This window comes from Piliocolobus tephrosceles, chromosome 1, assembly GCF_002776525.5.
Source record: "Piliocolobus tephrosceles isolate RC106 chromosome 1, ASM277652v3, whole genome shotgun sequence".
NCBI classification, from domain to species: domain Eukaryota; kingdom Metazoa; phylum Chordata; class Mammalia; order Primates; family Cercopithecidae; genus Piliocolobus; species Piliocolobus tephrosceles.
In genome coordinates, this window is record NC_045434.1 from 124,804,092 (window position 1) to 124,948,270 (window position 144,179).

Here is a 144,179-nt window from a genome sequence, read left to right on the forward strand (position 1 = left end):
TGTACTTAACTAAATCAGAAAAGGTATAGATGGAATTACAAAAGAATTACTGAGGAGGGATCCTATACTATGTATGGGTTATGGTTGATATAAAGCCTTGATTTTCTTTTTTTCCCCTTCTCTTTGGCATCTGGTTTTATTATCCAATTCATAACACTCCTGTGTAAAAAAGTTAGCTCATGAAAATGGGCTGAATCAAACTGTTTTTCCTGTAAAGAAGGATAATTTTTAAATTTCAGGGAAATGGGCCCTTTATAGAGGAACTATTACAGCAGTGGAGAGGAATCACTGATCTTAGCCAGCAAATTTTGCAAAGTACCAGCAGAGGAGGCTGTAAATCAACACTGCCTTTCTTTGCAATTTCCTTTTCTTGTTTTAATGATTTCAGAAAAGGGTAACGCATCTCCCCACTAGATTTCAGCATCAAGCTATCTGGTGTTAGAGCAGTTACTTAAAATTACATCTACTGGATAGAAATGCTCTTAACTCTACAGCTGAAATAAGGCCAAAAAGATGCAAGCAATACACTTTTTCTGGAAATACAATGTACATTGACTTGAATTTATACTATAGTGTTAATGACTGGTGTTGTTTTGATGAGGGCAGATTTTGATAGGAGGGGAAAAAGGAAAGCAAAGATATTGGTTATTGAAAGCAGAGAAAGTCTATTGACAAAGTTTTTTTGTTTCTTTGTGATAATCTGAGAAATAATTAACTGAAACATGAAAGACTGACCTTTTTCACCAATCTGCCTGAAACAGGCTTAATTATTAGAAACACAAAGGTCTTCACAAACTGAATTTTCCCCAACATAGTAAGTAGTTTGTGTTGAAGTGTAAGCCATTGACTGTGTCACTATTATCTAGCGCAGTTCTTGGTACTGGAGTCACAACCCACTAGCACTGAACAATCAATTATAAGATGTTGTAAGTAACTTATAACCTTTAATAATAATACTAAGATACAGGAACAAACAGATCTTTCATAAACATGGAGCAGAATCAAGATTGTCCCTGTGCTGGGCGCAGTGGCTCACACCTATAATCCCAGCACTTTAGGAGGCTGAGGTGGGTGGATCACCTGAGGTCAGGAGTTTGAGACCAGCCTGACAAACATGGAGAAACCCTGTCTCTACTAAAATACAAAATTAGCTGGGCGTGGTGGCGCATGCCTGTAATCCTAGCTACTCGGGAGGCTGAAGCAGAAGAATCACTGGAACCTGGAAGGCGGAGGTTGCAGTGAGCCGAGATTGAGCCATTGCACTCCAGCCTGGGCAACAAGAGCGAAACTCTGCCTCAAAAAAAAAAAAAAAAAGATTGTCCCTGTAATAACATGAATTTCACTTATGTTCTCTTGAGTGATAAAGGAAAAGGTGGATTTAAAACTAAACTGTCAGGAACTGCAGGTAAACTGCCACAATCTAATCCTTGCCACACCCTATAATCTGGCTATAACCATGAAAGTGTGGTGCAGATATAAAGGCCATGAGTGATATGAGTCGCAGCCCAAAAAACTGGAAAGCCATTGATCTAGTGTCAGCAAAATAAAAAGCAATCTATACTCTGAGTTCATTTTGTTTTTCTCAAGGCAGCCTGACCTAAATCAAGGTCAAATAGAGACCCTCGGGGGCTCATGTCCACTACTTGACCTATTTAATAAATATGGAGGCAAAGCAAAAGGTTACATTATACTTGAAACTTGAAAGACTGCTGGGTTTTCCTTTGGCTTTGATGAATTGCATAGATATTTTCCTTAATCAAGTCCCAGGGCCTGAGAAAAGCAACTCAAAGCAAACAGAGTCTGAAGACAGGCTAACAGATTAATGGAAAGGTTGAAGAGTTGAGAGAGAATAGCATGAGATAAAGTGAATAAATAACTAAAATGTAACCGCTGGGTGCTCTCTAATGGTCTCCTGGGCTGTACGATGGCTTTCAACTGATTGGTCATGAGGACACTGCAAATACAGGGGAATTTAATTACACCTAAAGTAAGAGCTAAAATGCTATGTTCTGAGAATTTTTAATGTTCTTGCAATATCTCTAGAATTGTGACTCTAAACCCACATGTGGTGTCCCCAAATAAATTGGATACACAATGTTGACTGAGTTTTCATGATGTGCCAGGATGGTGGCCGAATTGAAAGGCAAATAGGGTGAGTTTGGCACAATTCATTCTCAACAAGGGTGATTTATGTTCATTATGTTTCCTTTTCTAAGTATTTGTGTTTTTTAAAACGCAAATTTAGTCTAGAATGCTGTCCTGCAGTGTCATAAAACTCATATGCTTGTGGTTTGAAAAGCATATGCTTCTCTTTTTTTATTTGAAAAGCTGCACTGTTGCCTTCAGTTTGGGGGTACCTCTCCAGGACTTCTCATTTCCTCAAAAATCACTAACTAGCATTTGAAAGTTGCACCTGTAAATTCTGAGAGTAACCTGGCATAAAGAAGTTCATCCACACCAGGACACTTGAACGTCGCCTTCTCTCCAGTCTTAATTCCCTCTTGCTAATGTCAAATCTAGTATTTCTGCTAACAATAATTTTCTTTGATAGGAAAGTAAAATATGAGTTTAATGCTTCTTCCCTGTATGTCTCTCACAGTAGACTCAATGCATTGGTTCCTCTCATTGCTTTCTTAACCTTCTGAGAGAGAAAACTATCAATAGAACAAGTCAAGAATTTGTGTTGTAATGTTTTCTTTAAATGTGTATTTCTTCTTCTAGGCCATAAGCAATCTGAAGGTTGAGACCATAGCTTATAATTTTTCTTTCTGTCTCTGACTCATGGTACTTAGTAGTACTTGGTACAGAAAACTCAATAAGCCTTGAATGTATCTATTTTATAGAATTGAGTGTGAGCAGCAAATGTCAAGGGAGATTGTCCTTGTGTTATTCAGATTCTGATTCCAGTTCTCCCAAACATTGTCCAGGAGGATTTTAGAAAACAAAGATGTCTTACGCTAATTAGGATTTCCAACTCAGAGCACTGATGAGGAGAGGGTCTCTATCCCAGTGAAGTTGTCTAGTCTTGACATGGTTCAGTAAGTATATGTCTTCTCTATTCTTATTCGTAAGTGAATAAAGTAGGCTTGTTCAGAGAAAGGTCTCATCATTCCTAGCATTCTGTGTTAGAGGCAGCAGAAATGTTTCTTTGGCCTTTTTCATCCTTCCTATAGCAGCCAACTGTGGCACTTTTTTCCAATGGTGCCCAACGCATGTTGCTAAGGTTAGACAATCTTCAAAATAAGGCAAGTTGTTGTTGTCTAAGGGTGTTTCCAGTTCTAACCATCTATTCATTCATAAAGAATGTTGAAAAGTTTTGGGCTCCTCAGGATATCCTAAGACTCCTTGCTAATTGGAAATGGCCCTGCTAGGGCCTGGCAGTGTGTCTGTTGCTTCGAGTCTGCAGATGGGTCTGTGAAACACACAGGCAAGTAGAATGTCATCTTCACTTGGGTGACCTATAAGCACATCAAAGGCAACATGTCCAAAAGCACTCACATTTCTTCCCTGACGAACACAATCTGCTTCCTGCATTCCCATCTCAATGACTGGCACCTCCAAAAACGAAGACACTCAAAAGAGAAGTCAGAGAGCTCTTCCTAATTTTTCCATTTCTCTCAGTAGCAACCCTGCTTCTTCTCAAGGCCATGACTCACCAGATCTTGTATATTCCCTCTACTTAGTTGCCAAAATCTGTCCACTTGGATTACTTGATGACTGTCACAACCTCCTAGGTACAGTCTTATCTCCACTTACCCTTGATCCTCCATAACTAGAACTTTAGAATTACTTCCTCCATGCTGGCATCCTTAACCCAACAGTCTAATTTTGGTGCCCCTTATATAAGCTCCATATGAATAGGTTCATCAGAGTACTTCTCTCACTGTTTTGAACACTAATTACCTTATGTCCCCTGTTATTTCATGAGTTCCTTTAGGGGAAAACCCTTAAGAATATTTTCAGACTGAATGAATGAGGTGTTTCTTGTTTTTAAATTCTTCTTACTATAAATTCTTGTTTGTAACTGACATCTATTCTGTTAGAAAAACTCCCCTTCCTTTAACGACAGGTGTCTATGGCTTCAGGGGATACTACAAAGCCAGGCTGAAGTCAGCTCAGAGCATGCACACTGGGGGTCGCCAGTCTACCAAACACAGCCCTCAATTCTCAGTGGCAGTGTTAAGTCCACAAAGAAAGAACTCCAGTGAAAAAAGAAAATTAAGAGAGAGAGAGATAGAGACAGAGAGAGATCGGAGTTGGGGAAAAGTGTGGCCAATAAAGAGGGCCCTCATCCAGCCAGGTTCGCAAGAGTTGCCTGAAAGAGAAAAGAAAGATTTCCCATGGCTGCTTTGCCAAGGAGTGCAGGAAAGAGCAGGACAGTAAAGAAGCCAATATGAATGTACTGGAATGCAAAGAAAGGGGCCAGGAAACCAAGTGTACCCAGGCTGCCTCTGTGCTTAGTGGAGGTGATGAAGACAGTGCCCAGCTTTGGAGAAAGAACTTGCTGGATGAGAGGTAAAAGGTAAAGCTGACCCACCCCCACCCCGACACACAACCTCATGCTCACCCGGCATCTTGTGTCTGCAGGCCCTTGGGCAGGGTGAGGAACACAACACTGCTTGTAGCAATAGGGACCTCATCTATTGAAGCAGGAAGCAGACATAGCCCTTTGTTCAAGAAATAGTAGAAGCAAGTAACGGTCGGGACTGAGCAGCCCTTGTTCACATCCAACACCCAGAGAGTTACTGGTTTTGACTACAAATCCTTTCTGAGAATCATGCTGCCATTTCTGGCCGTCCTCAGATAAGCAACAACTTCCTACCAGCCGAGTGATGAGTTATCTACTGACAAAGTTGATCCCCCATGAGACAAATCCCTTTGATCAGAAATTTTGTTTTGTTTCAGCTCATGGAGACAGATCACAGTAAGGCATTTGAGAGTCAATAAGAAAATGTTAATAGATTTACTCTTGCTGGGGAAGCCAGTACCAGTGTTTTAATCATCTTGTGGCTGCTTAATTAACATTTGTCGGCATTATTTCTGCTACTGTTAGCAAAATGTAAATATTTAAATGGCATGTATTTTTCATGAAGCAGAACTGTGAGCGCAGAACTTGAGGCAAAGATCTGGCCTCATCTTAATCGCAGCTCTCATAAAACACACTCTGTAGCTTTTGGCAAGTGTCTTAACTTCCTGACTCTTCTACCTCAGTTTCTTCCCCCATAAAAGAGAGATAATGAAAACAGTTCTAAAGAGGGTTATAAAGATTAATCACCGACTCTCTGGAAAAAATCTTTGAGGATGAAAATGGGCAAATATAGTATTTTACCTGTGAACAAAAGGACTCAGCAGAGAGAGAACATGAAGAGACGTGGAACTATATGCTGACATTATTCTACATACTTTGCATTCGCCCTGCTTTAGCTGCTCAGGGTGCTGCATATTAAGTATATGCAGACCACAGGGAGAAACAGAATATTCAAGAGAATAAACCAGAATGCTCTAAAAATAAAGTTGTTTGTGGAGAAGCTGTGTATTTCAAACTGCCACTAATGCCCAGATGGATCCTATTAAATAGATCCATCTTGGCTTTTTTTGCTGTAACTTTTAGCAGCAAACTGTTTACAAGTCAGGAGAAGAGAAACTGCAGAAAATAAGAATCTTCAGTGTCAGAGAGCAAACAGTCCTCAAGGGAAAACATTATTGTTCATGTTCCGTCTATGAGAATAGAGTTTTTAAATATTTTGACAAGATTGCATGGAGATTGGTCTTTCTTTAAGGAACTTCTGACCCTTACATTGAGCTCATATAATGCAGTAGTTTATATTACCACAGGCTATGGGAAGATGAAAGGAGGTAGATTGTGAAGTCTGGAACTTCTTACACTGTCTTGAACAGTGAAAAACTATCTTCATGCTAAATCCATTTTTATCCCCTCCTTCAGGTTAAACAAAGCTGCTTCTTATGGCTTCCATTTTGAGTTTAGCTAAAAACAGCTAGGTTTTAAAAGGGAGATTTTATGAGGTGGAAAGATGACAAAACTATGGGTTATACTTCTGGTTTCATCCTTGAACAGTGATATCGAAACCTGTTTCCATACCTAAAAAATAGGGATATTCTAGGGGTATACAGTAGAGTAGTGAGTATGCAGACTCCAGATCAGACCATTGGGATTAATTCCTGACTCAGTCACCTACAGCTAAATAACTGGGATGAGTTATTTAACTCAGTATTTTAACCAATAAGCAGGAATGGTAATCATAGGGGACTTTGTGAGAACAAAATGATAATATATGTAAACCACCTAGCTCTGACAGCGGGCCACAGTTAGTGATTGATTAAAGTTTAGCTGCTATCATCATTGAAGGCGTTGTCATCGTCATTATCCTCCTCTGCATTGGCTGGGCTACCTCTGAAAGTTTTGTATCAAGCCTAAATGAATATAGGAATGTATTGCAAACTGCTACAGGATATAATTACATTAAAAATTTAGACCTAAGAGTCTGAGATTAAAGCCTTACATTCCACACATGGCTTAAGACAGTCTTCTTGGCTCAACAGGTAAGAACTAGGTGTCAGGAAAGCTCAGCTGAGTCTTACAGCCCTAATGTTGTCTGCTAGGGACACCCTCACCCATCTGTGCCTCAGTATCAAGTGCCATGGCTTCTCAGCATCCCCTGGTGGTCTGCCCAGGCCAGGAGGCTATTCGTGCCTAGGGGGAGAGGAGGAAAGGAGCGTTTCCTGAGCAGCAGAGTGTGCGGGAAGTTCAGCAAGTGGAAGAGGGGAGTGAAGCATGATGAAATGTGGAAGAGAAACTTGGAGATCTGAAAGGCCAAAGCTGCTTTTGCCTGCCGCAGACCGGGGGGAGGTGAGATACACTCAGAAAAACAGATCAACAGTTGAGACAGGATGGCTAAAGCAGGAAGGCCAGAAAAAGAGGAAAAATGTGGACTGGCCGTTTTATTGGAAGAGCAGATACAAATTTCAGTCTCAGGTGAGAAAGAAATGTAACTGTATTTTTCTCTGATTGAACTAATTGTGGAGCCTTTGCTTCTAAAGTGGTGAAGATACCCTCAGGCAATTCCTAGCCCAGGCTTTGTGGCTCTCTCACACACCCTTCAGGATGCTGTTCAAATGTTCCTCTATCAGTGAAGCCTCTCTTAATCACATGATACAGAATAGCACTCCCTAACTCTATTCCAATCTCTTTCCACTTATTGTTTGTGTGTGTTTTCCTGTCCATTGCATTTGCCACTATTTGAGATGATCTAGCAGATAGAGGATAGACAGATTTAGATAGACGGATGTAGGTATAATTTGTTCACTGTCTGACATCCCTTACTAAATGGAAGCTCCATGAGGACTTTGATGAACATCGAGGGCATCTGTGGTAATGTGATGTGGATGACAGCAGACCTACTATGTCAGTCAGCATGAACTGTTTGTTACAGAAAATGTTTGTGAGGAAAAGGCAAGGCTGTTAGCCAATAAATAATTGTATTGTTTTCTTTAGGAAATTCCCTGAGAACAATTTATCAGAGACAATGAACTGTTCACTCATCAACCACAGCTTAGTTATCAAAGCTCACTTCAAAATTCTCAGTTTCCCGTGTTCACTAATCCTGAACAAGTTTATAATAATTTCAAAGTGGGCAATTTCAGGTGCCCACTTTGAAAGGCCTGCCTGAAACTACTTGAGCTCAAACTCAAAGTCATACAATGCTTAACTTTTGACTTCTCCTTTCTGAGCCATTCTTAATACTCTGTCAAGGTGATATTCTCCTTTATTGCGGTAAATTCTAATGAATTTATCTTTGTTTCGTTAACGGGTTGTCTGGTGATATTTTGGGGAAGTTCAACATTGTTTAGACTTCTTACACTGTCTTTCATAGTGAAAACGATTAAGCAAAAGTTTTTTCTTTTTCTTTTTCTTTTTTTTTTTTAATGTTGTGCTTCCTGTTCTTAGATCCATTCTAGGAAGATAATATGGGTTTTATGAGTATTTGGCAAATGGCCAAATGAATGGATGAATGAGTGAATGAATGAAGCACTGGATATAAGGTCTCCGCTCTCCCATCTCTGCAGTTCTTTAAAGGGGCTTTGTGCATTGGCATGGCAAGTTGAGAATACCTGGTCTGTGCTGTAGGTTCTTAGTCCAGACTAGCATCTGTTATAACATTAGTCATCCCTTTGGGTCCCTGGCCACTGGATCATGCGGCATACTGAGGGGCCATCCTTTGTTCATTTCTGTGCTGACTCCCCCAAGCCCTGGTGGTATTCTTAGTTATTTCTGTATAGTCATTGTTCTGCTGCATCCGCGCCATACATAAGTTGTGAAAAACTCACCTGTCTGTCTTAGGCTTTCCTTCACTCTTTTGCCACTCTGAATGCATGGAAAATTATTTGCCTAGTATGTGCTTAGTGGTTGTATCCAGTCCCTTAACCTAAGTACAGCAGCCATTTCTTCTACTCTCACACAAGACCAGCCAGGCTTAACTCCCTAGGCCAGGGGCTGACAGGTGTTTCTGTAAAGGACTAGATAATAAATATTTTGGGCCGTGCAAACCATAAGGTCTCTGTTGCAACATTCAGCTCTGCCATTGTGACATAAAAGAAGCCATAGACGGTACAGAAATAAATGTGTATTTATAAAAAAAGGAAGGCTGATCTGTGGACCAGCCAGTGTTTGATGACTCCTGTCCTAGGCAATACTAGGATAAGAATATACACGTAATAGGATGTTAGAGGATTACATGCATTGATACATGTAAACCACTTGCACAGTACATTTGGCAATTAGAAGATCATTAATAACTTAGTGAGAGCAGTTTCTGTGGAATGTTGGTGGCAGAAGTCAGACTGCAGTTGACTAAAAAAGTAATAAGGCATTGAAATATTGAGTAGAGATTATACCTATAAGCAGTTTGAATGAGAAGGGAAGGTGCAATTAAATTGTATTTAGAAGGAGAAACAAGAAGGTGTGCATGTGTGTGTGATTGTTCTGCGTAATTTGAACATGTTTATAGGCTGAGACAGAATACAAAGGAACAATTTAGAGACGGATGAAAGAGGGTGATTCACAGAAACATTCTTAAAAGGGTAGGAAGAGGGCTTGGAGAGGAATTATCCTTGTATGGAATGGGCTCATTCTCTGAGCCTGCAGAGAAGTGCATATGTGACAGTGATGTTGGTAGACAGAAGTTGGGAGTCTCACTCGATGTTTCCTATTTAGATTACAAATTTGGGGTGGGGAGAGAGGAAGGGTGTCACAGGATCCTTTACCGAGTGGAACCACATGTGTACATATGTATTACGTGTGTGTGTGAATGTTTATTAGACAGTAGGCTTGAGTAAATGTGATGAGGAGAAGGAGAGGAGTAGGCGTTTATCAAGGTCAACTAAAATGACTGATATGGGGCATTAAGGACCAAGTAAGTGATGGCCTCAATCTAATAGTTGTGAGCCTATCTTCATCTTTGGATCCATAGCCCAGATATGTAAATGAAGAAGTCTGATTATGAGATTACATAGACTGTATAGATAAAACATGCTACCAAACAACTGTTATTTGCAGTAACTTTTGGAGAAACTTGACATTTGGATCCTGCCTGATGTACTCTTTAATGGACTCCATCTCTTTGAAACAACTGTGGTAATGTTCCAAGGAGTTCTCCTTTATCATTTTATATTAAACACATTCTCAGTCTGTGATGATTTTAACTAAAGACGTTAGATTTTTTAAGTCCTGTAGAGATCTTCCAGGCAACCACGATTTTCAGGATAGAGGCACTGCTATTCAGAGTCCTTAAACTAGTTAAGATTAGATCCTGCTTAGGAGCCTAGCTCTTTTCAACTACATCACAGTATGATTTTTTTCAAGTATCCTGTGATTTTTTTCTTCCACTAGAGATAAAATCTTCACTTATTTTATAATTAAAAACATTATTTGTTGTCAGCATCCTTTAAAAAATGTGTAGCATTTCCTGCAGAAATGGAAAGATAGATGAAAAGATTCTTTTTCTATGTGGAAAGATATTTTAGTTTCTCTGAAACTATCAATTCAATATAGTAAATCTATTCATGAGAAAATGTATCCATTAAATAGTTAAATGATTTATTCAAGGTCAGATTTAAATCACTCTCAATACTGGCTCATTCTCCTAAACTTTTAAATGTGTTCCTTTATGTATTAAGCTTTGGCTTTAAAACAAAACATTTTTCATGATAAAATGGGCATTTTCTAGATGAAAAAATACAATTGTACTAAATAGGTATAATGGATCAGAGGTGACACAGTCTTTAGGTTGTACAAATAGGCTTCCCTATCAACAAAAAGATAAATTCTTATTTTTATTTAAGAAGTGCTTATTTACTTTTAAGTTCCAGTGTAGCATTTTTGAACTATATCTTATGTAATCAACTGAAAGAAAAACAGTTTGGAAAAAAACAAACTACCCCATCAAAAAGTGGGGAAAGGATATGAACAGACATTTCTCAAAAGAAGACATTCATACAGCCAACAGACACACGAAAAAATGCTCATTATCACTCGCCATCAGAGAAATGCAAATCAAAACCACAATGAGATACCATCTCACACCAGTTAGAATGGCAATCATTAAAAAATCAGGAAACAACAGGTGTTGGAGAGGATATGGAGAAATAGGAACACTTTTACACTGTTGGTGGGATTGTAAACTAGTTCAACCATTATGGAAAACAGTCTGGCAATTCCTCAAGGATCTAGAACTAGAGGTACCATATGACCCAGCCATCCCACTACTGGGTATATACCCAAAGGATTATAAATTATTCTACTACAAAGACACATGCACACGTATGTTTATTGCAGCACTATTCACAATAGCAAAGACTTGGAATCAACCCAAATGTCCATCAGTGACAGACTGGATTAAGAAAATGTGGCACATATACACCATGGAATACTATGCAGCCATAAAAAAGGATGAGTTTGCGTCCTTTGTAGGGACATGGATGCAGCTGGAAACCATCATTCTTAGCAAACTATCACAAGAACAGAAAACACCGCATGTTCTCACTCATAGGTGGGAACTGAACAATGAGATCACTTGGACTCGGGAAGGGGAACATCACACACTGGGGCCTATCATGGGGAGGGGGGAGGGGGGAGGGATTGCATTGGGGAGGTATACGTGATATAAATGATGAATTGATGGGTGCTGACGAGTTGATGGGTGCAGCACACCAACATGGCACAAGTATACATATGTAACAAACCTGCACGTTATGCACATGTACCCTAGAACTTAAAGTATAATAAAAATAAATAAATAAATAAAATAAAATTTTAGAAATAAATAATTAAATAAAATAAGAAAATAAAGGCTAACTCTTTAATGAAAAGAAAAACAGTTTGATACAGCTATCTGGGGGGAAAAGATGCTTAATTTTTCACTCTAGCTAGGATCCTTTCAGTTTGTCATTTCTTCCCTATTGACTTCAGAAATGACATGTTCATTTTATACTCTAGTACTCTATTATTTCAAATAAGTAGTCTATTTAGGCCTCACAAATTCTTGCTAAATAAAACATAAATAGAATGAAACTAGCCTGCACTTCAGAAGAAAAGGTACAGCATTGAACAAATAAACTTCTACATGCTTCTAGGTATAAAAACAATTTTTAGATGAATACACAAAGAGAAATCATATTTTATCTGCAACACTGTGGTGTATATTATCTCCTGGTTTTTGAAATATTATCTCCTGATTTTTGAAATAAGAATGTATCAATTTAAGAATAAGTTACTTTTAAAGTAATAGATACTAGCACAAAAATTGTTTACATAACTATGCTTTTTTAAAGAAAAGTAGTTACATTTTGAGAAATTGATAAAAATTAATGCCTTTTGTTTTCATGAAAGGATATTTTTGGGACAATCAATGCATAAGATTTGGAGCTACAGGTGAACATTTTAAAAGAGATATGCATTTGTTTTCATTTTAATAAATGATCTGTCCTAACATTTTCAGGAACATAGCAAGTATTAAACTTGGCATCACTAAATCATGGTTCCTATGATAATCATAACTGCCAAAATAACATCAGTCATGTTAATTCCAAAGTGCAAAACATTCTTGTAGAGCACATAGTATATCTCTTAACCATTAAATAGATGACTACCGAGTAGCCATAAGCACAGATTTTTGAGTTAACATGTATTGTCCTTAAATCCTACTATCACTATACGGCCAAAGTCTGTGACATGTAGAATACGGCAAACTTCATGATGTATCTATAGTTAAATGAAAGAAGACACACACATGATAAAAGTAGCAACACACAGGGTACTTACCCTCAGAGAATGCTAAATTTAAATGTATATTAAAAGTAAATATAATAGGCAATACAATTTCTGTGATTGACTGAAAGGCTTTTCTCAGGAGGTACATGAATAGTTTGAACTATAGAATCAAAGCAGTATTTTAGCACTGACTGATTTCCTATGATAAAATAGGTTTCCTGAGATTTAACTTGAGAATAAATGAAATTTTCAGTAGCTTAATTACAGGAATAAGGCAACTTTAAGACAGTGCTTCTTGAAATTATAATCATGTTTGTGAATTTCAGGCAAAGCTCAAGTTCAATATGCTTCAAGGTCATGATTATATCTTTTAAAGTCATATTGAAGAATGATTGCAAGCCTGAAAGTCTGTGACCTGAATGTTGGTTTGTTGCTATACTATATATTTTAAAATAGAATACCACAAGGAAAACAGTGCTGAGTAGGACCAATGCAAAGCTTTCAATTAATAATATCAACCAAGCACTAAGTGTGAGCAGTCAATCAATGTAAAAACTGTACAGTTATTGGCCCTCTATGACTGGCTGGAAAAGTATGGGGTAACTAATGACGTAAAATGCTTATTACAAATTTGATAGTTATACAGCTATATATTAAGATCTGGGAATAAAATTATAAACTGAACCACAGAAAAGAGATTTTGAAGCAATTACTAATCAGGATAAGATTCTAATAAATCAATCAGCGTTAAGGTTGCTCTTCATCAGCTAGATTCATGGTATTGCAAATTATTTACATTTTTAAAGGCTCACCTGGCTTAGCAATGATATTCAAATAATTTCCATAATGTCGCCTGACAAGGACACCTTAGAAAATTGCTTATTTAACTCTGAGATTTTAATGGAACAAAAAGAGTGTGGGGAAAAAAAGAAAAGAAGGAAAAAAAAAACCCACTTCACCTAAGCCAGTTAGAGGAAAATATGAAGGAAAAAATGCCAAATATAAAGGAATAAAATTGTAACAAGTATCTACAAGTATAGAGTCAGCCTATGGACATAGAATATAGATGTATAGATGTAGAATTGTGCAATTTTTCTATGACAGCATATCTACAAGTAATTTATAACATTATAGAATAAGCAGTGATAGTCTAAGCCCCTTTTCATACATTTGGTGAAAAACACACAGTACCCTATTTATATACTGTATCCATTCCAGTTAGCATATATTTTAGCTTCAAAGCAGAATAATAGAAGTTACATCATCATCACTTTACAAAAAAAATGACTTTTTTTATGTTCTTGAAAAATCTCTAAGGTGAAAAGAAACTCTGCCCAGAGTAGGTTCCACAGAGCATTCAAATGTTTCCCTGTGGTGGAATTTCATTATATTCCGTACCTTGCCAGAAATTACTTTGTAAATTACTCTCTGTGCTGAATTGAACAGAGTACATAAGCAAAGAAAGAAAAGTGCTTTAAAAATAAAGGAGCAAAGAGGGAAAAAAACTTCATAAGCAAATATCATTCATGTTGAAAGTATCATTTTCTGCTGCTCCACTTTTAGAGGCATACAAAATTTGACTCAATCTCAGCCCTCAAGGTGCACACAGTCTACTTGGACAGAGATAACTGATAGAACATGAAATAGATAAAAATATAAATATCTACCCACTCTCTTGAGATAGTCTTGTCTTATCCACTCCCACTGCTTAAACTATTATCTACATGGTATGCCAAAGACTCTCTAAATATTATCTTCACTCTCACCTATTCTCTGTGATTCATATTATGCTTTTATAATTCAATAATGTTTCAACAGTTCTTTAAACTAATGTGCAATTCACTAGCTTTCACACTCTTAGACAAGAACTACTTTTTCTAATTTTTTCCTTAAAAAATAATAGTTTAACCTTCTGGTCACCAGCTCTTCTTTCTCCTTCACATTTGCTCATTTAGTCAATCCTTCAACCCATCTATGAAGTATTTCTCAAATTCTCTCCATTCCCACTGCCCGAGCTGATAGCATTATCTTTGGCCTGCACTACTCCAACAGTTTCTCTGACTGATCTCAATTACTGCAGGTTCTCTTCACTGTAATTCATCCTCATCATTCCTACCAGTTCCCTTTCTAATATAAATCTGATGAGATAAAGCCCTTGCTTAAATATTGACTATTTCTATCTATAGAAACAAGACCTATCAGCTTTCCCACTTTTATCTCTTGCCACTTCCCACCTGCCATCAATATTGAACTATTCATATGAACTAAACATATGTTTTTCTACTACACTGCACATATTTTTTATTGTATCTAACCAAGATGTGCACGTTATCCTTTTCTCCTCTGGCAAATGCTTACCTAACCTTCAGTACCCTAATCGAATGTCACTTCCTCTGTAGCGTTATCCTTCCCATGTGTTCTCCTAGCACAATTTATATAGATATATATCTCTATACATTTATATACATACATATCATATATTTATAACCATAAATCATACTACCATGGTTACATATATTGGTATGGTTTATGTTTTCTTTGCTAGACTATATGTCATTTTTATAATTTTTACTTGAATGAATTTGGATAGTACAGTGATACAAATGAACAGAGTTTGTTAGTAGAGTACAAATTACCAAGGCTAGGATGTGAAATCAGGAAGGACTTACGTAAAATAATTCAGTCTTAGGCGTACATATAAATCACTAAGCTAGGAAAGGGGGAGGACATTACAGCAGAAGAAAAAACATGTACAAAATGTCATGTTCAGTAATCCATAAGTACTTGCTAGTGGTAAAGCTGGGAATATGTATATATAAGCTAAGGGGAATAGGAAAAGAGAATTGAACCTGATCCTTTAAATTTTAAATGATGTTGCTCAAGACTCAGATGAGTTGAGCTAATCTGCAAGGATATAAGATTTTGTTCAACTGTACCTAGCAATTCAAAGAATATAGAGTTTGATACTGATCTGGGTTGGGATTTGTGGGGCAGGTGTGGCATAAGCAGGTAAGTATAAAGATAATGAAGATTTTAGTGAATTGTTCAGATAACCTGTCATTGGGTCCAGACTATGTAGAAAAACTGGGAGGAATCAAGGAACACAGACTGTTTTCAAAAATCAGATATGCTGGAATTGAAAAATTGAAAGTTCTAATTCATGAATCCAATAGGTTATTTACTAAGCACTCCCTATGTCCCAAGTAGTGTTTTAGGCACTGGGGACACGACAATGAAAAGAAAGACAAAAATCCCCAAGATGTTTGTTAACCTTCAAGTTTTCAGATGTAAACCAGTTCTGGAAAACATCATGACCACACACACTACTCAAGTGTGGTGGAGGTCTGGGTCGCTGGAGTTTAGGAGAACAAGGAACTCTAAGGAGAACATATTCCATAAAAATGTGTTTAAGGGATAAACAGGAAATCAGAATAATCAGGACATCAGGACTTGGATGATATGGGACAAAAGGCTAGGTGCAAAAGTCTTCAATGAATGTGAAGTGAACAGGAAGTTGGTGGATTGTAAAGATGAAAATGGGTAGAAGAGAGCATAGTCAGATGTAAATGTTTCATTGAAGAATTTTTACTTGAAAGTAGAGTATGAAGAGAAACAGCCATTGAGAGAAAAGAACATGCACTTCTTTCTGATACTGTGGGATGCACACAAAATGAGAAGAACTAGGTTAGTATTGGTTAAGACAAGACCAAGGAGACACATTTTATGAACATTGAGGATACATTTTGTTTACCATGGCGTGAGGAACGAGGGTTCCACAGGCCCACTAAAAAGTCAAGGAGATAGTGGCAGTGGTGAAGTTGGTTCAGAAAAAAAGGCACAGAAAAGTATATGGGTGAGTGTGAGGTAGATGAGAAATGATTTGAGGAACGCACATTGTGGGCAGTGATCTAAGAGTGCACTTAGCTGACTCAAGTGTTACAGAGCATAGTGCAGCAGATGAGTGCAGGTTCTAGAGACAGAATTCCTGTTAGAATTACAGCTTTACCGCGTATAGACTCTGTGATTTTGGAAACCGTATAAAGTACTTTATGTAGATCTTGCCCAAAGCAAAATTTTTTTTTTTTTTTTTTTTTTTTTTTTGAGACGGAGTCTCGCTCTGTTGCCCCCTCACTGCACTGAGTGCAGTGGCATAATCTCGGCTCACTGCAAGCTCCGCCTCCCGGGTTCACGCCATTCTCTTGCCTCAGCCTCCCCAGTTGCTGGGACTACAGGCGCCCGGCTAATTTCTTTTCTTTTCTTTCTTTTTTTTTTTAGTAGAGACGGGATTTTACCGTGTTAGCCAGGATGGTCTCGATCTCCTGACCTCGTTATCCGCCCACCTCGGCCTCCAAAAGTGCTGAGATTACAGGTGTGAGCCACCGCGCCCAGCCGCAATTCTTAAATGGTAGCTATTATTAATGTGCGAAAGCCAAAGGAAGTGTTGAAAGTTGAAAGGAACTAGTCACTGAAGGCCTGTTTTATAAGCTAGTGTAGGCTGACGCCTTGAGAAATCAGAGGTCTGTAGATGTTGAAGTTAGTACAAATAGGTTCCGAGTGGAAATGGAGGTGAACGTATTGCAAAACTCAAGACTGGACTGAGGCTTCACTACACTGAGGTAAGTAACAGACATGCTACTTACATGAGGTAAGTAACATGCTACTATGCCACTTACATGAGGTAAGTAACAGACATGCTCTGATGACCATCAGAGCCTCACAGCCAGCACAGGTACTAAGTGTGGGAAAATCAGTGGCCTTGTTATATAAGCCAGTGATTCTCAACCTTTGGTGTCCATCAGAGTCATCTGCAAGGCTTGTTAAAAAAACAAATTGCTGAGCCCCTCCTAATTTGTATTTCAGTAGATCTAGGGTGAGTCTTGAGAATATGCATTTCTACTAAGTTCTCAAGTAATGCTGATACTGGTCCAAGGGCCACAAATAAGAGAATCATATATTCAGGCCCTAATTACAAATGCATTCCTGGTTATCAGAGGTTATTAATAAAAAGTCCATTTTGAATGAATAGTGATCAGCTTTAGTACAGAGAGCCATGCAGTCTCTAGACATCAGGGAGTGCTCTACAAAGGAGGGGAAATTTAATGACTCTGGAAAGATATGTGGAGATCGGAGAGCTAGAAGAAAGCAAGCTGAGGGGAGAGAGAAATGCAGAAACCTAACTCCAAAAAAAAAAAAAAAAAATGTGTATATATTGTTAGAAAGCAGCCAGCGTGGCTGAAGCAGACTATATTTTATACACACACACACACACACATATATACGTATGAACACACATACATTTTTAGGCAGAGTCGAGATTCTGGTGTATCTACCCAACTTGAAGAGTAAATAGCAAAGAATACTATCACCTGGTCTCTGCAACTGGTTCACCTCCACTGGAAAGTGAGCCCAGCTTTGTATTTATTTGCCCCTACCTGAGAGCCTGAAGTAGGCAGGGCAATGAGACAGGATAAATAAATGTGTCAAAAGAAAATTCTGCATATTTATGGAGGCATATGATAAAGTGTTATCACTAAAAGCTTGTGGCCTGGGATGACAGTGGGAGAATCAGTGTTTAAAATACAGGTTCAGGCTTTACCATCTGCTATATGACCTTGGTAGTTAACACCAACTGAACCTGTTTCTCTAATATAGAAGTAATATTTGCCACAGGAATTAGATCAGCAAATGCATATAGAGTTCGGCATAGTGAATGCTGCTAGAAAATATTCTCTAAGCTCTAGCTATTACTTATTACAAGACCACACCTTTAAATCCAGACCTACTGGACATCAGATTTGTTTTCCTGCTGCCACTGCTCCAACAGGAGTGTCATTTCCTGAAGCTTTACTAAGCCCTCGTTATCTGAAAAAGGAAAAGAGATGTTCCGATGCTGGTACTTCAGGACAAAGATGGGGGACAGCTGAAAGTTCTGGCTCTTTAGTGCAAAAATGCATTTAGATCTTATGATAAAAATGTGTAAGACTTATATCTAAAAGACAGAAGAAATGTTAATATAAAATTGTGTCAGAAATAAGACAGCTAGATAAGGGGCCAGAACCAAGAAGGATACAATTCAAAACACATTCTTTTCTCCATCCTCTTTTTCACTGAAGGACTACCAGATGGACGGTTTACTTTTAGTGTTGGTTGTATATACAAGTTAAAGGCGTATGTCCTCTTCTTGCACTGCAAATCTAACAAAGCTAGATTAACTCCACGGGCAGGAATACCATTTTGATTTTGTCATGTCTTCATCACAGCAAACAGTATAAATTCAGTCTTTTAAACTGAACCTCGAATTTTCAGCAAATTGTCAAATAGCTGTTATTGGCTCCTTAGAAAATATATATATATTTTTTTAAGAAAGCGGAAAAGAGAAAAATTCACCATGATTCCAGATCCCAATGCATGAAGTTGATTGTTGAGAGTAGTGCAGATGGAAAAGGACATACGTAACCAGGTTTGCATTCTTTCAATCATCATCTTACATGTTAAATACTGTTGCTATGTTCTTGTGTGTGTTGTTTTATAATCTCAATTGCTTCCTATAGTTTGCCTCAACAATTCTACAAGGAACCACATACTTCAGCTTTCCAGCCCCAGTAGAAAACAAAATCCTAGCTATTCTTAAAAAAAAAGGAAAACCTTGTTAATGGCAGATTAGTACTTGTGTATATTGTGTTTAGATATAAAATTTAGTGAAAATAGATGACAAGTGAAAACAAAATTTGGACTAATTTTGCCACTTATTTTTCATTTATTAGGGCCATGTGCTAGACGAAGAGGGTCTGAGATTTATGCAGTAAATATATTAAATATAGATTGAATAAAATGAGAGTTCTTTTTATCTGTTTGGATAGGTCAAACGCTGTTAGACTAATTACAACTAAATTATATCTACTCAATAACAGTTCATTTAAAGAATGTGTCAAAATTTGACAGGCTTTTGGAAGTTTCTAAATTGGGATTAGACCTGAGATATCAACTCCATAAGTCATTCCAGTTATGATTTTAGTAAAAAGAAAGACACAGGAAAAGAAAAAACCTGAAAGAGACTATGTTATTGGTAGCCTAGATTTCTAGGTTAAGTATAGTGATTCAGTGAAATGCTAACACAATTATTTTTGGGAAAACTTAGGTATCTATCATAAAGCTCAATATTCCCAAAGACATTTTGTTTACTTGATTTAAAATAATTCTCATGACTGGGTGTGGTGGCTCACACATGTCATCCCAGCACTTTGGGAAGCTGAGGCAGGTGGATGGCTTGGGTGCAAGTTTGAGACCAGCCTGGGCAACATGGCAAAACCTTGTCTCTACAAAAAAACACAAAAACTACTCAGGCATGGTGATGCATGCCTGTGGGGGACTGAGGTGGGAGGATCTATTGAACCTGGGAGGTTGAGGCTGCAGTGAGCTGTGATCATGCCATTTGCACACCAACCTGGGTGACAGAGTGAGACCCTGTCTCAAGAAAAAAATAATAAACTCAATTACAAATGACTTTTATATATTAAAAAAATTGAAGTAGATAGCAGGTGGAGAGACACAGGTAGTAATGTATGGTGAATTTTCAATCATTAATCTGTTTCTTTGTTGGTCACAAACTCAAGAATATATTGCATGTATAATGCTACTCAAATTATCTAAAAAAATATATCATGGTTAACGAACACTTTTCCAAGTAGTATTTAATAGTACTGTGAGGATTCAACATTTTTTAAAGGGTAAGCATTTTTTATAAAGGGGTTTTTCCTTATCTACATTAATTCTTTCTACTCAACAAAATAATTTACATGTCAAAACTCAAAATTGTATCTTAGATTCTCAAAATTCTCAAGCCAGAACAGCAGCAACAATAGCATAAAGTGAACCAGTATTCCTGGGGAGACCTGAAAGCACTGCTTTAAGTAGTCTAAAAGCATAGTGGTTAAAATGGACTTGAAATTTCATCTTGGCTGGGTGCCGTGGCTCACGCCTGTAATCCCAACACTTGACGAGGCTGAGGCAGGTAGATCACTTGAGGTCAGGAGTTCGAGACCAGGCCAACATGGTGGAACCGTCTCTACTAAAAATACAAAAAAATTAGCCAGACATGGTGGCACACGCCTGTAGTCCCAGCTACTCAGGAGGCTGAGGCAGGAGAATCGCTTGAATCCAGAAGGCAGAGATCACACTGTTGCACTCCAGCCTGGGCGACAAAGATAAATCTCATTTCAAGTCTTACAACTTACAAGCTTTATGTTTTGCAGTTTTCTAATGATATATATCCATGTTTCATGAAAAAATGTTTTAAATTACCATGGAAAGGCAATTCAAAAACATGCATGTTTCTTCATGGTTTTGACTAATCCTTATCACACAGAGAGGCATGGCCATGGGTTCAAACTGCCAAAGTATAATGCAGCTTTACTGAGTAAGGGTCTTCCTTTTACTCTTATTCAACAAGATTCTTTTGGAAGTCTTAATTTTGTAATTTTAAAAGAATTTAATATCAAGTTTTGTGTGCAGCTTTTAGATGGATAAGTTTAAGCAAACTTATTTGTACGATTTTTTGGAATTATAAAAAAGAAACATACAAAAACTAAATCAATTCAAAAGGGATATTTTAATGAACATAAATTCACTAGATTTGTCATGTCAACCCTGTCCTCTCCTAAGTCTATTTTACCAATAACTGCATTTAGAAACCCTAGTGGAGCCCAAGCAACTTAGCACAGCCCATAATCTGACTTTTCTATCCAAACATATTTCTCTATTTGTTTCTTGTCTCCTAATTTATGACCTAGCCATGCTGAACTTTCTCCAGGGTGCCGTAATCTTGATTCTGGTTCTTTCCCACTCCCCCCCACCCACCCTTTTAAGCAAACTGTCCTGTTTCCAACGCTTGTGTCCCGAACACTTAACCTCCAATCCAGGTAATACAACTACCTTCAAGAATCCTTTCCTAACTGGTAAAGATTGAGCACACTGTAATAACAACCAATAGTTCCTCCAGAAAATTTATCAACCCATATAATTCTTTACTTATCTCACACTGAACTGAAAGCCCCATGTTAGGAAGTTTTAGTAATTTAGGTTGGTGTAAAAGTAATTGTGGTTTTTGTAATTTTAATGGCAAAAATCACAATTACTTTTGCACCAACCTATATTTCATCCACAGCATCTAAGCTGGCACATAGTTAGCAGATAATGAACACTTGTTGAACAAAAGAATTAAAGATGAGTCTCAAAAGGTTAAATGTTAGCAAATAGGCTGGGCGCGCTGTCTCACGCCTGTAATCCCAGCAGTTTGGGAGGCTGAGGCAAGTGGATCACTTGAGGTCAGGAGTTCAAAACCAGCCTGGTCAACATGGTAAAACCCCGTCTCTACTAAAAATAGAAAAATTAGCTGGGTGTGGTGGTAGGTGTCTGTAATCCCACCTACTCGGAAGGCTGAGGCAGGAGAATTGCTTGAACCCGGGAGGCGGAGGTTGCAGTGAGCCAAGATCACTCCACCACACTCCAGGCTGGGCGACAGAGCAAGACTCTGTCTAAAAAGATAATAATAACAAAAGCAAATGTTAGCAACTTATGTGGCTAGTAATCCGTATTTCTAGGAGCTATTTTCCTTGAAGGTTGGTAGTAATCCATGTTTTTAGGAGCTATTTTACTTGAAAGCATAATAATGGATGTTTTACACTGACATACAATCTTTAAAACTGAAACCAACCTCTTAACTGTATAAACTTAAATGCAGGTACACTCCTGCAGTTAACTTTATAGATACCAAAAATTAAACTACTTTACAAAACAAAAATGGAAAGTCGAGGTAATAAATTAATCTCATATGTACACTGTGTTATTCACAATGGTGTAGAGAGAAAAGAACAAAGACTTTGAGGCTGAAAAAATCTCTCATAATTATCTCACCTTAAAATTGGGCCAAAAGGTGATTTTTGTACAACTAGATATTCCCAACCCTATATTTATACAGCATATTTCATGCTGTATAAATTGAAACTACAAATAACACAAGACAGAAAAGACATGTACTATCACCACTTCCATTTTACAGATGAGAAAAAGGACTTAGATAAATGAAGGGCCTTGCTGAAGCTACCACTGGTAAACGGTGATATGCTCAGCCTCCTGTTCCCTGACATCCTTATTTTGCTATACTGTATAATGTCATAGTGTGAATCAGACTAGAAGCTATTTGAAAGCAGTAAGTCAGTTACACTATAACACAACGTAAGCATTTCCAAGAATTACCACACTATGCAAAATCATACAAAAAAAACCACAGGACTTACGAGGAAAATGGTAAGGTTAGGGTACAACACTCAAAATCTTCATTCGTGACACTAAAAAGGACAGAAGTAATTTCTTAAAAGGCAGCACAGTTTTACATGTTAAATGGTTAAGAAATATATAAATACTACTATAAATGACTTTATCTTGAAAAAGACCTGAAGTTTGCTTGAAAAAATGAGGGTGTCAGATGTGTTAAAAACAGCTATCTGAAATTGGATGGGAAGTTATTAGTACCAGATATGGATGAGCATGGTTAACTTGTGGAAAACTGAGAATGCTAATAGATGTCTGAGGAACGTACATGTGTGCACACCTGATAAATACATATTTTCTTACACAGCTGGTTCAGCTGGTTGTAATTTCCTGCTTTCATTTGTTTCTCAGGATGAAATTTTAAGTAAACATGAAATTCACATTATGCTTAAATTGTTCCCTAATATATTAAATATGCTAGAACAAATTTGCATTTTCAGTGTCTGTTTATCTTCGTATTCTCTACAATGTACATAGCAAATGTCCAATGTACATAGCAAATGTCTTTTAGAGAGGTCAAAATGATTTTAGGGAAAAAAAAAACCTTCCATAAATAAAATGCCAAAAACTGCCCCCACCCCCAATTAGAGGAAAAGGAAAACTACTAATGGAACAGTATTTCATATAATCCTTGTAAGTGAACATATGAAGTGATTCTCTCCATTTTACAGATGAGAAAATAATGGTTTTTAAATGTCTCATGTCAATGTCTTATGTTTTTTCCAGAGTAAAAGTGTATTTATAATTAGAGCTATTATATGTATTTTACACTATAGAACTCCAAACTTAGGGCAAAGACAACTAGAGCAATGTTACTCTCTCTCCCTGTAGCTAATTTCTAAGAGTCATGACTATATGAATTGGAATCACATTTTAGAATTCTACAAATCTCCTTTTTATAGGAGCTCTTTAACCCTAATTCTTTGACCAATTTCCCTCCATTATAGTTGAATATACCAGTAATAAATATATGAATGCATCAAGTAAATCACTACTAGTGATTTCAACCATCTGGAACCACTGCAATCCCAGAAGTTAAAAAGCAAAACAAAACAAAACCAGAAAAAAATAGTAAAATTTTTTAAAAAACCCACAAAAAAAGGGAGTGGGGGGCAGGGAGATTTTAAGCTAAACCAGACAAAAATAGCAAAACACTTGAATATTACGTAAAATGCACTATCGTTTGTCAACTCATTAACCACAAATAAAAAGAATCTGGTTATGGTTGATTATAGTTATAAAAAGTCTAAGACATGTAGTTGCAAAGAGAATGATGGAAGAAAAACAGAAATAAACAGTTTTAAGTGATGGACAGCTAATGCAGCAGCAAGGTTTAGAGACAAATGGGGGTGGTAAGCAGGAAATAGTAAGACATGACAATAGATAAAATTGCTAGCCATAAGAATATTTTAAAATTTTGCTAAGATTATGGGGCATAGCCCCTGAAGGCATACTTTGCACAGGTAAATGTATATTTATAGCACAGCTCTAACTCTCAGAGAGAATATCAGAGTCATTATTCAGTAAGGCTTAGGCATTTCAACTGTTAGACTGTGCTATGCAATAGTAGAAAAAGTGACTGAGGAAGCATTAAATGAGTAGAAAAGCTATTTACAAAAATGACCCGAGTATCAGTTTATAAAACCACAAAATGTAATAAACAAATCAGGAATTAAGAGTACTAATTTGCAGTCTATTAAAAAAATCAATTCACATGGACATTCCTTCTCTGTTAAATTTGACTTTTAATACTGATCATACTGATTTCTATTATAAGCTATCAACTTGTACATAATAGTTTAAATTTATGAATAATAGCAGGCCTGTATTTCTTTTGATCAGTGTAATACACTGAAAACTGGATTGGAAAGCCAGGGACTTGGATTCTAACTACAGGTATGTTACAATAAATGTTGGTAAACTATTTATTTGATCTCTAGAACTGTTTATCTTTAAAACAGGAGGCTAAAACTGGATATCCGGGCTCCTTTTCAATTATTTCTTGGTATTATTAACTACGTATCTGCAAAACTTAAAATTACTAAGAAATAATTTCTACACTCAGGAAAAAACTTGGAAGCTGATTTTTACAGAACTGAAAAAAAAATGCATTCTATTAAGAGTGCTTCTTCAACTTATGTCCAAATGCATCACCTGCCAAATCTTGTCAAAATGTAGATTCAGTAGGATCATAGATTGAGTTTCTAATAAACTCCTAGCTGATATTAATTTGCCACTGGTTTGGTGACTGCATTTTTAATAGTGAGGTTCTAAGATTTGAAGTAGTATTGACAAGCTAGGCTAATCCAGATATTAGAGAAAGCAACTATGACCAGGAATAAAACATCACAAATATATGCCACAAAATTTCTTGATAAAATATGTCTAGGATTTACATTAATAAAGGAGAACTGGGTGGAGGAAACGAGGAAGATGTAAGTTGCTAACTGAAGCTGACAAGGGTTTGTTACATTCTTCTATTTTTTCTATGTTTGAAATATCTAAAATGTTAAAAATTCCTTTGATTCAAAAATCTATACAACATACCAAGACAATAAACCAAGTGAATGAAGACAGAGATGCCACATAGTCTTTCTGTCCATTGAAATGGGAGCAAAGGAGGGAGGAAGAAAAGGGGGAGAAGTGCAAAAAGGGTGGCTCTGTGAAGCTACAAAGAGTATGTTTGTATTTAAGGATCTCACACATAATTCAGCTTCTAAAATACCAATGATATAGCTCCTTGTTTATATATTTAAGAGAAACCTGGGGCCCAAATGACTTATTTCTTAAACACGATTTAAAATCCTTATTAAAAATTGGTTACATACCATGAGATTTGATAAGGGGATTATCAATGTCCAATCTGTTAAAAATTATAAAGTGTTTTGAATAATAAAATATTGTACTATTTAAACACCCAATATTATATTATTTGCCATTTTTATAACTAGGCAGAACAAGAAATTTAGCCTACAGAATATAGGACAAATTCCTCTTGAAAAGCAACCACTGAATAATAAAATACTAAATTGAAGGGAACAATTACCTCTTGGGAAAGAACAAGGTTTGAACTAAGATCAGAAAGAGGTTCATATGGGATTTCAGTTCATTCTGTAACATTTTCTTTCAACTAATATATAATTACATTTAAAACATGGAAAAAGGTAGTGATATAGTTGAGTGAAGTGCATAGGTGTTCATTATGGTTTTATTTTTCCGCGTATTTGAACAGTTTTTTTTTTTTTTTTTTTTTGAGACGGAGTCTCGCTCTATCGCCCAGGCTGGAGTGTAGGTGCAGTGGCCAGATCTCAGCTCACTGCAAGCTCCGTCTCCTGGGTTTACGCCATTCTCCTGCCTCAGCCTCCCGAGTAGCTGGGACTATAGGCGCCCGCCACCTCGCCAGGCTAGTTTTTTTTTTTGTTTTTTTTCAGTAGAGATGGGGCTTCACCGTGTTAGCCAGGCTGGTCTCGATCTCCTGACCTCATGATCCGCCCATCTCGGCCTCCCAAAGTGCTGGGATTACAGGCTTGAGCCACCGTGCCCGGCCTTGAACAGTTCTTAATGTGAATAATCTAATACTCTGTAACTTTAACATGTACACTTTTATTTGCAAAATTTGAAACTAAAAAATTTAAAGGGAAACTATTCAAAATAATAAAGAATAAAACAAAGGTTTTGGATAACCAATGAGTATTATGGTTTAAAATTAAGACTTTCTGAGCAATTCTTGCCATCAGAATTTCTAGTATACTCAATTTCACTGAATTCTGTACTTTCTTCTGGATAAAAAAAGTTTTTGGATTTAGGTTCCATTTTAATATATTAAAGGCAGCCAGAAAATCCTGTTTGAAGTTCAGAGCTGCTCGTGAGAATATGTCTTTCTTCCTTAGCCTTGAAATTCCTGAGTGTTAGAATTACCTCTAAGTTTCACAGCAACTTTTTTATACATATGAAATCTTAAGTGCAGTCTATAATTAAATATGTGCATTTTATGATTGGGCTATCAAGTTCAAACAAAATATAAAACTAAATCCATGGTTTCTTTTCATTTGGCTTGGGATGCTCTCTATAACTGCATTTTACATCTTTCTGCTTTATGAAACTAGTAAATAATTTTAAAACATTAGTATTTCTTCGTAGCAAAAAGACATATTAGGATAACATATATTGTGAATAATGAAGTTTACTGTGGGCAAATCTGACAGTCTGGGAACTCTCTGGCCTAACAGTTTACTAATTGCATAGCATTCCTTCACTTATCCTATTTGAGCCTCTATAATAATCCTGTGAGGTGAGCAGAGCAGAACTTATTGCCTCCATTTTACAAATAATACTGAGGCTTTGAAGTGATTTGTCCTTTACCTAGTAATTATCTGGTGATACAAATAAATGTACATGAATGAATTAAGCTAATCACCATAATTTCACTATACTAACCTTAACTCTAGGGGCTAAAATGCTTCCAAAGTGTTAATTTAATCTCTAATATAATGATTCATTACACTTCCTAGTTAAGCAAAAATTTTCTTCGTTGCTTTCAAATGCTAACATTAAACTGTAGATATCTCTTCCTTAAGTAGGTGCTTTAAAACCCATTTCCAAAATACATCTTATTAAATATCAAAAATAATTTTTCTGATTAAAGTTATTTTTAAATATTCAAGTTAATACCTCTATTAACAAAGCAGCTGAGTCCTAAGAATACTTCATTGTTAGTTCACTCTAAGAGGCATAGAGTACTAATATACAACAAAGCTGTTATTATTTTTACCTAACTTTTAATAAGTAATTCACTATATGCTAAGGTCTGGGTTAATTTCATGTACTGAATTAAAAATATTCCAGAATGTCAAAATCCCCCTTTACTGACTTGGTGCTTTGGAAGGAAGGCTGTATTGGGGTATACTGTAAGAGAGTATAGAATCTGCTGTAGTCCTTAGGCAAGAAGAGCTGGTTTCTGGTTACCTCCCACTAGGGAGATTGGGAACTCTCACCAGCTTAGCAAATGGTGCAAACTAAGTTCCCATACACAGCTCGGGATTTAGTTTCTCCTTCCCAAGGCAATCCCACCCACAATGAGCACCTGAAAAGGTGGCAGAAGCTACTTTCAAATATTATCACCACCACTCATTACTGAGAAAAATGCCACCTTGAGCAGCTTTGTTCAATTGCTGTTCACTAACCCTGGGATTGGTTTCTTAGACTTTAGACATATCTGATGTTGCTAGAGTTCCTCTGTGCTACAATGTTATTTTAAGAAAAAAAAAAAAAAAAAAAAAAAACAGATCACCTAGCTTCCAAATCATCCCAAACTGTTGACTCTAATGGTTCTTCTTCAGATGACAACAGTGGCACTAGTGTAAACAAAATTATTTTACTTACTATGTTCTTCTTTCTTGGAGGTAACTGAATTACTATATTAGGTATAGTAAAACATATTTTATGTTTCTTCATTTACTTTTTATTATCCTATGTATAAGTTCTGCATAAGTGTGGGATATTTTGTAACAGAACAAACCTAAGAAACATCATGCATAACTCCAAAGTTATCTGACACCAACATATCTGTTTAGAAAAACTGACCAAAATATTTTGAATATAAATAGCACCCTAATTGTAACTGTTTAAAAAGTCATAGTAACATCTTTAGTTGTTAAATGCAAATTACTCTAAGTTTTTAAATACTTGAATGTATATCATCCTTCCCACCCACGGCAAAAGCAGACGATATGCTGCTCTTTCTTCCCAGTAACATCAAGTTCTTTTAGTTAACTCACAAGATAGTCTAAGATTATTAGTAAGAAATCTTTAGCAGACACAAAAGATGAAAGATGAAACTGCAGCAAGAGAGCATGGCAAATCCAAAAGATCTATTAGTGCATAAATCTACTGGAAAAAAAACAACAACAACAACAAAAGAGATAGAATTAACAAGCTACAATAAAAGTTATGTCTTTAAAGCAGTAGATTATAACAGGGTGGGAAATGTTTAATATGTGTCCTCCTGAAAAGCAGTTACCATCTTTTAAATTAAAAAAAAACAGCTGGTATATTTTCACAGCATCTAGATTTATTTATGGTATAAAGCCATAGAATTGTAATATTATTACTCCTTTCCCACCCTGGCAGAGAATAAACATGAATTCAGAAGCACAGTGGAGTGAAAACAAAGAAGAGGAGAGAGAAAAGGCAGCAGAGAAAGACAGAAAAGGTGAATATAGAGCTACAGAAGTGTTTATTGAGCATGCTACAGAGGTAAGCAGAGTACACACAAAATGAAATTAAACAACCATCAAACCTCCCAACTTTGTTAGAAAATTAATTTTTAATTGTGCCGCTTTCAAACTATACTGAATTTTACATTTCTAAAGATGTAAAAACTCAACTAATAGAAAATATACATGACCATTCTGTCTACATAGGTAACAGAATCTATGAATCTTGAAACTAAGTACATCAATTTCAAAAAGTATTGGTCATTTAAACAGAATCAACAATTCAGATTGACAAGAACTGTTCAAATTAATTTGACCTGTAGATTCTGAGCCATGTTTTTATTAAAGTCAGATCTATTCCTAAATACAAAATATTTTGAAGATTTATTAAAACTGAATATTACAATGCAAGGTAAATTAAGACTAAAGGCACATAAACTTTGGTCCCACCTGGTTGTCAGTTTTAGAAAACTGCCACAAAATTAATCTTCCTGCATATTTTCGCAGTACACTTTCTTTATCTTTGAAAAATACATGCACCAGTTCCTGAACTAGCTAGACCAGTCTGCACATGCTCAGAAATCCACAACCATATTCCAAATCTTAATTACAAACTAAGGATGGCAATATATATTTAAATGCACGTAAGTCATGTCAACTTCAAAAACATCTACGAAAAATATTCAGCCACAAACAAGACATTACTTAGTGCTGACATTTATATGATACGTCCCACAAGAGTGTGTACAAAAAGGTTAAGATTCCACAATGCTTTCCACATAGGGCTCAAACTTACAGAAATCACTTTGTTGTCTTAAGAAATTAATACTCTGCATCTTGTTAATTTTAACTAATGCCTACATTCATAACTGAATCTAGACCAGAATTGTGAGATACAAAAGGCCAATGTTGTTTTTAAAGCAATAAAGCCTAAGGTAGTAAAAACTAAAAATGCTGCTTTATTCTTTCAATATCATGTATCTTATTTGATTAAATACAAAAAAAAGGTGAAAGCCAGTAATTCAAAATAAGTTCCAAGCAGGAGAAACAAAAACTTAACCTTTTTACACACCCCTGCCTAAACATATTTTAATTCCCATATAACAGTGTGCCCTAAACAACCAATTCCTTTTTTCTAGTAAATGCACAATAGCAACACTAGTTTTCCTTTTTAAGGCACGTATGTCAACTAAGTTGAAAGGAAGGAAAAAAAAAAGCAAAATTAAACTGAAATTTTAAACAGACAAAAATGGCTTCCCTATAGAACAGATGAAACATAGCAGTTAACAACTCTGCCTTTACATATGCCATTTCATTTTATAACCAAGGAATGATAACAGCATGGAAAAAAAAAAAAAAAAAAGAAACCCCAAAAAAACAAAAGCAAAAAAAATCAAACTCTGGTCCCCACTTTTCTGAACAGTCAATAGGTGATGACACTGAACAATGTGATTCACCCCCAATCTTCATCTTCCCCTTTTTAAATTGTTGACTTGGAAAAAGACACTCTCAGATGATGATTTTCTCCAAGGTTATAATTATGAAGATCAATCAAGGCCTGAATAGCTTCTTCCACTGTTGCCATCTGAAGAAGAGCCATTTTGTGATCTCTTCTGAAACAAAATTATAAAATCAGATACTTCATACAAATAAGAAAGGGCTTATTAAATACTTGAATTTTGGCCATTCCAGAATCAAAAATTTCTATAAACAACAAGAATAAAAACTACTTAAAGAAAACTTTTATCAAGTCACTAATTTAAAGATAAGGAAGCTTGCTTACTGAAAAAACTTAAATGCTTTCACAGTGCCCCCAGTGTTAGCGAACAGTGTTCGTAGATCCTCTTCTGCTACTGATGGACTAGGAAAATTGAATGGGAAGAAAAAGTGAAGATTAATAATAAATTTCGTATTTTATCAAAATAGAATGTATCTCCTTAATACACACTAGCTTATATACTTACGGGATATTAGATAAGTGAAGGGTGGCAGAAGGAGGAAAAATGTTTTGAAAATTTTTGGATCCAGGTTTCTTAAAACGATGCAATGGGGAATTCCCAAAATCTTTTGTTAGCCCTTGATCATCAAGTCCCTCTCGAGGTAGTTGTACAGTCTGATGTTTCGACAGAGTAACACGAATAATTTTTCCATACATTTTCTGTCCATTAAGATGATTCATGGCTATAAAAAGAAAGCATGTCTATTAATAAACAATATCAAAGTTCAAAACAAAAATAATTCTTTTAAAGTAACAGTTTAAAAATTTGAACTTTCTTATGATTTTAAAATAAATCACCAATTTACCATAGCCATTGCTGACAAGACTTAAGTACATTTTCATTTGTACTAGACATGGCATTCTGGCAAAAAAGCCAGCTACTTTCATAGAATGAAAATCCAGATTATGAATATCTATCTTCCTCAACAATCCTGCTGACAAACCATACAGTGAGCTACACAAGAAACTTAATAATCATCCCTCTTTTTCTCCCTTCTGTTACACATCCTAATTGCTAAATACCATGATAGCCTTCCTCCTAATTATCTCTCAAATTCATGTTCTATTTCTCTACTTTTCACTGCCATTATTTTTTATCTGGATAACTCAGTCTCATCGTTTGTCTTCCTGTTGGATGTTTTTTTCCAATCCATTTTCTATACAGCAGCTTGATGACCTTCGTAAATTACAAATCTGATCATGTCAATACATGCTTAAAACTCTTAAGGACAAAGGTGAAACTCATTCTTTAATATGGCTTATACCTTTCCCAGTCTGTACAGGTTGAGTATCCTTAATGCAGAAATCTGAAATCTGAAATGTTCCAAAATCCAAAACTGAATGCCAACATGATGCTCAAGGGAAGTATCACTGGAGCATTTTAGATTTGGGGAGCTCAATTGGTATAATGCAAATATTCCAAAATTCAAACCTTTGCCTCTCCCCAGAACATAGTGCAGTGTGTGAACAGAGAACATTACATCACTATTTCTTGACATAGCTGCTGGATCATTTTTAAACTAAATGAACTGGTCTGATGCTAGAAACAGTTACATGTTTTATTCACCAGTCAAAATAACTAAAAAAGACTATTTCTAATATGTCATGCCCTTTGGTTAAACTGAAGGTCTAAATGACTATAATCAACTAGATAAAAACATCAATGTATAACAGTAGATGCCGGGCATGTTGGCTCACACCTGTAATCCCAGCACTTTGGGAGGCCCAGGTGGGCGGATCACGAGGTCTAGGAGCTCGAGACTAGCCTGGCCAATATGGTGACACCCCGTCTCTACTAAAAAGACAAAAATTAGCCAGGCGTGGTGGCTCGTGCCTGTAGTCCCAGCTACTCAGGAGGCTGAGGCAGAAGAATCACTTGAACTCAGGAGGTGGAGGTTACAGTGAGCTGAGATGGTGCCACTGCACTCCAGCCTGGGTGACAGAGTAAGACTCCGTCTCAAAACAAAAACAAAAACAAACAAACAAATAAAGAACAGCAGAGAGATAAAGACAATGTGGAAGATCAGGAAACTGAGAAGAGAACATCCACTCTCAAAGAGTTTCTAATATAAACAGTATACTACAGTATACATTTTGACATAGAAGATACAAAGAACTGGTTAAATCCACGAATCTCATCATATTCACATGTATAAATAAACCAATTAAACATAAAACAGATCTGAAAAGGATAATGCTGTCAAAATATGAGGCACCATTCAGAAAAGTAAATTCTTATTTTACCTATAACTTGCTTAAATTTTTCTTATTGTGATAACCACTAGCCACTGAACTTACTTCCCTAATTTTGTTTAAAAAAAAGGGGGGGGGGGGCACTCTTCCTGATTGTCACTCCAGTGTTATATATTTTAAGTTTTCTCAGACTTTCCGCCAAGACTAACAGAAAAACAAAACAAAACAATCTTCTCACAAGTCTGAATGTTCTCATTTGTTTCTCGCACTGCATTTCACATACTTAATTTCATATACTTGCAAATTTACACTTACACCTGCAAAACCAATTATCTACAGTGACAGTACATAAAATCCTTGTACAATAAAATCCACTGAATTATAAAATTTTAAAGTTCTGTAACTCTTTTAAGTGAACAAACTTTTGTTTAGATAAAGTGCTACTACCTCAGACAAAATGTGTTATTAAGTATGGGTTTGAGAAATAAACTGATATAAATAAGTAGACTTAAGGTTGTCAGAAAAAAAAGCTGTCTAAATAAAAAGACAGCACAAACAGCTGAGCTTTGAGATAATGGAGGGAAGGAATAAGAAAATAAAAAGTCCCAGGCATAGTAACTGTATACAGAACAGATGAGTGATAGAGGAATGGGATTAGAATAAAGCAAAATAACCAAACAGCTACCTCAGAAAGTAGCCAGGTAATGAGAGTTCTAGCCAGCTGATTGCTGACAACAGGATCTGAAGTGATCTAAAGGGGAAGGGGGAGGATAATTAGAGTACCAAAGTTTTTAAGTAAAAAAGAAAACAAAAGCTTTGTCAAAACCTGAAAGTACACAATGAGTAAACAGAGCAGTAGGAAACTATCTGAATTACTAATTTTAAATAAATAAAATTTTAAACAATGTAAATCTTACACTTTGAAGTCTCCTATTCCAAGAAATATGGCATAAATGGACAATGCAATAAGAAAGAAGGAAAAAGTCAATGTTTCACAATTGAAATGGCATTTTTGGTTGAATGTAATTTTTTAACTTTTCCCTTAATCCATCTATGAAGAAGAAATTAATGAATAATAAAAATTTTAAAAGACCTCAAGAAATTTACAGATATAGGTGGTGTTTATATGATGTGGAAACTGGAGCTTTTTCAATGGTTCTCCCCTTTATAATTAAAAAAAATATTTTTTTGTGTTACCACTCTCATTTTTTAATCTTCAATCTTTAGATATCTATCTATTTCTTTAGTCTTTTCAAAGAACCCAACTTGTGGCATATTTTTTTCTCTCAACTGTCTTTTATACCATTGATTTCTAGTCTTATCTTTAATATCTCCTTCCCTGGGGGTAACACTGTTATTCTTAAAGTTAAAACTTCCCGTCAAGACATCTCTTTCACTGTACCACATATATCTAATTTATATATATATATATATATATAGTACTTTATCGCTTAATTTTAAGTATTTTTATATTCCCATTAAAATAACTTCCATCTGGGCAACATAGTGAGAACTCATCTCTACGAAAAATAATAATAATAAAATAGGCAAGTGATGCATGCTTGTAGTCCTAGCTACTTGGGAGGCTTAAGTGCAAGGATTGCTTGAACCTGGGACGTTGAGGCTGCAGTGAGCCACAATACCACTGCACTCCAGCCTGGGGGAGAGAAATAGACACTGTCTCAAAAAACAATACAAAACAAAACAAAAAAACCAACTTTTGACTCATGCAATACTGAGACTTATTTTTACATCTCTGGACACAGATTTTAAATGCATCTTTTTATTATTAATTCTAACTTAATTGTGCAATAGTCAGAGAATGAGGTCTGTATGATACTCTTTGAAATTAGATGAAGCTTGCTTTATGGTTTAGTATGTGGCTGATTTTTCAAAAATGTCCCATATGTGTTTAAAAACTGTATTGGATGTGTAACTGTTAGACACATAATTCTGTTAAGGTAATTGTATCATTTGTATCTTCGCTGATTTTGTCTTTTTTGGGTCAGTCTGACATGTAATTCAGAAAGGTGAACTGAAATCCACCACTATAATAGATTTGCTCAAGTCTACCTGTAGTTCTACCCACTTACTATATATTTTGAAGCTATTTCACTAGGCACACGTATACACAAACTGTTATATCTTCCCAGTGAACTAAATCCTTTATCAATTCTCGGTCTTAAGTTAATAAAGGTATTTAAGTTTTGTTTTGCTTACTATCTGCCCAGTATATTAGTATCTCTTCACATCCTTTTCTTTTCAATCTTTCCATCCTTCTGCTTTACATGTCTCTTGTAAAAAGCATACAGGTAGCTTTTTAAATACTAAGTTTGACAATCTTTTTAGTTGACAAATTTATTCCTTTACATTTTTCACTATTACTGATGCATTAGAATTTGATTCTACCATAATTTTTAATTTTTCCCTATTTTTCTCCATATAATTTGCTGTCTCCCTCTCCTTCTCTTGTTTTGTTTTGGAGGGCAAAATCTTTTACGAAAACAGTAATGCCCCCAAAGTGTGGCAATTACTCATTACTCATAACAGTGGAAGTGAAAACCAATATACACAAAAACTGTTCAAATATCATAACAGCAAAATGATTTCCACTCACTTTACAGAACATTTTGATATAATTTTGTAAAGTAAAGGCTTATTATAAAAAAGAACTAAGTTTACTTTTGAGATGGTAGCTATATATTAAAAGCAGGCATTTAAAAAATAGTTCTTGAAAACATGAACTAGAGAAACTAAATTATTTTACTATGAATAAACTACTAGTTGGCATTTTGTTAGAATTTATTTTAATCTTGGAGATCAATATACTACTTTTAAAGATGAGAATTTACAAATTATACAGTAATACTCTAAGAAATATTACCCAATAATACTCCAAGAAAAATTTTAAGAGTATTAATAATAGAAAACACCTTAATGTTTACAAATTTTAAAACTCTGGTCTGAAATAATGTAACATGGCCTGTAAGATTTACAGTTCCATTGACATTTAAACATTTCTGAGTATCTCTCTTAATTTTCCTTGCCACTTATTTTTCCCATGTTACCTCTTAAGCATAAAGACATCTGCCTATAATACAAAGCAATGAATACTCACAAATAGAGTCCCCTTGAAAACCAAAAAGAATAAGAATAGAGTTCAGAAACAAAAAAATGTTTTAGCCTCATTTATTTGTTCTCAATAGTACACCACAGAGTTTTGTGTGGGTGTGGGTGTGTAGGTGTGTCTGTGTGTTTTAAAGGAAGTGATGGTGTCAGTACATATTTTTATGGTCACATAGTTCAAGAAAGCAAAAATCTACCTAGCAGCAATGAGAAATGATGAATTATTTACCACTACATATAGTCCAAAAATTATAAGCCCTCCTAGCAAGTCAAAACTTTAATGACATTATCTTATAAAATTGGGGATAAATGATTTACAAATTTAAGTACTATTAACTCAATTGTGTCCTCCCAAAATTTGTATGCTGAAGTCCTAACCCCCAATGTAACTGTACTTAAAAACAGGGCCTTTAAGGAGGTTATTCAGGTTAAATGTGGTCATTAAGGGAAGAGCCCTGATTCAACAGGACTAGTATCCTTATAAGGGGAAGAGACTCTTAACGCACCTGCACAGTGGAAAGGCCACATGAGGACACATGGGGAAGATGGTTGGCTGCAAGTCAAGAGAGACCTCACCAGAAACAATCTGCTAGCAGTTTCATCTGGGACTTCTAGACCCCAAAGTTTTTCTGAAAACTCTGAGGAAATAAATTTTTGTTGTTTCATCTACTCAGTCCGTGGTACTTTGGTTATGGTAGCCCAAGCAGATTACAAGTATGGCAAAAAATTAAAATATTACTTAAAACAGTCTTTACATAAAACAAAAACTATCTGGAAGATATGAGGTAACTCTACCACAGGTAATTATCAACTATAAAGACTCTGCATCCCTTATTTAAATGACACATAATGCCACCCATACCTCAAACAATTAGGGCAAAAAATGACATATTTGAGAACACTCTGATTATGAAGTACTGCCAAGTGCTACTTACAACATGTATGAAAGCAACAGCAATTACTATTCCAACCAGAGTACAGAAGTGCACACAGAGGAAAATATATACTAAGGATCATGACATAATCAGCACTTTCATACCTCTTTAAGACACATACCACCATTTTAAAAATGGAGAGTCAGATGGATAGTTTTATACCTCATCTGAGTTGCTACGAGTATTGCCAAGAAACACTAAAATTCAAACCTATTATGTGTTTGAAATTCAAAATTTTCTATGTGATGCCAAAGGCCAAAATTGGTCTAGTGTAACAAGTTGTTCATCTGAGTCTCATAGGGATATAAATGCAAAAATACACTCGTCCTAACATCAAAAATGGCAAATTTACAAATTAACAATGTGAATACAATCAGTCGGAGGCACCATTATCCCTGAATCTCAATGAACAGAACTGTAAGAACATCCTGGCATTTACAGTCAATCACTGGTGTGAATGTGCAGGTGTGTTCTAGATTTATGTATTCGACTATGTATGAAGTCAAATGACATGTTTAATTAAAATAATCAATTACTTATTTAAGTAATGATATAAAGTATAACTTGACTAAACTACCTTTTAAGATTTCCAAAGTGATTAACAACAGTGTTTTTAGCACAAGCTTTTCATTTTGTAAACCTGGTATCACAAGACTTTATAAGAATTAAAATAACACGGCATTAAGAAGGATTCTATGGACTATATGAACAGTTAGCTTCTATTAACAAGGAGTAGCTAGAACAAAAATCACTATGAATCTTCAATATAAATAATTCTCATGTGAAACTATTATTACAATTTTGAAGCTAAAATTTTTTCCTATTATGAGTGCATTTGAAAAACAGGAGGAGGATAGCAGAAAAATACAAATACGTTCATCACATACAACTATTCACATTAAAATGACATTTTGAGCCCTAGCCATTAAAATAAATAATTTCTTACTGATGTAAAGGAGTTTATTTTTATTCACAGATTCACATTATGCATTTGAAAGCAGAAGTGAAGATGTACAGATGAAACATAGTTTAATCTTACCAAGTTGTGACTGGTTTCCATCAGCCATCTGTATTAGAGCGCTGTCTTTCTTATTGTACAAAATCTTCACACGCTGCACATCTCCATAAACACCTTTTTTGGAGCCACAGAGAGGTAATCCAAAAATGGAATTAATTTTATGTGAAAGTCACCTGAAGATTATCTCTCTGACATATCAATGAAACATTCAGACATCAACATGATCACTCATTCAATCTCATCATTCTCACAAATGAATAAAGAAGATCAAGATTTTGAACAGTGAATTTTGAAAAGAATAATTTTTGATAAACCCTCAAAGCTATGTGAATGATATTAAATTAAAGACCATGCAAAATAAATTAGCATGCATTAAAACAAATTTTGTGTCTATGGAGAGTTTTAAATAGCAAAGAAAAATAGCAAAAGATTTACTATTCAACTTTAAGCCAAAGTGCTAGCTACAAATAAGAATTAAGGTGAAACAAAAATCAAATCAATAATAAAAGTATAGTGCTAACAATAACATACCGAAGAGGGTAAACAGACTTTGGGGCGTAACCATCTTTAGAAGGAGAGAAGAGCAAGCAGCGTAAGACAAGAAGAGAGAAGAGTCGAGGAAGAGCGGAGATGAACAGATCATCCATAACGAAGGGTGGTTCCCGCAGAATGGTGAGGTGGTCATGGATCATGGTTCAAGGCGGTTAATTGGGGCAAGTTGGTCCGAGGAACATTTGTTCAAGCACAGAAGCATGAACATAGGGAATGGAGACAGGGAATGAAGACAAGGACAAGGAAAATAAAGGATAAGACAGGGAAGGGAATGGGCATTTGGGAAAAGACAAGGAAAGGGAAGGTGAACACACAGGGAAAAGGATGAAATGGGGAAGGGAAACAGCAATGCAGAAGAAAAAAATAAGGAATTGGGGAACAAAAACAAAATAAAATATAGGTCAGTACATAGGAAATGCAGGAATTTGGTCAGAAAATGGTTGGTTTATGTACTGTACAAGAAAAACTGAGTAAAATGTAGTCATCCAAGACAAATATGGGTAAAGTACATCTATATCAAAGAGTAAATTACAGCATTTCATCTCAACATAGGGAAGGAAAGCATGCATAGGAATTTTTAACTTTGAACTTTAACTGCATAAGCATGGCTGGTTATGAAATGCAGGCAAAAGTCTTAAAATAAAAACAAAGGCACTCTGATTCAAACATTTTAGCATGCAGAACTGTGAATGATAATAGTATTAAATGGATAAAATAAGCTAACGTTCATATTAACAGAGGCCAATTAAAAATGAAACAAATTCAAATTAGACATCATAAACTGATACACTGAGCTTCCCACATTTCATACCAGCTTTCATAGCATTCAAAATAAAATATACCAGACATAAAATGTACAACTAAAGAAAATAACTTAGCAATAAATTTAATTTAACTGGGTGAGGTGGGTGGGGCGGGTCAGGGGTCAGGAAGGAAGGGGTGGGGGAATAAAGTTAAAAAATATTTTTAGAAGACAATGACTAATAACTGCAAAGAAAAAATTACTAAGAAAGACTGGAAGAGTGCCTCGTCAAGATCTTTGGAAGAACCTTCAAAGAAAAATGTATTAGAGTAGTTCACATAAAATAAGATTTAAAAAAAATGCAATGACATATAAGCATGAAATGAACAAGCAAATAATTAGAAAAGGCAAAGAGCAAAATTGTTTTACAGTTAAATTTGCAAATTAGATCACATTTGCCTTTGAGAACAACAAAATGATAAGCCAAACTACAGTACTTCACCATATTTTTCTTAGGAAAAATAGGTTAGGTTAAAAAATATACAAATATAGATATAGATATAAAGAGACATGACTGTTTAAGGAAATAAAGTATTACCTAAACAATACATAGATTTTATTCAGAAGTAGAAACATACAGAAAATACTTTGACTAATGAATGTACATAAAAAGAAAGGCAAGTGCAAAATGAAATAAACATGAAAAACTTTCACAAATGAAATGGAGTTAAAGAATAAACATTAGAGATTATTTTACTAACCTCTTCATTTAAATTGCTAACCAACAGGACTGTATTGCCACCAGCTGAGACTCCAGGCATACCCACTCGGCCAGCAGCAGCTGCAGCAGCTGCTGCAGCAGCATTTGGAATAGCCAAAGGACTCAGAGCTCCTGGAACAGCTGCAACAGGAAGCCCTAATTTTAAAATAAAGCATATTTTACGAAACACACACAAGTCGTTTACAAAAACCAATTTAAGCACGATGGCTGCATGGCTTACAGCTGACCATTCCAAATGGTTCCTGAAAGTTAATTTTTATAGTGTTTAGAAAAATTGTTTGCTGATGTGTAGTAGAGAAAAATAATCGATTTCAACAAAACCATTAATTGAACTAAAGTACATACCTGTATTATGTTAAAATATCAAATATATAATACTCTATTTCCTCTGGAAAAGCAAACAAAGCATGAAGAATATAATTCCAAGTCACAGACTTGGAAAATTCACTTCCATGATTTACAGTAATAAGCCAAATGTAAAAAAGTATCACTTTCGATATACATAATGGTAATTCACTATTTTCTGCAAGTGCTATCTTCTTCATAAACTCACACTTGAAATCAAATAATTACAGCTTAAGAAACAAAGATAGTAGTCTTTCAGCTCCTAGAGACAAATCACTATGAACATCATTATTTAATTCATGCAAATAAAGAAAATCTTAGCAAAATGTGCTTGCCTTCTTAATTATACACTCAAGTAATTATAATGAATACAAGTTTCTTGAACACAACACCCTCCCAGTTCAAAGAACAAGAAACCATCACTACAACACAGATTTTGTTTCAGTATGTTCCTATCCTTTCCCAATCTATGTTATCATTTCCTTATTTTATTGTTGTAGTTTCCAGTCTTATTGCTGTCCTACTACCTTTAAGTCACCATCTCTTCAGTCATTTATTCTAGACAGAATTCCCTTTTGTGTTAGCACCTTTCATCTACTTTTCAATTACCAATCAGCTTGGAATACTTTCATCCCTTAAATTCTTACACACCAGCTTATTTCTCATAAATATTGGTTCACTAAACAAACGAATTGCATGTTCTTTTTTACATTCCCAGCATAGAGGAACAACACCCAAACTAAATGAATTTGATTTCATAACATACCTGAGTAGAACGGGCCTTTACCACTCTTGTTCCATAAGTTCACATTTTATTTCTTCTTTCTTTCCAGCTTTCTGGTGCATTTCATAAGAATCTGCTGTTACCTTTGGTTTTAGAGATCTTACTCTTTTAAAAGTCAAGTTTTTGATCTTTTTACTTTATAGAAACTACTGTGACCTTTCATTGGCAGCCTGAAGTGCTCTTTAATATTCACAATCCTTAACCTAAATTTTAGATTTACAAAACTTTCCCCTCCATCTCTTTTTAATTCAGCCTTTATCTCTTCTGAGAACTCCGTCAGTGGCATATGTTTCTCATTTAATACTCTTGCTCTTGATGAGTTTCTTTTCACAGCTTTTTGTCTATACCCTTTGTTTTCTTGGCTCTCCTTTTTTCTTACTTTGCTAACTTTTTTATGGCTTTACATTTTGTTTTGGAAGATTTCCAACATACACAAAAGTAAAGAGACTATAATAATGCACCTCTATGCAGCCATCACCCAGCTTTAACAATGATCAACTCATGGCCAATCTTGTTTCATCCCCTTTTATTCTTAAAGTAAATCTCAGAAATTAGAATCTAATTTTAAAATAAAAAATTCTCATGTTAAATACTTACTAATGCATAATAGTCTTCAGTGCCTCTTTGAATACACCAATGTGGATCTTTTCAACCAAATATTCTACTATATTACTAACTTCTCCATGTTAAATACTATACCTCTCACTATCCTCCCCGTAAGTTGTTCTCATTTAACATTCAATAGATATGTTCATTTGTTGTCAAGCATACATTCCTAATTCCCAGGCATGCATTCCTACACACAACCATTTTTTTTTCTTGCAGTCTTGAGAAGTGACCTCCCCACACTGTAATACTATTCGTCAGTATTTTCAGATAGCTCTGACTGAATGCACAGAATATTCAACTAAAGTTGACAATACAATTATTTATTAGTAGCAGAAACTCCAGATGTAGTCATTATATTGTTGCATCATTCTCCTATTTTCCTGCCTTTAGTTAGCTACCTTTTAGGAAAAATGGTAAATTAAAAATTCTGTTAAATTCCATAGTCTTTATGAGATCCAACTGATGGCAAACACACACAAAACCACCAACTTCAATATGGCATGCAGAAGAAGTTCAGTACCAAGCCTCAAATTCCCTTTTTAACAATAAAAGGTCTGTTTTTTAAAAAAGTCCATCAAAGATATTTGGACTAGATCTTTGCCACAATAAAAAAATTAAATCATTTTAATTTCTGGTTTCACTTTTAATTCTAACAGGAAGAAGCAATTCTAAGGGCCCACTAAGCCAAAAAATCTTCACTGTGGAATTAAAATTAGTTACCAAAAAGATCTGCTCATCACTAGTATTTTCTCTGTACATCTCTTGACTCTTATAACCATCTACTGTTTATTAAAATACTCTGCATCTCCTACTTATTTAACTATAATTGTCTTAAACTTTGTATTCCCACAGTGAAAAAGTTCTCAAATTTTTGGTCTCAGGCCCCCTTTACAGTCTTAAAAACTAAGAAGGATCACAAGGAGTTTTTGTTAAGTTGGGTTCTATTAATGGTTATCATTTCAGAAATTAAAACCAAGAACTTTTTTTTTTTTTTTTTTTTTTTTTTGAGACAGAGTCTTGCTCTTGTCCCTCAGGCTGGAGTGTAATGGCAAGATTTTGGCTCACTGCAACCTTCACCTTCTGGCTTCAAGCGATTCTCCTGCCTCAGCCTCTCGAGTAGCTGAGACTACAGGCACCCGCCACCACGCCTGACTAACTTTTGTATTTTTAGTAGAGAGGGGTTTCACCATGTTGGCCAGGCTGGTCTCGAACTCCTGACCTCAGGTGATCTGCCTGCCTCAGCCTCCCAAAGTACTGGGATTACAGGTCTGAGCCAATGTGCCTGGCCAAAACCACTAACTTTTTAAAGCACACAAACACACATACTATTAGCCTTCAGAGTGATGCCACTGTACGCTATTAAGAGAAAAAGTAAAAAAAGGCAAACTACATTTTAGTATTACCATGAAAAGTAATACTAAACTTTGTAGGCCCCCTATAAGGATCTCAGGAACTCTCACAAATCTCTGGACATTTGTAAAACGCTACCAAATATTCACATGCTTTGTACATATGGAGTGCTCAAAAATTACTAAGGAATTTAAAAGATAACATTTACTCAGTTCAAATAAAAGAAAATGCTGTAATACATGACATATATTTTTTAAAAGAATGCTGAGTTAATTGACACTCCCAAACTTTACAGCTCTCAGTCATCTCCTACTCATTTTTCCCTCTTGAAATCTCAGGAAAAATTACAAATTCATAAAGTATATTTTAAAAATTATCAATCTATTTAAATTCAGTATTGATCTAAACATACCGGCCTAAGGTTAACACTATTTTTATGAAAAATCGCTTCATATCTGAGATACAACCTTACCTTGCCACTATACATTCAAATAATCTAATGAAAATTACTTACCAAAAACATTTAAAGATGGTGAAAAACAGTCAAAAAGAATTTTAAATATTTAAGATATAATTGTTTTCAAAACACATTTTTTGTTCTTGAAATCTGGGTTTTCCAGCAGAGATAACTTGGTGGTATGATATTGTTTAGAACATCAAGCCTTATCATGGAAAAACACTAATTGAGAATTAAAATAATTAGTTAATAATTAAAATAAATTTGTAATGGTAATTGAGAATTAAAAGTCTAGGCTAAAGCTTCCCCACCCTTTAGTTTTTGAGACAAGGTTCACTCTGTCACCCAAGATAGAGTACAGTGGCATGATCATGGCTCACTGCAGTCTCTATCTTCTGGGCTCAGGCAATCCTCCCACCTCAGCCTCCTAAGTAGCTGGGACTACAGGCACATACCACCAGGCCTGGGAATTTTTTTTTATTTTTAGTAGAGACTGAGATCTCACTATGTTGGTCAGGCTGGTCTCAAACTGCTAGCCTCAAGCAATCCTCCCACCTTGACCTCTCAAAGTGCTGGGATTACAGGTGTGAGCCACAACACCTGGCCTAAAGCCCTTTTTAGTGTGACAGATCTGAAACATTAAAAAAAAAAAAAAAAAAAAAAAAAAAAGCCAGAGAATGCTTATTTTACTAAATAATCTTGCACTTTAGTAAAAATAAGACTATCAATCATCTAGTCAGAAAAATTTGGGCTCGAAATAGATGAATTTACCTCTTTCCAACTAAGGAGGTAATAAAAATCTTACCAAAAAGGGGAATGCAAGGTGTGAGGTCCTCACTGTCTGAATGCTAATTCAGTCTCCTCACTTGTCGATTTACTTCCACCATTCTGGGCCACCTTGTCAGGTGATCTATTATGTCCAATGATCCTTCCTTTTACACAGTTCATAGTATGGTATAAGAATGCTTTAATAGGTAAGAGGAGCCACCACCTGTCCTTAATCCCACTAGTATGTATTTCTCTTTCATTATTTCCTCCCCTCGGCTGATAACTTAGAAAAACTACTTAGGCTACCTTAACACAGTTCTAAATCACTGGAGTAGTCTAAGATTTTCCTGGACTTTTAAAGCCTCTGAAGATTCTCCAATTTCCCTCAATATACTTTTGTCTGAAAAATTACTTTGTCAATCAGGTATTTTTAGGTTTAATCTCAATGCTGTCTGCTGCAATAAAAATATAAAAACCTACAAAATATTTCATGATGCACTATTCATATCATAATACATTCTAGAAAATAATTCTGTTCTTAACTCCCAGCTAAATGAGAGGACAATAAACTCACCATGGGCCCTTTGAGAAAGTTATAGAAAGCATATTAAACATATTGTATACACTGGCTCTAACAGATTACTTCTAGCTACAGAAATTATAATTTTAACTTTAATGATTTGCATCTTTAGCTAAGGCAGCAGATATGCAGGAAAAAACTGTTTTCACATATTGATAAGGAGGGATAAAAACACTCGATCTACTCCGAGGATTGTTATAAAGATAAAATAATGTAAAAGAGCTTCCTAAACGATCATGTGCTGAAGAAAAGAAGGTGTTGCAGGAATCTTCTTCATGTGAAATGGCCCTCATCAGATGGGTCACCCAGACATTGTGAGTGACTCAGCAATCTCCTAAAATTCTCATGTTAGTTCTGACACTATTATTACTAACCTTTCCTCCACAGAAGCTGATGGATGCCCAGCCATGTATATGACAAGAGACCCTAAGTCCGGACAGAAGTGATATAAATTATGTATCTGTTCTCTTCCTTTCAGATATTACACTGAAACACATAGGTATCCCTAACCTTGCTCATTTCAACTGAAGAATTAAACTGGTTTTGTTAATTAAATCATTTAGAAATTGTGTCTATAATTTTTAGCTATTTTAAAAGGTTTAGATTTACAAACAAATTTAAGATATTACAACGCTCTTATATAACCTGGAAACCCAGATCCCCCATTATTAGCAACATACATTAGTATGGTATTGCAATTTATTAGTTGTTGCAATTAATCAACCAATACTGATAAATTAACAAAAGTCCATTCTTTGTCAGATTTCTTCAATTTGCATCTAATGTCCCTTTTTTTGTTCCAGTATCTCCTATTACATCTAATCATCTTGTCTCCTTAGGTTCCCCTTACTTGTGAGAGTTTATGATTTTGAAAAATGTCAAATTTATCCCTCCATCTTCCATTCTAAAAGTTCCATCCAAAGTAATTTATGATTTCTTTTGGTCTTACTTCTTTTCCCTGTTCACAACATCTGGTAGTTATTAGTCTTGTGTACTACTGAACAGAAGAGCATTCGTGGTAGGACTCTAAAGCCCCTTCTTTTTTTTTTGAGATGGAGTTTCACTCTGTCACCCAGGCTGGAGTGCAACGGCATGATCTCAGCTCACTGCAACCTCCACCTCCTGGGTTCAAGCGATTCTCCTGACTCAGCCTCCTGAGGAGCTAAGATTATAGGCGCCCACCACCACAGCTGGCTAATTTTTGTATTTTCAGTAGAGACAGTTATTTCACCATGTTGGCCAGGCCGGTTTTAAACTCCTGACCTCAAGTGATATGCCCGCCTCAGCCTCCCAAAGTGCTGGGATTACAGGCAAGAACCATCGCACCTGGCAGTGCCTTCTACTTTTTTTTTTTTTTGAGACGGAGTCTCGCTCTGTCACCCAGGCTGGAGCGGAGTGGCCCGATCTCGGCTCACTACAAGCTCCACCTCCCGGGTTCACGCCATTCTCCTGACTCAGCCTCCTGAGTAGCTGGGACTACAGGCGCCTGCAACCATGCCTGGCTAATTCTAATTCTTAAAGTATAGTCAGTCCTCTGTATCTCTGGGTTCCGATTCAACCAACCTTGGATAAAAATATTTGGGGGGAAAACGATGGTGTACTGCACATGTATAGAAAGTTGTTCTTGTACTTTATTCCCTAAACAATAGAGTATAACAACCATTTACATAGCATTTATATTGTACTGGATAATACAAGTAATCTAAAGGTGATTTAAAGTACATATAAGAGGTTGTGTATAGGTCATATGCAAACACTATACCATTTTATACAAGGAACTTGAGCATCAGTGGATTTTAGTATACAGGGGGTGTGTGGCGGCAGGGGTAGGGGGTGGGAAGTGGGACTGTGTGTGTCCTAGAACCAATCTCCCATGTATACCAAGGGGTCTGGAAGGCACATTTCACATTTTATTTCCTGATTTGAAAATAAAAATTTTACTTTTCATAAGCATGACACCTGCTATTCTTTCTTGAAACAATTCAATCCTCTTTCTCTTCCACCATTCCTTCCCTTGGTTCTTATTTTGCCTTATGGAATCCATTCTCTTCTACCATTAACAGCTACACTTTTATTCTACCTGTTCCTTGGATTAACTTTTTAATTAAAAACTTGCTTTTCTTCTAATGGAACTTCCACAATCCCCTCAAAAAGTCATTTTTGGTCTCCCTCAACTTTCCTCCAAAGGAAAGAATAAGGATGCATCATGCATCACTCCACCTCACCACCCAATGTTACTTTCAAACTGCTGTTCTACCACCATCATTAAGTTTGGTATCTGATGTCAATGCCACCTAATCATACCACACTCTTTCCTATCAAAATAGCCATTGGATTACTGGAACATCTCCTCCCATTACATAAAGACTTCAGCACCTGGCTTTATTTCCTTCTTCTCCATTCCCTGCATCAACCTATGACTTTTTCAAGACTCTCGTCTCATGATTTCTTAAAAACATCCACTTTGATGGTTTTTACCACATCCATCCATATTAGCAACTTCTTTTGCTACATCTTGATTTTTCTTTCCTCCGTCTCTTTTTGTAATGGTCATTCAACACTTTTATCTCCTTTCCTAACTTCTTTCTTTTCTTGATCCTCCTATTCCCACACAACCACTAAACCCACTTTTGACCTTTACGGTGACCCCCTTTCTATTCTCCCTTGACTTGACTTTACCATAGAGCCTAAGCTTGGGCCAACACTCTGCTCATTTGCTACTATTTCTTTAATGTTACACAATTTCAGACTTAGATAAATCTAGTCTTATATTCTGTCTATGCTTTCATCTGGGCTTGACAAATATTAGAGTGAAAACACACAAACCCCACAAATGCTAATTCTAGAAATATTTTGTTATCTACTTTTAGCTGAATTTCCAGTCCATTTTTGAGAGTTTCCCCAAATCCAATAGAGTCTTAAGTCTACTTTCCTACTTTCAACTTGTTAAGCAAGTGTCTTATAATATTCAGATCAGAATTCAATCAAATTTTTCAACCAACTTCAAAATCCTCACTTCTTTCATCTGTTCTTCTTTCTCCCTTGCTTCATAAAGACATATAATGGTGACAGGAAAGAATAATGACTGTAACACTGATGATTTTGGTACTGCTTCCAGCTCTGCATCTACTTTTTTTTTTTTTTTGGTGGAAACAGGGCCTTGCGAGGTTGCCCAGACTGGTCTCAAAATCTTGGCCTCAAGCAATTCTCCTGCCTCAGCCTTCCAAAGTGCTGGGATTGTAGGTGCGAACTACCACACCCAGCCAATGCACCTACATTTCTTTGTGAACTTGATAAAAAATCTCTTCTGGTTCTAACAATGGTCCTAAAAAATATCTCTATATTTAAATCCCAACATGTCCACTTTACTCCTGATCTAATCCTTACAATCAATTCTAGGACTTAAACTAGCCTTAGAAACAACTACTAGTTAACAGGTAGCTAGCATTTATTATATGCCAGGCACTGTACAAAGTTCTTTGCACATTAACACATTTAATCCTCACAACAGCCTTAAATGGAAGGTATTATTATCATTATGTCCAAACGTGGAAATGAGAGGACTCCAAGCCCATGTTTTAAATGATTATACATACTGCCTCACTGCAAACATTCCCCCATTGCTTTACTCCTGAACTACCATCCTATTTCTTCTTCTTTTCTGTGGCACACTTCTTCAAAGAGTACAGTTACTTTCTCATCACATGTATATCCTTAATTCGTTTTAATTTGATTTATACACTCTTGTGAATAATCTTATGTAAGTACACTGTACTGAACAATCACTACTAATTTTAATCCTATTTATTTGATTGCTAGATTTCTTGTTTATCTTATCTATAACATAAATATGCACTGCTTAAAGTTTAATTATAATGCTTTAATCCTCTTGCTTTCTTATACCTGGGAAATCTTAAATCAAAATTTTAAACATCACATCTCTGGCCTCTGAATACACAACTCCACAGAACTCTTGTCCAAGTCTTAGGCTGAATTTCCTACTGTCCGGTGGACTCCTCCACATTTTTCTCATAAGCTATCATATCAATAAGATGCCAAGTCCTATTACTTTTACATATAATTTTTCCCAGATTTCTTACTTTGCATTCTCATTTTATGTTCATCCCCCACTTTGATAACCTGAAAAAAGCCAAACATCTAAAACTTGGTACATAATATCATCAAATAGTCGCAGATACTCAGACGCTCATCTTCCAGTCAAAAAGGAGTTGAAGAATTCCCATATAAAATTCATACTCCCTGGATAACATCGGTTTTAAGATCTTGTCCCATAATACTTTCTGGCATCATTACCTTTCATATTTTTTCAATTATCCTATTCGTCACACATAACTGAATGTTTATCACTCCTAAAACATGACATATACTCTATCACATTTAATCATGCTATGTTTTTGGCCCATAAAACCCTCCCAAGTTCTCCTTTTGTTGATGGATCACTCATTTATGTGCTGATAACCACACTAACTCCACTATATATTTCAGTTTGCCTCCAATTAGATCTAACTCATATGTTTCTTGTCTCTGATGAGAAGCTTCACGAAAACAGAAACTCTGTTATTCTTGAGTCCCTGAAGTGTCTAGCATAGTGTTAAAATGACTGCTGAATAATACAATGAATGAATAAACCAGGATGACACTGAAGTGAGCCAACATCCTTCCAGGGCTATGAAATGTTCATGGCAATTAATTGAGGGTAGCCGTTTAGAGCTGCTAGTGAAAATTTTCTGCATAACCTTTACCTCCCTGGAAAGAATCACCTTTTATACTTTGGTCACAAACATATATAGTTTTTCTTCTACTAAATGCAGAAGCAAAAGAAGTATTTTCTTTGTTTTAGCCATACTATATTTGTTAACTCTTAAAAATAATTTCTTTAATAAAATCTGCAATCTGATTTGATTTAAACCTATCTTTACGCAGAAGATTTTAATTATGCAAGGTTGGAGTTGATTACCATAGAATTTAGGCTGTTTGGCCTTAAAAATATTAACTCTAAGATGAATACAAGAGAGGTCTTCAAGTATCAACAGACTGTCATAGAAAAGGGGAAGGTAATGGAAAGTAAGTATTAACAAATGAAGTAAATTTCTTAAAACTACAGATGAGAACAATATAATGGGTAAACATAATGGATCCATTTAAGCAAGACCATGTGAAAAGTTTTTAATGGATGATCACATAGTCTTAACTATCTGCCCTGGATAATTAAACCTTTGAAAAACATTTTATAGTCCTATTGTAATAAGCGTATTTCATTGAAAATGCTGGTCAGTATGTAAACATGAAATGATGTAGTAACATTTTTTTCTCATCTGTAACCCGTAATACCTTCAAAGTATCCAACTACCATCAAACATGTTTCCTTTACTCAGATAATAAAAATCATTCCAGATGTAAAACACATTCATCCAACTATTACTTATAATGGAATTAAGAGCTGAATACGCTCTCTAAAAGACAGAGTTTCAAATTAATTTGTGACTCAAAAGTAAAAATTTTATCCAGTGTCAAAAAATTTTAAATAAACTCTATCTACTTTAGCTCTTCCAATGTTTCTTCCAAAAGACATAGTTTAAGACTTAAAAATTAACATTTTAAAAATTCAGCTATAGCAAAGTAGAGGACAGTTCAATAATCCAAAGAGGTCAACATCATTTAAAATTGTACATACAAAGAAGCACACTCCAACGATTATTTACTTCTTAGATATTAAAACACATGAAATGAGAAAGTCAAAGTTATGGGACAGTTAGGACAGGTAGTGACTTCTGACCAAGTATTTCTGATTTATGTTGAAAATAAAATATTAATTTTTAAATAACATGTATTTTTTATTTTGGTGTTATGGCATTCAGCAATGTGCTTTAAAATCTATGTATTTTTTAATATTTCTGAGAAAGACTAGAATGTTTCTGTATATGTGATTACTTTGGTCTTTCTTGGGGGGTAGCTTTCAAATATGTCCTGCAGTAGATAAGTTTTTTGGCTTAATTTTACGGCTACTATTTGCTATAATTAGTCTTAATAAAATATTATAGAAAAAGATTTTGAAAAAATTAGATTGACATAAATTTTAACGTGTTGTTTGTCAAAAAGATAAAAATATAAGTTCAGTTTATTATTTGCATGTTACATATCTACCCTTGTTTTGTACCCAATTTTGAATGAATGTATGAACAATACTCATTTTTCATTTTTTAATCAATAAGATAATCAGGCTAAATACTGAATGGACTTGGTAAGAAAAAATATCTTACTATGTAAAAAAAAGAAAAGAAAAGAAAGCTAAAATGATGGGACTTACATTTTTACTACATGTATATTATTATTCTTGATAACTATTCTACAGGGGAGAAGACGACAGGCTAAAATGTCAAGCTAATCTAATTTTATTCCACTATTTATTAGTTAGGAGTACGGACCTTGGAACTAGACTTCCTGGCTTTGAGTGCTAGGGCTTGGTCACTCAAAAGTTAAGGGAATCTGAGCAAACTGTTCTTTCTGCCCTACTTTCCAAATCTGTAAAATGGGATCCATAATGGTAACTACATTTAGAGATGATATATTACTTGTGAAGGGCTAAGAACAGTTGAGTGCCTGAAACAGGACACAAAAATGGTTAGCTAATGTTAGTGTTCATATTCAGCAAACTTTTGGCTCCTAGGATTGACACATTTCATTCTAAGCTACAGTATTTTAAACGTTTGTGTCACAAAATAATGACATAAAAAACTCTAAGCAGGCCAGGCGCGGTGGCTCACGCCTGTAATCCCGGTACTTTGGGAGGCCCAGGTGGGAGGATCATGAGGTCAGGGATTAAGACCATCCTGGCTAACACGGTGAAACCCCGTCTCTACTAAAAAAATACAAAGAAATTAGCCAGGCATGGTGGCAGGCACCTGCAGTCCCAGCTACTTGGGAGGCTGAGGCAGGAGAATGGCGTGAACCCAGGAGGCGGAGGTTACCGTGAGCAGAGATTGCGCCACTGCACTCCAGCCTGAGCGACAGAGCGAGACGACTCCGTCTCAACAAAAAAAAAAACAAAAAAAAAAACAAAAAAAAAACACTCCAAGGAATAGAGGTGGAATCTAAGGAACTAGTATTAACTTAATAATTTTCGAGCTATTCCTAGGGTGGCAACTATTGCAAAGGGATCTATCTAAGCATTTTGATAGTGGAGCCAAACTTTATACAGAGACTCAATGGTGGCAGAAAACACAGCAAATCCCTCTACCAATACCAATGATCCAAAAAGCCTAGTTCTTAGAAACCAGTATATATGCATCTTCAAAACCCCTTTTCACTGGGGTTTCGTTTTAGAAAAGTCTACTTAACGGCCTACATCACAATAATTAACTAAAAGTAGCCTTACTAAACCACGAAAATACCATGCCATATTCTTGTTCTTTCTAAGCTCTGGTTCAAGAAACCCAAAACCTTAGAAGCAGCATTCATCTCTGTAGGAAACCCTGAACAGCCTAAATTTATTAAATTATATCTGAAAGACTATATGAATCTTGTTTAAACACACACACACACACACACACACACACACACACACAAAAGTAAAGAACACAGGCATTACCTATATATATTGTAAGAAAATATGATTATTGCTCTATTACCTCACTACTGCAGTACTAACTAATATGCAATCTGTCTAGTTTTGCAGTTTTTCCCTTCATCACTGTAGATGAAATGCAATAATGTATTTAAGAAAGCCACATTCCACAAAAGGCTTCTTAAATTGTACATATCATCCTATTCAAAAAGAATAAACAGGCAGACTACACAAAAGTACACATACAACAACAAAAAACACCTAAGAGATCTAAATCCTCTCAATGAATAAACAGCTCACATGCACACCTGGATGGGTTTTTTTTTCACAATTATGTATACAAGAAAAGTGATTTATCATCTACTGGTATTTACTGAGAAAATATTAATGTATCCTGATCTTCCATTTATGGGCATGAATTCCTTCTGCGAGAAAGATTTCTAAATTTTAATTAATTTTGCTTAGTCCTTTATCCACCCCACCCCCTTCCTTTTTTGGGTCATTGTTCAAGGCCAAATTAAATAATTACATACATCTGGGCTAACTAAGGTCACAATTTCAAACCACTCTGGGCTACTAGAACCTGCAAACAACTGACAGTTTCAAAAGTTTAAAGCAGACAGTGGGAAGAATCTATAATGTACCTGTTCATAAGCTGGTTTAAGTACTTACCTGAAAACAAAAGCTGGGCAAAAACTTAAAATTAGTAAATAAATGCAAGAATTTAACTAATTGTCCTACACAAACTGCATTACAAGGTTGGTAATTCTAGTCGATGAAGGAAAATTCTACTTTATAAAGATTTTCAGCTAATTAATGTAGAGAAGGAATATGTGAATTAGGGGAGAAAAAGCAATATTTGCAACTCACTAGTGAAATTAATTAAGGCAGCAACCATTAGTTACTAAAATCATTACCAGAAAAAAATGTAACAAAAGGATCAGAATGTCAACACCCAAATCCACAAACAGTCTTAAAGCATCATTAACATCACTAAAAGTGGGTCAACCAGATATTAGATGTCTCCTACTGAGACACAATAGGAAGCACAAGAAGCACTTAAAAAAAGAAAAAAAAAAAAAAACAAAAAAACCAGGCTCTAAATCTTATCAAGCCTTTGGAACTAACTTTAAGTTTATATAAGAAACGCAGCAGATAGAGGAACAAGTTAACATGACACTCTAAGGAAACAGCAAGGCTAGTCTAATCTGTGAAACTTTCTAAAAGGATAACCATGTCACTTCATAAGTAAATGGACGTGAGATTGGGAGTAGAGAAAGGGAGAGGACTATTACAGACTGAAACAGACTAATGAGATAAAACAACCAAATGCTATGTGTGGCCCTCCATAGGACCTTGCTCTGAACAAATCAAACTTTAAAAGCATTTTCAAGATAATTGGGGAAATTTTAATGTGAGTTGGGTATTTGATGACATTAAGAAATCATTGTCAATTTTGATTAAGTGTAATAATCATATTATGGTTTGGAAAGAAAATGTAATTATTTTAGAGATACTATGGTAATATTTGAGAAGATATGTCATAATGTCAAGGATTTGCTTTAGAATACAAAAGAAAAACTGAATAGATGAAACTAAGTGTCAGCGCTATTGAACCAAGATGACAGGTGTATGGGATTCGTTTTATTAGCGTACAGCCTAAATCTCTAATAATAAATTAATCAATATTACCAAATGAATAACCCATACAAATGTAACAAAGAAAGAAAATCAAAATAAGTTTTCCAGTTAATTTTATGTATCACAAATATATAGAAAATAAAAAATTCAGTTTAACAGCTAATTAAAATTGTGCCAGAACTGTACCAAAATAGATTTAAATGACATTAATTAAGTTACAAGTTCTTTTCTGTGTCAGTAATTCTCAACTCTTGCTACACAGTAAAACCATCTTGAGATTCTAAAAACATAGGAATGCCTGTGACCCACTCCAACTATTCTCAGTCTGGGGTAGAATCTGGTGACTTCAATGTGCAGCAAAATTTTGAGGAATAATGTTCTATAAGACCTACATGTTTACCTTTATGAATAAATGTTGTATCTGTTCACAATGATAACTATTTTAACGTCAATGATTTCCTACAAAAGATCTGCTTTGCCTTTCTTTTAAAAACTTTATGATGAGAATGCCTGTTCCTCAATCTGAAATACAAGGAAAGCTCTAAGATAAATATTGTTTGTACACACTCTCTCTCCTAATTTTTAGAATGCAGACAACATGATCATGAAAAATTACTTCCAGCAACTTTTCTAAGTGATCTACCCCTTAATAAATTAACTACACCTCTTAACATGAGAAAACGATTATAATGATATCTCAATTTATAATCTGAAGGATTTTTGATCACCGTGTTCTTTGAAACAGAATATGTGAATGACTAATAGTCTGCCACGTTTGTGATTATGTATTTAGATGTCAAATTTTTAAACTCATTACAAAGTACTCAGTCTCCTTTCTTTGAACAAATTACATTTTCTGAGACACTATGATACCTAGCATTGAAGGAAACAGAAAAGCCAGATATAAATGTTAGTCTTAAAAAAGTACTGTGTAAAATAAATCAATTCAAATTTATAGTACTGATTCTAAAGTAATTAAATTCAATCAAGTAGCTAGATCTAATAAAAAAACACACAAGGTAAAGTGAAGCCCCCCACAAATATTTAGCAAAAGACTATCACCTTATATTTGTGTTCTTACAAAATTTTTGAAACAAATTCAATTATTTCATTTTGAACAAGTACTGTTTCAGGAAGACTGAGCAGGAAGGTAATCCCATCAATACTAGTTTGTTGAAGTCATCTGATTAAATAGAGGAAAAGATTTAGTTACTATTCTAAAAGGCATGTCCTCACTTATGCGATATTGGGTATCACTGTAAACAATGTTTAAAAAGCAAAAAGAAAGGTGGAAACTGAGATCAAATATTCACCAAATGTATGAAGAAGAAAATAGTGTCTTCATGTCGTACAAATGAACACTTTGGGATTGAGATCAATTATTTAAAAAGATAGATTATTTAAACCTACTTTTCCAAAAACTGACCTGTCTAACATACATGAATAAAGCTGAAGGCTTGACTCATCCAAAATATGCATATTAATATCCTTACTACCCATTTTATAAAAATTATTGTACATCCTAACAGAAAGAATGCAGGTAAGCAATTTAGAGAATTGTGACTGTCAAATAAACATTTAAAGACTGCAAACTAAATCTTAACAGAAATTAAAATAATAGACATTTTCCTATCAAATTAATCTTGTGAAATTAAAAAATAATATGCTGGTAGGGGAAAAAGTAGGACACCCAGCCTCATATATAATTAATGTTAGTTTAAGTTAATATCACCTTTAGATGAAGAAATTTGCAAATAATGTAAATAGGCTTTAACATTTTCTTTGACCCAATAATTCTAATTCTAGGAATCTAGTCTAAGAAAATAATTTGAGAGGCAAAAAAGTACAACGGTGTTTTAATAAAAAGTATGGAACAGCCTATATGTCCACTTTCAAAGGTACAACATATCCACTAACATGCTATGCAGGTATTGAAACTATCTTTTAAAACAAATTCTAAGTAAAATGTCAATTACAGTAAAAGATAATGCAAATCTGCAAATACAGAGCAATTTTAATTTTGTATAGAAACATGTATTTACATTAAAAATATAAAAATAAATGGTTATCTCTTGTGAATTATAAAAACTTGGGTCCATTATCTGATTTTTAAAACCTTTAACTCACCTACTTTTAACCTATTTTTGAGTATACTTAAAAAGCCCAGTTATAACAAGATGCAAAAACATTAAAACAGATAAAAAATGAAGTCACTTAGGAAAGGCTAAACATTTTTTCCTTTTTCTTATGAGGCAGAGATGAAGAAACAAAAATGCATTATACTAAAAAATTCAACACAGAAGTGGAAAGACACTAGACAATTTTTTGGTGAAGGGAGGAACTTAATTTACATGCTTTTAATGTAAAAATGTAAAACACTTAAAAAATGAACAAAAGTGGTCGGGCATGGTGGCTCACACCTGTAATCCCAGCTCTTTGGGAGGCTGAGGCGGGCAGATCCCCTGAGATCAGGAGTTCCAGACCAGCCTGGCCAATATGGTGAAATCTCATCTCTATGAAAAAACACAAAAATTAGCCAGGGGTGGTGGTACATGCCTGTAGTCCCAGATGCTTGGGAGGCTGAGGCGGGAGAATCGCTCGAATCTGGGAGGTGGAAGTTGCAATGAGCCGAGATTGCGCCACTGCACTCCAGCCTGGGCCACAGAGTGAGACTCCGTCTCAAAGAAAGAAAAAAAAATGACTTTATTATTGTTTCAAGAGTTTCACCAAGGTCATAAGATCACGAGGAAAATGCTGAAAAATTCCCTAGAAGAATCCAGGTGACTTCTAAACAAGCCTCCCCCCCAAGGATCCAAGCGCATCTAAGTATATTCAGATGGGCAAATACACACAGCTCAGTATGGTCCAAAGAAGTGATTATTGTAGTCCATTGTTAATGCTAGCTGGAGTTTCTCGTTATTTTATCTTTAAATTGTTTCTAAGAATTTTTCAACTTCTTAGAAACTATACGTAAAATCTTGATGACACTATCTGTTTTAATAAAGTAATGTATCTGCCAGGTGCCTAGCTGAATGCCTATGACCTAGAAGTTACTCAATAAATTCTGATTCTTTCTATAACAACGTCTATTAGTAAAGAGTTTAATAATCTATAGTAGTAATTATAAGCAAAAATCATGTTTCACTGTTTCACTCTTGACTTTGCCTTTAAAAACTGTACACTGTGAAACATTCAATCTTATTAACTCGAATTACGAATTCAGCTAGACACACACAGAGGGGTAGAGATTCTGTCAGGAAAGAGTGTAAGTGACCTAAAGCATCTACTACAGCCATCAAAAACACTATGACTTGTGCTAGATATACCAGAAAATTCAAATAAAGGGTCAGATTTGTTTGTTTAAAGTTGCCAGAATTAACAAGTAGTTAGTATTTCTATATTCTTACAAATACTAGAAATGAAGAAATACATCAAATAAAAGGAGACTCTAAAATTCCATCTTATAAAATCACTTTGCATATTTTACTTACAAAATAAGATTTTCCTGTATTTTTTTCTTCATCTTGATTTCACTCTATCAACTATAAGTTGCATATGCTTGCACTGTATTTTTTTAGGAGGCTCAAGTCCATTGTGGTACAAAGTAAAATATAAATGATTAAGACAAAATGCAAAGAAATAGCAAAATTAATTTTACAGAAAATTTCTTCTAGTTTAAACTGTTTTTTTAGAAGGCCGCTACAATATGCTTCAAAAAAAATCCCATATGCCTCCACCCATTATGTATGTTTTGTCTCTTAATATTTCACTGTTCCCATGCAATGCTAAATTAAAACAATCAGATCAGCACTGAAAAACACACACAAGAACTTCAGGCCTAGACTTGGGCATAGTGACATCAAGTTTAAAGCGTAACTATGGCATTAAGAATTCAACAGTATTTCTTCATTAGAGCTTTTCTTCTTTTGTTCTGGGAGAGTGGCATGGAAGAGAAGCTGAAGGTATTAAAAGGAACAAAACTAACATAATTTTACTTAGAGTTATGGAGAACACTTTGGATTGTTCTTAACAGTATTCATATGCCTTCACTTGAGAAAAAGAAAACTCATGAAACCTAACACAATTTGGTAAGGCCCAAAATGGAGGGATTCATTATACTTACTGGTACTTTTCCATTTGGCAAAATGGGAGAAATGTGGTTAAGACAATAAAAATCATACCTAAGAGAGATGTCTCCTTGGCAAATGCTGCGGCAATAGCTGGATCCAGTGCAGGTTGTCCATCCCCAGATGGAAGATCAGGTCGAGTATAATCCCTACTTTTATCATTGTTGTACTTTACGTTCAAATTCACAAGTTTGGAAAAATCAATCCTTAAGGTACAGCAGGCATTATAAATATTCTGACCATCTAGGGCCTGTAAAAGTGAATAAAGTACATCAGCAATCTTAAACAAAAAATAAAAATTAGTGAAAGTATAATTTTAATAAAACTCAACAACAAAAACTCGAACTTAAAATTTACCAGGAAAAGGATTCCAATTTCATACATCAAATTTTGCTGTTCCAGCTGTCCATGTATTAGTTTCCCCGAAATATTATCTTCCTTAAATAAAAAATGCTACTTCAACCTAAAATACAATCAGCTAAGCATCCATGCTAATACTTTTAATTGTAAAAAATTGCAAATAGGTTAATTTAATAAAAAACTGATAAGTGTCACGAGCAGGAAGTCCTGCAAAGTAGTACCACACTACTCTGCTCAATAAGGTTAATTTTATTATACATATATTTATTGCTGGATGGTAGTACTTAGATGATTCAGTACAGTTTTATAAGGTAACTGCTATTTGATGCCACACTGTACAAAGTTGCTTCAAACCAAATTATCCTAACACATAATAGCAATTCCCATAAAATGAGGCAAAAAAGAAAAAACTATTTTCCTTAACCTGAAATGTTCACCCCCAATCAGATTATCTTGATGAAATTAGTAAATCCAATGTCATTCCAGAAAAGTTCTGAAACTGACAAGTGCCAGGTCTAGGATTAATTAAAAGCCTAGAGTCTTTTAGGTCATCTTAAGCAAGTTGTTTAACCTCTCTGAATCTCAATTTTTTAATTGGGAAAACAGGAATGATGACAATGGCTGTCATGGTTCCTCACAGGGTTATTATGAGGAGTAAACTAAAGATCACATATGTGAAAATACAAGATAAAGGACTATGTTACTGCTATGATTATCTTGTATTTTTTCTGCTCCTATATAATCACCATTTCTAGTTCAGCTGGATACAAGCTGGAAACAAACTAGAGAACAGGTGAACATACTGTTAACTTTTCATTAAAAGAATAAACATGTTGTGTTATGGAAAAAGTAAACCTCTACAGTTAGCTTAAGTTATAAAGCTTTTAATTCAAATATTCTCACCTCTGGAAATATAAAACCTTTTTTCTTAATACACGAATTTTTTACGTGACTAATTTACCTAGCTAAAATCTAGAAAATAATTCAACACAGGTTCATTCACTTCAATACAGCACTGCTAAAAACTCAAAGGGACTTCATATACATCAGGATTTGAATTACATTTGGGTTAGGCAAGGTACCTATCATCACATAAAAGTGGAAGCCATGTATCAACTTTATCAGCCAGAATAACATAACTATTAATTCAACACCCTGGTGTAAAGGCAAACAAAGCACTGAAGATAGGTATTCATTTACTAATGTAGCATTCCTATAGGGAAAATGTAAGATAAGTAATAGAATTGACGTTTCTACACAACAGATAAGTATCAAAAGATGAGTAGCAAAATTCACTCTTAGGTGACTACTTCAATGTTATCAAAGAGAAAATGATACCTTATGAGAAAAGATCTGGCTTTGAGTCACAGTATCTAGGTTAATGCTAAAAGTGCTGATACAAAATTACTAAACCCACACTACGTTTTTTAGGAGCTGAATTCTTTCCCAGCAATACTGAGGGCGATTGCCAAATTATCTAACAATTAATATGCCCATTGTGAGAAAGCCCTCCAGGAACCTTTGAAATTTTCCCTTTGAACATTAAAACAAAAACAAAAACTTTATGTAGGTGGAAACTACACAAGTATACCTAAGGTACAAGAGCTAGAGAAATAAGCAAACAAGATGTAAATTAATCATCTGTTAGCAAAAGAGGAAAGAAACAGGAGCTGAGGATGCATAAGAACAAAAATCCAGGTATTTTAAATAGTTGACTAAAGTAGGTGACCACAAATAAGAAAGGGAGTGAAATCAAATTTAAAAAACATATGCAAGCTCACTTCAAGCTCATGTATTTGCAAAATCCCAAGAAACAGCAGTAGCACACAAACCAGTCCTGTGGTTCAGCAATCAGGAATGCAGTGATCTTGTTGGAGTAAAGATTTCTGACAGTAAAAGCTCAAGACAATTTGCAGAAAGACCTTCCAAATGTGCCTACTCACGGTGAAAGTTTAGATAGTAAGCAAAAACAATCAGAAAAAAAATTTTCATGTAAATTTGAAGTTTATGGCTAAAACATGGAAATCAAAACACAGGAAAGATATTAGGCACAGAAAGCATAATTATAGCAGCACAATGAAACATTGCATATGGACTAAAAACATGAAAAGCCACAATAAAACTATTTCCATTTTTCAGAATGTTTACTATTTATAACTTACTTTTTTGAAGAGATTGTTGGGGATCAGATTTAGCACACGGTGAGAGAAACCATAACTTCCAAATTCTTTAAATATCTACTTTTTAATTTTTGGCAAGTCATGAAAAATTATCAAAATCAACAACACAAAATTAAGCTTACAATACTAATGTAATATTTCAGACTAATTATTTACCACTATCAACCCCACTCTGGTAGATTATGCAGGATTTTCCTAAAGCATCCTAAAACCACTGATTTCATCATAAATTCTCCATTAATATGAATGTAAAATATACAGATTGCAAATTAAGCAGATGTCAAGCAGAATCTTTGCCCAAGATATTAGGAAAGGACAATTCCATTAGGTCTCTCAAAGAATCTGCATAAAGCAATGTGTACTCTGTGAGAAGGAAATGAATGACATAATCTTACTTTCACAAACGTTTTACCTCATATTTATTTTTATTATTAGTTAGTGATGAAATGGAATCTCCTGGAAGAAATAAATAATACGAAACAACCCACTTATACATTAAAATAAAATGATCATATAAACAGGACTTCCAGAAGACACAATGTCACTGTCCAGTGTCAACTAGATATTCCTAATAAAGACATAATGTTTCTGAAAAGCTGTTTCTAATAACAAAAACCAAAAAGAACCATTTCCTACTCACGTGTGTTATAATGTAAGGACTACATAAAACAATTTTTAAATCCCAGGTGAAAAGGAGATTACATTAGCTGTCTTATTATACTGTTAAAAAGACTAGTATTTTTATGCATCAAGTAATTATATTCCTCAACATTACAAAAGCTGAATTAGAATGCCAAGAAGGCACATCTTTGCCTAATACACTACTTTCCAATAAATAAACAAGATTTTCTAAAAGGTATTAAGGTGTTTTCTTTAATAAATATGAGGATCGCATAAAATACTTTTTATAGATAATTAAGATTGTTACTATGACTTCTGATTTTTGCCCTAAATGTCAATGCTTAATACAGCAGAGAACAAAGCAGACATGGTACTCAGAACTTACAGTCCAACAGAAAATATACACATTTAACAAATTAAAAATTGTACATGTGGTACTGAGAACTAAGAAAGGAAGGGATCTAATCTAGTTGAAATGTTATGGAAAACTTCTCTCAGAAAGAGGCTTCTAAACTGATACTTGAAAGACAAAGAGAAGCAGAAGTTGGGCATAAAGAGATGAAGAGAAAAAAACAGTATTAGCAAATGGAACAGCAATCTGTAAGATCAAGACATCAGAGAAAATACAGTGTATGCAAGCTATTTAAAGAAGTACAATACAGCTAAAAAGGCATGAGAGGAGATTGGAGAGGCAAGCTGAGGACTGATTTAGAGTTTTATAAGCCATGATCCATGATAAGAACTGTGGACTTCATCACAAGGACAAAAAAGTCACTAAAGGGTATTGTGATTAGAAGCAATATGACTTGAGGACGATATCATTCTTAGTACTCTGTGGAAAAATAATGGAGGCAGGGGAAGATGTCAAAATGGTGAGTTCAGTCGGAAGGCCAAGGAAGTAGAGAGATGAAAGAGAACTATTACTACATCAATGCTACTCAAATTATGATTCATGGTCCAGCAGCCCAGGCTACTCTGTATGAATATAAGTCTGTGTCAAAATTTATGTCAATATCAACATTAAGCATACTGTTTGCTAGAAGTATGCTGATTTCAGTTTGACATACACTAACTACCTTGAGAGACCAGCATCTTGAATAACACTGGCTTAGACTGCAGTGGCAGCAAAAGAGTTGGAGAAAAAAGGCCAGATTCAACAAAAATTTAGGAGGTATAATCAATAATATCTAATGACAGGCTGGAAGGAAGGGGAAAAATACCATGTTTTCTGGCTTGTTAATGAGACTGAAGTTGGTATCTTGCACTTTACTAACAGCAGACACCAAAAACAGGAGGTGGATTGAACATATTAAGTTTGAAGATAATCATTAGACTGCCAGGTTCTTAGTGTGGGTCTCTTAGGAAAGGCTGAGCTAGAAAATGTGATGTGAACACTGTCTGAATCACAGAGGTTTAACGGAGCTGTGAGAGCAGGTGAGGCCTCCCAGGTAGAAGGGGAGTGACATGACAAGGAAGAAACAGAGGGGTAGCATAAATCTAGGTGAGAAGTATCAGAGACCAGGAAGAAAGAGAATTTTAAGATAATGGTGCACAGTGTCAAATATTATCTAGATATTAGGTAAGACAAGGACTGAATCATACCACTAGCATTTAGCTACTCTAATAATCAATGGTGACACTGGGGAAGAGTAATTTAGGTCAACAGTGCTAAAACCAAATTATAGTTAAGTAGAGAAATGAGAGGATAACAAACAACAAGGATAGCCTACTTAAGAAGTCATGAGTGAAAAGGGAGAGGGGAGGCAGGGCGATAGAAAGTATGTAGAGTTATAGATGGATGGATTGAAAGTTGAAGGTAAATTCATTTAAAATGAAAGAGGCTGAGAATACTTGAAACTGGTGAAAAGTGGCCAATATAGAGAGAAACAAATGAGAAAGAGGGGATGACGGATAGTGCAGTCTCTTGAGAGGCAAAAGACGATAGGCTTTGGTGTTTATTGGTCTTAGATAACTAAACATCTATGCCTTTTATTAGAAGAGAAAGACAAGTGTGAGTATTAGCAGATTTTGCAAGAAAAACTGGAAGCTTCCATGTGATTTTTCTTCTTCAAGCAAGTGAGAGTGAGGAGAGATATGGTAGAAGGGAAAATTTCTATCTGATAGAGGCATTGTGAAAAACAGAAAAACTGTTGACTGAAGAAATGTGAGGAGATTTTTAAACTAGAGTATGGGGCTCCTTTGTAGTTGATGCTGATGGATTTAAACTGGTACCAATTGTCAGATTATGTTATTATGTGATATTCTCTAGTAGAGCCCAGATGCAGGCATGTAAAATGAACATTACTGCAGTTATCAAAAATGTAAATTTTACCAAAGGGTCTAGATTACAAGGTAATGGGGCAAAGCAAGTTTAGGAAACAAATTTCTTTTCCTTTCTCTAATAAGTGAAGTGTGAGTTCTGATACCAGAATAAGTACTTAATAAAACAATTATCTACTGTCTTAGAATTATAATTTTAAATCTTTGTCAAGACGACCTGAGTGCATACCTGTGCACAAACATCAATATTATAGTTGGATGCTTAGTATCTGTTCACAGAAGATTAAACGAAAATTGCAAAAGTTGACATAATTGACGTACTTTTATGAGATTAAATGTAACCATGTACTACTTCAGACAAGATACACATATAAACTATTTTCCCCATAAGAATTATAGCTCAAATACAGTATAGTCCCCAGTCAAATTTCATTTAATTGGTCCTCTAACAAATACTTTTCTTTGGAGTCAGAAAAGCAAGGAAAATATTCCACATCAAGAAAAATGTAGACTATATTTAAATGTTTGAAGTTGTGAAAAATATCACAGAAACCATGATTTCTAGGTTGTCTCCTATTCATAAAACCTCACACCACATTGATTTTGGTAGCCAGGGCATGTGAAAGGACGATAATCATTTTTTGGGAAAAAAAAAGAATTCTAATTGTCAATCTATGCCTGAAGAGGAAAGCATAATAAGATTAGATTATACCCGAGAACCAGTGAGGAGCAGCATACTGAAAGAAAGGCTGAGACTGAAAAAACGTCTACCTTATAGGTAGTGTTCATTATAAGTAATTCACCTTTAAATCTTAGCATCCTCTTGTAACAAACGGGAAACCCCTGTTTTGCTGACAACATAGAGTAGTGGTCAGAAAAAATGAGACTACAGCACTTGGTAAACTATCACAATTATGCTATTATTACTTGTATAGCCTTTCTGCTACCTACAACTAATTTTGCTCCAGAAATGAGGTTGTAAAGATGCAAATACAATGAAACAATTATAAAAAATGGTCTGGGCTCCACAGAAGTAATCTTGATCTGGAGGAAGCATTTAAGTATTAGAGACAATAATTAATCTGAAAGTAAAAGAACGAACGAAAGAAAGAAAACCAGTTAAGACAAATGTAAGCTTATTAAATGGTTTCATAATAATGGCTTAATAATGAATTTTTAATGGCTTAATAATGGAATAGTAATAATAATGATACTATGGCACAAAAAGTTAAAGAGAGAGCAAAAGTAGATTTCAGATATACAAACAGAACATTAAGGTACTTGGAAGCAAAGATGTGGTATGCAGTTTTCAGTGGCAGCCTTGACGGGAAATTTTACATTTCTCAATGACCTCACATCTTCCATATATAACAATGACAAAAAAGATAAATGATACAAATAAAAAGTGACTAGAAACCTATTCATAAAACCTTTAAAAACAAAGACATTAAAGATAATATATAATTTTAAATAAACTGAGAGCCTATCATAGCATCTGAGCCACATCTGAGTATTTCAGCCAAACTCTCTTGAAAACTAATTACTTTAAAATTCCCACTAAAAGCCACTTCAAATCTTATGCAGGTGCACATCCACAACATAGTCCTGCTTTTTTCTTAAGAGTACAAACTTTTGTCCTTAAATTAAAAAAAAAAAAGTAAAATAATAGAAGCCTACATTATGGTAAACTACAACTATGATTTTCCTGAAAATAAGTATTTCTTTTTTATGACAAATATTAAGGTTTCTTAATATTATTTTAATGCTATCAATTTCTACTATCTATGCTGCAAGATATCATTAAGTATATATATATTTTTTACATATACATTTCAATTAAAAAAAATCACTATCTCAAAAGAAAGACTTACTAGTTTTGCTTGTTGAGCATTTACTGGATCACCATACTGGAGCAAAGCTTGAAACTGGTTGTTTTTTGTAAATGTGATTATCTTCAAAACAGCACCAAACTTAGAAAATATCTGTTAAAACATTAAAAACAAAATGTTACTTATTTACTATATTATTATTTCTCTAATTTATAGGTAATTATGCAGATTAAACTTACTTGGTGAAGAACATCAAGTGTTACAGGGTAGTACATGTTGTCAATAATTATTCTAAGTACTGGACTCTGGGCTGGAGTCACTGCACTCTCGCTAACTGTGGTGCCACTAAGAGGAGTATTTGCTGTCTGGACAGCTGTCACAGCTTGAAGAACTGCCTGAGCACGCTGGAAATTAATATTATGTAGTTTAGAAACATACCCATTATTGTCACATACTTTGCTACCTGTTACACTACTAGTTCACATTGTTCCTAGAACTTACACAGATTAAACAACATTTAATGGCCACTCAACAAACATTTTTAAGCACCTGCCATGAGCCAGGTACTACCTGTTTAATAAATAAAATATTCTACTAGTATTTCATTCAAAAAAATTATCCAGGCTTTGGGACCAATGTTGAACAAGTAAAGATACGATATATAATTTATTCTCAAAAAACAAGATGTAGTTTTACAGACACATGTATCATCAGAAAATGTTTTAAACAGAAATTTAGAGAACAATAAAACTTTAACGTTAATCACTCCATGAAACAGTTACATTGTAAATCTCAACAAGGGGGTTACTGAATTATCCAAAAGAACTCCCATAAAGCTTATTATTTCTAATACAATGTTAAAATAGGAACGTGCAGAAAATAAATACATTTTTCATACTACACTTAACTTCTGACACCAAAATTTTTAGAAAAGAAACCAATGTGTACTCCAGTCCAAAACCAAAAAATTCTCAGGTAAACTTCAAGATATTATATGAAGGATATTTCCCATACATTTTACGGTATCAAATACACCATCAATTATAAAATGCACTATTGTTTTAAGTATGACTAATAGATGTTGCCAATTGAACTATGGAAGATAGACTACTCTAGGACACATCAAATTTCTGAGATTTTAAAATGTGAAAAAATATAACCATAAAATTGAATAAACACAGTATTTATAGGAAATCTGCCCATCAAATATTACGTTAAATGCTCCAAAAGATTGCCTTTATTACTATTATCCCTTTCCTATTATTATTATTATGACAGAGTCTATGATAAGGACATAATTTCTTTCTATCTGTGGTCAAAAAACAACAAAGGCAAATAGTTCTAAAGTATAACAATGACAAATACCACAAATACCTATACATAGCTTTAGAGTTTGAAAAATCTATATTAACAGTTAATAAAAGAGAATACAAAAGAATTAAGATACTTAGGAGAATAAACAAGAACAGTCATTTTACTAAAATATTATATAATCACACGGCTTGAGAGTCCAGATACATATCTACACAATCATTTAAATGCTACTTAATTTTATCTATAAATTTATATATTAGCCAAAATGACTTACTAATTAAAATCCAACATTTTGAAATGTGATAGATTATTTATTTTAGTAGACATCTTGATACTATCATTGAAAAACTAATTGTAAACTGGTAAAATTAGATTTACAGAGCAGTAGCTATTCAAATGTTTAAATATATTTAAATATTTTAAGTAGCTCATTGCAATATTATCTTAATTAGTGAACATGTTCTTATGGTATTTATCTATAATAACAAGCATAGACTACCACAACTTAGAAAAACACTACACATCTACTGCTTCAAATAAAATGTGTTTTTCAAAATAGGAATCCATGATCATGGTATAAGAGTGGTGTAAAAGATTAAAAATTCCCCTTCAACTCTGTCATCTATTCTATTTTCCCCTACCAATCCCTCACAGTACTATCTTAGGTATCCTTCCAGAGATACTAGCTACATCTACAAGCATATATATATATATAAATATTATACTTATTCCATACTTTTTCCCCAATACTATTCATATTTTATTCAATACTATTCATACTTTTTAGTTCAATACTATTCATATTTTTATTTAACACTACTCATTGCTCTCTATCTTCCTTTTATGGCTTAACAATCATGTTCTCCCACACCAGTAACAAATTACTTCATACATTTCTTTATGATTTCATTTTTTTAAAGACTTCATATATTTTTTCTTATAATTAATGGAGCAGAGTTGGCTTGCCAACATAGATTTTAATAAAACTTCTTACCAAAATATTACATACACACAGAAAAGGACACAAAACCTAAGTATAAAGCTCCATAAAATACCACAAATTGGACATCTCTGTGAAATAACTACCTAGATAAAAAACAACATATTATCAACACTCTGTAAGCCATACTTATGCTTCCTCCATGTTACATAAATGGAATCGTATCAGATATATTCTACTTAGGTTTGGCTTCTTTCAGTAATTATGATGTACACTACCCATGTTCTGCAGGTAGCAGTAGCTTGTCCATTTTAATTACCATACAGTATTCCGACTGGGCGTGGTGGCTCACGCCTGTAATCCCAGCACTCTGGGAGGCTGAGGTGGGTGGATCACCTGAGGTCAGGAGTTCAAGACCAGCCTGACCAACACAGAGAAACCCCGTCCTTACTAAAAATACAAAATTAGCCTGGCATGGTGGTGCATGCCTGTAATCCCAGCTACTCGGGAGGCTGAGGCAGGAGAATTGCTTGCACCTGGGAGGCAGAGGTTGTGGTGAGCTGAGATCACGCCATTGCACTCCCCCCCAGGCTCAAAAATCAACCTCAAAAAAAAAAAAAAAAAAAGCAATATTCCACTAAATGAATACACCACAACATATTCTGCTGCTGTTGAATATTTGGATAATTTATAGTTTGTTGGGCTACTACATACAGTGTTCCATGAATTTTCTTGGACATATCTTTTAACATACATATGTATATATTCTCAGGTATGTTAACTAGGAGCGAGTTTACTCCTCCTAGGAGTAAACTTTGAGTTTACGTCAAAGAATAGTATATGCTGAACTTTAGCAGATATTTCAAGTTTTCAAAACTGGCTGTCACCAATATTTTATTACCTATCCTTTTAATTTTAGCCACTCTCGTTATGTGCATAGCAGTATCTCATTTGGAGTTAAGGCTCTCAATCCAAACCTAATCTACTCTTTGCTTATCAGGGGATGGCTTTTAGGGGAAGTAATAGCTAAAGGGACACCTCAAGATATTTAACACTGGTCATGTGAAGTGTGAGGTGGAGGAAGGTTGGTGCAAAAGGCAGGCCAACCCACAATATTCCATGCATGAGAGTAGTGACATAATGGCAGCTAACAACTAACATCAGGAGAAAGCATGCCAGGTTACAGGATATACCATTACTTTTGGGACAGAAGCATAAGCAAATAGGGTGGAAGCAGTCATAAGACAGAGGACAAAGAGTAGTAATCTCAGAAAAGGCCTTTACCCTGAGCATGAACAGGACCTACTGCTTGGGAGTAACTTAGATATGTGCATTTGAGAAAGATATGCACTGGCTGTGCTAGGGAGAAAAAATTCCAAGAGGGAAAAGAAAAAGAAAGTAGTTTATAAAGATAACTGTTGTAGTAATATAGCCAACAGATGAGTGTGTTTGAGCAATACAAGTAGCAGGAAAGATGGAGAAAACCAGGCAGATAATTAAAAAGTGTGAACTAATAGGACCTGGTGATTTCATGAAGGGATGTGGAAGAATTCATGGTTAATGCATACTCATTTGTATGTCTTCTATTATGAAACCCTATTAAAATGCCTAGAAGTGAATGAATATAAAATAAACAAACACTGAAGGGAGGGAAGGTCATCATTAGCTGAGAATAATTTTATCAAATTCCTGGAACACAGAAAATGAATGGAACCAAATAGACTGGAGACACAGTGAACACACAGCAAAGAGGAGTCATACTGGTAGCAGTCACAGGAACCAAATTAGAAATTGGCAGGTTCACAGGAGGAGGGAGTGGGTGAAAAACGGAAGAACAGAAAGTCTAGTTCATTAACAAAGAGCTAAATTTCTCTTCTCCCTCCTCTGACCAACTTGTACCCTCACCATTAAACAACAACAACACAAAAAAAACTCTCTCTTAAAGGAACCAGAATTTCTTTCTTTCTTTATTTCTTTTTTTATTTAAGAGACTGGGTCTCATTTTGTTGCTGAGGCTGCAGTGCAGTGGTGTGACCAGTTCACTGCTGCCCCGAACTTACCTCAGTCTCTCAAAGTGCTGGGATTATAGGCACGAGCCAAAGTGCCCTGCTGGTACCAGAAATTCTAAAGGGAGTTTTGTGACCCAGAATAAGAGCTCTTTGGTATGTGGGGGGAATGGGAGTAACAGCTTGGTAGACACTCTTCATTACTTTATCCTAGAGGAAAGCACACAACTTTAACAAAATATAATTGTCCATTCTGAAATACGAAGAGACAACAAACGGGGGATGAAGAGAGTGAGAACAAGAGAAACATAAATGCTAACACTGAAAAAATAACTCAGCATATAGTGATGCATTTTTTAAATACTGTAATTAGTATCCTGAAAGTACTGCTGTCACAAGACATAACCGACTACAAAAAAAAAGATGACCAAAGGAGATTGAAGGGCTTTAGAAAATGAAAAATAAAATTGTAAAAGCATTTTTTTCAACAGAAGAACTTTGCACTGATTATTCCTTCTGTCTGAAGTAAGTGGCTTATTCCCTAACCACTTTGAAGATCATTATTCAAATATCCCCTCTCAATGGGGCTTCCAAGGGTCATCCTAAGTCCCCCTCCTCCACATTCATGCGTAGGCGCCAGCTTTGTTCTTTTTTTTGGCAGAGTCTCGCTCTGTCACCCAGGCCAGAGTGCAGTGGTGCATCTGGGATCACTGCAAGCTCCACCTCCCGGGTTCAAGCAACTCTCTCTGCCTCAGCCTCCGAGTATCTGGGATTATAGACATCTGGCACCATGCCCAGCTAAATTTTTTTTCTTTCCTTTTTGTATTTTTAGTAGAGACAGGGTTTCGCCATGTTGGTCAGGTGGGTCTGAACTCCTGACCTCAGGTAATCCGTCCGCCTCAGCCTCCCAAAGTGCTGGGATTACTGGTGTGAGCCACCAAGCCCAGTCCCCAGCTTTATTCTTTACGTGTTCCTTTCGTTTAATCTTTTAAAATGAGAATGTGCTTGCAAATTACTTAAATAATAATGAAACAGAAATGGGACATTAAATGCTATTTTAAGAGGACACTGTGAGTGCTAAGTGAATAAGCCAAAGAAAGACAAACGCCACATTATCTCACTTACATATGGAATCTAGAAAAGCTGAACTCACATTAGTAGAGACTAGAAAGACAGTCACCAGAGGCTAGGGGAGGGAGGAATGAACAGGGAAAGGGGAGATGATGGTCAAAGTACAAAGTTTCAGACAGGAAGAATGGTTCTGGTGATCTACGGTACAGCATGGCAACTACTGTAATGCATACTATTGTATGCTAATGAGTTGGGTGATGGCTGGCAGCCCCACTTCAGGATAGGGACTGGTCACCTGAAAGACCAAGGCATGATTAGAGGCTTATTATCCTCTGTAATATCCTACACAATAAACTAGTAAATCTCAGTAAATGTTTCCTTGAGTTCTCTGTGCTGCTCTAGCAAATTAACGAAATCCAAAAAGGGGGCTGTGGGAACCCTAACTTGAAGCTGGTCAATCAGAAGTTCCAGAGGCCTGACTTGCTGACTGAGCCCTCAACCTGTGGGATCTGATGCTATCTCCTGGCAGACAGTGTTGAAACTGAGCTAAGTTGGAGAACACTGCAGACCTGACTGCTTGCTTGCCATGTGGAAAAAAAATTCCCCCACATTTCTGGCCACAGAAGCCTTCTGTGTTGATTGTTGTGGTGTGAGCAAAGGAAAAACAGTTTTTCCACATTCCACTGTATACTAAAGGAATTTTAAATGTCTTAGCATAAAGAAATTGTAAGTATTGGAAATGATGAGTATGTTAACTAGCCATATTTGATCATTCCATAATATATATGTATTAAAACATCACCTTGTACACCGTTAAGTATATATAATTATTTGTTAAAAATAAGTTAAAAATGCAAAAAAAAAAAAAATCTACGTAAAAAGAAAGAACAGCAGATATTTTCTTTTGGTATTCTTCCTCTTGATTATTATTAGAAGTGTACATTCTTTTTCAAAAGAAATTAAAAATTCATCATCAAATTAAAAAAACAGCTGAAATTTCAGTCCCATCTTTTAGGTAAAAAGTTTTACAAGCTTATTTTTCATAAACTAAACGATTTTGTCACTTTGTAAAGTGACAAAAATCTATGAGGAATAGTTTTCCATTACATTTTTATTAAGAAAAAGTCTGTATTTTACTGACAGAGAAAGATATCATTAGTTTTAAAACTATATTAAAACAACTAAAGTTTTAGATCATTACAGCAGTCTTATAATGTAGGTCAGAAAACATTCTAATGCTATTTTTAAATATATTAATTTTAAATAATATCTTCTACATTACATTTTTAAAACATCAATACATTCATATATTCTTCATCCTTAAGATTTCTTTTCCAGGAAAACTAACACATCTTCAAAAATTTTTTTTCCATAAGAAATTAAGACCTATAAAAAAAGTCAAATAACCAAAGGCACTGAACTTCATACCTTAAATTCTAAGGAGGAGAGTCGTATAAATAGTTTATGCTAATAACAAATCCTACCTGATAAGCTCCACAAAAATTTTAACTTGCAACAAGAAAAAGAACATTTGATCAGGGGGTTAAAGGAATTCAAAATGACATAGTATTTAATACTCAGAAACATTCTGCATGAAAATACCTTAAAAATAACAAGAAAATGCCTATAAGGAACATCTGAACAGGTAAACATTTCCTTCCTATTAATGTTTATGAGATTCACAATATGTTCTAGGCCATTTTATTTATGCACCTACACATACTTACTTGGTTTAATGTATTATCTGTCTTTAGTTCTTTGTGATTCGAGTACTGGATATATATCGGTTGGTTACGAAGATGAGGTGTCACGGCAGAATAGTAATTAACCATAGTAATAGCTGCTTCCTCGGTTGCTAGTTCCAAAAATGCCTGAAAATTTAAGTAGCACAATTTTTAATACTATAAATTCAAATAAAATTAATATCTGAGCAATCTATTCAGCTGATTTTAATCAATTATCTAGAATATAATCTTTCAAGTTACTTTTAAATGTTCTAATAAGTAGAATTAGAAATCGCTTGTTGAAGTTTAGGTATACAGTTAAAGCTAACCTCAGAAGAAAGTTAGAACTGAGTACATGCTGCTTCTACCTTCTACCTATGATTTTTCACACCCACAAATCTATTCCCACAACAAATGCTAGAGAAAATGTAAATATTTTCTAGCATCAGAATTTTACCACTTCTACCCTAGAGAATGTAAGATTTCCAAGTCATTTAAAAAGCAGTATAATTATACAGAGACAACGAAAAACATTACAAATTATAAGTCAGATTAACTTTAAGTATATAAAAGGGAGTGTTAGATTTCATAAATTATTTTAAATGGCATCATTTAATATTTTTAAATGAAATTGCATATTCTCATAAAGTAAGCCTAAGGAAAGATGCGACTAGTACTCCTACTGATTTCTGATATCCAAGACAGAGCCACAGTAAAAGAAATACTTCATTTGTATTTTCCACAATTTCATTACAGTTACTCAATTACAGCCCTAAAGTGAATCCAAAAGGCAAAGTTTAAAAACTATAGTGATTCATTCAATTTGGCTACCTAGCATTAGTTTCCCACAGATACCTACTTGAAAAACTGAGAATACGACTTCTGTTCCTTAAGAAACATAACCTACTATTTTCTCCCTTTTACAATTAATTCACACCTGCTAGATAGTTTGGGGTTTAACATTTCATAAACCCCAAAAGAAGTGTACCTGATTTTTTCCTTTCAGCATAAGGATGTTGGTCACCTTACCAAAAGGTAAGCCTAAAGCAATAACTTCAGTTTCTGTTACTTCCCCAGGTAATTTTCGAATATGAAGTACACGAGAAGGAGCACCATCCATTTTATCTTCTCCTTTAAATTTTTTACTATCATTACCATTGGCTGAAAGACATTAAAAAATAGTCTTTATATATCAACAATAAAAGAATGTATGAATTTTCCTATATATGTAAAAAACCACAAATTTCCAAAAAGAACTTAAAAACATATCTGAGAATACTTAAATTATTCTTAAAAATTCAAATGCTAGGCTTTCAAAGGAATAAAATCCTATCCACCTATTATTAAATGAAATTATCAATTAGTTAAGATCGCTGTTAATGTGTTTCTCAACAGTATTATAAAGAGTAATTATTAATAACAACATTAAAATGTAATCTCATAAAGAAACTGTCCAATGACTAAAGAATACAATAACAGTCACGTGCCACATAACTATATTTTGGTCATTGACAGGTCACATATACAATGGTGGTCCCATAAGATTATAATACCGTATCTTTATTGTACCTTTTCTGTTTAGAAACATCAATACTTACTACTGTGTTACAACTGCCTCCAGTATTCAGAACAGTAACATGCTGTACAAGTTTGTTGCCTAGGAGCAAAAGGCTACATATACCATTTAGCCTACATGGGTAGCATGTTTGTGTAAATGTACTCTATGACATTTATGCAGTGACAAAATTACCTAACAATGCATTTCTCGGAGGATATCCCCATCACTATCTCCAAGATTTATGACTGTACCTTGTAATTTAATCATCTTATAATGAACTAATATGAATATTTTTAAAAGTGAAAAAACTAGGCTGACAAAAATTAGGAAGATTATAATTTTACCTGAGACATGATAAATTGTTCGATTTGAAAAACGTACTTGAATGTGGGACCAAAGAATGTAAAGTTTATAAAACTGATAATGCAGTCAATCTAATTATGGCTTATCTACAATGAGCTTCTTCTAATATATTACTATTACCATCTAAACTACCTAATATTTTGTGACTATTAACATCAATATACCCTAAATCACTCATGAACTTAATTATCTTATTCTATTACCGTGAGATTTAAAGTAATATAATTCAATCAACAAATTAGTTAACGGCCTTCATTCCAAATCTTCACCAAAAAATAAAAACATTATTCAAAATGCCTATAAAATAGGTAATATTTAAAGAGTTGTTTGAAGGACTTGCAATCTACTATGCCAAATCAATGGTTCTCAATCTTTTAGGGTCTCAAGGATATTTCTGACACTATAGCTAAAATGAAGGATCTTGACACATTCAGAAATATGCATGTATACTCCATTTTGTATAAACCTTTAGGTAATTTATGGTATTTCCTAAAACATTCAACACAACCTATAAACAATATAATGTGTTTGTGTATGTTCAACAATATCTCTAAGACTGTAAGATTACCTTGGTCTCCGAAGTGTCTTCAAAATTAATTCACTCATTAATTCCTTAAACATTTACTGGGTATTCAGGTACGTGTCTAGCAACGTTTTACGTTCTGAGGGTACAGCAGAGTGAACAAAACGATTATGATTCCTGATACCTTATAGTGGGGAGCTCGACTAACTAGTACCTGAACCAGATACTTTCTATGGTATGTGCTATAAGGTAAAACAGCGATGTGCTTAAAAGTGACTTTGTCTAGGACTGGAAGATGATGGTAGTAATGATTTTGCTGGATGACCAGAGAAGGTATCTCTAAGAGATAATATATGAACTCAAGCTATACTTAAGTCATATTTTACTGTAGGAGTTTCACTTAGGTTTATATACTTGAACGGCCAGCCAATGCATTTAAAAATTCCCGTAGGTTGTCTTTGTACAGAAAAGTAAGCTCTGGCTTCTGAATATATTACCCTGAAAATCTTGGCTGGCTAGCTCTTCACCACTCCAGAAATATGAAAAAACTACAGGAAGCTGGCTGGGGCACGGTGGCTCACGCCTGTAATCCCAGCACTTTGGGAGGCTGAGGGGGATCACGAGGTCAGGCGATCGACACCATCCTGGCCAACACAGTGAAACCCCTGTCTCTACTAAAAAAAAAAATACAAAAAATTAGCTGGGTGTGGTGGTGGGTGCCTGTAGTCCCAGCTGCTCGGGAGGCTGAGGCAGGAGAATGGAGTGAACCTGGGAGGCAGAGCTTGCAGTGAGCGGAGGTCGCATCACTGCACTCCAGCCTGGGCAACAGAGCGAGACTACGTCTCAAAAAAACAAAAACAAAAACAAACAAAAAAAAACTACAGGAAGCTATCTCATGTCCTTTCACTACTGACAAAGATTTGTGAGTATACAGGGCACCTGAATTTGACAAAAGGAAGAGAATGAACTTTGCATTTTGTAGTATCTTATCTAACAAAATCATCTCTAGGCCGGTTAACAGAAAATGTAAGCTAAAGCACAGAATCCAAAAAATGCGCATATACTTTAAAACATGTAATTGGCACACACAACAAATGGCATCAGTCAACAAGGAACACATATTCTTCTGATACAGGACTAAGACCTTTTATTGACAAAGGAGTCTGAATACTGAAACTTGATAATCTGTTCTCGTTCATTAGTTTGTCTGAATAACAAGAACAAATACTTCACAATCCAACCTAAAGCCCCATGTGTTATAGGTTACGGTATCAGGATACTTAAAAAAGTAAATTTCAGTTTCTCCTAATTTGGTCTGTCCTTTTCCTTCTGGGAGAAAGACAAGGAAAAAAAACACCAATAAAGATACTACCTATCGCTGTACCCATAAGGAGAAAAAAAGTTTCCCCTTTCAAATGATTTTCCAAAAATAATTCCCAAAAGGCAAAAGCCTGCCTAAACCTATTATTATGGAAATTAAATAATTTATTTTGGATTTGTATTGGATGTTTTCTGGACAGCGGATGTTGAGCAGAAGTACAACAGCTGAATAACACAGAAAGAAGGTAGGAAACTTTTGAGAATCAAAGGATAAGACAAAGATGTTGACTTCTTGGAAAAATACAGAAAAGACGTAATTTTATTTTGCATCAATATTTAACATTCACTGCTAATTAACTACATGCCAAGCAATTTATAACTCTCAGATTGCTATCATCACGACCTATCAACTCCATTTACAGGTAACAATTAGTTAACTGCCCAAGGTGATATAGTTACTAAGTGGTATAGACAAGAGGTAGTAGAGAAAGGATTAAACTCAGAGAGTATGATTCCTAGTCTGTGCTCTTAAACAACTACACTATAGAAGGAACTCAAATACAAACTTTACATTACATACAGGTTGCCTAAAAAAGATATGTCCTTTTCTCCCAAGAACCAAGCCAGTTACTGTAGTAAACGATCAACATTTATACCACCTGACACTCCCTCAGTTAGTTAATAACTTCCAGAGGGTGACTACTAAGTATTCATATCTTAGTGCCAAATATTATAAAAGTCTTCATTTTAAATAAATGATACTATGAGAATGTGGGAATGGGGACTCCCTTAATAATATAACAAAGCCTATTTTCAAATATAAAAACACTCCCGCAACACCGAAAAAGGGCCCAAAATTTTGTGGTTCACAACTTACGAAGCATTAGGTCTGCCTGTGTTACAGTTCTATGGTTCTTCAGCATCTTCCCATGATCCTGAATGGGAAAAGTCTATTGAGGGAATGAAAGAGATCTTTCCCTTCCATTCCTCCAGTAAACCCAGAACTTTTGTTTGGGTGTGTAAAACCAGTAATAATTCAAATGTTTATGTTCAATTAAGAAGGTATGAGGTAATGCTTTTATTTATGCATATAAATTTTATTTATTGCATATGAATGTAAAAATATTTAAGCACACCATTTTCCATATATTATTCAACTCTTTTAAAGGCTCTTGCTTAGGAAAGATGTTCATATACTCACAGATTCAAAGCAAATAAAATTTTAAAATGGTTTCTACTTGAATACTTCTCTTCCAAACTCAAAACCAGTTTTCTACCTCAATTCTAAAGCCAGCATCTTCACCTCTATCAGTACATCACTTTTCTCCTGCTGACTGACCTTTGTTCTCCACTAGCTTTTACCTGCAATTTTTACATAAATGGGTGTCGAATTTTACATAAATGGGTGTCGGCAAGATCAAGGGTAATTTTTAAAATCACCACATCCATCAGTCAACAAGGAACTGTGAACCCTTTCTTCCTCACTGAATTTCTCTAATAGCACCCCTAAAATTTCCACTTCTAGTTTTCTCATTTCCCCTGACTCATCCGACACTTGCTTTGAATCCTGATTACTCATTAATTCCCCAAAACTGTTAAGTTTCCCATGCTGTTTTTGTTCCAATACTCTACCTATCTTTACTTATTAATATAAACACTCTAGCACTGGGTTTCACAGTATCTATCTAATCTAATCTAATCTAATCTATCAGACAGTCTTGCTGTATTGCCAGGCTGGAGTGCAGTGGCATGATCTTGGTTGACTACAACCTCCACTTCCCAGGTTTAGTTGATTCTCATGCCACAGCCTCCCATGTAGCTGGGAATATAGGTGTGCACCACCACACCCAGCTAATTTTTGTATATTCAGTAGAAATGGGGTTTCACCATGTTGGCCAGGCTGGTCTTGAACTCCTGGCCTCAAGTGATCCACCTGCCTCAGCCTCCCAAAGTGCTGAAATACAGGCGTGAGCAACAGCACCTGGCCTACTTTCTCATATAATGTGTAAATTATTTAGTCCTACTCATTCACCATTATAGTTTCAACTGCGTACCAATATAAAATACAACGCTGCAAAACTTTATACTTCCGTCCAATGAAAACTAGTGACAAAACTTAAGTACATCTTCATTCTCCAAGTCTTTCAGAGGCACACATTTATAAAAGTTTTCCTAACTCTCTTTATCAAATATGAAACTGAGAGGCAAAGCAGTTTTAATTCTAAGGAGTTTTAGATTTCAAGACAAAGCAGTGTTTTCTAGCTTTAGAAAAATAAAAAAATAAAAATAAAAAGACTCTAAGCTAAGAAAAAAAAAAAAAAATGAATGCTGCTACTTTCTTGTAAGAGAAACAAATTCCAAAGATTTAACAAGAAAAAAAGCAGGTAGATGCAGATAGGTGGTACTTCTGTTATTCTGCTGGCTGTTTCTGCAACACCCACCACACAAAAAGCCTCACGAGGTTTCCATAAAAGGAAACCTATTAACTCTTGTATTTCCAAGTAGTTGTGTGGCCTAGTTGTCCAAATATATTAGGCATGAGCTGGAAAAACACAGAAGGCACCTAGAGAAGGCTCTCACTACCTTTATATGCAAGAAGATAACTTGTTAAAGCCTTCATAAATAGTAAAACTATGAAATAATCTACTGGAATACTCTCAAAACATTATAGCAAAACGAAATGACATCACCTCAAAAATCTGTCTGTAAAAGTTAAAATGAAAATCTTAAGAGTTCTAAGTAAAATGTTCCAGACTCTTTGGAATGGTTTAACTGCTTTCAGGTAGAGCAAAATGTCATGTTTAGCAATAATTTTCAAAAAATCCTGCTATTACAGAGTAACAATCAGCACTGGCAGAAATACGTATACCTAAAGGGATATTCCAGTTCCATATCTACAAAGAAATCACTAAAAAATTAAAGAGACTATACCTTAGAATTGTCAAGTCTTCTAGTCACTGCTAAATAGTTACAAATTTAACAAAATCAAATTCTAATGCTACTTGGGAACAGTTGTATTTTTGAAATATTTCACTTTTATCTCTCTTGAAGGAACCAATTCATTAGAAAATGTCCTTACTGTATCAATTTATTAAACTTCTATTTACCTGAGATTAAGTTTCTAATAAAATGAAATTTTCTAACCTGTAAAATTAATTTTTTTCTTTGACAAAAAGCACCTATTCAACAGGTACAGAGAAAGAAAAGTCTGCATAGATAAGAGAAAGGCTGTTGAGACAGATGCCTTAGGAAACAATTCTACAGTAAAATCTATTACAAGAAATATTTTAGATAAAGCTGGAAGCTGGAACATAAAAATGAAATCCTGTACTATATATGATAACCATAAAAGTGTCCTTGTAACACTGTCTACCAATGTCCTTTTGAGTCATCTGAATTACATGGATTATTTTTCCAGGCAAATATAATCACCAATTTTTAAAGGTCTTTTATGCTATTTGCTCTTTTAAGTGACAGTATTCAAACTGGTGTCTCTTAGAATATATGCCGACTTTCATCTTTGTCAGAAAAAAAATAGAAAAATCTTAAAACTCAGTATTTCCTCTGTACATAGAGGTTAAATAAACTGACTTCTTGTGTTAAAACAAGCCTTCAAGGAATTTTATGCCATCATTACAAAAAGATTAGATTGATTCTTTGGTCATGAAGTACACCATATATCATCCCTAATGCATAGTTAGAAAAATAGAACAGTAGCAGATTATTCTTTCTTTCCACCAAACACGAGTCTCTTTTTTTCTCCTACTTTTCCCCCTTTGTTAATGGCATCATCTTCCACCAACCCAGTGATTCTAAGACAAAACTCTTTCATATAATTCCAAACTTGTCTTCTTCCAGATAACTCGTTTTAACATTTCCTGCATATTCTCCTTCCAAGACCCTAAAATTCAGGACCTTGGTATCTTTGGAATGAACTACGGTAATGTTTTAAAACTATTCTCCCCTCTATACAATACTGCCTCTGAAATACAAATGGAACAAAAAGTCTTTCTAAAATGTAAATCTGGCAAAGTCCAAGCTCTACACACACACACACACACACACACACACACACACACACACACACACACACACACCCCAAATTCCATATCTAGGCCCCTGCTTACATGGACTCACCCAGGCATTCCCAATCTCATATTTTGCATTATAGCAAGACACAACTACTGGTAATTCAGAGTTCTCAGAGATAATCTACTGCTTCAAACAAATTTTGGATTTGTTTTGCAACTTAGTTTATTAACATAGGACGTTTCCATCACACCAGAAAATGCCACCATATTCCCTTTCTGTTAATCTCCAACATTCTGGTTTCTAAAGAAAAAATTAATGATCTGCTCTTAAACTTTCAAGAAACTGAATCACTCTATGTACTCTTTCAGGTCTGTCTGGTTTCTTTTGCTTCATACAATGCTTAATATTCACCCATGTTTTCGCATGTATTACTAACCACTCTTTTGTTATTAGTAAATAGTAATATATTGTGTGATCATACCACAATTTATCCATTTTCCTGTTGATAAACATTTGTGTTATTTCAAGTTTGGGACCATTATCAGTAAAGTTTTTGATACACATACAAGTTTTACAGCAAACATGTTATTACTGGGTAAAAAACTAAAAGTAGAAGTTATGGACCATAAAGCAGGTTTATGTTTAACTCCGTACGAAAATGGCAAACTAGGTCAGGCACAGTGGCTCACGCCTGTAATCCCAGCACTTTGGGAGGCCGAGGTGGGCTGATCACAAGGTCAAAATAGCAAGACCATCCTGGCCAACATGGCGAAACCCAGTCTCTACTAAAAATACAAAAAATTAGCTGGGTGTTGTGGCGTATGCCTGTAGTGCCAGCTACTCAAGAGCCTGAGGCAGGAGAATCACTTGAACCCAAGAGGTGGAGGTTGCAGTAAGCCAAGATCATGCCACAATGCATTCCAGCCTGGTGACAGAACAAGACTCTGTCCCCCCCCCAAAAAAAAAAAAAAAAAGGCAAACTATTTTCCCAACTATGTTACACACTCAGCAGTAATCAAAGGCAGTTCCACATCTTCATTAACATTAGGTGTTGCCAACCTATTTGATTTTAGCCATTCTAGTTGGTGTAAATTGTCTCATAATGGTTTTGACTTTGTGATTACCTGACGGCTAGTGTATCTTTTCATGTGCTTGTTACTCATCCTCATAATGTCACTTCTTTTGCCACTTAAAAAAATTGGGCTGCTCATATTTATTGATTGGAGTTTTTTTTACAAGTCCTTTGGGATACAAGTCCTTTGTCATTGACACGGTTTGGCTGTGTCCCCCACCCAAATCTCCTCTTGAATTCCCATGTGTGGTGGGAGGGACCTGGTGGGAGGTAACTGAATCATGGGGGCAAGTCTTTCTCATGTTGTTCTCGTCATAATGAAGTATGTCTCTCGGTTTTAAAAAGGGGAGAGTTTCCCTGCACAAGCTCTCTTTCCTTTGCCTGTAGCCATCCATGTAAGATGTGGATTTGCTCCTCCTTGCCTTCCACCATGATTGTGAGGTTTCCCCAGTCACATGGAACTGTAAATCCATTAAACTGGTTTCTTCATAAATTGCCCGGTCTCAGGTATGTCTTTATCAGCAGCATAAAAATGGACTAATACAGTCATATATAGGTACTGATACGTAAATATGATATTCTCCAAGTCTGTGCCTTGCCTTTTCATTGTTTTAACAATGTCTTTTGAACAATGCCTTTTGAAATTTCCCATATTGATGGAGTCAAGTTTATATATTCCTTTAAGATGAGTAATTTTTGTTTTAAGAAATCTTCATTTATCCCAAAGTGGCAAGTATATCCTATGCTTTTTCCTAAAAACCCTATACATTAGTTTTTATATAATTAATCTCATTGTTTTATATGCAATAAGTTAGGGTTTGAGTTTCTTTTGTTTTTTTTGTATGTATATTCAGCTGTTCTAGCACATTTGTTTAAAAGCCTTCTCTTTCTTCATTGAGTGACCAAGACAACTTTAATGCATGAGTTATTCCCTGGTCACTATGTCACTAACTATGCTAGTACTAAATTGTTTTGGATTAACTACAGGTTTGTGGTGAGTCCTGAGAACAGTGGCAAAATTTACTTTTTCAAAATGGTTTCAATTATTTTAGTTCCTTTTTATTTCCACATAAATTTTAGAATCTACTCTCAACTTAGAAGTCTTTATAGATTCAGTGCCATCCCAATTTAGGGAGAACTGGCATGTTAACATATTGAGCCTTCTAATTCATGAACATGGTCTACGTCTTCATGTAAGTCTTTTTAAAACTTCTCTCAGCAGTGTTTCATATTGGTGTAGATGTCTTACACACCTTTTGTCAAATTTTTTTCCTAGTATTTTGTCTGATACTTTTAATAAATTGATTTTTTTAAATTTCATTTTTTAAAAATTTGCTGCTAGTATAAGGAGACTATTTTTGTATATGGAACTTGTATCCTACAATTATTCTAAATTCACTTATTAGTTCTACCAAATCTGTTGTAGATTCCTTTAGGTCTTCTATTTTAAAAAGCATGTTGAATAGTGAATAAGACAGTTTTCTTTCTTCTTTTACAATCTTTATGTCTTTTATTTCACCTGCTTTAATGTAAGCAGAAAGTTAGGGGGAAAAAATTGAGAAAACAGACACCCTTGCTTCATTTCTGATTTTAAAAAGGAAACATTCAATATTTCTCCATTAAGTATGAAATTTGTTGTAGGTTCTTAGATACCCCTTATTTACATTGTAAAAAGCTCCTTCTCTTACTAGTTTTCTGAGAGATATTTTTCCTTCTTCATTCTATCATTGTGACAAATTACACTGAGTTCATTTTCAAATGTTAAACAAACCTTACAATCCTGCGATAAGTCTCAGAATTGCCTCTCATATTCTACTGGAGGTGATTTACCAACATTTTCTTAAGAATATATGCATTTAGGTTAATGAGAAATACTAGTCTGAAATCTTGATATATTACCCTTGTCAGGTTTTACTGTCAGTTATAGTGGCTTCATAAAGTGAACAGGGCAGTATTCCCTCCTCCATTTTCAAAGACAGCTATTATTTCTTTAAAATTGCATAAAATTCAATAGTAAAACAACCTATGCCTAGAGTAATCTTTGTGGAAAGATTTTTTTAATTATAAATTCCGATTTGTGTAATACAATAGTATATAGCTGTTAAGCTATATACTTGTCAGTTTTGCATTTGTCAAGAAACTGATTTCATCTAAGTTGTTGAATCTGTTAGCCTGAACAACATTGGTAATATTATTTTACTATTATGTTCTATATATCTCTGATTTTATTGAAAGTGCTAGCTCCGCTTTATATTATTTATGTTATACTATTATACTCTGTATATTTCCACTTTCTATGAAAGTGATTATCTCGACTTTGATTCCCAGTACTGGTAATTTATGTCTTTTCTTGGTCAGTCTTAAATAGGGAGTTTTAAACCTTTTTTTTATAATATAGGTATTTGAAGACATACTTTTCACCATACACGCCCTTGGGTCATATCCAACAAATTTTGATATATTTTCATTCAGTCAAAAGTATGTCCTTGTGGTAACACTTCTATAATCCATGTATTGTTCACAATTGTATAATTTCTAATGTTTTGTACTTTCCTAGATGTCTATTTTTGATTTCTAATTTAATTCCACTATAGTCAGATACTATATGAGCTGTCAATCACTTGAAATTTATTGAGCTATTTTATAATCCAATATATGGTCTATCATTGTGAATGTTCTATGTACACTTGAAGTTATTTTACAGTTACCGGGTATAGTTTTATAAATGTGAGTTAAGCCAACATGATCGCATTTTTCAAATTATGTATCTTTTTATTTGGGGGATAGGACTGTAACTGTCCTATCAATGACTGTAAATTATAGTTTAAAAAATCAGGCTATGATTGTGGATTTCTGTTTCTCTACTTAGCTCTGTGGTGTTTTTCTTAATATACTTTGTTATTATTGGCATACAAATTAAGAAAGGTTTTCTGATAAACTGACCCTTCAGCATTATGAAATATGCTTTTTTATATTTGGTAATACTTCTCGTCTTAAATTTTTCTGTCTAGTAATATAATCATATCAACTTTCTCGCGCTTACTGTTTGCAAGGAATATTGGTTTCCATCTTTTTACTTTCAACCTGCATCTTGGTATTTCCACCTGACCCTCGTATAGACAGTGTAGTTAGGCCTTGCTTTTTAATCAAGTCTGACAATCTTTGTCTTTTAATTGGACTACTTAGACCAGTAATATCCAAAAGAAATGCAATGCAAGCACATAAATAAATTTTCAAAGACATTCTTCAGAGTAAGTTTAGGTACATAGCAAAATGGAGAGGAAAGCAGAGAGATTTCCCTGCCTCCTGCCCCCTAAGAGCCTCCCCTTTATCAACATCTCTCACCAGATGGCACATTGTTACAACTGATGAACCTATACTGACACATTATAATCACTCAAAGTCTGTAGTTACCTCGGGGTTCACTCCAAGTGTCTTACATTCTATGGGTTTGGAAAAATTTATGATATGTATCTATCATTATAGCATGCAGAATATTTTCATTGCCCTAAAATCCTCTGTACTCAACCAATTCATCCCTCCCTCAACTCGCAAATCCTAGCAACCACTGATTTTTACTGTTTCCATAATTTTGCTTTTTCTAGAATGTCATATAGTTGGAATCACATGGTATGTAGAATTTTCAAACTGGCTTCTTTTACTTAGTAATACGCACTGAAGGTTCTCCATGGCTTGATAGCTCATTTCCATTTAGTGCTGATTAACATTATACTGTTTGGATATACACCACAATTTATTTGGCCATTTACCTACTAAAGGATTTCTTGGTTGCTATGAAGTTCTGGCAATTATAAAGAAAGGTGCTATAAACATCCATGTGCTGCTTTCTGTGCAGACTAAGTTTTCAACTCCTTTAGGCAAATACCAGGAAGCACAACTGCTGGATCATATAATAAAAGTATATTTGAGATGGAGTCTCACTCTCATTGCCCAGGTTGGAGTGCAATGGTACAATCTTGGCTCACCGCAACCTCCACCTCCTGGGTTCAAGCGATTCTCCTGCCTCAGCCTCCTGGGTAGCTGGGATTACAGGCATGCACCACCACGCCTGGCTAATTTTGTATGTTTTAGTAGAGACGGGGTTTCTCCATGTTGGCCAGGCTAGTTTTGAACTCCCGACCTCAGGTGATCCGCCTGCCTCGGCTTCCCAAAGTGTGGGATTACTGGCATGAGCCACTGTGCCCGGTCATATCGTTTTCTAAGAAACTGCCAAATTGTCTTCCAAAGTGGCTGTACCACTCTGCATTCCACCAAGCAATAAGTGAGAGTTCCTGCTGCTCCACATCCTTGCCAGCATTTGGTATTATCAATGTTCTGAAGTTCGGCCATTCTAGTATGTGTACATGTATTTAAATTATAAAATTTGACAAGTTTTGACATACATATACATCCATAAAACCACCATCACAATAATTTATATGTCCATCACCCCTGAGTTTTCTTGTGTCCCTCTGCCACCCCTCCAGCCTGTCCTTTCCCACTCTTAAACTCCTAGGAACCACGAATTTGCTTTAGATTAGTTTGCATTACCCAGAGTTTTATATAAATGGAATCATAGAGGATGTAGTCTTCTTTTCTCTCATCTTTTACACAACATAACTGTTTGGAGATTCATTCTTGCTGTTGTGTGTATCAATAGCTCATTCTATATGGCGGTTTTTATATTCCACTGTACAGAAAAGCATATGATGCCAAAACAGGAATCTACTTATTAGTTCATCTGTTGATGAATGTTTGTTTCACATTTTGGTGATTACAAATAAAATGGATATGAACATTAACAGAGTTTTTTAATGAACAGATGCCTTCATTTCTCTTGGGTACATACTTAGGAGACAAATAATCTGGATCATGGAGAAACTACCAAATTGTTTTCCAAAGTAGTTCTATGATTTTACATTCCCATCAGCAGTATTGCGAATATTATGATTCTTCCTCTTTCTTCCCAAATCATGCTTTCCAAGATGGCACTCTTTTTAATCTTAGTCACTATTAATAGGTTTGTAATGTTATTTCACTGTAGTTTTAATTTTCATTTCCCTGATAACTAATGATGCTGATCAGCTTTTTCATGTGCTTACTTACCATCTGTATATCTCTTGTGCAATACTACCTGTTCAAATATTTTGGCCAATTCATTGAGTAGTCTGTTGCCTGACTGCTGAGTTTACATATACTGAATCTTTTAATATTCTGGATAGAAGTCCTTTATCAGCTATATGCTTTGTTATGATGTTCTTCCAGTCTACGGCTTGTCTTTTCATTCCCTAACAGTTTCTTTTGAAGGGCACAAGATTTTAATTCTGATGTCAAATTCCATTTTTTAACAGATTGTACTTTTAGAGTTATATCAAATACATTTCTGCTTAATCCAAAGTCACAAAGATTTTCTGTTTTTTTTTTCTAGAGGTTTTATAATTTTTGGTTCTACATTTAGGTCATGATCCATTTGGAGTTAATTTTCACATGTAGTATGAGATACATATCCAAGATCATTTTTTTGCAGATGGATAGATCCAACTGCTATAGTACCCTTTGTTGAAGTCTACTCTTTTTTCCACTGAATTGACTTTGCACCTCTGTCAAAAATCAGTTATCCATAATTGTGTGAGTTAATTTCTGAACTCTCTGCTCTGTCTCACTGACCTATTTATCTTTATGTCATTATGATGCTATTTTCAATTACTGTAGCTTTGCAGTAATTCTTGAAAACAGGTAGTCCTCAATGCTCCAATTTTTCCTCTATTGGCTTTTAGCTATACTTCTTTATATCTTTTTAAACGAGATTATACTTAGAATTTTGATATGCAACCTTAACAGAATCTTTTCATATTACAGTTAACACTGCATCACTTCAGGTAAAATATAAGAATCTTACCACTGAAAAATTCCATTTATCTTCACTTTGCACTAACTGTTGTCATATAAAATCCATTTACATAATAAACCCCGTGATACAAAGTTGTTGTTTACATAAAGCCTTTCGAAGAAATTGAGAGAAAAAGAAAGAGCCCTTTTAAAATTTATACACATATTAACTACTCCCAGTACTCCTCTTTATCTCCTGCAGAGCCAAGTTATCTAATGTCATTCCATTCAGTCTAAAGAAATTCTCTCTTTTTTTTTTTTCTCTTTAATACAAGGTATTGGTCTCCTGTTAGATGTCTTTTTCCTGGCTGTTTAGATTTGCTCTTCATTTCTAGTTTTCAATATTTTGAAAGTGAGTATTTGAATTCTTTTTATTTAGCCTACATGAGGAATTTACCTGAGCTTCTTAGGAATGTAAGTTGATATATTTTATTCAAATTTTGTAAGTTCTCAGTCATTACTACCTCAAACAGATATGTTTTTTCCCTCCACATTCTCACACTAAAACTCAAACTATATGTCAGACTGCTTCATTGTCCATTAGGTATACTTTCTCCTCTCTGACAGATTTAATCATCGTATTCATGTGTATTCAAGTTCACTAACATTTCTTCTCGTCTCCAATCTGCTATTAGTCCCAACTATTTCAAATACTATATTTTTCAATTAGAGTATTTCTACATGCTTTCTTTATAGTTTTTTATCTCTTAAACACTCCTCCATCATTCATTATTTCAATTTTTTCCTTTACAACTTAAAATACTTATCGTCTTTGTCTGCTAATTCTAACTCTAGGTCATTTTGGAATCTGTTCCTATTCAATGTGTCTTTATATTTCATGGGTTACTTTCCTGCTTCTTCACATCACTTGTAATTTCTGATGGTATGGTAGATATTATGGAAGAGAGTAGCAGGAAAACTATATCATGTTGTCTTTCTTGGGGGTGTTGTTTTGTTTTGAAAGGCAACTAAATTATTGGTTAATCCATCATCAGTTACTGGTTAGATTAACTGGTGAATCCTTCACTTCCTATTGAGTTCGGTTTTTTGTTTTTATCTCAGTCTTATAGATGGCACTTCCTATGGGGTGTGACCCTTTCTATTCAGGTCCAGGCTTTCTGTAGTCTAAAAGGAGTGTTTGAAGTACCCTGCAAGATGTCTGCATTCTGACTTCTCAGAACTCCAATGTTTCAGAGTACTATGCAACCTATGGAATCACTGTTTAGCCCCAGAGCAGACAATTTCTGATAGACCTGGCAAAGTCTCAACCTGCACACATGTAACCCAGTCATTATCCAAAACTCTGAATGAAGTGAATGACCATACTAAATTCTGCCCCCTGTTCTACTCCTAAACCCCTAGACAGCTCTCTTTTCTCCAGGACTTCCCCATAAATTTCAAATGACTGAGCAGTTCTGACACCCACTCTTAGTCTCTTCAGCTCAGTTAGACCTGTATACTGAGCTGAGCTCTCCACTTCTCTGTGGTTTACAGCAGTAAAACGGTCCAAGGCAGAAAGCCAGAGTGTTCATGATACTTACCCCACACACTACCCTTCTCTCAAGGATGATCTTATACCGTCTGCTCATCACTTACAAACAACAGTTGTTCCACGTATTTTATTCAGTTACATAGTTTTTGGTTTTAGGGGGAGACTGAAAAGGGGGTCAAGGCTGCTACTAGTTATTCTGTCATTAGCCCTAAATATTAATTTGGAAATTAATTCTAAATTAATTTCCCATTATCAATCACAGTATGCATTGTAAAAACAAAAAGAGAAACCGACAAGTTACACAATTAAGCCTATTTGTTCAACTATGTGTACATGGTACTTTGACTATCAAAACCATGACCCAGTGATTTTGCTTTGTAATCATTACATAGCAAAATCAAAGATAATGACCTGCTGATAAATTTATGTTCACATCGTGACTATTACCTGTGAAGTCCTTAAAATTTTTAGTTAACTGAATTGTCAGAGACGTGTGTTTTGTGTTTGTGTGTGTCAAGATGTATGTATACATAAGCACAGTTACCTAAGTGAAATCAAAATGTCTTCTAGTCTTTTATGATCCTTTTATTGCCAAATATAATTTGTTCCTCAAGCAAATAATTCAAAGTTAAAATACAGAAAAAGGAACTTTAGTTTCAGGTAAATGACATAAAATGTTGAGCTGTGAGGTAAATTCATTTGATAATAATAATCATCAAATTCAAAATTTGGCCCATTCAGATGCGAACATGTCAATTTAAGCAAAACAAAACAAAATACAAAAAAAAAAAAAAAAAAAAAAAAATTTGGCCCAACAGCCATAAAACTAAGGTCTAAAATTTGGTCTATATTGGTTTACTAACAGATCCTACAACCAACCAACATTATTTCAGATATATAAATGTTTTTTAACTCTAACTTTGAAGATTAAAACAAATCATCTTAAATATGCAGGTAGACAACATAAAAGGATCAACTCAAAAAATTAAAATACTGTTTCAGCAAAAAATTAGTTAAAATAATTGCAACTATGTAGCTGAATTCTTTGGTTTTTACTTACAATGTGGGTTTTAGGGTTGTGGCATAAATACTTAAAGTAAAAATATTATATGACACACAAACACAAAAAATAAAAACAAAATAAAAATACCAGAGGGGCACATGAGGGGACTATAATGTGAGAAAGAATTACACTTGTGGTTCAAAAATGAAAAGCAATCAAACTTAAGAGTCACCAACTTCAGGTGTTTTTTTTTTGTTTGTTTGTTTGTTTTCACTCAGCTCATACATACGCTAGTAAAATTTAGTCTAAAATGTTTCAACACAGCATTTAAAAAGAAAGGCTTAAAAAAAAAAAAGAAAGAAAGGCTTTCCTGGTATAATGGAGTTAAATTTGAGTTTTAACATTCTGCCCCCTAAAATGGTAAATGAAAGACTGCTAAGAGAGTAACACTTACCTGTAACTACCATGCTGCTCATATTAGAGTTTGGACTACTGAGAACACTGCCTGAGAGCAGTTCGTCAGATCCTCTCTATAAAAACAAAAACAAGTTAACATAAGATATCTTTAAATTTAAAAATATTAATCTAAAAGTCTTTCACGTAAACAAATGTCAAATATTACACTATTGGGAATAGTGAAAAATGTTAAGCCCTATAATAAAAAATTAACTTCATCCCTCTACTCTCCCATCTATCCCTCTCTCATTCTCACAAAGGCAACAATGTTCCCCTTCCCCTCTTTAAGTCCAAAAGACAATAAATAGAAAAAGTGATTAGATTCTATAAGCAAAAGCTTTGGAAAGCTATCTCAAATTGTTTACGAACAAACCAAAGCCACACCAGCTAGACTTTCTCAGAAATATTCTCTACATCCTCCATCCCAATGGTCCTTTATTCATCCAGATAATTCAGGTCTTTATAAAATTAGAACTTCATTCTGGTGAGTTAGATATCAGTATCATCATCATTATTAAAATTAAGCAGGTATATACTTCAGTGGCTATAACACTGAAAGCAAAAGCAAAATCTCTGGAACGAGAGATTTCTTTCTGCAAAAAAATAAGGTCATGTCTTAAAATTCTTTAGAGAAAAGGTTATACATTCATCTGTTTGGAAACTGTACAGTTGTTCAAACCAGCCAGTGACATTTTAGCTATTCTGAAAATGTTATGTATTTACAAAAATATGAATGGACTAATATTTAAACTAACTAAAGTCAACTGTTTTGCCTCGGCTATTTACATACATGGATATTAGTATTTAAAATAGGTTAAATCAATACTGTCTGATTTAAACAACCAATCAGTACAAAGAAGTTAAATACAACCATTAAAATGAAAATAATGTGCAAAGGAGATAATGAATTATCAAAGCATTTCAGAAAGTCCAAAAAATCCAAATTCACCATAAGCTTTATGCTAATTTGTATTTAAACTCATAATGAATAAACTGTATGGTCCCCCACACCGATCCCCTGAACCCCTCTTGGATTAAGGAAGACTGAAGACCAGCCCCTTTTCTGGGGAATTACTTTCCTCCTCCCTGTGTTAACTGGGGCTGTTGGGACACTGTGTGATTTCTCAGTGATTTCCTACAGTGTTGTTCCCTCCCTCAAGGCAGGGAGGAGATAACCACCAACCCAGGAACTCTCAATAAATTTTTATTACTTAACCTGAAAAAAAAAAAAAAAAATATGAGAACAGTAAATAGATATCCATAGGTCATCTCCCTTAAATATTTTAAGAGCTTTCTACTTATTGGCATTAAATGCGCAGAGAAAAAAATATATATATATAACCAGTTTCAAGTCACATTGATACCGTATTTACACCAGGCCTAATTTTTTTTTTTTTTTTTTTTTTGAGATGGAGTCTTGCTCTGTCGCCCAGGCTGGAGTGCAGTGGCCAGATCTCAGCTCACTGCAAGCTCCGCCTCCCGGGTTTATGCCATTCTCCAGCCTCAGCCTCCCAAGTAGCTGGGACTATAGGCGCCCACCACCTCGCCCGGCTAGTTTTTTGTATTTTTTAGTAGAGACAGGGTTTCACTGTGTTAGCCAGGATGGTCTAGATCTCCTGACCTCGTGATCTGCCCACCTCGGCCTCCCAAAGTGCTGGGATTACAGGCTTGAGCCACCGCGCCTGGCCACCAGGCTTAATTTCTTAACCAATTTCTAACCTAGATACGGAAGATTGGCATGGCATAGTTTTATAAGAACATGATGAGCAGAATTGTATACGTTAGTGATTCTCACAGTGTAGTCCTTAAGATCTAATTGAATACTCTAGCGATTCTCAAAGTGTGGTACCTAATCCTAAGATTAGACCTGGAAACTTACTGATAATACATGTTCTCAGGTCCAATCCCAGACCTACTGAATAAGAAACTCTGAGGGTGGGGTCCAAAAAGCCAGGTTTTAAAAAAAATCCTCAAGTGTTTCTCATGCATGCAAAAGTTTAAGAGCCACTGATACACATTATTGGCTCATTATCAACAATAGAAAATGTTTCCTAGCTTTCTTCAAGTTTTCATGACAAGTAGAAAATATGGTATTAAGAAAGGGTGCTCTGAAGTTCAACTTCCACTTACCAGTTAGGTTAACAGTACTTAATCATTCTAAGCCTGAAGTTCTTCATTTGTAAAAGAGGGATAACATCCACATCACAGCCCTTAGGATTAAATGTGATAATACATGAACAGTGATTACCAGGCAAAGTGCCTGGCCCACATCAGTAGTGTTCACTATAATATTCCCAAGTGTCAACCAAGTACAATGTTCCCACATATTTACTGACTCAGTAAGTGAATTAACGTTATTATTAACAGTTACATGTTTTTTGGCCTTTGTTCTTAGACCAAAAAAACTGAAGGTCAAGTTACTCCGTATACAAAATCAAGGTTGGCCCGCCACCACAGGATAGAGAGATAAAGCCAGCCCTTCCATAAATCCACAGAAGTCCAGATTAGATATTCTAAAAGTAAAAAACAAACAAAAACAAAACTGAAGCGATCCTTAACGTTTTACTAACCTGAACAAAATTCCTAATCAATTAATGTCAATGCCTTATTTGTTCCTTAGTTCACAAAAATACTTTAACTCTCCTAGTTTTCGAAAATATACTGACATCTTTTCAAATGTATTATTATTAGCTTATTCTTTAGATGTTTGACTATTTGTGAATTCAAATCCTTCTATACACCTACAGTATACCACTGTAAAACTTGTGATCACAGTGGATCACAGGTAATTCTGGAAGATGACAGGTGGGGAATCTTGGGCCTATTCAAGTACAAAAAAAAGCCTCTAACACTGATTTGTGGTGTGCTATGAAGGATATTCTTCCTCCTTCCTGCAATGCATCTTTTTGCATGGAAAAGTCTTTCCATTTTAAGTTTGTATTTATGACCTTTTTTCTTCCTCAAATGGTTTCATACCTGCTGTTAAGAGAGCAGATTTAACAGCCTTCATTACTGAGAATAATGTCAAATTATTTGCAATTTTGAGATTTTACAAATATTACTGGAGTATTTTTACAAATTACATTTTTATTTAAAAAAAGCAATTATGCCTGTCTTTGACAATAAGCAAAAAAGCTTACCACTATTATGCCCAAAAGAAGAGATTCAGCACTACTGATAAATGTTAACATTACCACATTAACTGATAGAATAATTTCACCTGAATTATTTCAGTCTGATCATTTAACTTAGAATGTATATGAAATAAATGATCAATGGGTAGTGACTGATGACTGCCCCACATTAATGACTGCTGAAACAAATCAAATTAGTGGTACTTAGAATCAAATACCTACGAAAGAATATGTGCTCTTTAAATTTTTTAATTCATGTTAAGAATGATGTCAATTTTAGATTCAACTAAAAGAAATTAAATGTTAAGACTAGCATTGATGTCCCTTATTAAATCTGACCACAGGAACTTTTCATCCTGTGTAATATCAATGACCATTTCAAGAGAAACTAACATCCCACAGAAATAAGAAAATGCAAAAATAGGAAGATACACTCTACACGTCAGAGAAAGAAATGACTAAAAAAAAAATGCAAAAGTAAGTACAGATTAAAGGCCATTTCACTCATTTCAATGTTACAAATTTCTTGTTTTTTCTTCTCAGGGTTATTAGATACTCTGTTTATCATAATAGTCCAGTTCAACTATTAATACCATGTATCACTTCCAGGTGGAAGAGCTGCCAGGTCTGCCAAGAAGGCAACCAAGGACTGAAGGCTGAGGGTGACAGCAGTCTCTGGGCTCTGCTATGGTTTGGGACTGAGAGCTAACCAAACATTTTTTCCTCTGGAGATGTCAGCCTAGGGAACCATGACAGAAAGACACAGGGCAAGGACACAAATAATAAGCTCCTGAGGAAAAATAGATTCTCAGAGAGGAAGAAAGGTACGTACCTAGGTGAATAATCCTGGTCTCCTTAAACAGAGGTGTCACAAAGATGATGAAGAGGTGGACTGAATACCACCTATCTATTAAAGGCTTGCAAAAGCCCTGACTCACGCAACAAATAAAAATAGAGAAGACAATGGTACAATGAAGAGGATCTGTAAAATCAAAAGCTAACTTTTTTTAAAAAAAGACAACGAAACAGAAAACTACAAGGAAAACATTTTTTAAAAACAAGGAGAGCACAATCACGTATCAACAGACCACGTAGCCAAGAACAAAAGCCTAGGGATTAGTGAAGCAACAATATGAAAGAAACTTGGCCCAGTGAATAACCTTAGGGAGTAGATTCATACCACTTTCTTATACCAGCAGGACTTTTGCTATGACAGAAAAAGAAACAAAAAAAAAACCTTCTAGTCTATTTATGCCACTATGTTCTGCATTTTGTTATGATAGTTTTTTCAGCCTTGACCTTTCGATATATACACCTGTAATATGAAAAAGTCACTACAGAGATTAAAATTTAATTGACTATCTTAATAAGGGCAAAAAAATGAAACCAGATCCCTACCAAATACAATACACAAAAATAATTTTCTTATAAACATAAAAAGCAAATTTTTAAAAAATTTCAGAAGAAAATACCTTTATGAACTCTTAGTATGTAAGGATTTTTAAATTAAGACACAAGAAAACTGAACATGAAAGAACATACTGATAAATTCTACCTCAAAATCTCTTTATAAGAAACTGTATCACAGCAACATGAGGAGCTAAAAACTGTTACTAGGGATTGCCTTCAAGACTTCCAACAAGCAACATGGAAGACGTCCAGAAGAGCAAAGGAAAATTTGGAACGTGTAAAGAATGGGATCATATAAATGATTTTTATCTAAGATGCAAAGGGAATCTGTGGTCACATTTAAAACTCTATGCATTAAGAATTTGTATTAATCTGCAACAATAAGCACTGGGAACTAGTGGCAGGGGAAGGGAGAAAGGACTGTAAATCTAACTGCTGGGTACTGAGCTCACTATCTGGCTGATAGGATCATTTGTATTGCAAACTTCAGCTTCATGCCATATACTCCTGTAACAAACCTGCACATGTAACCCTGAATCTAAAGTAAAGTTGAAATTATTTAAAAGAAAGAAAGAAAGAGAGAGAAAGAAAGAAAGAGAGAGAAAGAGTGAGTCAAGACAAGACAGCATAAAGAAGTGACAAGGCAAGCTACAAACTGGGAAAAGACGCCAGCAACACAAATAATCAAAAGACAATCAGTAACCGTAAAAGACACACCTTTTTTTTTTCCCCCCCAGACAAGGTCTTGCTCTGTCACCAAGCTAGAGTGCAATGGAACAATCATAGCTAACTGCAGCCTCAAACTCCTGGGCCCCACAAGCAATCCTCCTCCCTCAGCCTCCCAAATAGCTAAGCAAGCCACTGCCTCCATTAAAATTACAAAATCATTTAAATAATAAACTCATATTTTCATCAAGCAAAAAACACAAATAGGCATTTCACAGAATTTCACAAAAGAGAAACATCCATGGCCATAAATGTGGGGGGAAAAAAGACGTAAGACCTCATTAATAATCAGGGAAAGACAAAGGAAGACCAGAGAAAACACTACAAACCAAATTGGTAAAAATTAAGAAATTACTTAGCCAAGTGCTGGTGGGGATCTGAAACAGCAAGAACTCCTACACCCTACTGGTGAGAACATAAATAGGAACAATACACTGGAAAATAATCTAGTACTATCTTGTAAAGATTCTTTTACACATTAGCAATATGTATCTATACCTTTAAATATAAACTCTGAAAAACACTGGCATAAATGTACCAGGAAACAAGTACAAAAAAGTTCACAGCAGTATTGTTCTTAAAGTCAAAATCTTTTTTTTTTTTTTGAGATGGAGTCTCAGTCTGTCACCCAGGCTGGAGTGCAATGGCACAGTCTCAGCTCACTGCAACCTCCGCCTCCCAGGTTCAAGTGATTCTCCTGCCTTAGTCTCCTGAGTAGCTGGGACTACAGGCGCACACCACCACACCTGACTAATTTTTGTATTTTTAGTAGAGATGGGGTTTCACTACATTGGCCATGCTGGTCTCAAACTCCTGATCTTGTGATCCACCTGCCCTGGCCTCCCAAAGTGCTGTGATTACAGGCGTGAGCCACCATGCCTGGCGTAAGTCAAAATCTTTAAATATTCAAATGTCCATCAACCCAAATGTCCAATAAAAGAGATAAAATGGGTATTTTCACAAAAGAGTATACCACAGCAATGATTATTATAAAACTACCCAAAAAATACAGCTATGTATTAGAATAATTATTGAATTAAAACACAAGACATGGAAAACATTATATGGGCATACCATTTCCATAAACTAAAAAAAAACAAAATATATTTTTGTCATTTACATGAAAAATCCATATTGAAAAAATAAGGCAAAAGTTGTGGCAGCCACCTACCCATGACAGGGTAAGAAGGGATTAAAAAGCAATATTGGGCTGGGCGCAGCAGCTCACGCCTGTAATCCCAGCACTTTGGGAAGCCAATGCGGGCGTATAACGAGGTCAAGAGATCGAGACCATCCTGGCTAACGCGCTGAAACCCCGCCTCTACTAAATATACAAAAAATTAGGTGGGTGTGGTGGTGGGTGCCTGTAGTCCCAGCTACGCAGGAAGCTGAGGCAGGAGAATGGTGTGAACCAGGGAGGCGGAGCTTGCAATGAGCTGAGATAGCATCACTGCACTCCAGCCTGGGTGACAGAACTAGACTCTTTCTAAAAAAAAAAAAAAAAGGCAATATTGCTACATACAGAATATACAACTGTATTGGTAACACTTAAGTTTTTTATTTGAGTGGCAGGTTCATGATGTTCGTTTTCTTGTATTTCATAACATTCTCACAAATAAACTTTGATTAATTTAACAAAAAAGATTCTAGGGAGAAAACTCTAAGGATAAGGTGATCAGGTATTTTATCACCCAAAATGGGATACATTTGTGAGAGGACAATTACACCTGAAAACAGATGTAAACCACGACAATAAGAAACCTAAGAAAGAATTACAATCAGAAAGTTTAAATAAGGCACTTAAGTAAAAACAGGCATGTTATAATAATCATTTTCATCAAAATTTAATAAGTACAAAGACTTTATTAACAAGTGGAAATAGTAAAAGAATGATCAAACCATAATCAAAATGGTAGATTAAAATGATCACATTATTTTATAAACAATGTACACAAAAAATAAGAATAAGAATAATTTAAGGAACTTAAGACATTACATAGATAGCCAATATTATCACCTACAAAAAAGATAAGATGCTCTTTTAAAGACTTTACAAATGATTTTTAATACATGGCATACTAAATGACACTTCCCACAAATAAATATCCCTCAGTTATGGTTGTTTTGCTAGCTAATCTTCACTGATCAAGACATAACATGTGTAGAGCTAGTATTCTGGTCTTCTTTTCTATGTAATAAGACATTTTTAAAAATAGCATTTATTGCATATTTTAATACAAGCATATATACAATAAGAGGAATCATGAGCTATAACCTTTCTCTCCAGATAACCCCACTGACATTTTCTACATTAAAAAAAATTCAAATATTAACTGAGAAAATTCAAAAAAAAAAACCCAGAATATATTAAGAAGTTCTCATTTACTTTCATTAATTATCCTGAATTTTCATACAATTTTTTTCCTCAAACTTACATATATACATGGTTTTCTCTTTGAGATGGAATCTCAGTCTGTCGCCCAGGCTGGAGTGCAGTGGTACGATCTCAGCTCACTGCAACCTCCATCTCCTGGGTTCAAGCGATTTTTCCGCCTCAGCCTCACAAGTAGCTGGGACTACAGGCGCGCGCCGCCACAAAGGGCTAATTTCTGTATGTTTACTAGAGACGGGGTTTCACTACATTGGCCAGGCAGGTCTCAAGCTCCTGATCTTGTTATCTGCCCACCTTGGCCTCCCAAAGCGCTGGAATTACAGGCTTGAGTCACCGCGTTTTTCACAATTCATACATACACACACACACACACACACACCATACAAGCTGCTTAGCACTGTTCTTTTTTCATTTAATATTAACAGCTCAGAAATTAAAAAAAAGAATGATTACTGTAATACACTAGCAAATAAAGTTATTAAACTCTTTGCTTTTGCAACAATACTAACAACAACAAAAAGGAACTCATACTGGTTATATTGGAGGTTTTAGGGTACCAACTCATTAGAAAACTTAAAAAGTCAAAATCTCTCCTGTTTTCCTTATAAAAAGTGTACTTACGTATGACCAAAGAGTTGATGGATAAAATTCTTAAGAATTCTAATATACGCAGAAAAAAAGAATAGCACCACTTTCACAATACCTAATAAAAGTATGCAATCATTAGCTACTAAAAACTATCAGGTAAAAGGATGATGCACTCTGTAATAGATGCATCAAGTTGACACCTGAACCTACTGATAAATGTTAACACCATGAAGAGGTAACAAGATGTTCTGATCCTCTTAGTGAGATACAACAGAAATTACATAGAGTACATCTGCAAAACACTCTTGATAAAAATTAAACGAGAGTCTGATAAACCCCCCGTATTTCAGGTAAACTTGTTTACATGAGGAATACATGAAATGACAACATGGAGGTATAATCAGCAGAATCCAGAAAGTGGAAATTGTACAGATGACTCAGTTTATCTAACAACAACAAAAGAGAAAAGGTAAGAAAAATAAAATAATGAAAAAAAGTATTTTGAATACTGGAGATTAGATGACACTAGTAAATTATTTTAAACTTTATAACGGTACCAATGCCATATTTAAAAGAGAAATTATATCTGCTACAGATACATTCTGTTATAGCTGCAGATGAAATGAAATGATAGGAGATTTGCATAAATACTATCCAACAGAAAAAAAAGAGTGTATTATATACCATTCCCTCTACTTTTGTGTAGCTTAAAACCTTTAAGTTTACAATAAAAAGACAACTCTAAAAGTAAAAGAAAAAAAACTGCCAAACAAGAAAATAAAGGAGTCCAGGATCAACTTAAAGTGAACCCCTCCACTGCCCTCAACAAAAAAGAAAACAAATAAAAAGGTTGGTTCTTTGAAAAGACCAGTAAAATAAATTATATGACAAGACAAAACGAGAATAGAAGAAAACATAGGTGCTTGATATTAGTAACAAGAGAGAATTCAAAAATGCTACATAATTCTGAGAAATTTGAAGCTCTCAATAAAACAGTTTTCAAGGTACGTACTCAATAAACCAATACTTTTAGAAAAACTGAAATATTAGTCCAAGTATCCCTGTTCCCTCATCCCTTACATATAAGCTGTTTAAATCCTTTTAACATATTTTCTGCATGAAGCATGTCTCTTAGAGAAAATACCATAAAGAAGAAAGTGGAAAATTCTTCAAAGAAATGTTATAGTTCTCTGCCTTTCAGCTAAAAAAAATTGCCATTTTATTTTGATAATGCAACTATAATGTTCTCCCAATTAACTACTAAATTTAAGGCAAGTATAAATAAGACCCAAAAAGTCTTCACAGAACTTAGCCAAATGATCTTAAAATAAATGCAGTGAAGAAAACACCAAGACAATTTTGAAAACCAAAGTTTTGACACTTGCTGTACAAGATTCCAAAACTTAATGCTGATGCCATAGTAATTAAGACACTGTTGTACTGCTACTACACATAGCACAGAAACAGTTCTGTGAATATATGGAAACCTGAAGGGCTGATAAAGCAGATCACTGGATAAAAGCTGAACTATTCAATCAAGTAGGTACTAAACTTGCTATCCATATAGAAAAAATAATTAAACCTGTACCATATGCTACACAAAGAATACATTCCAGGTAGATTAAGGCCCTAAATGTGAAAATCAAGATTTTAAAACTTTCAAAATAAAATACACAAGCCTGTATGTAAGGACTTAGGTTAAATATTTTTTAAAAGAAAAACATAAATGTTACATTAAAATTTACAACTTCTATTCATCAGTGTAAAAAAAAACAGGTCAGAGAGAGCAAGGAGTTATCTGTAGGACATATAACTAACAAAACAGGCCAGGCACAGTGACTCACGCCTGTAATCCCAGCATTTTGGGAGGCCAATGTGGGAGAACTGCTTGAACCCAGGAGTTCGCAACCAACCTGGGTAATACAGTGAGACTCCATCGCTACAAAAAAATTGAAAAATTAGCTGGGCATAGGGGTGTATTCCTGTAGTTCCAGCTACTCAGGAAACAAAGGTGGGAGGATTGCTAGAGCCTGGGATGTCAAGACTGCATTGACTGTGACTGTGCCACTGCACTCTAGCCTGGGTGACACAGTGAGACTCCTTCTCTCAAACAAAAACAAAACAAAAAAACTAACAAAACAATTAAGTGTGCATAGTATATAAAAACTCCTAGGAATCCAATTTTTTGGGGGGAGTGGGGGACAGTCTCGCTCTGTCGCCCAGGTTGGAGTGCAATGGATCGCGGCTCACTGCAACTTCCACCTCCTGGGTTCAAGTAATTCTCCTGCCTCAGCCTCCCAAGTAATTGGGATTACAGATACCCACCACCACACCCAGCTAATTTTTTGCATTTTTAGTAGAGATGGGGTTTTGCCATGTTGGCTAGGCTGGTCTAGAACTCCCGACCTCAAATGATCCACCTGCCTCGGCCTCCCAAAGTGTTGGGATTATAGGCATGAGCCACCACGCCGAGCAGGAATCAATTTTAAAAAAAGATAAAACTACAATCAAAAAGAAAATGAACAAACTATAAACAGGCATTTAACAGAGAAGAAACATCAATGGCCAATAAACTAATAAAATATATCATTAAAATAAAGCATTAACAGGGAAGGCAAATTAAAACCACAAGATATCCTTCCCATGTACATTTGATCAGCAAAATTAAAAAGTCCAACAACGCCGATTTTCAAAGAATGTATAGAAACAAGAATCTACATCCAGCACTAACAGTATAATTAATATAATCACCTATGAAAGCAATATGCTAATATTCAATCGACTTGAAAACAGACACAATCTATGAGAACCTCTAATATTAACATGTTAGAATATGCATATGAATGCTTACAGCAGCAGTTTGTAATGGAAAAAAATTTAAAATATTTGACAAATCAATCTCGACAAATATTAACTCATTTGTCAACAAGATGATATATTCATATAACATATACTATACGGAAATGAAAATTAGAGGTACGTATATAAACTTAAAAAACAAAAATAACACTGAACAAAAAGAGCAAATTACAGAAAACATACAGCATGATAGTACATCTATAAACATGCAAAACAAAACCATATATTACTTAAGATAAAAATACATAAACGTAGTAAATGAGAAATTGATGCGAATGATAAACATCAAATTTAGTATAGTAATCACCTGGAGGGGAGAAGTATTGGGTCAACTATATGCAGGGTATTATGAACTGAATGCTTATGTTTCCCCGAAAATCACATGCTGAAGCCCTAACCCCAAATGTGATGCAATTTAGAAATAGGGCCTTTAGGAGTTAACTGGAGGATTTCATGAGATCACGAGAGTAGGGCCTTCATATTAATTAATGCCTTTATGAGAAGAAACACCAGAGAGCTTGTGGCACCCACTCCCCCAAAGTGTGCTGACAAAGAAAAGGTCATGTGAGGCACACAAAGTAAAATAATGGCCTCGCTTCAAGAGAAGTGGCCTCAGAAGGAAAGTTGCCTTGCTGGTACCTTGATCTTGGACTTCCCAGTTTCCAGAACTGTGAGAAAATAAATTTCTGTTTTCTAAGTCACTCAGTCTATGGTATTTTGTTATGGAAGCCTGAGTGATGACACAGGGGGCTTCAAATGAACTTTTGTGTACCACAATGGAATGCCATGTAGCCTTAAAAACGGAGGAAATCTTGTCACATGCTACAACACAGACGGACCTTGAGAACATTGTTAAGTGAATGTAAACTAGTCACAAAAGGACAAACACAACCTGAGCATTCCTAACCTGAAAATCTAAAATCCAAAACGCTCCACTAAGCACTTTCTTTGAGCATCACGTGTAAGTGCTCAAAAAGTTTCAGGTGTGGCGGCTCACGCCTGTAATCCCAGCACTTTGGAAGGCCGAGGCAGGCGGACCATGAGGTCAGGAGATAGAGACCATCCTGGCTACGGTGAAACCCCGAGATTGCGCCACTGTACTCTAGCCTGGGCGACACAGCAAGACTCTGTCTCAAAAAATACAATACAATACAGTACAGTACCGTACAGTACAGTACAATACAATGTTTCACATTTTGTAGCATTCAGACTTTGGATTTTCAGATTAGGGATGCTTAACCTATATTGTATAATTCCACTTATGTGAGGTATTTAAAGTAGTCAAATTAATAGACACAGGAAATAGAATGCTGGTTACCAGGGCAAGGACAAAAGGGGGAGTTTTAAAATCAGTATAGAGTTTCAGTTCTCCAAAATGAAAAAAGTTCTGGAGATGGGTTTCGCAATGTAGTATTATTAAGTACATACAAGAATAATTGAACAATTTAAGTGTACACTTAAAAATGGTTAGGACAGTAAATTTTACGTGGTTTTTTTTGCAATTAAAAAGATGTATATCAAGTTATGCAAAGTTTTTTAAAGAAACAAGAAAATGTCAGTGTTTAATCAATTAAGCAATATTAATAACTATGAATATTAATAACTTTATCATAAAATACTTAAAATGTAGAATACAGACAAAATATATAAAGAATTGTAAAACACTAATCCCATCAACCTGAAGAGAACTACTCTATTTTGGTATACTGCCCTCCAGCTTTTGGGGACACATATAAATTGTATATGCATTTGTCAAAATTATTTTTAATACTACTTTTCACACATATGAAAAATATTTAGAAAACATTTGTAATGTTTATCAACAGATTCATTTCCTTATCACTGAACATTTGTTATTTCTAAATATTTAAATAATGTTGTAATTAGCACATTAAAAATATCTGATCATTTTTTCCTTATCAGTTACCAGACATAAAATACTAGGAAAAGAATATGATGGCTCACGCCTGTAATCCCAGCACTTTGTGAGGCCGAGATGGGTGGATCCCGAGGTCAGGAGATTGAGACCATCCTGGCTAACACGGTGAAACCCCGTCTCTACTAAAAATACAAAAAATTAGCTGGGCGTGGTGGCGGGCGCCTGTAGTCCCAGCTACTCTGGAGGCTGAGGCAGGAGAACGGCGTGAACCCGGGAGGCGGAGCTTGCAGTGAGCCAAGACTGCACCACTGCACTCCAGCCTGGGCGACAGAGCAAGACTCCATCTCAAAACAAACACACACAAAAAAACCACCTTATTAATTCAATCAAACCAAAGCCTAGCAAGAGTTTACATACATATCATTCCTTTTTACAATAGTTGAACTATTGAGACAAAGAACTGGAAATGGGTGTAGTAGATGTAGATGTTTGCTACAATTTGAATAAACGAGGGAAGAGTTTGCTTAAAACAAATAGCAAACACTATGTCTTACCTGAAACCCTGCTAATAGCTTGCCTAGACAACTATCTGTATCAAACAGCAATCTTTTTGAGAAGTTAAGGAAAGTGGAACTATGTTTATTGGAGTTCAATACTTACAAAACCTAACTCTTCCTCAAAGTTCATCACAGATAAAGATTAGAAGTCTTAAAATGGCCCATAAATATTTAATCAACAGCATGGCTTCAAAGCAAGCTAGTAAAAAAAAGAAACGCTACTACAACAGTAGTTATGAAAACATATATAACAATACTCACAAAGAATCAAGTTTATTTAAACATAAATACAGATAGGAGAAAGCAGGTCCAATTTTCAAAGGTCCTCACTGCAAATCCTTTGCACTCAAAGCTCTCCGTATTACTGTCAAAAACTACTCTTTAAATTGTTTTCTGCTACTCTAACCCAACCTACATTCCAAAAAACTACTTACTTCCTCAACATGTCCCAATTTTCCTCATCATTACTTGTTTTTGTAGCTTCAAAAGTGAACAAAAACAATGCCACTCTTTCCTGTAACCAGACAAGAAAATTCTACCTTCAAAGGTTCTAAGGAACCCTTCACAGAACCTTTCCACTCTATTAACATATAGGCTAATTTTGTGTCTTATTCTTTTTTTTTTTTTTTTGCCTTCTTTTGGATTATACATCTTTAATTTCAGTCAACCCCACTCCCCAATTCTTTGGGTTCTATCTCTATCGTGTTCACCCTTAGGATTTCAAAACGCAAGCTTATCTGATTCACTCTGGCACTGTCCAAAAGAAATGTAGTATGAACCACAAATATAATCTCATAAATTTCTATTAGCCACATTTTTAAAAGTACAAAGAAAAAGGTGGCCAGATTCAGTCCTGTAATCCCAGTATTTGCAAGGCTAAAGCGGGAGGATCACTTGAGCCCAGGAGTTTCAGACCAGCCTAGGCAATATAGTGAGACCCTGTCTCCACAAAAAAACTCAATAATTAGCCAGGTGTGGTGGCACACAACCATAGACCCAGCTACTTGGGAGGCTGAGGTGGGAGGGTCACTGGAGCACAGGAGGTTGAGGCTGCCATGATCATGCCATGGCACTCCAGCCTGGGGGACAGAGCAAGACCCTATCTTAAAAAAAGGAAAGAGAGGGAAAGAGAGAGAGAGGAGAGAGGAGAGGGGGGGGGGGGGGGGGGAGGGGAAGGGGGGGAGGGGGGAAGGGGGGGGAGAGAGAGAGAAAGAAGAGAAAAGAAAGAAAAGAAAGAAAGAAAGAGGAAAAGGCAATGCATAATATATTTCACTTAACCCAAAATACGAAAATATTATCAGTTCTACACGTAACCAATATGAAAATTTGGGATATTTTACATTCTTCTTTCAGACTAAGGCTTAGAAATCTGTATTTTTCAACTACCGTAGAAAATCAACTTAAACTACATTCGTCAAGTGCTCAGTAACAAATGACTAGTAGCTACTGTAACTGACAACAGAGCTCCAATCAATAGTACATCATCAGAACTTAAACTCCAGTGTCTCTACCACTCTCTTACATATTGCTATGATTCAGTATTTTTAATTCTATTTTTAAACCCCTTATCAATCACTGCTATTACATTCTTATATGGTCAATAATTAGATTTACTCACAGGCCTACCAATTTCTTGATTAGCCTCATTTCTACTTCAGACTTTCTTTCTGGTGTCATTGGCTTTCTTCCTGAAGTACAAACTCCAGAAATTCCTTCAGTGGATCTGTTCATAAATTTCCTAAATTGCTTTTTTGGAGGCAGAATGAAGTGTTTCAAAAAGAGTCTTTATTTTGTTCTTCTCCTTATATGATAATTTAGTTGACTATAAAATAGTAAGTGGACAGTTATTTTCCCTCAACACACTGAAAATATTATTCCACTATCTTCTGGATGTCCATGCTGATGAAGCATATTGGGGCTTTCTAATTCTTATTCTTTAGTGAATCTGATTTTCTCTGGCTGCTTTAAAGATCTCTATATCTTTGGTGCTCTGCTCTTTCACTGTTACGTGTCCAGGTTTTCTTGTGTCTCCTAAATCTAAGAATTCATATAGCTCACCAATTCTAAAAAATTATCAGCCTTTAGCATTTCAAATTTTGCCTTTCTGCAATCTTTAATTTCTTTCTGGAACTCTAATTAGATGTTTGTTAGAACTTCTCTTCCTTTCCAATGTACTTTTAATCCTTCTGCTATTTTCATCTCTTTGTTTCTCTGTGCTAAATTCTAAGTAATTTTTATTTTTTTGTTCACTAACAAAGATATTTAGTGCTGTCTGCAGCTATTTTTAACCTGAACTCCAGGATCTCTTAGAAATTAATTTACTGTATTTGATTTCCGTAAGTATTCCTTCCAAATGTAGATTTACAGATTAAAGAACTACAATAACAACCATTCTCATCATTTACGCGTAACTCTTTTCCTTACCTCATCTAACATTTAAAATAATTGTGGAGGTAGGTACAATTTAAACCATTTAAAAATGTATAAAACTGAAGCTCAGAGGTTAACCTGTTCAATGCTATAAAAGTCAAACCCTCATCTTTTCATTCCAAATCACATGTTCTTAACTTGACAAAACATTCTTGTCCACCATCAATAGTTTCAACTTACATTAAATGTTAACACTGCATAGTATTACTATTATGTGAATTTTAAGTTACATGTCTTTTTAGATATCCTTTAAGAATACTCATTAAGAGACACTTATTGGCCAGGCACAGTGGCTCATGCCTGTAATCTCAGCACTTTAGGAAGTCAAGGTGGGCAGATCACTTAAGGTCAGGAGTTTGAAACCATCCTGGCCAATGTGGTGAAATCCTGTCTCTACTAAAAATACAAAAATTAGCCAGGCATGGTGGAAGGCGCCTGTAGTCCCAGCACTCAGGAAGCTGAGGCAGGAGAATCGCTTGAACCCGGGAGGCAGAGGAATCGCTGAGATTGGGCCACTGCACTCCAGTCTGGGCAATAGGGCAAGACTCCGTCTCTCAAAAAACAGGAAAAAAAGAGAGACAATTATTGAGCACAGACTACGCCTAGCACAAACAAGGTAAAGTATAAGAAAGGTTCCTAGGAAAAACATCACATATGTGAAAAGTCAGAAACCATGTCTAATAGAAATAAAAACCTGCCACTTAAAAATATTACCAAAAAAATAGAGACCCTGACCAATTTACTGGAAACATGGAGAACATACTAAATTGCAAAATCAGAATGCAATCAGTAAATGTAGACTATAGGCAACTGTGTAAGACCAACAACTAGTTTTCTTCAACAAATGAAATGCAACTTAAAAAAAAAAAAAAACAGGAACGGAGAACTTGTACATTAAAAGATATTTAAGAGGTAATAACGACCTGTTAAATGTGCTGATCTTATTTTATCAAGACTCCTTCCCCCTCTAAAAAAACCCTATAAAAATACTATGACTTTTATGAGACAATTAGAAATTTTAATACAAATTTGACATTTTATAATATGAAGTAACTTAATTTTTGTGTGTGTCCTAACAGTCTTTATTTTTTGAGAAGGAGTCTCGCTCTGTCGCCCAGGCTGGAGTGCAGTGGTGCGATCTCGGCTCACTGAAAGCTCCGCCTCCCGGGTTCACGCCATTCTCCTGCCTCAGCCTCCTGAGTAGCTGGGACTACAGGTGCCCGCCACCGCGCCCAGCTAATTTTTTGTATTTTTTTAGTAGAGACGGGGTTTCACCGTGGTCTCGATCTCCTGATCTTGTGATTCGCCCGCCTTGGCCTCCCAAAGTGCTGGGATTACAGGCGTGAGCAACCGCGCCCAGCCGTCCTAACAGTCTTTTGATTATATTTTAAAAAGAAAAGAGAATCCTTATTTTTAAAGTTATACACTGAAGCCTTTACAGATGAAACAATATGAATATCTGAAATTTATCTCAAAATAACAGAAGTAGAAAAGCAGAGTGTGGATATCATCATTTTAGCTAGGGGTTGCTGATGGTTTTTGGGACTGAATGATAGATACATAATGGTTCATGATACTATTGCGTCTAAAATTCATTACAATAGTTATAAAAAAGAAGTACTACTCAAAAAACTTCTTGTGATAACTTTCTGCGACACCTTATTACTTTTAAAGTGAAAATATCACTTAACCACCTTATCCCCTAATGTAGTATGCCTGGAACTAAATTGAGAAAGCTACTACAGGCCGGGCACGGTGGCTCAAGCCTGTAATCCCAGCACTTTGGGAGGCCGAGACGGGTGGATCACAAGGTCAGGAGATCGAGACCATCCTGGCTAACACGGTGCAACCCCGTCCCTACTAAAAATACAAAAAAAACTAGCCGGGCGAGGTGGCGGGCACCTGTAGTCCCAGCTGCTCGGGAGGCTGAGGCAGAAGAATGGCGTGAACCCGGGAGGCGAAGATTGCAGTGAGCTGAGATCCGGCCACTGCACTCCAGCCTGGGCGACAGAGCGAGACTCCGTCTCAAAAAAAAAAAAAAAAAAAAAAAAAAGCTACTACAGTTTAGGAATACACATAGACCAAAAGACTAAAATAAATAACAATACAGAGACTCAGGATTCTAATTCATAACACTCCATGAAATATTGAAGCCAATCATTTTGGAGATCAGTCATAATAAAGGTCTTCATCTTCATTGTCTTTACATTGAGTAGGCTGAGGAGGAAGAGGAAAAGTTGGTCTTTCTGTCTTGGGTGGAAGAGGGAGAAGAAAAATCTGTGTAAGTGGATCCATGCATAAGTGGACCTGTGTAGTTCAAAATCATGTTGTTCAAGGGTCAATTGTACTTCATTTGACCCTCAGGAAAGCCCTTTTCCTTTTTTTTTCTTTTGAGACTGGATATCCTCTCGCCCAGGCTGGAGTGTAGTGATACGATCACAGCTCACTGCTGCCTAGGCTCAGGTGATCCTCTTGTCTCAGCCTCCCAAGTAGCTGGGACTACAGGCCCACGTCACCAGATCTATCTAATTTTTTTAAGTTGTTGTAGAGATGGGGTCTTGCTATGAGGACCAGGCTGGTCTCAAACTCCTAGGCTCAAGTGATCTGCCTGCCTCGGCCTCCCTAAATTCTGGGATTATAGGTGTGAGCCACCACTCCAACAAAGCCCTTTCTTGTGAATAGGTTAAAACTTGTTTCAATTGCCACTTCATTAATTTGTAATTTAAACATTTATCCTGAATTATGTAGTTGGGCCCACTGTAATCACAAGGTTCCTATAAGTGGGAAAGGGAGGCACAAGACTGTGTCAGTGATATTACGTGAGAGTCTTCTTTGCCATTGCTTCTTTGAAGATGAAGCTAACAGCCGAGATATGACAAGAAAACAAATTCCCCCCTAGATCCTGCAAAAAGGAACACAGCCCTGCTAACACCTTCATTTTAGCCCACCTGTGTCAGATTTCTCACCTACAAAACTGTAAGATAATACCTTTGTGTTGTTACAATAAATTTGTTATAGCATAAAAAAAAAAAAAAAGAAAGCAGAATAATGAGCTACTTTTATGCGAGAAATTGCAGGTATATAGAATAATGCCTACTAGATGAAGTACAAATTTCACAACCTGTAACTGAGGCCTTCTATATAACCTATCTGCCATTCTATCTTTTCTCTCATATCCATATACACACTGTTAGCCATAAAGGTCAAATTATTCAACTCACTGATCAATGGCTGTAAAATTATGCCAACCTTTATACACAACTTTAGTTAATGTCATTCTCTCAATGCCTATTGCTCTCCACTCCTTCCCCTATCTCCCAATCTAGCTAGGTCACAGATCACTATTCTGAGCCTACCAACCCAAACCAATCTTTCCTACTGTAGCCACATAGCACTTAATTAAAACCTTGGATCCTTATTTCTCTAACTAGATGAAGTCCTAAAAGACATAGTCTTGGAATTTATCTTTTTATTGATAAATGGCTCATTAGAGTATAAGCATATTAAAGCCTATGATACTAAGAGTTATTAAATATTAAGTGTGTATGCACTATTTAACACGTGTACTATTAATGATGGAGGAACAAACATAACAACTAGGGTCACTGCCCTCAAGGAGACAATACATCAATTTCTAACATAGTATTGTCATTTCGCAGACATTAAAATATCTGTTAACTGAAATTCTAATAAAAATACCCTAGAGAAAGCATTAAGTAGCATTTAAGAAAAGCATTTTAAGAAAAGTCAAAACCTAAAAACCCAAAGTTTTGAATAACACATCTATAATAAACAACCAGTTATATTCAACTATTACCAAAAAAGTTACATTTAGCATTATTTGATTATAATTTTCTATGCAAGCCAACGATAGTGAATTCAATAGTCATATTATAATTTAAATCATGAGTTCAGCAATTTACAACTAGTACTTTCAGAATAGTTAGAAAAAGCTAACATTTTAAGAAATAGGTTATTTATTAGTTGTCCAGTTATAGGTCTTGAGATATTAATAGTTAACTTCCTAAAGAATACTGCTACAAATTTCACCACACTTAAAATCTACATCTAAAAAGTTAACATTTTACGGTATTGGGGACCATCCTGTATTATTCTACAGTCATTTCATACAATTCTGCCTTCCCAAGTAATAGGTCCATTACTTCGCAAGGATTTCACATTGGTAAAACAGTTAAGAGTACAGAAATGACACCACTGAAATTACAAATTACGAACAAAATAAAAAGCCATTTAAAAAAAAAGTAACAAATTTCCTATTACAAACTCACAAATATTCTTTCTTATAGTCTCACTGAGCTAAAAAAGTCTAAAATCAAGAAAAGCCGAATACAGCAAATTTATAAAATAATGGAAAATGAGATTTCATTTGTATCCTAAAGCCATAAAAATGTGGCTATTCTAAATGCAAATACATTAACATTAACTGAGGACCTAGTTTGCGGAACTATTAAAATCCTAATTTTAAAGATGAAGAAGCTGCGGCTAAAAATGTTTACATATCAAATGGATTTTAACAGCAAAATAACTTAATCAAAATATATATATGCCTAAAACTATACAAAGAATATCAAAAAAGCAAAAAAGAAAACCTCAAAGAAAAAATATCTACAATGCATATGAAATCAATCTTTTTATACAAAGAACTGTGATAAAGATGACCATTAAACTAGGTCCAGTACACAAACAGGCAGTTGACAGAAAATGAAATACAAATAGCAAATTTGAAAACTTCACCCATTTCAAAATATAAATTACAAAATACATTTTTAGTGTAAAATAATCTAATATTTTAAATTTTGATAAAACCTAGAATTGCCAAGGGTATGGAAAAATAGGCACTCTCATACACACCTGTAAAAAACAAATGAGTGTTCTGGCACTGTGGTTTCCAGTAACTCTTTAAGCATAAATTTCTTTTGACACAGCATTTTTACTTCTATTCTAAATATGTCCACACGTTACAACTAACCACAAACTGGAATCAAACCTAAATGTCCATCAATATAGGAAACTAAATTGTGGTATGTCCAGTAACTACACTGTGGTGGAGTCACACAAGAGTATCCTCCATTGTCATTAACAAAGAATGAGGAAGATCTGTAACTGCTGAGACCACATTATGTAATTTAAAAAAAACAGTGCCTGTTCATATCCTTTGCCCACTTTTTGATGGGGTTGTTTTTTTCTTGTGTATTTGTTTGAGTTCTTTGTAGATTCTGGATATTAGCCCTTTGTCAGATGGGTAGACTGCAAAAATTTTCTGCCATACCTGTTCACTCTGATGGTAGAGAACGAAGGATATGAACAGACACTTCTCAAAAGAAGACATTTATGCAGCCAACAGACACATGAAAAAATGCTCATCATCACTGGCCATCAGCCATCAGAGAAATGGAAACCAAAACCACAATGAGATACCACCTCACACCAGTTAGAATGGCAATCATTAAACAGTCAGGAAACAAAAGGTGCTGGAGAGGATGTGGAGAAATAGGAACACTTTTACACTGTTGGTGGGACCGCAAACTGGTTCAACCATTGTGGAAAACAGTGTGGTGATTCCTCAAGGATCTAGAACTAGAAACATCATTTGACCCAGAGATCTCATTACTGGGTATATACCCAAAGGGTTATAAATCATGCTGCTATAAAGACACAGGCACAGGTATGTTTATTACAGCACCATTCACAATAGCAAAGACTTGGAACCAACCCAAATCTCCATCAATGATAGACTGGATTAAGAAAATGTGGCACATATACACCATGGAATACTATGCAGCCATAAAAAAAGATGAGTTCATGTCCTTTGTAGGGACATGGATGAAGCTGGAAACCATTCTCAGCAAACTATCACAAGAATAGAAAACCAAACACCGCATGTTCTCACTCATAGGTGGGAACTGAACAATGAGAACACTTGGACACAGGAAGAGGAATATTATACACCAGGGCCTGTCGTCGGGTGTGCAGAGAGGGGAGGGATCGCATTAGGAGATATACCTAATGTAAATGACGAGTTAATGAGTGTACCATTATATAACATGGCACATGTATACATATGCAACAAACCTGCACGTTGTGCACGTGTACCCTAGAACTTAAAAGTATAATAAAAAAATTAAAAAATAATAAAAAAAAAAACATTGGACTTCTACTTCCAGTCAAGATAGAATAACATGACCCAGATTTGCCTTGCCCAAACAACAACAAACAATCAAGCAAATATACAGAACAATGGGTTTTCAAGACACTGGAGATCAGGCAATGATGGACAATAATCCCTGAAAGTTAGAAAACAAATGAGTCCCTGTTTGCCTCAGCTTACTCCCTTGAGTGTCCAGGCCACAGCACAACTATGAGGAAACCAGGCTGAGCCTCAAAGTCTACTTTAATTGTGAGAGAGCCAAGAGCCTGAGAAGACCAAAGTAACTAGAGTTTACAGGTCAAAGTACCAGAGAAAAGAGCTGCAGAGATCTCTCCAAATCTGCAGAGAATCATCAGAGTATTCAGTGAATACTTAATAAGATTTATAATATTTGGACCATAAAACAAGTCTCCATGTTTACAAAGATCCAAGTCTTAGACAATACATTCTCTGGCCAGAATAAAAAAAAATTAAGAATACGTAACAGATATACAGAAAACTCCAAATATCTGGAAATTAAATAACATAAATAACATACTTACCAATAACCCATGGGTCAAAAAAAATTTTTTTTAAGTATTTTGAACTGAATAAAAATATACATGTCAAAATTTGAGGAATGCAATGAAAGTGGTACTTAAAAGGGAAACATAAAGCACTAAACCCCTACATAAGTATCAAGTTAATGACATCAACTTCAATGTTAACTAAGTAGAAAATGAAGATCAATCTAAACACAGTGCAAAACAAAATAAAAACAGCAGACAGAAATAGAAGACAGAAAAACAACAGAGAAACCTCAATGAAACCAAAAGCTGATATTCTGGAGATTAATAAAATCAATAAACTTCAATCCAGACAGACAAGGAAAAAAGATGACATAAATTATCGCTACTGGGAATGAGAGAGCTGACATCACTAAGTATTCAACAGGTATCAAAAGTGTAAAAATGTAGTATCATGGCTGGGTACAGTGGCTCACGCCTGTAATCCCAGCACTTTGGGAGGCCAGGGCAGGCAGATTGCAAGGTCAGGAGTTCGAGACCAGCCTGGCCAACATAGTGAAACCCTGTCTCTACCAAAAATACAAAAAATTAGCCAGGTGTGGTGGCGTGTGCCTGTGATCCCAGCTACTTGGGATGCTGAGGCAGGAGAACAACGTGAACCCGGGATGCGGAGGTTGCAGTGAGCTGAGATTGAGCTACTGCACTCCAGCCTGGGCGACACAGGAAGACTCCATCTCAAAAAAAAACTATAGTATCATGAACAATTCTACCCAAATACATTCAGCAACTTAAAAGGAAATGGACTAGTCCTATAGAAGATACAAATTACCAAAGTTCACTCAAGAACTAAACAAACTGAATAGCCCTGTATCTATTAAATAAGTTAAATATGTAGTTTAAAACCTCCCAACAAAGAAAACAAACATCTGGCCCCACATGGCTTCACTAGTGAATTGTATCAGTTAAGGAAGAAATTTTAGAGTTTTCACCCAATATCAGGAGCAAGGTAAAGATATTCTCTCAGCACTTCTATTAAACATTGTACTGGATACCACAGACAAGAAAATGGAGACAAAAAATGGCACCCAGCTAGAAAAGGAAGAAAACTATTTAAAAACTATTGGGTATAAATTGTCTATGTAGAAAATTTAACGGCATAGGCTGGGGGTGGTGGCTCACACCTATAATCTTAGCATTTTGGGAGGCCTAGGCAGGTGGATCACTTGAGGTCAAGAGTTTGAGACCAGCCTGGCCAACATGGTGAAATCCTGCCTCAACTGAAAATACAAAAATTAGCCAGGCATGGTGGTATGCGCCAGTAGTCCCAGCTATTTGGGAGGCTGAGGCAGGAGAATTTCTTGACCCAGGAGGCGGAGGTTGCAGTGAGCCAAGATCCTGTCACTGTACTCCAGCCTAGGTGACTGAGACTCCCTCTCAAGAAAATGTGATGGGATATATAAAAAAAACTATTAGACCTACTAAATGAGTTTAGCAAAGGATCAGAACACAAGAGCAATATGCCATAATCATTTCTATATACTAGCAAACCATTGGAAATTAAGTTTTTAAAATATCATTTACAATAACATCAAAATATATAAAATACTTATGGATAAATCTAATCAAACAATGCACAAAACCTGTGCACTGAAAAAAAACACTGCTTAAAGAAATTAAAGACCTAATAGAGACATCAACTGTAGTCATGGTTAGAAAGACTCACTTGTTAAGATGACAATTTTCCCCAAATTGCTCTACAGATTTAAGTCAAATCCGGTAAAATCCAAGCAGTTTTTGTAAAAACTGACTCACATGAAAACACAAAAGGACTCAGAAGAGTAAAAAACAACTTTGAAAAAGATCAGAGTTGGAGGGCCAAGACTAAGTAAGTGGTTTCAAGACTCGATATAAAGCTACAATGATTAAGACAGTATGTTTCTAGCATCTAAAGGAAAATGGGTCAATACAAAAGAATAGAGTACAGACATATAATCATACATACAGAGATAACTGATTTTTCATGAAGCTGCAAAGCCAAGTGAATGGAGAAAGGATAGTCTTTTCAACAAATAATGGTGTAAACACTGGATGTCCCCATGCAAAACCAAATACTTCTGACCCACACTTTGTACCATATTCAAAATATTAAGTCAAAATGAAAGAGACCTAAATGTTAAACCAAAGTATAAAACTCCTATTAGAAAAAAAGGTGGCCAAGAGCAGTGGCTCATGCCTTTAATTCCAACACTTTGGAAGGCTGAGGCAGAAAGACTGCTTGAGGCCAGGAGTTCAAGACCAGCCTGGGCAAAATAGACAGACATCAGGTCTATAAAAAATTTAAAAATTAGCTGGGCATGGTGCTGTGTGCCTGTAGTCTTAGCTACTTGGGAGGCTGAAGCAGGAGCCCTTGTGTCCAGGAGTTCAAGATTATCCTGAGCTACGACTGCACCACTACACTTCAGCCTGGGTGACAGAGTCAGGCCCTGTCTCTAAAAAAAATTATTATTACTAACAAACAAAAGGAAAAAATCGTCATGGCTTACAGTTAGGCAAAAATGGCTCAGGCAAGACCCCAAAACCACAATCCATAAAAGAAAAACTTGGTAAACTGGAGTCCATAAGAATTAATAACAGTTGCTCTTCAAAAGACAATGCTGAGAACGAGAAGACAAGTGGCAGAAAAGATTTGCAGGCCATATATCTGATAAAGGACTTATAACCACAATGAAGACCTCTCAAAACTCAATTAAAAATAAACAACCAAACAAAAAATTGGGCAAAAGATATAAACACACAGTTCACCAAAGGTAAAAGTTGACAAAAAGCACATGAAAAGATGTTCAACATCATAGATATTAGAGGAATGCAAATTAAAACCACAATGAAATATCACTTCATATACACTAGAATGTCTACAATCAAAAAGACAAGATAACAGGCATTAGAAAGGATGTGGAGGGACTGGAAATTTCATACCCTGCAGATGGCAATGCAAGATGGTAGAACTACTTTTAAAAAGTTTGCACTTCCTTAAAAAGTTAAACATGTGCCTACCACATGATCCAGACTTTCCAATCATAGCCCTCCCAACCAAGACAAATGAAAGCCTATGTCCATACAAAGACTTGTACAGGTATGTTCACAACTATATTTTTATTAGCTCAAAACAGAAAACAATACAAATGTCCCTCAAGACTTGAATGGATTAACAAATTGCTGTATAGCCATAAAGTGTAATATTGCTAAGCAATAAAAGAGAATGGACTATTGAAACACAACATGGGTGAATCTCAAAATAATTATTCTGAGTGGACTAACCCAGGCCAAAAATGTACATACCATATGATTACATTTACCTAAAATTCTAAAAAGTGTGAACTAATGTACAGTGACAGAAAGCATATCAGCGGTTGCTTGGGGAAAGAAAAGCAGGAGGGAGGGAGTATAAAGTTGCAAGATGATATTGTGGGGAGTGACTGACGTTCATTATCTTGATTGTGGTGATGGTTTCACAAGAGTATGTATGAGACAAAACATTGTATATTTAATATGGGTAGTTTATTTTATGTCAAATTATATCTCAAGATATGGGCCAGGCGCAGCGGCTCACGCCTGTAATCCCAGCACTCTGGGAGGTCAAGGCGGGCAAATCATGGAGTCAAGAGATCAAGACCATCCTGGCCAAAATGGTGAAACCCCGTCTCCACTAAAAATACAAAAGTTAGTCTGGTGTGGTGGCGTGCACCTGTAGTCCCAGTTACTCGGGAGGCTGAGGCAGGAGAATCGCTTGAACCCTGGGAGGCGGAGGTTGCAGTGAGCGGAGATCATGCAACTGCTCTCCCGCCTGGTGACAGAGGGGACTCTCATTCAAAAAAAAAAAGAAAGGCAAGATGTGGGCCAGAACAATAGTTTGAATCCAATCAATTACGTAAATAAAGATGTTTATATGTGTGGTAACATATCAATAATTTCAAGTAAAAAGGCACAAAATTTTAACACAATTACCTACACCTAAGAAATAAAAAAAAAAACCTGTGAATCAGTTTCAATTTTTTTAAACATACATCAGTGTCTTTAAAGCAAATTTACAAATGTTTTTAAAGAACACTTAACTACTTGTACACAGGCCTGACAGCAAAGCAAAAATTCTTAACCATTATTCCAGAAAATTAAATTAACTTTAATTATTCAGACTTTTATATTAAACAATGGATTTTTAAAAATGGTTTGCAACTTTTTTTTTTATCATCTTCTAAAGTATTCTCCTCAAACAACTAACATAAAAAACTGGTGTAACCAATACATTACATCTGGACATCCTACTCCTAGTCTCCTCAGTTTTTTTCTGTCTACTCATTCTGAGCCTTGTCTACAAACTACTCTCCTTTTCTACTAACAGTGGACACTCACACTTGTATCATTTATTATTTTCTAGAATTCACAGAAGAAATTTGTTTGGATGGAAACTACAACATCTACCATTTTGCACTCTTTAGCTATTCCTGATTTTAAATCCCATGACTAACTCAACTTGGAAAATACTATCACCAAAAAGAGCTTATTATTTCTCCTTCAGTCTGTACAAAATGAACTAAAGAAACAAGCCTAAAGAATGGACAAATATCTAGTTCACTATAGGTAAGACAACAGAAAATAAGCAAGAAAACACAGTAACATTCCCAAAAGTATTTGAAAGAACATAACATCATTACGGATACAATTTTAAGAATTCCAAAAAATGTTTGAACAGTCAGCATCAATGGACTAAGCAGATAGCCTCTCAGGACAGACAGGTTTGCAAATGAAAAATGACAATACAGGCTGGGCACGGTGGCTCACACCTGCAATCCCAGAACTTTGGGAGGTCGAAGCAGGCAGATCACAAGGTAAGGAGTTCGAGACCAGCCTGACCAACAGTGTGAACTCAATCTCTACTAAAAATACAAATTAGTTGGGCGTGGTGGTGAGCACCTGTAATCCCAGCTACTCAGTAGGCTGAGGCAGGAGAATTGCTTGAACCCAGGAGGCAGAGGTTGCAGTGGGCCAAGATCGCGCCACTGCATCTAGCCTGGGCAACAGAGTGAAGCTCCACCTCAAAAAAAAAAAAAAAAATTACACTACATCATTACATTAAAAGTTGTAAGTACTCAAGAAAATGTTAAGCATTAGAACTAAAGTTTAAACGATGAGTAGTTTTCTTGGCCAAAAGGAAGGATTCCAAAGGATCTCGACCATAAAGCCTTTCTTCAATAGACAAACCAGCTCTTAACTTCTGATTCAAATTTGAAGCTATTGCCTCAACAACTTTCTTTTTAAGGATCAGGATAATTCATTTCTAATGTGCCTTCTTATTGACCAAAATATATTCATTTTCATATGACAAAAAGTAAAAAACAAAACAAAAACAAAAACAAACTTAGATTAACAAAATTACAAGATATAGGTCAAACCACTTACCGTCCATTTAAAATCATTATTTCCCCTCAGAAAATTGGGGTATCATTTTATATTACAAGAAGCCATGTGTGAAAGCATTTTTAATTTCCTGATCATTCATACTTAGATGGCCAGTTCTAGAAAAGCTTATGGTGATTACAAACTGTTAATGTGGTCCAACTTTAGAAATGAAAAGAAACATTTTACACTTGGGTTTTGTTAGCTACAGTATAGTTTTCAAAAGCAAAAGCTAAAATTTTCCAGTAATTATGATAACAGTAGATCCAACGATCCCAGTTTCAAACATATTTTTCCTACCTTCACACCAACTGCAACCTCAGTGACGATTCTGCAAAAAAAAATAAATAGTTTCAACTTCTTATTATTCTTCTAATCACTCTTTGGCTCTAAAACTTTTTAGGATAGTTCATCATTCAAAACTCTTCCAGCCACTCACATACAGATGGGGAAAAAAAATACCACAGATGGTCAGTGACTTACCTGTACTGTTATCAACCTGGTTTTCTAAAAGTAACTTTCAAACGTGAGGCAAAATTCAGTAAACTTGTGGTATTTTTTGACAACACATTCAATAGCCAAAAAGCACAAAACCCAAAACACTATGCCATTTCCACAATGCCAGTATACTGAGATTAATAATTTAACGCTTAAACTCTTTAGTAGTCTCCATAGGAACCAGGAATCAGGAAACATGAATTCTAGTGCAAGTTTTGACATCAATTTCCGTGTTGATCTGGGGGGAAAACCGAAATTCTCTGGATCTGTTTCATCTGGAAAATAATCTTAAGGTAACATCTAGGACGATTTGAATTCTGTAAGACTGTGTTAACTTTTATAAAATCTTCTTTTTAATATCTTTTAAAAAACACCAAACTCTAGGCGCTTAACCAAATTTTTGATTCTTCAAATACTCACTGATTTTAATAAATGTATTTGCTAAATGATATTATGTTTACACTCCCAAAAGAGCTGCATACTGCTATATTTTCGACCTTAAGCTATATTTTCGACCTTAAGCGTGCCCCCTTTCTAAAGACGACTTAAAATACTGAGTCTTTTCAGGTGTGAAGCGAGTCAGAGAGACATTGGTCCCTACCATTTCACAGTCTTGTCTCTCACCTCACTCAGCATTCTGTTTTCACTCAGGTTCGCAAAGATGCAGCATAGTTCTGTGTTTCTGTAGTCATTTTTCCAGAAACTGACCAAAGTAGCTAAAGAGATAGCCCTGCGTTGACTATCTGCTCTTGTTTCTGCCATTGCTGTTGGCCTTTGCCCATGTGACTAATGTCGGCCTCAAACACTTCGCTTTTTAGATGATTTAATTTCTGGGCCCTTTTGCCAAGCCTTGAATGTCTTCAGTCCCCACAAAAAGGCATTTTTCCTCCCTCCCGCCCCCACTACCAGACTCAAATGAAAACAAAGGAGTATGACATCTGCCCTCCCCCTTCCTCCCGCCGCCGCACGCCCTCCCCCCTTCCCCAGCGGCTCCCACTAGGCTTTCCCCGGAGCTCCCGCCACCGGCATCTCTCGGTGGGCCGGGTGAGGCCGGAGAGGTTGCGGATGGCTGGGGTCCACAAGGGGTGGCTCTCTCCTCTTCCCCTAGAGGCTCCCCCACTCCAAAGGCCTGTCTTTGCCCATCCCACTCGCTCTTACAGGCACCGCTAACCCAAGGGTCGGGTCCCAGGGTACGGATCGAAATGGCTCCTAGAGGGGGCAGGGACGGACCGGCGAGACATTATGGGGTTCCCACTCCATCCCCCGCCGCCAAGCCGGTGCCCGCTCCCACTCCGGGATCCTCACCCCCGCCATCGCCCCAGTGCCTCCCCAGCCTCCAAGCCCGCTTTCTTCTCATTTTCTCGACCAAAGCCCGCCGGGGGAAGCAAAGGGAGGGGTGTGTGCGATGGGGCGGGGGTTGGGTAACGGCAGCCCAGCCCTGGGAGGGGCCGCGGGAGGTTTTCTCCCCGGCCCGGGACAGGGCCGAAGGACGGTCCAACTCCTCTCTCACACACACCTTCTCGCCGGCCCGATTACATACCCGTCCATTGCCGAACCGGACAAAGCTTCGCTCACAAGAACCGAGCCACGCAGCCAGCGAGCCACACAAGCGGCGAGAAAATGGCGGCTGGGGCCCGACGGAAATTGCCGAAGGTGCCGAGGCGCACGGGGCAGCGCGCGGCAGCGGCGGCGGCGGAAAGAGCCGAGCGCGCCGGCGCCCGGCAGCGGGAGGCGAGCGGCGGGGCGCAGGGACTAGGGGGAGTGGGCGCCGCCGCCGACGCCTCCTCCGCGCCTCCGCGCGCCTTCCTCCCTCCGCCCTCCGCCTGCCGCCCTCTGGAACCTGGCCTGCTGCTGCAGACCGCGGCGTCCTGGTTTCCACTCCTTGGGGGACACCTCCCAACAGCCCTCCACACTGTCTCTTCCCTGACTGCAGGACGGCCCCCAAGCAGCCTCCACTTTTCACTCCACGCCAAGTGCCAGCTTGGCTACCGTCAACCTATGCGGGCCAAGGAAAAAACATTGGATAGCTTTTCTCCTAAGCCATCTTTTATTTGCAGACTGGCTCCAGCCTCTAAAACAAAAGAGCCTTTACCCCACTGAGCAAGACCACTTGGTAACAACAGCACTTTCTCAAGCAAGTAGAACTCCTCAGACTGAAATATAAGGCTTTTGCTTCAAGACCTGTAGTACCAACCCACGTGGAGGAAAATGTGATCCTCACTTCAGTTGGTGATTAGTGTGCACCTGTAGAAAATATTCACGGTACCCTAGGTGGAAATAGACGCAAATGGAGCGATGTGTTAAAATGCTACAATAGTTGGAGTTTAACATTTGGAGGCATGAAAGGGAAAGTGGAGATGGGAGTGGGAGCAACTGAGTCTTCAGATTGTTTACAGAAGGTAGAAGTAAAATGGGCTATGCAAATTGACTCCCTTTGCTATATCTTATGGTCTCAATTTTTACTTGATACTATAGTGGACATTTTACTTTAACGTGTTTTTACCAGAGGCTCAACAAAATTGGGAGAGGCACCGACTTCTTGAAAATCTCAGTGAGTAACGACTTTGCCAGTACCCATCCTTCTCCTGCACCCTTCACCTCCACCCCCAACACACGCAAGCACAAATGCACTTCTAATTCTGAAAAATGACAAATACTCCCTGTGTCCCTCCAGTTACTCTCAATACTCTGGGTTTTTCCATATCTTCTTCAGGCAAAGCTCTTATCCTTTACTAATTGGAATTTCAGTATACTAAATGATATTCTATATAATTCTTAAAATATATATATATTTTTGAGTTTCGCTCTTGTTGCCCGGGCTGGAGTACAATGTCGCGATCTCGGCTAACCGCAATTTCCGCCTCCTGAGTCCGGTCTTGAACTCTGGACCTCAGGTGATCCGCCCTCCTCGGCCTCCCAAAGTGCTGGGATTACAGGTGTGAGCCACCGCGCCCGGCCGTAAATAATATTACTTTTAAGTTGGATAGACCTTTGAAGAGCATTTGTCCAAACACTTTGCTATAAAACTCTTCAAAGCACCCACATTTTTACAAATTATTGATTTGCCTATGGGATTGTCAAAAAAAAAAAAAAAAGAAGACCAGGAGCGGTGGCTCACTCCTGTAATGCCAGCACTTTGGGAGGCTGAGGGAAGTGGATCACCTGAGGTCGGGAGTTCAAGACCAGCCTGACTAACATGGAGAAACCACGTTTCTACTAAAAATACAAAATTAGCCAGGGTGGTGGTGCATGCCTGTAATCCCAGCTACTCGGGAGGCTGAGGCAGAAGAATCGCTTGAACCCAGGAGGCGGAGGTGTGCTGAGATGGTGCCATTGCACTCCAGCCTGGGCAACAAGAGCGAAACTCCGCCTCAAGAAAGAAAACACACACACACACATCAAATTTCCTACAATAACCCTCTTCACCTTAAACCTTAAAGGATCTGTTATTAGTGCCATTTGTGGTTTCGTACATGTGTTTTCACTCAACACTTAAATATGCAAGCTTCCAAAGGGCAGGAACTATGGTATTAATTCTCGGTATTCCCCACATTCGCTTGATCAATATTGATTGATTGGTTCTCACTTTATCTTAGCAAAGACAAACCATTCTATGAGGAGGGAAGCTTGTCCTTAGGCAGCAGAAGAAATTACAGTGTTCACAAAAACACATGTTTCTTTATTTTTTTCTAATACAGTACATAACCACAAACATACAATAGTTAATCTGCTTGCTTATTTAAGCTAACACTTTCCTGAAAAAATGCAAGGTAATTTACAAGTCAACGCAGGTAAAGTACTAGATTAAGACATGAAGTGAAATAAGAATAAAACAAGAGGACAAAGCATAGCATGAGTCAGGAATGAGGCTAATGCAACAGTGTATGCAAAAGCATATTGATTAAAGCCTGGGTTCACATTTGAGCTCTTTCATTTAATACCTGTGTGACATTAGGCACGTTCATTAACCTCTCCAGTAAACTTTCCTTTGCTGAATATAGGATTAAAAATAGGGCCTTTGGGCCAGGCGCGGTGACTTAGGTATGTAATCACAGCACTTTGGGAGACCAAGGCAGGCAGATCACGAGGTCAGGAGATTGAGACCATCCTGGCCAACATGGTGAAACCCCGTCTCCGCTAAATATACAAAAATTAGCCGGGCGTGGTGAAACATGCCTGTACTCCCAGCTACTCAGGAGGCTGAGGCAGGAGAATCGCTTTAACCAGGGAGTCGGAGGTTGCAGTGAGCTAAGATCATGCCACTGCACTCTAGCCTGGCGACAGAGTGAGGCTCCATCTCAAAAGAAAAAAAAAGGAAATAGGGCCTTCATCCTAGAAGACTGTGAAGTAAATACCTTAACTTATGTAAGGCACCTCCCTAGCTCAGTAACAACTTACTTACAGTAAATACTTAGCAAAGAGGGTTATCATCATGCTTGTTATTTTCGTTATTACTATTATTCATTTGAGAAGGAACAGACCACAAATTTGTAGCTTAGATTGTAACAGCCAACAATATTCATAAAAATAAATCTATATAGAGATTTTCACAAAGGTTGTTAAACATGTCACTAAAGTAATAAGATTGGCTGGTATCTACAGGAATAAATCTGTGAAAATGTCATAGATAAATTTCTAAAGCCCTATCCAAATCTAAATCTGTATGATTTTATGAGTTAACCATGGGATAGATTATTAATCTCAACATTAGCAGATGGCCAGCCTTTGTAATATATGACAAGATTCTATTAGTGTTTATGGATTCCTAACAAAATAAGGCAATAAAAAGTGAAGTGCCTGTACAGTATTATTTTCATACCCATATCTTTTTGCAGTATAACGATTTGTTCTTTCCCATCTGAATGGTAAATGTTTTGACCTTTTACAGAGATTTACACTTATGTGAACGATGATTAAATTTCAGCATATGCTAGGCCAAAATGAGGACTAATATTTATTCAATAAAAATAGGAAGTAGGATCTGGTTCATAATGTTCTGATTTTATTCTTAGTCCCACCTCTTGACTGCTTATACTACCAAAGACATCATTTAAATTTTTCATCCTGTAGTTTCTTCATTTGAGAAGAAGGAATAATAATAGGATCAATTAGATAATATTTTACTTTTGAATAGGTTATCAAAATACAAAATAGAGGAGAGCACATTCAAAAGATGTGAAATCATATACAGCATTTCCAGAAAAGACAAATATGTAGAGATAGAAAGTAAAGAAGCGGTCGCCTAGAGCTGGGAGTAGGAATGGGGAATAACTGTAAATGGGCACAAATTTCTCTTCAGGATGATGGAAATGTTTGAAAACCAGATTGTGGAGATGATGGTACAACTCTGTAAATATATTAAAATTCATTGAATTAAACACTTAATACTGATAAATTTCAGAGGATGTAAATTATATATCAATAAAGCTGCTGTATAGCTACTGGCCTGGGGCTTCTTTCACCAATATATGTTTCTCTTCTATATTTGATCTCTGGTTTCTTGGATCCCATATCTTCTTTCCTGATATATTCCCTCTCCAATTCTCTTCTGGAGTCTTCCAGAAGGTTCCAGAAAAAAATCCATAGGAAACTTTTTTTTAATATTTTGCATATTTAGAGATATATTTTATTCTACTTTCACATGTTATTGATAGTTTGGAAAGGAATGCTTTTTTCTCAGTACTGTGCCTGTAAACTTTGTGCTATATCTGCTTGGAGGGGGTGTCAAAAAAATAAAAAGCATATACTTTTCACTCCTGCTCTCCAGCTACTGAGTTCCATGTTCCAGAGGCAAACCATCTTACCAGTTAATTACATACTTTTTCAGAGATGTTCAAAGACATATTTTGATTACATATATAGTTTTTCTTTTGATTCAAAATCGGTAACTTATGCACACTATTCTGTAACATATTTTCAACTTTAAAAATTTACATCTTAGAGATCTTTCCTTATCAGTATGTTTAGAGCTGCCTCATTGTTTATACACACCTGCATAATACTCCACTGAATAAGTAAATCATGATTTATTTATCTTGATCATGTTGATGAACATTTAAGTTGCCTCCAATCTTGCTATTTACACACAATTCTGCAATGAATATCCTTGTCTCTAAGATGTTCCCTGCATGTGTGAATATGTCTTCTAGATAAATACTATAAATAAAAATTACTAGATAGGGTTTTTTTATTTTATTTTAAAAGAGGCTGCCAAGTTGCCTAAATGGGTGTAAAATATTAGCAATTCCTACCATTTAAAAAGGAAAGTGTACTAATTTCTTTAATATATAAGGAGTTCCTACAAATAAAAAATCAAAAGCCAACAATCAAATAGAAAAATAGATAAAGCATATGAATAGATTATGACATATTACAGAAAAGTAAAGACAAATATGCTCAGCCTCATTTTAAAGGAATTCAAGGTAAAACTGTACTAAGATACTTTTTTCACTTGTCAACACCCCTTCTAGGCAGACTAGCACAAAGCTTCTGAGTGCAGTACTGGGAAAAAGTATTCCTTTCCAAACTATCAGTAACATATGAAAATAGAATAAACATAACTCTAGATACACGAAATGTCAAAAATTTGTTTTCTATGTTTTTTTTTTATTTGGAATATTCTGGAAGATGTATTTCCCAATGAGGGTAATATATCAGGAAAGAAGATATTGAACCCAGGACACCAGAGATCCACTATAGAAGAGAAGAAAATTGTATGTTGGTGAAAGAAGCTCCAATAGCTGTGCATTAGTCATATGATTACAATGGAATATGAGACCAGAAGGCTCAAGGAAAGACGTTTCTAAGAAAAACATATAACTTTTATAGATAAAATATAGTATGTCTGTATATGTTTAGTGGAGGTTTGTGGCACTATTGGCAAGCTTAGGGAAAGCATTAACCAAAAACACATGAAATATGTTTTAAATTCACTACAGAATAAGGAAAAGTTGTAAAGAAATATAATTATAGCACACTCTGTGGCTCGGTTTGTAAAAGTAATTCCATCTTCATAATAATATAAACACTGAATACTAATAAAATTAAGATTGTGAAACAATTTTGTCAGAGAAGGAAGAGAAATATGGATGTGCACATATGTGTATGTGGTAGGGTTATAAACTCTCATCTTCAAAAGTTGGAAGTCAATAGAATATGTCTAGAATTAATAGATGAGAAAACGGCACATGAGCATATTTTTCAGAAGTATGGAGGTAAATATCATGATGATTAGGGAGAATTCAAAGTAGCTGCTTCTGGGGCATGGCACCACAGAATGAGAAATAAGGAGATAGAAAAGTATACTTTTGACTGTTGTTTTTGTTGTAGGCCAGAAATAAAATTTGAAGCCCCTCCCCTCCAACTGAATGGACTTCTCTTCTTGGCCAATGGCATTCCAGAGTTAACGCAAAACATGAGTTCAGGCCCTGATGGGAATGGGTGGCCTCACTGTATCCTCTAGTCTTCAGAATCAAGGAACTGACCAGCATTAACATTAAAACAGAGATCTAGCCCGGCGCGGTGGCTCAAGCCTGTAATCCCAGCACTTTGGGAGGCCGAGACGGGTGGATCACGAGGTCAGGAGATCGAGACCATCCTGGCTAACACGGTGAAACCCCGTCTCTACTAAAAAATACAAAAAACTATCACGAGGTCAGGAGATCGAAACCATCCTGGCTAACACAGTGAAACCCCGTCTCTACTAAAAAATACAAAAAACTAGCCGGACGAGGTGGCGAGCGCCTGTAGTCCCAGCTACTCGGGAGGCTGAGGCAGTAGAATGGCGTGAACCCGGGAGGCGGAGTTTGCAGTGAGCTGAGATCCGGCCACTGCACTCCAGTCTGGGCGACAGAGCGAGACTCTGCCTCAAAAAAAAAAAAAATACAAAAAACTAGCCGGGCGAGGTGGCGGGCGCCTGTATTACCAGCTACTCGGGAGGCTGAGGCCGGAGAATGGCGTGAACCTGGGAGGCGGAGCTTGCAGTGAGATGAGATCCGGCCACTGCACTCCAGCCTGGGCGACAGAGCAAGACTCCTTCTCAAAAAAAAAAAAAAACAGAGATCTTAACACAATCTACTCTCTCTGAAACCTGCTACCTGGAAGCTTCATCTGCATAATAAAAACTTTGGTTTCCACAAGCCCTTATCTTAAACCAGACACTCCCTTCTATTGATTCCAGGTCTATAGATAAACTCTTTCAACTAATTGCCAATAGTCAAATCTTTGAATCTACCTATGACCTGGAAGCCCCTGCTTTGGGTTGTCCTACCTTTTCAGTTAGAACATGTACAAATTGTCTCCCTGAAACATAAAACCAAGCTGTAGCCTGACCACGTTGGGCACATGTTCTCAGAACCTCCTGATGCTGTCATAGACGTGTCCTTAACCTTGGCAAAATAAACTTCTAAATTGATTGAAACCTGTCTCAGATACTTTTGGTTTAAAAATGTCACAGTAAATCTTCCAGAACTATTTACTTTTTAAGCTATGTGCATGTGTTACTTTGATAAAAATAAATTTTACATTAAAAAAGAGAAGGAATTAGATGGCAGTGAGAAAAGGACTGTTTTAGCACAAACATTGCCTCTTTTGTATTCAGCAATAGTGACTGCTTATCTCCATGTTTACTGAAAAAAGCTCAGCATAGCTGGCTGTCCTCCCTATATTGAGCACATAATAAAGATTATTCTTGGAAGAGAACACAATAGTTTGAGTGGATCAGCAGTTTTTAGAATGATCATACATAAAGACCTAAACTAGGGGAGAAAATGAGAAAAGTAAAGAAAAATACACAGAAAAGTTAAAGATGGGAAAAAATGCTAAATACAAAGGAAACAACATCATTTTGCTTGTAATATTACCAACTATGAAATACAAAAATCTTATAAAATCCACATCATAATGTATGTGGCCTTATGCAAACAGCCACATAGGTGAAAACAAAGAAACTGATTTGCAAATAAAAACACTGTAGTTGAGCCCGGGCACAGTGGCTCAGGCCTGTGATCCCAGCACTTTGGGAGGCTGAGGTGGTGGATCACCTGAGGTCAGGAGTTCTAGACCAGCCTGACCAACATAGTGAAACCCTGTCTCTACTAAAAATATAAAAAATTAGCTGGGTGTGGTGGTGGGTGCCTGTAATCCCAGCTACTAGGGAAGCTGAGGCAGGAGAATCACTTGAACCCAGGAGGTGGAGGTTGCAGTGAGCCGAGATCGCGCCATTGCACTCCAGCTGCCTGGGCAACAAGAGTGAAACTCGGTCTCAAAAAAAAGAAAAAAATACTGTAATTTAAGTCAACATACAGGTTTTAAGCTCATACCTGGAATGAAAAACACTTCAAAACTAAATTCTTTGAAAATGTCACAAAGAATGGAACTTTGAAACAATGAAACAAATGAAACAACAAATGAAAGTCATCAGCCTTTTCAAAATCTTTTAATATTTCTAAAGTTTTCAAAGTAGTTTTAATTCTTGACAGTAGCAATGAAGAACTAAGAAATGAAGCTGAAAATAGTTCCAGTTTTGTTGTCTCTTAATTGTTTTGCAATAGATGTCTCTGTTGAAGGATTGTCACTTCAGACTATGATCCCCTCACCCCCATGATCATTTTCAATGATAGAAATTGTCTCACGTGTCCGTGTGAAGAGACCACCAAACAGGCTTTGTGTGAGCAACATGGCTGCAACATGGCTGTTTATTTCACCTGGGTGCAAGCGAGCTGAGTCTGAAAAGAGAGTCAGCAAAGTGTAGTGAATTATCATTAGTTCTCATAGGTTTTGGGATAGGCGGTAGAGTTAGGAGCAATGTTTTGGGGGGCAGGGGGTGGATCTCACAAAGTACATTCTCAAGGGTGGGGAGAATTACAAAGAACCTTCTTAAGGGTGGGAGAGATTATAAAGAACCTTCTTAAGGGTGGGGGAGATTATAAAGAACCTTCTTAAGGGTGGGGGAGATTACAAAGTACATTGATCAGTTAGGTTGGGGCAGAAATAAATTACAATGATAGAATGTCATCAGTTAGGGCCATTTTCACTTCTTTTGTGGATCTTCAGTTGCTTCAGGCCATCTGGATGTATACGTGCAGGTCACAGGGGCTATGATGGCTTAGCTTGGGCTCAGAGGCCTGACAAAAATAAAGTATCCTTTTAAGGAAGGGGAAGGGAATATGATTTTGTTGTTGCTTAATATTTACAGTGAAGTATGTTTACCAAATTTGCAAATGACAAATATATTGGGAAGACAGAATCAGCATTCCAAATGATATTGAAAGGAGCATAAAATGAATATAAATGGAAAGTCTCTCATAGGTTAAAAAAATCAAGCTACACTGTTCACAAAAGCAAAGACATAGAGTCAACCTAAATGTCCATCAACTATAGACTGGATAAAGACAATGTGGTACATATACACTATAGAACATTATGCAGCCATAAGAAAGAATGAGATCATGTCCTTTGCGGGGACAGCTGGAGGAAATTATCCTTAGTATATTAACATAGGGACAGAAAACCAAATAATGCATGTTTTCACTTACAAGTAGGAGCTAAATAATGAAAATATGAATACATAGAGAGGAACAACACACACTACGGCCTTTAGGAGAGTGGAGAGTGGAAGGAGGGAGAGGGTCAGGAAAAATAACTAATGGGTACCAGGCTTAGTACCTGGGTAATGACATAATCTGTACAACAAACCCCCATGACACAAGTTTACCTATGTAACAAACCTGCACTTGTACTCCTGAACTTAAAATAAAAGTTAAAAACAGAACAAAAACAACACACAAAAAAAATCACAAACCAGTAAGTATGCTCAATTTTCTATAACATCAAACAACTTTTGTTATTTCCTATTTTTATAATGTATATGAATTATTTCTTGAGATTGTAGTGGTCCAGTCGTAGCATTTCTATTCATTTATCCATTATATAATTAATTCATTAATTCAGTCAGTACTTACTGAGCACTTACTGTATATCAGATACTGTTCCAGGCACTAAGGATACAACAGTAAACCAGATGTAAAAAAGCCCTTCTCTCATGAACCTTACATGGTAGTGGAAGAAATAAACTATGAGCAAGTAGACAAATTAAATGGTTTTGAGGATGGTAAGAGTTTTGAAGGAAATATAACAGATTAAAATAATAGAGTCGCTGAGTGAGGGTACTGTTTTATAAAGGTGGTTAGAGAAGGATGTTACAGCTCTGAACAACAAAAAGGATTAATTTAAAAAAAAAAATTGAATGAACTTGTAGAGAGAGACAGTATACTACTGTGGATATATACACCAATTTCTAATTCTGGCTTTTAGGAATTCTCCTGTTCACTTAACCTATTTAAAATGGGAACTTGCCAACTAGAAATCCATTGATGTACACAGTGGCCCTATTGCTTTAGTTTTTTATTTTCATTTCTAATTGACAAATAAAAATTTTATGTATTTACAGTGTTAAAAAAAAAAAAGCAAGCTGCATAAATACTTTCCATATAAGGAGATGTGTGGCTTGATAACAGTCCCTGTAAAGAAATCATGAGGCATTGACCCAAAGCAATTACAATCTTAGGTTTTGTTAATGAAGTAAGTGTTCAGTTAAGGTTGTCATAGTTTCATCATGTTCTACTCAATTTTGCGCACATATTATGTTGAGTTAGAATGAATATGAAAAAAACAATTCTCCTTATACTAGGATGATTAGGGCGGGCGTTCTGACTAGTGTTCATTCTGTACTCTTGATGTGGAGTAGCCATGCAATTTGGGTAGGTTTGACCCTCTTTCCCAGCTCCAGAGGTAAACCAATCAAAGTGATCATTCTCCTTTCATGGCGATAGTTTCAGGTAATTCAGACCTAAAATCAATCAAAGCATAGCATTTCCTTGAATCCAGGAGTTGGTTCAAAGGTGAGTTAATAAGCATGAAATTGATGTGTGATGATAGACACAAATGTATTCAATGGAAGCATATAACTCTGATCAATGTTGGCAGCCACACTAAAACGCAAAAGGTGCTTACCTAAACATAAAGCCTATAGAACGAGGAAAGAAGCTTTTGTGTCCCAATGATCTATTCTTTTTTTTTTTTTTTTTCCTGAGATGGAGTCTCACTCTGTTGCCCAAGCTGGAGTACAATGGCTCCATCTCAGCTCACTACAACCTCTGCCGCCCAGGTTCAAGCAATTCTCCTGTCTCCGCCTCCTGAGTAGCTGGGACTACAGGCACACACCACCACGCCTGGCTAATTTTTGCATTTTTAGTAGAGACAGGGTTTCACCATATTGGTCAGGCTGGTCTCAAACTCCTGACCTCAGGTGAACTGCCCGCCTTGACCTCCCAAAGTGCTGGGATTACAGGTGTGAGCTACCACACCTGGCCCCAACAATCTATTCTTAATAGGAGGAAACCAAGGAGATCATTTAAAATTATAAAATCATGTTGCTACTCTGCTGAGAATCTAGATATGGAAACTGCTTGCATTCTAAGCAAAAGCCAAGGTCCTTACAAAGGTTTTTAAATCCCGTCATCTCTCTGACCTCATCTCTAACGTCTTTCCTCTTCACTCATTGCTCACCAATACACTGGCCTATTTTGCTCTTCCTAAAGCATGCCTGACACTGTCTTGCCTTACAGCCTTTGTTTAAGCTCTTTCTCTGCTCTTCCCTCAAACTTCCCTGCTCCGCTCTTCGCCTAGATAACTCCCTCATTTATAGGTCTTTATTCAAGTCCTCCCTTCTCAATGAGAAATACCCTGGTCACGCTATTTAATACAGCCACTTGCTATTCCTCTCTGACAGTCTCAAACCCCCTTTTCTTGCTCTATTCTTTTTTCAAAGCATATATTATATGGTAATATGCGATATAATTTATTTAGTTTTACATTTATTGTTTACTATCTTTCTCTCTCCTCTGGAATACAAGTTCTAGAACGACAGTTTGTTTTGTCCCTGATGTCTCTCAAGTGCCTAGTACAAATGCCTGGCACATAGTAGACACTCTCTAAATATTTGTTGAAGGATGAATGAGTAATTAAGCTGCTGAATCATCCACTTTCTGAAGACTGACTCTAATATGAGCCAAGGTATTCCTTTACTGCTTTATACATTTAGAGTACACATTTTTTATTTTAGACAATGAAAACCAACTGACTACTAAAATAGTGAAGGATAGGGGATCCATGTCCAAGAAAGAATGTTTGAAGGAGTTGGAGATGTTTACCATGGGGAAGACTAGTGAAGAACATGTTATCTTGTAATAAATAAAGGGCTGTCATACAAAAAAAGAGGAACTAGGCCTGTTTTTATTGTTCTACAAGGCAGAATGGATTAAAGTTATAGAGAGGCAAATTTCAGCTCAGCTTAAGAATGAACCTTCTAACAATAAAATTGCTTCATACTGGAATGAGCTGCCTCATGCTTTAGTCAGCTCTCTACCAGCAGAGGCTTAACGCATCTGTTAGAGAGATGACAGAAGAGATCACGGGACTGGGCAGTGGATTGGATTTGGTGATTTTTTTAAGTCCCTTTCTACTCTAGAATTTACTATGAAAGATTTTGAGCCGGGCACGGTGGCTTACGCCTGTAATCCCAGCACTTTGGGAGGCCGAGGTGGGCGGATCATAAGCTCACGAGTTAGAGAACCACCCTGGCCAACATGGCAAAACCTCGTCTCTACTAAAAAATACAAAAATTAGCCGGGCCTGGTGGTGGGCGCCTGTAGTCCTAGCTACTCCAGAGGCTGAGGAAGGAGAATCACTTGAACCTGGGAGGTGGAGGTTGCAGTGAGCCAAGATAGTGCCACTGCACTCCAGCCTGGGCAACAGAGTGAGACTCCATCTCAAAAACACACACAAAAAAAAAAAAACAAAAAAAAAAGATTTTGATGTGGCCACTTATGGGATAACTGCTTAGCCCATAAAAAAATCCTTGTTCTGTATGAATTATCTCTTTCCTAATTCCTTGACCCTCTTCAAACAGATGGGCTTTCAGCAGCCATATTCATTCTGTGTGAGCCTAGTCCTTTAGGCCATAGCTGATTAGATCAGGAATGGGTTGCTTATCGAAGTGTGCCAGTCAGATTCTTCCACACAAAAGTTTAGAAATAGGAGAAAAGACTCAGTTGGCCTTCTTTTGTGATTAGAAAGGTAACATGTCAACTCAGTAATAATGGATAGTCAGTTTCTACAATGTGGGCTAAGAGGAGAGTTAACTGATCTAAAGAAGGAATAAAAGAATGAAGCTGATGTAGAGAGAACAAAACTAAGTGACAGAGACTATATCTACAATGGTTTTCCAGGTCCTTGTTCCAGTATTTCCTAAGATCCAAAGCTACTCTTACCCTTGAGTTTCTGTCTCTCTTTGCTTTGGTCTCTGTCTGTGTCTCTCTCTCTTTTCTTTAAGCCAGTCAAGTTATTTCTATGACTTGAAACCAGATTCACAACTAATAAAACTTTTATTTTGCTTTTAGCCTCTTTTATTTTATTTATTTATGTTTTTTGAGATGGAGTCTCACTCTGTTGCCCAGGCTGGAGTGCAGTGGCACCACCTCGGCTCACCGCAACCTCCGCCTCCCAGGTTCAAACAATTCTCCTGGCTCAGCCTCCCGAGTGTCTGGGATTACAGGCACCCACGACCATGCCAGGCTAACTTTTTGTATTTTTAGTAGAGAAAGGGTTCCACCATGTTGGCCAGGCTGGTCTCGAACTCCTGTTCAGGTGATCCACCTGCCTCTGCCTCCCAAAGTGCTGGGATTACAGGAATGAGTCACCGCGCCCAGGCTTTAACCTCTTTTTACCTGTATTTAAGTATCTGAGTTAATAAATGAAATCTTCTATCACATATAAAAAATAGTAAAAATAAGATTCTCTGTATACATTAATTATAATTGCATACACTGTGAATTAATTGAAAACAATGAGGCCAGGTGCAGTGGCTCACGCCTGTAATCCTAGCGCTTTGGGAGGCCGAGGTGGGCAGATCACCTAAGGTCGGGAGTTTGAGACCAGACTGACCAACATGGAGAAACCCCATCTACTAAAAATACAAAATTAGCCGAGCATAATGGTGTGTGTCTGTAATCCCAGTTACTCAGGAGGTTGAAGCAGGAGAATTGCTTGAACCCTGGAGGTGGAGACTGCGATGAGCTAAGATGGCACCATTGCACTCCAGCCTAGGCAACGAGAGTGAAATTCCGTCTCAAAAATTAAAAAAAAAAGAAAAGAAAAGAAAAGAAAACAATGTCATATGACATTTCTTGCAATACATTACTTGCTTTACCATCACTACCATCACACTCACAGCTGACAAAAAGTTCTAAAAAAGTTACGATAGCAGTTCTATGATGCTGAGTATTTTAGGGCTGCACGAAAGTACTATATCTTCCAATCTGGGTATTATGAAACCATTATTATGTCCTACTCACTTTGGGAGGTATTAGTATTTTTGATTCCTGGCCTTTCTCAGGCTGTTTTTTGTTCTTTCAGGTTTAGACGGTGGTATTGAGAATACTATAAAACCAATATTACAGATCAAAGGAGGAGACTAAACATTTTTGAAAAGTAGGAATGGCACATAAGTTCAAGGATGGGGAAAAAAGACTTTTCTCTTTGACACTATTTGCAATAAGAAAAGCAGTAACTATCAAGCTTACTTCAAGTTTTGGGTATGGGAGTTTATAAGGATTTATAAGGAAACAAGCACAATCATTTGACCAGGACTCCACCATGTGAACTGGACTCATAGAAGTCAGATCTAAATCCTAACGAGATGATTTTGCCTTTACTAATCTCCCCTACTTCAGTGCACTGGAACAGAAGCAGTGGTGTGCCAGTAAAAGTTTAAGAAATGGCTCTTTGGCAGAGAAGCACTGCTTCGTTGTGTCTGCTGATTTGCTTAATGTAAGTACTCCCGCTATGGCCAATTTCAAGCTACAAATATGATAAACATAGAGTTGGGAAGAGATGCACGTAATTAGTCTTCATGGGCCAGTACTAGCTGGCTTCAGCACACTGCTCATACAGGCCACCTTGTTATATCTAGAACATGATGTCAAGCAGATCAGTCTCCAGCTCTACTTTTTGCCTTGAATCCCCATCTCCCACATCTTTGCAGTTTTCTCTCTTATTTCTTTTAGGTATTGCTCAGTAGTGACCCCCTCAGAGAGGCCTTTCCTGATGGTTATATTTAAAATCATAACTATCCCATCACTCTCTATCCCCTTCTTTATTTTACTTTTCTTCTTAGGGATAATCAGCCTAACATTACGTTGTCTATCTGTGTTTAGTTGATTATTATTTGTCTCACCTCCCATCTCCTAAAACACATACTACATAACAGCAGTGACTGCATATTCTGTTTTTTGCTGCTCTTCCCATATCTAGAACAATTTCTGGCACAAAGTAAATAGCCAATAAATAATCATGGAGTGAATTAATAAATGGGCTTTGTTAAATTATCCAGTGGTGGCCAGGTGCTGTGGCTCACACCTGTAATCTCAGCACTTTGGGAGGCCAAGGTGGGTGGATCACGAGGTCAGGAGTTCAAGACCAGTCTGACCAGCATGGTGAAACCCCATCTCCACTAAAAATACAAAAATTAGCTGGGCGTGGTGGCATGTGCCTGTAATCCCAGCTATTCAGGATGCTGAGGCAGGAGATTGCTTGAATCTGGGAGGCAGAGTTTACAGTGAGCCAAGATCGTGCCACTGCACTCCACCCTGGGTGACAGAGCAAGACTCCATCTCGGGAAAAAAAAAAAAATTATCCAGTGCTAATCATCTCCGTATCCTCAGTGCTTAGCACAGTGCCTGAACCAGCCCAGTAAAAATCCTTAAATATATGAAATAAGTAATTAGACAGTCAAATAAGCTAAAGTTGGGAGTTAGAAGTTCACATAGGAACATTATTATTTCTAGTGATATGATTACAAAGCAGATGGCAAATTTTTTCTTCCTTATCCTTTTTTATAGCTTAGGAGACTGAAATACAGAAAACAAGTTGACTTTACCTAGAGACATAACATATGTTGCATTTATACGAGGCTAGTAGGTCAACTCAGAAATAAAATTTTGATTTGAATTGGTCTGATACAATGGAAAGAACACTAGATTGGTAGTTTAGGAGATTTGGCTCTTCCTCTAAAGCCCTATCTGAGTGAAACATAGCACAGCTTTTTTTTTCACTGAAAGGAATTACATCACTAGAAATTGTACAAATTTATTTCCAACTCAGATGTCCTATGATCAGGTTACCTTATTTAAGAATATAGATTCCCAAATTATTTTTACATTAGCTGAAGTATCTAGTTCAAACAAAAGAAAGTTTCTATTCACGAAATTTTCATTCATGTTGTCGTTGTTAGTGAGCCAAAGTTATTCAACTAATTCAAGTTTATGTATATATGTATGCATATATATTCTATTTGGTCAGCTATTTTACATATATATAAATGTTGTATGTGTAATTACTTATTGTAATATCTAATTACTTATTTCAACTTCTGTAAAGAGGATACAGAGATGATTACTACCGAAAATTTAACAAAGTCTATTAATTCATTCATTCCATAATTATTTATTTGTTATTTATTTTGTGCCAGGCACTGTTCTAGATAAGGGAATATATATATGTGTGTGTGTGTGTGTGTGTGTGTGTGTAATAGCTGGCCAAATAGAATAGAAGACATATTCATTCATTAAACAAATATTTATTCATTCATATAATACATATTTATTTATTCAATAAATATTATTTATTCCTAAATATTTATTTCACCCTATTTAACAGTGTAATCTGACCCCTTAGTACACCTGACTGTCTTCACTGCACTTTATTTTTTCCATATGTCTTCCAATATAGTACATAATTACCTTATTTATTATATATATATATATATTTATATTTCTTTCACCCTCCTCACTTGTCCACCCCAGAAACTCAATGTAAACTACATAGGCAAAGTGCTTTGTTCACCAATGTATCCGAAGCACTTAGAATAATACTGGACTCTCAATAAATATTTATTAAATGAATGAATTTTATACTTTCTATGTTTCAAACGCTATTTTAGGAACTAGGGATACAATAGATAAGAAACCAAATACTCTGACTGCTCTGAAGGAACTTACTTTCCAGAGGAAAAAACAGGGAGAAAAAAAAAAAAAAAAATATATATATATATATATGTATCAGGATATGCTAACTGTTGTATAGAAAGATAGCAAGGCTGGGTAGAAAGAGGGTAATAGAGTGAGAATCGAGTGTTTTTTTTTTTTTTTTTTTTTTTTTTTGAGATGGAATCTCTCTGTGTCGCCCAGGTTAGAGTACAGTGGCACAATCTCGGCTCACTGCAAGCTCCGCCTCCCAGGTTCACGCCATTCTCCTGCCTCAGCCTCCCGAGTAGCTGGGACTACAGGCGCCCGCCACCTTGCCCAGCTAGTTTTTTGTATTTTTTAGTAGAGACGGGGTTTCACCCTGTTAGCCAGGATGGTCTCGATCTCCTGACCTCGTGATCCGCCTGTCTCCGCCTCCCTAAGTGCTAGGATTACAGGCTTGAGCCACCGCGCCCGGCCTGGAGACTATCTTTGATTCGAAGCTTCTATAGTAGGCCAATAGGATATTTCCCCACTGATATTAATGTTAATACTATTATAATAACTTTACCTTGGTTAATATAATGGATTAATACTTTTTGATAGTAAACAGAGACACAGCTTATTTACATCTCATCAAAAGCTATCCTTTTCTCATATCTTCCATAAAAATAGAAAAGTTTTGTTGGGTTCTGGCAGTAATAAGCAATACATTATCCCATTGGTCACGTGGCTATAGCAAAATAGAAGATACCAACCTGACCACTCTGATGTTACATGTGCTTTGGGATGCAAAATGAGCAATTATGGTATATTTTAAGATAAACTGTTAATAATTTATAATTTTGTAAATTATCTTTGGACTGTTTTTTTTACTCATGTCAAATATAGGCACATCTTCTGGATTTCCCTCCCCATATTACCAAAAGAAGAAGAAAGAGGAGGAAAAGGAGGAGGAGGAGGAAAATATAAAAGCTACACTACAATCTTTTTAAAAACTGCAATATTCAGATTTCATGATTGTTTAGGATATCTGAGATTGAAATGGACTTAAAGTTTTCTTTGCCAAAAATAATTCTTTGCTTACAGAGAGTATAATTTAATTATAAGCATAAGGTTTAAACAATGTAGACTATAAAGTGTTTCTAAGCACCTTCAACACCCTCAAGTATAATACTTCAGAAGTAGTGGATTTACATACAATTGATATGCTAATTATGATTATTTTATGAATAATTATTATCTATTAATTAAATCAATTCCCTAAGGACTTCTATTAGTCAACATATTGTTAGCTTAAAGACTTTGAGTTATTTAAGACTTGATAGCTGAATGTGTAAGACAATATTGTAAAATATTTTCTGTCCTTCATCTTCATCAAATGAACTTCGACATTTTCCTTTTTCCTCCTCAGTGACTGTCTCAACTTGTTTGGTATCTCTTTGTTTAAGAACCGACACCAATATGTCTGCCAATAATACCCATCTACAGAAGCCACAGAAGAATTTTTGAAGACATAATTACTGATAAAAGTGTGGTTTCTATCTCTCCAGCTCCCAATATAATCCCAAATCAGAAGAATTCCAACCCTTGCCCAATACATTTTCCTATAGTGATTACTTGGAAGCATTTCATTGGAGAAAAAAAAATTTGGCAGCCCTGCTTTCCTGACATACTAAGCACAAATTTAACCTGATTATTGATTAATCCAGCATTAGCCATTATAGTGACCAATTTGACAAGCTGTTTCCAGACAATGTCTTTTTTGGACCATCCAGAAGAGACCTGAGAGCCAGCATTTACCTTGAGGAACAGATGCCTATGGCTTTTGGTATACGGTTGCTTTTAGAGTGGGTTTACTTTTTAGCCCAGCCACAGGAGGGTACAATAAGTACTGAATGCACATGTTTTTGGTTACCTAGTCTTGCTCAGAAAATTTTCATGTGCTATCATAGTACTTTGATGTTTGAAAATGTCATGCCCTTGTTATATGAAAATGACAGTACTGAGCTGTGCCTTGAGTTGTTTATTCAGAAGCAGTGAAAGGTCAGAAATCCAGTCACTTTTTTCTTCATTTCCTCTTATACTTCCTTGAGGGGATGCCTCAGAATAGAGTTTATCTATTGAAGACTTCATATGTATAAAGACAGTTAGAGGACATGGAGAGAAAAGAGTTTGAATTTTGTTCTTGAGACACTGTAGTGGGGGCCTTCCTGCCAATGAAGGTAAACCATGTGAATCATCAATGTTCACTCCTGAGAGGTTAAATTCTCATGATCCGCTGTGCCTCCAGTTCCTGTATCTGTATTTTGCATCTGTATCCCTTGCATTGAAATTCAGTTTCTTGTCTAGTTTACATGATACATGAGTTTCCATTAGGTATTTATAAGTATGTCCCCAAATACTTAGGGGTGATGGTGAGGAGTTATTTTGTACAGGAGTCAGACTTCTGCAACCTTTTTCTCTTTCTTCCATTTTTCTTGTTTTTGTACTATCTCCTCTCTCTGTTGATCAGAACAAAATCACCCCCCATGCATATCATTTCGTATTATTTATTGCTTCAACATACCTTTGGGGAACTATTCCAGAAATAGTTCTTTCAAATAATAGTGTATGTCGTTCTTCCCAAGAGAAACTCCGATAAATGCAATTTTCCTCCTTGTCATAGGAGTACTGGACAGACGTCTTAAGAAACAGGTTTTGCTCACCTAGAGAAGCTTTTGACTACTACTCAGAGAAACCCTGAAACTTTATCCTCTTAACTTAGCCCAAAGAAAACCCCAATCAGGGCTTTGATCTCCTCTTTCCCACACCCTAACAGTTGAGTACTGCTAGTGAGAAATCCCCTAGTCTTTTAGATGCTGCCACAATAAGGTCATATTTTCAAACCTCAGCTGTATGCTCAGCACCCATCAATTCTTTTATTTTTACTTAGCCTCCTCTCCCTCAACTAGTACTCTAAGTCTGCACACATCTTATGAAATACTCCACTTACTTTCAGACTACCTTCATTGAGGAAACCAGAGCCATAAAGCATAATCTCTCTTAATTTGCAGATCTTTTCCTATGAAATAATATACATAAACCATTCACACTCCTTTCCTTCTAGTTCCTTGATGGTATATCATCAGTGTCATTGATTTGTCAATTACTCCCTCTCTTCTATCGCTAACCTTTGTTTAGGGGCAGGCATCATCTCTGAACTCAATTACTATAATAATCTTGACTCTTCTAACCTCTGTTCCTAACCTCTGTTCTTGTCCGTATTAACTCCACACTCCACCGTATGTGAAACACAGATGTGTTTATGGGACCAATTTTCTTAAAGTCCTTTAATGACTCCCCTTCACTGTAGGTAAAGTTCAAGCTTGTTAACATGGTATGCAAACTCTTTATAGTGTTGAGCCTCATTTCCAGGCAATCCCAGTCTCTTACTTTACACCCCAGACAAACAAAACATCAATAGTTTCTGCACCCATCATGCCATTTCTTGTCTTGGTGCCCTTGTTTATGTCTGTTTATGACCTTCCCAACTTTCCCGCACTGCATTACATCACATCATGTCACCCATGCCCTTTGCCTAAATAATTTGTTTACTTTATTAGAGTCAGTTAATGAGCCATTTCTACCTAAAAATCTTTCCCTTTGTGCTGTAATAATATCCTGTGACTCTCCATCACCCATTCTTGTTATTTCTTAATTATCTCCTTAAGCCTATGATCTGTCCACATTGCCCTGACTCTTCTACCATATATACCTTGTAGGTCCTTGAGGGTAGAAACTACATTTTATTCACCTGGATTGACCAACTTTTTAATAGTACTACAATACTGAAATATAGTTAATCGGGCTCCTCATAACTATTAATACTTTTCCCTGGACATCTTGTTTTTAGAATTGATAGAACATTGCCAAGTAGGTTTTTATTTCTTGGTTTGTTTGCTTGGTTGTTTGCTGTTTTCTGATCACAATATGTCCACAAGAATATGTTCACCTCACAAAGGCTAAAACACAAAATGTGAACTTCATAATTCTAAAGTTTCAACTTTACTGTATTTTTTTTTGAGATGGAATCTCGCTCTGTCACCCAGGCTGGAGTGCAGTGGCGTGATCTTGGCTCACTGCAACCTCCACCTTCTGGGTTCAAGTGATTATCCTGCCTCAGCCTCCCGAGTAGTTGGGATTACAGGCATGCACCACCATGCCTGGCTAATTTTTGTATTTTTAGTAGAGAGGGGGTTTCACCATGTTGGTCAGGCTGGTCTTGAACTCCTGACCTCGTGATCCGCCCTCCTCAGCCTCCCAAAGTGCTGGGATGACAGGCATGAGCCACCAGGCCCGGCAGCAAAACTCTTAATTTGCATTGTGAAATATTTCATGCATACCATACATAAATGTTCACAAATACTTTAAAGAATATTAAATTGATACCACCTGGGTTAGGAAATAATGACCAAAATCTTGAGTGAGTCTCTAGTGGTATGAGGTTCACCACATTCTGGGCATCTGGGGACAAGGCCCTTTAGCTACAGAAAACAGAAGGACCACAGGTAGTAGTTTGCTCTATATTTTTTCTTCAAAAATCACTATGTTCTATCTCCAACTCTCAGGAGTAGATCAAACTGAACCCACCTCCACGTGGTAGAATCTGGGTTTCTAGCTAACACAGCAGCAGTGCATGCAGGGGAAAACAGAAACTTTACTAGTAAATAGACAACTTGACCCCAGACAAGAATCTAGGCCACACTCTAATGAACAACATGGTTGCGCTAACGTGCAATTGATCTGTCCTTAGTCATTAGAAAGTAACTGCGATTGGATCCTCCTCCAAACATTAAAATAAAAAAAACCAGAAAACTTGAGAAAATATTTAAAAAAAAATGTGTATTATTCTGTTTTCACACTGCTGTAAAGAAATACCTGAGACAGGGTAATTTATAAAAGAAAGAGGTTTGCCGGGCACGGTGGCTCACGCCTGTAATCCCAGCACTTTGGGAGGCCGAGGCGGGTGGGTCACCCAAGGTCGGGAGTTCGAGACCATCCTGACCAAGATGGAGAAACCCTGTCTCTACTAAAAATACAAAACTAGTCGGGCGTGGTGGTGCATGCCTATAATCCCAGCTACTCGGGAAGGCTGAGGCAGGAGAATTGCCTGAATTCCGGGAGGTGGAGGTTGCAGTGAGCCGAGATCGCTCCATTGCACTCCAGCCTGGGCAGCAAAAGGGAAACTCTGTCTCAAAAAAAAAAAAAAAAAAAAGAAGAGATTTAATTGAATTACAGTTCTACATGGCTTGGGAAGCCTCAGGAAACTTACAATCATGGTGTAAGGCAAAGGGGAAGAAAGGACATTCTTCACATAGTGGCAGGAGAGAGAGCGAAGGGGAAAGAACCCTTTATAAAACCATCAGATCTCATGAGAACTCACTCCCTACCATGAGAACATCATGGGGGAAACCGCCCCCATGATTAAATCACCTCCCACCGGGTCCCTCCCTTGACATGTGGGGATTATGGGGATTACAATTCAAGATGAGATTTGGGTGAAGACACAGAGCCAAACCATATCAAACTGTTTTCATACATTGGGCAACAAGCAGTGCAGGACTAAGAGAAGAGGAAAAAAATGAGATGATCTCCATGTTCTCTTTAGTTTTGTGCCTTGAAGGCATTTTCTGGTGAGGTGAGGAGAGTTAAGAAAAGCAGATTTGATATCAAATATCAAATTTAGTGGGGAGGCTAAGTCATGTGAAATTTGAAGTACTGAAAATTAAAAGGGAAAGAGCACAGAAAGAGCTCCAGAAATCTGCTAAAAGGGTTACCTTTAAGTCTGATGGTGAATAATGAGCTGCATATGCATAGGGTGAAACTCTACAAGGCTGATAAAGAATGATTGAGGAACTGTAAACTGAGAAAATCCCATTGCTCGCACAGGGTTGGGAGGTATTTGAATTCCAGCAAGCCATAGTAGAAAGACCTTGTTGAACTCCCTAGAAATTCAGTAGGGACTCCAGAAAGGTCATACCTTCATGGTAGGACTAATCTTACCATCCTGACCAGGCTACAAAACAAATCTTGAAAGAATCAAACTGATCCAAAAGTAACTTAGATGTCTACAAAACAAAATTCAATACTCTAAAAAACAAGAAAGCACACACACAACATTTGCAATGTCCAGAACTTAACCCAAAATTACAAGACATGCAAATAAGCAGAAAATAAGACTCATGTGTAAGAGATACATCAATCAGTAGGAATATGTCCAGAAATTATACAGATGATGGGTTTTAGCAGATACTTCAAAGCACATATTATAATGCCAAACATGGTGGCTCACACCTGTAATCCCAGCACTTTGTAAGGCCAAGGTGGGTGGATCACTTGAGGTCAGGAGTTCAAGATCAGCCTGACCAACATGGTGAAACCCTGTCTCCACTAAAAATACGAAAATTAACTAGAAGTGGTGGTGCACACCTATAGTCCAACTACTTAGGAGTCTGAGGCAGGAGAATCTCTTGAACCCAGGAGGTAGAGGTTGCAGTGAGTAGAGATTATGCCACTGCACTCCAGCCTGGGCAACAAAGGAAGACTCTGTCTCAAAAAAATAAATAAAAATAAAAATAAATAAAATAGATATTTTAAATATGCTCAAAGATTTAAATAAAAATATAAATGTAAGTAGGACAGACATAAAAGATATAAAAAGATTACTGTATATAATATCATTACATAATATATGACTAAGATTTTAAAAGAAATAACATGAAGCTTCTAGAGCTGAGAAAGATAATATCTGATATGAAAATTTTGCTGGGATGAGCCTAGTGGAGTTTAGAAACTGCAAAAGTAAAGACTGGTGAACTTATGGAGAGCAATCAGTAAAACTAGGCAAACTGACATGAGAAAAAAAGTTGAAAATAGTGAACAGAGACTCAATGACCCATGGGATAATATTAAACAGTTTAAACAACATAATTAAAATACTGGCGTTGGGAGAAAGGGCTAATCATATTTTTAAAAATAATGACTGTAAGTTTTCCAAATTTGATGAAAACAGTGCACCCACAGATCCCAGAACTCAAATAACATTAAGCATGACAAACACAAAAAAAACCATATGAAGCCACATTATAATCAAATTGTTGAAAACCAGTGATAAAGAGAAAATCTTAAAAGCAGCCAAAGGAAATAAAGATGGGAATGATTGCAGGCTTCTCACCAGGAGAAAAAAGAAAAAATAATCCAGAAGACATGCAATGACATCTTTAAAATGTTGAAAAAAAATTCTGTCAGGCCAGGGGCGGTGGCTCACGCCTGCAAACCCAGCATTTTGGGAGGCTGAGGTGAGCGGATCACTTGAGCCCAGGAGTTCCAGACCAGCCTCAGCAACATGGCCAAACCCCATCTCTACAAAAAGTGGGAGGATCACTTGAGCCAGGGAAGCAGAGGTTGCAGTGAGTGAGATCGTGCCACGGTACTCCAACCTGAGTGACCAAGAGAGATATCTTGTCTCCAGAAAAATTAATAAAATAAAATAAAATTCTGT

At 36.0% G+C, this 144,179-nt stretch overlaps 1 protein-coding gene across 2 annotated transcripts; it reads right to left on the bottom strand.

Moving 5' to 3' along the window:
• Positions 1-28,665: 28,665 nt before the first annotated feature.
• Positions 28,666-120,364, bottom strand: PTBP2 (polypyrimidine tract binding protein 2). 2 transcript variants are annotated; one of them, XM_023231023.2, is made up of 14 exons: positions 120,097-120,364; positions 118,359-118,389; positions 89,953-90,028; positions 73,235-73,407; positions 72,250-72,393; positions 65,431-65,595; positions 65,234-65,344; positions 57,976-58,171; positions 39,656-39,795; positions 38,132-38,165; positions 37,622-37,714; positions 30,795-31,011; positions 30,614-30,691; positions 28,666-30,443 (listed from the first exon to the last, which is right to left on the bottom strand). In XM_023231023.2, the coding sequence occupies exons 1-14, from the start codon at positions 120,102-120,104 to the stop codon at positions 30,311-30,313; spliced, it is 1,599 nt and encodes a 532-aa protein (XP_023086791.1). In that variant the 5' UTR covers positions 120,105-120,364; the 3' UTR covers positions 28,666-30,310. The 2 variants fall into 2 exon arrangements, with proteins under 2 accessions (XP_023086791.1, XP_023086790.1); XM_023231022.2 differs by lacking the exons at positions 118,359-118,389; positions 120,097-120,364 and having other exon boundaries at positions 39,656-39,810.
• Between the last annotated feature and the right edge of the window lie 23,815 nt (positions 120,365-144,179).

Coding starts and splice junctions, on each gene's coding strand:
- PTBP2 (XM_023231023.2), bottom strand. Junction 90,029..118,358: donor AGGTTGCAGTTGGTGTGAAG/GTAGGAAAAATA, acceptor TTGTTTTTATAG/AGAGGATCTGACGAACTGCT. Junction 38,166..39,655: donor TTAGCAATTTAAATGAAGAG/GTTAGTAAAATA, acceptor CTCCTTCTAAAG/ATGGTTACGCCCCAAAGTCT.